Source organism: Globicephala melas, chromosome 20 (assembly GCF_963455315.2).
Source record: "Globicephala melas chromosome 20, mGloMel1.2, whole genome shotgun sequence".
NCBI lineage: Eukaryota > Metazoa > Chordata > Mammalia > Artiodactyla > Delphinidae > Globicephala > Globicephala melas.
Window position 1 is genome coordinate 45,952,688 of NC_083333.1, and position 130,598 is coordinate 46,083,285.

At 39.3% G+C, this 130,598-nt stretch overlaps 3 protein-coding genes across 12 annotated transcripts; 2 read left to right on the forward strand and 1 right to left on the reverse strand.

The window, feature by feature from the left end:
* Window positions 1-2,201: 2,201 nt before the first annotated feature.
* Window positions 2,202-5,772, forward strand: LOC115843553 (nucleoside diphosphate kinase B). The gene is made up of 5 exons (XM_030839666.3): window positions 2,202-2,359; window positions 2,641-2,770; window positions 3,723-3,824; window positions 4,618-4,730; window positions 5,516-5,772. The coding sequence occupies exons 2-5, from the start codon at window positions 2,645-2,647 to the stop codon at window positions 5,631-5,633; spliced, it is 459 nt and encodes a 152-aa protein (XP_030695526.1). The 5' UTR covers window positions 2,202-2,359; window positions 2,641-2,644; the 3' UTR covers window positions 5,634-5,772.
* Window positions 5,773-8,700: 2,928 nt separating this feature from the next.
* Window positions 8,701-76,373, reverse strand: MBTD1 (mbt domain containing 1). Of its 8 annotated transcripts, XM_060290618.1 has the most exons (18): window positions 75,968-76,189; window positions 75,294-75,357; window positions 71,449-71,546; window positions 49,613-49,814; window positions 45,114-45,253; window positions 43,730-43,844; window positions 43,075-43,160; window positions 32,598-32,715; window positions 30,031-30,165; window positions 29,670-29,758; window positions 29,226-29,460; window positions 28,563-28,618; window positions 28,121-28,225; window positions 23,875-24,022; window positions 22,798-22,880; window positions 22,158-22,392; window positions 21,586-21,663; window positions 8,701-11,958 (listed from the first exon to the last, which is right to left on the reverse strand). In XM_060290618.1, exons 4-18 carry the CDS (start codon window positions 49,764-49,766, stop codon window positions 11,840-11,842), a joined length of 1,896 nt encoding a protein of 631 aa, XP_060146601.1. In that variant the 5' UTR covers window positions 49,767-49,814; window positions 71,449-71,546; window positions 75,294-75,357; window positions 75,968-76,189; the 3' UTR covers window positions 8,701-11,839. The 8 variants fall into 8 exon arrangements, with proteins under 8 accessions (XP_060146601.1, XP_060146603.1, XP_060146602.1 ...); XM_060290620.1 differs by lacking the exon at window positions 75,294-75,357; XM_060290619.1 differs by lacking the exon at window positions 71,449-71,546.
* A 248-nt stretch (window positions 76,374-76,621) lies between these two features.
* UTP18 (UTP18 small subunit processome component) lies at window positions 76,622-116,134 on the forward strand. 3 transcript variants are annotated; one of them, XM_030840052.3, is made up of 14 exons: window positions 76,622-77,047; window positions 78,690-78,802; window positions 80,985-81,083; window positions 83,109-83,176; window positions 87,589-87,677; window positions 89,217-89,342; window positions 90,156-90,330; window positions 96,145-96,245; window positions 96,535-96,625; window positions 99,331-99,454; window positions 108,261-108,435; window positions 113,268-113,410; window positions 114,741-114,779; window positions 115,603-116,134. In XM_030840052.3, exons 1-13 carry the CDS (start codon window positions 76,718-76,720, stop codon window positions 114,763-114,765), a joined length of 1,659 nt encoding a protein of 552 aa, XP_030695912.1. In that variant the 5' UTR covers window positions 76,622-76,717; the 3' UTR covers window positions 114,766-114,779; window positions 115,603-116,134. The 3 variants fall into 3 exon arrangements, with proteins under 3 accessions (XP_030695912.1, XP_030695911.1, XP_060146900.1); XM_030840051.3 differs by having other exon boundaries at window positions 115,979-116,134; XM_060290917.2 differs by having other exon boundaries at window positions 114,741-116,134.
* Window positions 116,135-130,598: the final 14,464 nt, after the last annotated feature.

Sequence of the window (130,598 nt, forward strand, 5' to 3'; positions counted from 1 at the left end):
TTACTGAACTTGTGTTCGTGTGCCTGATGCACAGTGAGGCCGGACAATTCCTAAATGTTGGAGTTTGGAGCAGAGCAAGGCTTATTGCAGGGCCATGCAAGGAGACGGGTGGCCCATGCCCCTGAAACCCCCAACTCCCCAAAGGCTTTCAGCAAAGCATTTTTAAAGGCCAGGTTGGCGGGGGTGGGGGTGGTGGGGGTGGTGGGGTAGGGGTGTTGGAGGGTGGAGGGTGGGGTGGGGGAGAGGGTGTGTGTGTCACAGGGTATGTGATCAGCTTGTGCACAGTTCTCTAATTGGTTGATGGTGAAGTAACAGGGTGGTGCCCCAGGGGTTAACATAATCAGTCCTTAGGCTCCAGGAGGCCTGGGGGCTCTGTGTTCATGGTCATCAAATAGTTAATATCTTCCATTTGGTGGGGGGTTTTCACATCTGTAAAACAACTCAGGAAATGTGCCTCAGGTACTGTTATCTGGGTACTTCAGAGAGGAGCTAGAGCAGAGGATACGGGGGAAGGGTCTGCCCCAGAAGGCCCCACAGGGTCCTGCTCAGTTACAATTCCATAGACAGAATGCAGTCTGTGTCAGAAGGCAGAGCAGGCCCGAGGTGCGGGGGTGGTTGGTTTTCATGGGCTGGGTAATTCCATAGGCTAAGGAGTGGGAGGAATATTCTCACTACCTCGGAGAAGGCTCAGGGATTTCCAGGATTTGGGCCACTGCCCACCTTTTGGCCTTTATGGTTGGCCTTGGAACTGTCATGGTGCCGGTGGTTGTGTCATTTAGCAGGCTAATGTATTACAGTGAGCGTATAATGAGGCGCAGTTTCTACTGGAAGTTGAATCTTCTACCATCTTGGGCCTAGTCAGTTCTAACCAGTTCTTGTTGTATCCAGTTTTTCTCAAGGGCTGTGTCATTCTTTAAGGATTGTGCCCTGCCCCCTTGCCTCTTCATTTATACCTTCCGCAGTTAAGGACAGTCTTCCCAGGAAGGAAAGGAGAGGTGAAAGGCAGAGGGCTGCTGTTGGCAAGGTAGTGACCAGACCAAGGGGCAAACGCTCTGCGGAGAAATATCCAGTGAAATTCCCACTCTTTCCCACAATTGACATTTGCTAATCCTGAAAAGGAAGCCCAAATAAAAGTGTACTGCCGATTGAGGCCCAAGGGAACACTGGGTGTCCTTGCTCCAGAATGAAGACTGCTCGTGTACTGTGGTTTAATGCTCTGCAACTAGAAGTTTGGAAAGCCAGCAAGGTATAATAGAGGCCTGGACTGTCACAGCATCTAACACAGGTTATCAGTGCAGTGCCAGGACCACTAGGGTGATGACACATGATTCCTGTAGTCAGCTCACCGCCCTGAGGAGAGAGACTCAGGGGCTCTGCCCACCTCAGGCTGTAAGCACTGCTGGAGGGGTGGGGGTGGGGGTGAGTGTACACTTACTGAGAGGAGGGGCTTGCTGGCTCCTCCAGGGAAGCTGGGCACCACCACAGGGTGGCTAGTGGTTTGTCAGGCAGAGAAGAGATAGGGATTGTCTGCAAATGTATGACAGGCCTGATTTCTATGAGAGAATCTAGAATCTTGTCAAGGGTGTGTCTCAGGCTGAACTGGATAACCTGGCCACAAAATGATGCTGGGGGCAGAGATCATCATCTCAGGGTGGGAACAGGGCAGCTTAACTGGGCTGGGAAGGTGGGTGGGGATACAGGCAGGAGGGAGCAGGGTATGGGGTATTTTGCTAAATTAGCCTTGGATGCCATCCTCCAGGCAGAGGGAGTCATCAAAGCAGGGCCGAGGGTCAGATGGTGTTTGAGGAGGGTGCTGAGGGAGGCTCCTTGCGGGGAGAAGTGAGGTGGACGCGCATTGGGAGGCCGCCAGTTTGGATGAGGGAGGTGGAGGGCTTGAAGCAGGGCTCAAGCAGAGGGGAGGGAAGGGGAAACTGGATTTCACAGGTAGGATAAGGACTTGTGCTAGACGGGGAGGAGAGAAAGCAGCTCTGGGTGCTCGGTGAATGGGGAAAAGCAGATGGTACTGGCCGGGGTACTGACTCAAGACCAGTAGAGGTTTGCGTGCGCGCGTGTGAGGAGGTACTGAAGACAGGAGCTGGATTGGACGCGCGCAGTTCTACTTCGGGCACAACCAGGTGGGGTAGAAATCACTTCCTGCCACTGGAGCCCTCGCTGGCTTATTCTGCAAACCCGGGGCGTGGACAGAGTCGTCCGGAAGCGTCCGGCCTCGCGGGTTGGGTGGAGGGCCGTCCGGGGTGTGGCCGCCGCCGGCCCCTCCTCCGCGGGCTCCCTGCGGCGGTGCCGGTCGCTAAGCTCTCGGCTCAGGCCCGCGTCGCCGCCCGCGCCCGCCCTCTTACCGGTAAGACGGCGGCTCCTATCCCTTCCTGCCCTCGGGCCCCCTCGGTCCCGCAGGCCGGGCGCTCCCCCGGGACCCCTGCCGAGTGTCCTCCGCGGGCTCCCGGGGACGGCTGAGGGGCTGCGGCGCGGCGCTGGCAGGGCTGAGGCGTCCCGCAGGCCACGTGTCCCCGCGGTAGCGGCTGGCGGGCGCGGGAGCCACGTGGCCTCCGGTCCGGGGTCCGGGCCCCCTCGAGGCCTGTGTGAACGCGGCCGCGACGCCCTGACCGCACCTGCCGCCCGCAGGACCATGGCCCACGCGGAGCGCACCTTCATCGCCATCAAGCCCGACGGCGTGCAGCGCGGCCTGGTGGGCGAGATCATCAAGCGCTTCGAGCAGAAGGGATTCCGCCTTGTGGCCATGAAGTTCCTTCAGGTGACGCGCCCCGCTCCCCTCCTCCCGCGGCGGCGAGGTCGCGGGTGGTTTTCCTTACCCGCAGCGTCGATCCGAGTGTCTTTTCCTAGTCGGAGTCCCCCTTGGCTGATTTCGGACCCGCGAATACCCCTTTGCTTTGGGCCTCCAACGCCCCCCCCCCCAGGGCTCCACGGGCCCCCTAGACCCTTCCCCGAGGCCCGGGGGGACAGACGCCCTTGGAAGGTTAAGCGGAGGTGACGTGACTCAGGCTCCGGGGCTGCTTCCTTCCCGCGGCTGCGACGGGCAGTGGGTCACAGGGGGGCAGCAGGGAGTGGATGAGGTCTGCGCCCCGGGCCCCCGCAGGTCCACCCAGGCACGGGATGGAGGCTGGAATCCTTTTGTGCTTCAGCTTGCAGCTCTGAGATGATTGAGGTCTTAGGTGGGGTGTGCCTTACTCTGCCCTTTCTCTGCAGGCTCCCTTTGGCATAGGGCAGTAACTTTATCTTCCAATTTGGGGTACAGATCTGGACCTTAGGGGATAAGTACCTAAGAACTGAAATTTAAACCAAGCTTTCTCAGTTAACGTCTGAAATGTTTAAAAGGGCATTAGGAATGGGCCAGAGGGTTTGATATGACCTGTCTGGCATATTTCCTTTGATTGCAGCCAACACTTAACTCTCTAACCACCCCTTTCTAAGGATTATAACGTCCGTCAGGTCATTGACATGAGGGTGTCTTCATGATCAGAACAGTCTTTCCGCTAAGATAGCATCAGTTTCATGGTTTGGATGGTTTTTTTTTTTTTTTTTTTAAATACACACCTTATGAATGTGAGCTAAAATACACACCCAGACTTTTAGAGAACCTACCGTGTTACTGGTGGGGGGAGGTGGGCAGGTTCTGAGGATGGGAGAGAGCCATATTTGAGCCTTTCTAGTTTACTTCCTAATTGGTACCTCCTCTTCAATGCCAGGCCTCTGAGGAACTCCTGAAGCAGCACTACATTGACCTGAAAGACCGCCCATTCTTCCCAGGGCTGGTGAAGTACATGAACTCTGGGCCGGTTGTGGCCATGGTAAGTGCTTGTGCTGGAGGAGAGGGAACCAAGGAAGTAACGGCTGATAGGTAACCGGGTTTGCTCAGTGTCTTCATGTTCCTTTTTAGACATCTTCCGCAGATGCTCCAAATTCCTTGTTTTACAAAGGCAGCCTGCTGGAGTGAGTTAGTTTACAGACCAACTGGGAACTTGGGAGGAAAAAGGAAGTGAGAATCAGAACTTAAAAAGAGTTCTCTGTGATCCTGTGCTAGAAATGAACTGGTCTATTTCTTCCTGTGGCATTAATGTCCAATTGGAAATGAAGTGAATAGAGGTAGAGGGTATAATAGGGAGTTAATAAAATTGTTGGGAAAGAAGCCCTACTTCCTGTTCCCTGAGGGTGACCTTTTCTTCTTTCTGCTTTTCCCTGGAATACATTTTCCCCTTTCATGTCAGTCTTTGCCATGTCTTGCTCTAACAGTCTTCTGCGATGCCCTTCCCACTGATCCTGTTCCAGTCTGCTCACTTTTCTTTACCCTTTCCCCACTATTTTTTGAGTTTGTGGCTGCATAAAGATTCTTCAGTCTTTTTAATCTCTGTCTCAGCCAGAGTGGGAAGTCCCCAAGTTGGGCAGACTTTTTCTCTGTATCCTAGCAATACACTTGGGATGGAGTATGGAGTATTTTATATCGGCCCCTACTACTACTGGGGATGGCTGATAATCATGTCACTGATTGGTCTTACTGATATGTGCTGTTAGGTAGAGGCAAATGTTTGTTTTTAATGGTCCTGAATGGCAGAACTGATGAAATTCCTCTTCCCTAATGTCAAGGTCTGGGAGGGCCTGAATGTAGTGAAGACAGGGAGAGTGATGCTTGGGGAGACCAACCCAGCGGATTCTAAGCCGGGCACCATTCGTGGCGACTTCTGCATTCAAGTTGGCAGGTAAGTTCCAAGGGACACTAATGACTTTTCCTCAAAGCCACTTAACTTGGGTTTAAAACAAACATTTTTGGCACATTCCAATTTTAGAAAATTCTGAACGTTTAAATTAGGTGGTAATTATCATTGGATGAACGCTTTCTTGAATAGTTACTTCTCTAGGCTACCTAAAATTTTAGCCAAGGCATTGCACAAGGGAGCTGCCCGCGGTGGGTCCTTCGTGACGGCAGAAAGTGCGGATAGTGGGGCAAGGAAGGGGTCTAGCCTTGGCTCTGCCCTTTGTGGTGCTGTGTCCAAGGGTGTGTCACTTTTAGCCTTTTTGGTTCCCTAACTCATACAGAATCTCTACAAAAATTTGTATAGTTAGGAGACTCAAATGGAATAAAGGGATTGTCAATAAGCGTGAATGTTTTGATTGGACTTTGCACATTAGTGTTGTAAGAAAATACAGCAGCAATGGCTGTTGATAATGAATACGTCACATCTAGTTTGGGTTTTGGTCTGTGTATTCCTGTATTTTTCAAAATTTGAGAAGTAATGTTTTGTGGCAATCTTGGGTACAAGCACTGTTTTGAAATTTTAGAAGCATAATAAAGTTGAACCAAGTGATGCTTTTGGCTTAAGTACTTTTATAGTTTTATAGTTGCTTTTAAGAGGAGATACTTGGGGGTGGTCAGCTGCTTCAAGGAGCAACTGGCTGAAAAGGTCTTCAGTGACTGTCCTTTGCTTTATCCATTGAACAGACTTTTGTACTTTAAAATGTAACTAGAAATTGTTCTCCTTCTTAGGAACATCATTCATGGCAGTGATTCAGTAAAAAGTGCTGAGAAAGAAATCAGCCTGTGGTTTAAGCCTGAAGAACTGGTTGAGTACAAGTCTTGTGCTTTTGACTGGATTTATGAGTAAGAGGTGGACGGAGCATAGTCCCCTCTGGCACCACCTGATGTGTCCCTGGGCACAGCTCTTCATTCCACTAACTTGGAAGCAGTAGGATGGATGTTCCTTTCCTAAAGTATATCTACCAATAAAGCCTTTGAAAACGGGGTGCAGACTCTGGTGATTACTGGTTACTAAGCTGGAAGAAGACGTGACTTGGTTCCCTGGCTATCGTAGTGTTATCCAGAACAAATTAATCCTGCTTGTTATGGAAAAATGATTTAATCCTTCTCAGCACCTGGTATACTTCCAGACTCTAGGAGGGAAAGCAGTGAGGCTGAAGAGGACAAGTGTGGCACTGGCTGTGTATCTGAGGAAACTAGTAAAGAAATAATGAACATAATAAAGATCCCAACCACTTTAGCTGATGTAGAAATGCACATTTCTGTACAAAGAATTTGTTGAAACTTGGCAGAATGAAACGTAGACTAGTCAAGTTGTCCAGATTCACATTCTTGTTGATTGCAAATTGGGCAAGTTATGTATGAGGAAACGGAAGCCTAAGGACGCCTGTAAGGTGAGGATGATACCATGGCAATGCAGGATTAAATGAAACAATGCATGTAAAGCAGTTAACCTAGTGCCTGGCTACACAAATTTTCCCTGCCACCCTACCTCCCTTCTTACTCTACCCTGGGATGAGGTATTTATCATGCCTATTTCCTGGGCTAGTAGTAAGTGGTTACAAAATCCACATTGCCTGTTCATTTTGCTGGATTGGTACAGTTGTAAAATGGTGCCAAGGAGCACCTATCAATAGAAATGTTCACTGTCATCTGGAGTCTGCCTTAAAAATGAGATTACAGAAATATGTGGGTTTATGAATACCTGTTTTCTCAGGAAACCGGTGAAAGCTTTTCATCCCACTTCCATATAAAAGACTCAACATTACTTGTTTTTTTTTTTTTTTTTGGCCACATGGCTTTGCAGGATCTCAGTTCCCCGACCAGGGATTGAACCCTGGGCCACAGCAGTGAAAGCCCAGAATCCTAACCACTAGGCCACCAGGGAACGCCCTCAACGTTACATTTTTTTATGCACGTTGCTATACTATAAGACAACGACAGACACATCAACAGCTTGGTACAGAAGTGTCAGGATTCTAATTTCGAGTCAATGATCGACAAGAAATTTAACATTTTCTAAATTATTTTTTAGTTTCAAGTGAATCTCATGTTTGTGTGCTACGTGCTTTCACTGCATTAAATGGCAGTTTACTGAAATTAGATCCTGGGGCAGGCCTGGGGCCTGCATTCTAATGTGGAGGTGCCCACCCTGGACCCACATGCACAGTGGCTAAGGTACCTGTCAGCAGCAGCAGCAGCGGTTACTCTGTGTATAGTATAGTATAGTATAGTATAGTATAGGCTTACTCTGTGCCAGGGTTGTTCTAAGAACTTCACGTACATGAATTCATTTAATGTTCACAACTCTTAGGAAGTTGGTACTAGTATCCTATTTTATAATTGAGGAAACTGAGTCAAGTTAGAGCGCTTAACAAGTGAAGGAGTCAAGTTCCAATGCAAGTAGCTGGCTTCAGACTCTGCTCTTGGCCACTGTGCTTTACTACCTTTATATAGTTTTCCAAGTGACGTGATAAAAGTCATGAGTTTGGAGGGTGATGAAGTCAAATTTGGAGTGGTGAGAGCTGAGAGGAAGGATATGAATGTTAGGACTTAATTTGGTAGAACTGAATGAGGAAGGGTAGGCTATGGTGAGGACAAAAGCACTGCCTCTGGAGTAAGGTTGGACCTAATCCTATGTAACAGCTGGGTGTGTGAAAGTGGACAACTAATTCAGAAACTTTTATGCTTTCATAAAACTGTATTTTAAACATATAATAAATGCATTTTAAAAAATGCATTACTTTTTATATAATTATTTGTTAATAGGCAAGCCCTGCTTTGGCCTGCTCGTGAGGCTTGGAATTCTTAACAGGCCAAAGAGGGATGTCAACCTAGCCTCAGTAAGAGTCTGCAGAAAGGAAATAGTTGCTGTTCTCCCCGTCTCACAAGGCTGGATAAACAACACAGTGCTAAAGTTACTTGTTTTGGGGAAACATTTGTTCCTCTTAAAACATGGGCATAAAGCACTTTAGGAAACTAGTTTCCCAAGAGGCGCGTAAGGGTTTAAAGAAGAATGTATATGTCAGAGCTCGGGGTAGTAATTGAGGCCAACCTGGGAATTCCAGTTTACTAGGGCAACTGTTTTCAAGCCATTTTAGGTAGGAAGCAGGGCAGAAATTAGGTTCTGTCTTTCTTGGAGTGTGTTATATTTTTCTAAAGTGATGAAATTAACTACTAAAGATACCCAATCCATCTCATTACTATCTAACATCCATAAAATTCTCTACAAACTGCTTCTGCAGTAAAAGTTGGATAACTTCCCACAGAATCAGCTGTTGATAAAGGAGGGTGTCTGCGTTCCCTCTTAATGTAAACAGCAAGAGCAAGCTGGGATAATTCATTTACATCCTATGAACCTTGTTGCTGAGGTTAATGGAGCTGGAAAAAAAAAAAAAGTCTCCTAGCAATCATGCCAACCCTGAAACACCATGTTCTGACTAAAGTGATTTAATTTCCCCACAAGGGGTCCACACTCACCCCTCCCGTGTTTTTTGCCTATTCCCTCCAAGTGAGATCCTGGCTCAAATGCAACTATGGCCATATATCCACCCATATCCTCTTCCTCTCGTCAGCCAGCAGTAAATTCTTCCTCACTTGTGCTGGCTTACCTTATGAGAGTACAGGTTCTGTGAGGGAGGAACTGATCTGACTTTCCCAGGTGCCTTCGACTGCTTATAGAAGGCACTCAAGGGGCTTCCCTGGCCGTCCAATGGTTAAGACTCCGTGCTTCCACTGCAGGGGGTGCAGGTTCAATCCCTGGTTGGGGAACTAGGATCCTAAATGCTGTGTGGCGCGGCCAAAAATAAATAAACAAATAAATAAATAAAAGGCGGCACTCAATATTTCGAATAAAAAAGGAAATCCCTCAAATATCAAAGCATATTAAAGAATTGCTCATATACAACTTAACTTTAACGTTTTATTTTGTGTAAAAAAGGGCAAATTTAGTGAATTATTTTCATCTTGTACACAAAGTTATAATTTTAATGCTTTTCACATCCATGCTGAAAATTTGCAATTTGGTAAAAATGAAAGGAACATAAATTTCTCCAAAGGAATTTTTCACGCCATTATATACACTTTACGAGAAAGTTTCAAACACTTTCTCAATGATCACAAGTTACCAAGAAAATAAAAGATTAAATTTGTACAGATATTGATCTATTTATCAAATACATACAGAAATGATGTAAAAACCTTATGCAGTTTACTTTGACCTCTGTCCTCAAAAGATTTGCCTAGGGACAGATACTTTTCTTTTGTATAAATGACTGTGGCTTTATTTAAAATATGAAAATCAAAGGAAGAAACCCAGTTTAATCACAGTATTTTTAAAATCCCTTCCCAATAGTAAAGGATCATTACCAAATATATAGCACCATAATACAAATATTGACGGGAGAGGGTATTCACATCACACAAAATTAATAATAATAAAAACAAACAAACACTGAAAACCCGTGTTAGTATCCGTAGAATAAGAAGTTGATAACAGCTTTAGCTTTCCTCATACACAGCAAGGAAAAGGTTAAAGAGTTTAAACCACCAAAAATCCCCAAATAATCCTAACAGGAAAAAAACAAAACAAACCCAAGGTCAGCAGTACATTTGAACCGTAGAATAGAATGGGGCTACTGAGTTGTACACTTGGAGTTGTGGCTAAGACATAAATCTCCTCTGCATCAACTCATTTTCTGTTCATCGGCAGCAGGGAGTTAGAGTCTGAACAATGAAGAGGGCTTCAGATTGTGTTTACTCGGTAGGAAGTCCTTACCAACATTTAACGTTGGTCATGGGATTAAGACACGAAACACTTCATAACTAGGTGGGAAATCTGAAAACACTCAGAGCCTGGCTTTGCTGTAGAACTGGAAGCTTATAAAACCTGGCTACAAATGAGCATTTCACAGAACTAATTACCAGGCTCCAAATCAAATCCCTCCTGGTTTATTCAGGTCCCTATAGAGCCCCTAAGCCCAGGGTACTGTTAGAGCACACGATACAACTGGCTTCTGGTGCCCATATCATGGAATCGGAGTCCTGGGTTTAATTCACTAAGCCTGAGAATAAAGATTGTTGTAACCCTTGCTTTTTGGAAGTCTTCCAGGCTTTAAGTTTATAGGAAGATTCTTAAAAGTTAAAGATTTGGGAAGTGTGAGGATGTCACATTTACAGTAGGTCCCTCTCAGTAATGTTGTTTAAGATAAATATCCAGTAATTTAACAGCTGAATTCACATATATCTGACACATGAGAATCAACTTGGCATTGATATGGTCTGCATTTATGCCCCTAAAGAGTCAGTATTAAGAAATGTTGACATGCGATTCCATACATTCTTACACTATAAAGTAACAAATTTTACTTCCAGTAGCAACTATAAAACCTTATGATATTAACCCCTCTTGCATAGAATGAGGTAAACCTGTGCATATTACCAATGCTATTATTCCCAAAAGTAGAGCAATATTTTAGAAAATAAATTGCTGGTTTTTAATGTTTTATGCATTTTAAAATTCAAACAAAAAAAATCTTACCTAAAATGGTCTCCTGGGGCTTTCCATTAACATTTTTTAAAGCATTCCATAGGCTGAAGGACTGTAGAGGTTAATCATTTTGATTAATTTCTAATTAGCCCTACCTATATTCCAGAGGAGATGGTCAATATTACCACTCTGAAGAGGCCAGGCTAAGACCCAGAAGCACTTCTAGAACAGATGCAAGTAATTCCTGAGAGTTTAGTTTATGAACCTCACTGGTAAATGCTAAAGCTCTCTCATTCAGTCACAACTCAGAAAGTCAAAAAATGCAGAGAGCAAACCTTTCACCAATTTACCTTTATATCCTTTTTTCAAAGGAAGCCATGTGAATTTTAAAATAGGGAATGTTCAAAATGGTCCAAATCCATTATTATTGTTAAAATTAATTCTGAATAGAGTTAAAGACAATTCATACTAATTTTATACATATACATATATATATATATAATTAGTATGAATTGTCTTTAAATTTTAAGAAAATTAAATTCTCTTTCAAATTAGTTTTCTAACAAATCCAGGATAGTTAAAAGCAGAGCTGGAATGATTTTGAAATCTAAACTTATCTTGGCTTTAAACTGTTAATTTGATTCTCCTGGTAATACAGAACATGTGTTTTGGGGTGTGGTTATACCAAGTATTATCTCACAGATGGAGAGAAATGGCAGAGAACTGATGAGAATCCCTTTTGTGGGGTATTTTTTAGTAAGGAAAATAAAATAAACTTAGGACAATATTGCATTTTCCCCAACCCCTCAACATGTAGACTGAGATCTCGTATATCTTGTCAACCATTCCAGTTTAACACTTTAGTGTTAGGATAATTTTACTCATTTTTTAATTAAAAGAGAACATATAAAAGTATCCAGAGTTCTTCCAGTTTCATACAGAACTCTAAAGAAATTTTCACAGAATGAAAAACATTTCTGTACAAATATTTAAAATGGGCTGCAATAAAATGCCAACAAGCAGAATTAATTACCCTTCCGTGATCTATGTGGTGATGAGCTCTCCATGGGGCGGGGATGGGGGGGGGGACGTTCAGTTGCATATTCTGCAGCAGAGGAAGCTGGAGATGTGACTGGCCTAACTTCCAAAATCCCAAAATCTCCCAACAGGTACCAAAAAGGTTCATTTGTAATGACAGTTCATTTGCATTTACAACTATATCCTTCTTAAATCATTTCCTTCAATCCTGCTACCTAAACTTTAATCTTACCAAAAAAGTTAGAATTTCAGTTCTTGTTAACAATGCACATAAATCCAAACTTGGAAAATATTACAAAATTCTTTCAAAAGCTTCAAATACAACACAAAAATTGTCCATCTTTATAAATTGAAAAATTTCCCCCCACAGCTAAAATAGTTTCCCTACCCACTTGAAAAATCTGGAACTGAAATTTTCTATGTTTAGCAAAATGTTCCAGTAGAATAGCCCCGCTGTACAGCTGGATTGATTATAAATCAGTCCTGTGTAAAATTCTTTCCCTCCCACCCTCAGTTTCTGAGCAACCTCAGGGCTCTTGTTTGATGTAGAAGTTGGCAGAGCCATTGCTTTCCTGATCAGATGCTCCTTGGAGGAAATTATAATCCTCTCCATCTATCAACTCCTCCTTCAGCTGCAATGTAGTCACTGTAAGAAATAAATGTACAAGATGTTATTAAGTCTTTCTAGAATATTCAGATTGCTTCATGTTCCACCAGCTTCACAGTTAATAAGACTTCTTCATGTCTTCAGTAACTCTTAAAACTAACCCCCCCGAAGGAAGAGCATTTAATTAATTTTAAGTTTCAAAGTATATTCGTAGTTAAGAAGAGTTCCAAAAAGGAACAATACTGCAAAATGGACACTGCACAAATGGACACTGTCAATGAAACGTTGAAGGTAACAGTGATCACTAATTTGACTAGAATGATTAGAGGTTTTCTCATGATTAAGTATTCACTTTTATGTCAATGTCTACATAAACAGCATATTTCTTGGATAGTTCTGAATAATAAGTAACACAACAAATGACTTTAACATGTTATTATCTCCAAGGAGTACCTAAAGACTCTCTTCATAAAAAAGATATAAATCTGATAATATTAAACACCTGTATTAAAACTAAAATCAAGAAAAACTTAAGTAATCATTTTAGGTAAAATAAAAATTGATTGACACCAGCAACATGAAAATCCTTGGTATAAAAAACAGCTAACTTTGGGAATTCCCTGGTGGTCCAGTGGTTAGGACTCTGCACTTTCAATGCCAAGGGCACGGGTTCAATCCCAGATGGGGGAACTAAGACCCTGCAAGCTGTGCAGTGCGGCCAAAAAAGAAGACAAAAACAAAAACAGCTAACATTACCAATGGGATCACTTAACAGTAGTACTACCTGTTTGAGTTCTTATCTGAAGGCTTCTTTTTTTTTTTTTTTGCGGTACGTGGGCCTCTCACTGTTGTGGCCTCTCCCGTTGCGGAGCACAGGCTCCAGACGCGCAGGCTCAGTGGCCATGGCTCACAGGCCCAGCCGCTCCGCGGCATGTGGGATCTTCCCGGACCAGGGCACGAACCTGTGTCCCCTGCATTGGCAGGCGGACTCTCAACGACTACGCCACCAGGGAAGCCCCGAAGACTTCTTTTTTAATGAAAACAAACAACAGTATAGGCAATCTTCAATTTATGAACAGGTCATGTTCCAATAGGTCTTTATTTTTATGGACAACTGTTTTTCAGTTTCCAGTATTTTCAGTGGGGTTTAGGTTTCTTGGTAGTCACTGAAGTCATGCTAGTCATAATTTTTAGTGACAGGAGGGCTCTTCTTACTGCATGGACAAGCAAGAAGAAAAAGAGGAATGTTTTCTTTGCTGGTCCCAGCACTGGTCTTCGGCAAAAGTTTAGGTTGTTTAATTCTGAGATTTTCCTATCTCTTTTTATAAACATCTCTTAAGTTACCTCAACGCAGTTAGTCAGTAATTTCAGGCTGCCCTAAATCCTTTCCCCGAAGCCCACCCTCTACTTCCTATAGAACACCTCCCTTAAAAAAAATTACTTTCCTACTTTTTAAATGAAAATGATCTCAGCGAGGTGTTAAACAAACACTAGTCTTAGTAACTGCCAACCTCTCAGAGATGTATTTGAGTTTCTTAAAAAGTTACTGTTTAACCAAAATTGAGTTGGTAAAGTTTCAAATAATTTAAAGAACAGGTGATCTTTTATGCTTATATTCTCACTGGAATCTAATCCCATTGTGAGTAATGCTAACTTTCTTCTTCAATTTCTTCAGCACAGAGATCTGTTAAGTCAGAGTTCACAAACTGGGCTTTTCCCTCCCTCACCTCTGCCCTGTGGTTCTTTCAAATTGACTGAATATTCTGAAACAGGAGATTTCATATAAAACCATGAAAAGTAGGGAGACTTGGTAACATAAGACTAGCATTCTTGAAGGGCTATTAACAGCGGGAACCAATGTAGCCTAAGGCCTCCCTCTGCACAACTTGTGACTCTCAGACTGGCTGCTCAGCCACTGAGTAACCCACCTGTCTGCTTCCTGCAGGGACTGTCTCCAAAGGAAAGATGAAATTTTTCTGTTTCTTTTTTTATGGCTCTTTTCATAACAATTGGAGTGAGAGGATGAAGATATATATGGAATGTAAATTGGGAACTGCTTATACAGGGGGAAAAAGGTCAATTTATGAGAAGAATTAGGACTCAGAGTATTTAGATGAGTAGTAAGCCAACTAAGTTTCATGAAACAATAACACCACGTGGAACAATATTAAAATGGCTATTTTTAAAGTCAAATAGTGATAGAAAAATACTTCGTGTCTTGATTTTAGTTACAAAAGATTAGTTTCAAAAATAATGGTCTTTGACATCTTATTTAATAATTTAAAGAATAATCTTTTGGGGCTTCCCTGGTGGCGCAGTGGTTAAGAATCCGCCTGCCAATGCCTGGGACATGGGTTCGAGCCTGGGTCCGGGAAGATCCCACGTGCCGCGGAGCAACTAAGCCTGTACGCCACAACTACTGAGCCTGTGCTCTAGAGCCTGCGAGCCACAACTACTGAGCCCACGTGACTAGAGCCTGTGCTCTGCTACAAGAGAAGCCACCGCAATGAGAAGCCCACGTGCAGCAACGAAGACCCAACACAGTCAAAAATAAATAAAAATTTAAAAAAAGAATAATCTTTTGAAATAACGCTAATTCATTTTATTTTACTTTGGTACTTGTTTTGGTAACGGTGTTAAAAAATTTAATAGCCCAAAGACTGAAAAGTGAACACACTATGCCTATAATAATAGCAAAACACATACCAATCAGATTGCTGAAAGGTAAAGCAAACATGACTCTGCTTACTTTCTTTAAAAAATCCTTTAAAAAAATTAGTTAATATGATAAAAATGCTTTTATGGAGGATATCAAACATATAACAGTTATCCTTCAAGTCAAACCAACATGCGTTGTTAAGGACATTTGAACAATACCATGAAAATAAACACATGGAAAAGGAAAAAAACCCCAAATTTCATTAAAGGTGCAGTACCCACAATAAAAGGTTGATTAAAACAATATCTTGTTATATGATGATCAGATGGCTAAATGAATGAGAAAAGAATTACTGTGCTTCAAGACCAAACATGCTCCATTCAAACAGATGCTTTTTGTTTTTTTTTAAATGTAAGAAAAGTAAATTGAAATTCTAAAGCACATCCTGAAACTATTTGCACTTATTATTAACAACAAAGTTCTGGATTATGCTTCTACTCATGTTAAAATATGGAAACAATGTTCTTAAAAAAAATAACTCAAGATAAAGGTGAAACAGTCACTCAGATGTGTAATGTTCTAATGCAAAGTTTCAGTGTTTTCAAGGAACCTAAAATAAAGCCTGTCTGGTATCTTCACACTTATCATTTCTCCTTTACAGGCCTTATTCTCAATGAATGATGGATGAAATAAAATAGATCCTGTGGCTGATGTCACTTTCTACACAAATGCATTTTCTTGGCTCTGTTTTTAAAAAGAAGTTACTTTGCTGACTTTATTCACTAACATTTCAAAAGACAGTCTAACAGAAATCACATTTTCCTAGTTAGAAGTCCAAAAATAATAAATTCTCTCAATAGCTAAACAAACTGTAGCTTTCAGAGTTAAGACAGCAATGTAGTCCCTACACAGTTTCACCACAGTAAAATCACATTAAATCCCAGAAGATGTGCCCCTAGCTCAGAAGATACACACAATAGACACCAGTGGAAAGGGAAGTCACTTAGGAGGCCTTGTGGGTTCCATCCTGTATGCCTACTCCAAGTTCCTGGGTTTTGCCAATCCTAAAAGTCAAGTTCTCTCACAAAACGTGGCACACGCCTTCAAAATCAGTCTAATGCTTAAAGAAAATACACCTCAAATGCAATAAAAATTCAAACATATTCAGAGCTCACAATATCTATAGTTAATCACTTAGGTTACAGAAAACTTTCATAATAACAAGTACAAAAAGAAAAAAGTTACAAAGACAAGAAAAGAAGCTGAAAGGCTCTTTAGTCATTTGAAGGTATTTCCATAAAAGAGCAGATAAACTTGCATCTGCAGTCCTAATCCATTTCTTATACAACAGAGGTATAGTAATTTTCTCTAGATATAAAGATATGAGTGATCTTCAGAGAAACAGACTAGGAAGGATCAAGATCACCTAATACACTGTTTAAGAAGGCAAAAGCTAAAGAACACATTTTAAAATGGAAAAAAAAAGGCTGATGACAACTTCAGGTGCAAAAATATTAGCAAACAGAGGACTGAGAAGAAAACAGAGCTAGGTACTAAGTCCCATCATGCTTTTCAACATATAAAAGGCATTTTAAAGACTGCAAATTCGATAAAAAATTGTTTAAAGGCAATAGTTAGGATATGGCAGAATATATGCCAAGGCAGATACAACTTTGGATTTGGGGCTATTTGATCTGTACTCACGTCTAAGATTCATCATATGCAAGTGAAGCCTCTGACATTCTACGGTAACATGTTTGTTCTTAGCATTTACAAAGGGCAGTCTTCCTTATACTCTACCAGCTTAGCCTAACCAATTCAACTCAAATTAAATGTCATTTACTTACTTAATCACTGTACATATATAAACGTGAAATTATAGAAATAAATTTCACTCAAATTCAATACCAAAATTATAGAGGCATTATATTTCCAAATCCGTTATTCAACTAAGACTGTGGTAAATGTTACTACCAGAACTAAAATCACACAGGAATACAAAACACATCCTGTCTACTGAATGAGGCGCTATGGAATGCTATGAACAAAGCCTCATTTTTGGATCTGATTAATCAGATTGCTCCCTTATGGCATATTTCTCCCTCAGGTCAAGTCACGTAGAATTCTGCAATGCAAAACGTTCAATCATTTTAACGAAACCATGAAACAGTACAAGTTGTCTCACAATTCCATAAACTGAAATCACAGCTTTACCTGAATTTGAAGCTCAAAAGTGGCTTGTAACAAAATAAAAATCCTTCCCTGATTATTCATTTTAGTGAAGTGACTACCAAAGACTAATGAAAATGAATTTTTTAGTTGAAAGAAAAAGAAAAATTTAATGTCAGCATCTGTCATGCCAGACCATGCTTCTGTCTCCCACCACCCTAACCCAGACTTTGACCCTCTGCAGTACCTGAGGTGCTGATGTGACCAATTACCTGTTTTGAGGCTGGGACTGAACTCTCGGCTAGTGCGGGGAGGTGGGAAGGCCTCCAGGGCTGTCTGTGCTGGAAGGGCTCGATATAGAGGGGGAGTCAACTCTTCGCCACCAGAGAAGCTCCTCCGTACCCCACCTGTCATGGGCAGGCTCGACAAACTGACAGGCTTCTTCCCAATTGGCATCTTCCTCTCTAAATATCAAGTTAAACTAAAGTAAGCTTTTACTTACATGTGTGGTAAGAAAACTGCATCATAACTAGGAAAGGTTGTGCTGCACAGGATACTCTGAAAAGAGAACCAACTATGCAAGGTTTGTATTTCCGAAAACAAGGGGGGTGTGTGTGTGTGTGTTGGGGAGTGGATGATGGGGGAGATTATTTCTAGTCTCTCAGAGTCTGGTAATCCTGGTTCTTGACTCTCTAATCAATTTAAAACAAAACAAAGCAAAATGAACTACAGAGAGCATCGAGTGTGGAGAACAGCTGGCTAATTACCTTCAAAAAAATTTTAGTTTGAGGGGGACTGACAATCCAATGGCAGAGAGGGTTTTAAAACCCTACTTGTAGGCATTTCACTGCCCATATAAGCCCAAACAAACACTGTCCTTCAGGGAGAAATCAAACAGTTTAATTAATGAATTATATGAGTGGCAGGATTTTACTGATATGAAATGTGCTCCCCTAACTTTTGGTTTATAATTCACTCTTTTAGAAAACAATTATAGTTCTTATTCTGAAAAGCAGTTCTAAAATTTAAATGTTTGTTGCCTGCAAGTTCTTCAGCAACCTAATTTCTTTTGAAACACCCTTTGGTTACGGTTTCATAAGCACACATAAGCTTTCAAAGACTTACACAATGCTCTTACCAACAAAAAGAAAATAAGCTTTGCAAATACTGAACAACCAAGCATACTGCATTAATTTGATCGAAAGCTGAAGGATACTTACATATCTTTGTGACTATAAATTATATCTGTTTTCTTCCAGAGTTTACAAATGACTCAGGCAAGAGCAATCAGAAATTATCCTTTGCAAAATCAGAACTAAAAGACAAATCTAAGTTAGACAGTATTCTTATGTAAAATGATCTGGAAACCAAGCTCCTGTGAGTACACTCTCAACTGCCAAACCAAAACCACTTGCAGCATTCATTTAGACGAAAAAGTCTAATGTACTACACACTTGGAGGTAAAAATGCAAGGAGAATCTCCAACTCTCTACTACTTACAATAGCCCCTGAAGATGGTACAGAAATTAGTGCTGGTTTTCCTGGTCTAGAATTACTAGGCCTTGAGGAAAAAAAGGCTTTTCAGATTGGACAGATCATGCGCACACAACAGTCTACATGATTCCCTCGACAGAACATCACCCTTATTTTTCAGAAGCACTAATTAATAGTTATCCCTCTGCAGCATGAACACAGCTAATTAAAAAATAGGCTAGAACCCGCGCACTGCAATGAAGAGCAGTCCCCTGCTCGCCACAACTAGAGAAAGCCAATCAACTGTCTAGTTCCATAAAAAATAAGCCCTAACAAAGAACACACTGATGGATGATTTTAGGTACAAAAAGACCAAAGAGCCTAAGATGAAACAACAGAGCCAGAATATAATAATCTGTAGACAAACTTAAAAACAAATAAAAGGTTTTGTGGCCTATCTGACTGATATAAATCTGCATGCAATGGATGACTTAGGTTCCTGGACCCCAACTTCTTTCTTATTCTGGTGGGTAAAGTTTTGCGGAGAAAATTTCTAATAAATTATTTGCTGAGTAATGTGAAAAAATAAAAGGAACAGTGTCCTTACAATGAAGACTGCTTCTTCATTCACAAAGCACTACAATTCCTTATCCTCAATTCCAAAATTCAAAGGTTTTTTTGGGCAAAACTTCGGCAACAAAATCAGACCTCACTTGGTGATACTATTTATAATCTTTATTTGGCCCATTAAATGTAACTATTTATATATATTTTGCTTCAAAAAATGCTGCAGATGGGGCTTCCCTGGTGGCGCAGTGGTTGAGAGTCCGCCTGCTGATGCAGGGGACATGAGTTCGTGCCCCGGTCTGGGAGGATCCCCCATGCTGCGGAGTGGCTGGGCTCGTGAGCCATGGCATGGCTGCTGAGCCTGTGCGTCCGGAGCCTGTGCTCTGCAATGGGAGAGGCCACAGCAGTGAGAGGCCCGCATACTGCAAAAAAAAAAAAAAATATGCTGCAGAGTCTGCAAGGGGTGTTACATAATATATGCTACACACACTGTACTTCTTTTCTAAAATCCAAAAAATTCTAAATTCCAAAACACATTTGGTCTCTAGGATTTCTAATAAGGGGCTGTGAGTCCCTAGTTCTTTTCTTTTCTATGTCCAAAGGACAATTTAAAGGCATTAGAGGGACTTGCCTGGTGGCACAGTGGTTACGAATCCACCTGCTAATGCAGGGGCCATGGGTTCGATCCCTGGTCCGGGAAGATCCCACATGCCGTGTAGCAGGTAAGCCCGTGCGCCACAACTACTGAGCCTACGCTCTAGAGCCCGCGAGCCACAACTACTGAGCCTGCGCGCCACAACTACTGAAGGCTGCACGCCTAGAGCCTGTGATCCACAACAAGAGAAGCCACCGCAATGAAAAGCCCGCGCACCGCAATGAAGAGTAGTCCCCTGCTTGCCACAACTAGAGAAAGCCCGCGCACAGCACTGAAGACCCGACGTGGCCAAAAATAAATAAAATAAATAAATTAAAAAAAATAAAGGCATTAGAGATGATGTCATAATATTAGGAGCTATTAAAATGTTAAAGAACAAATTATACTTTTAGCTAAATTCATTTCTTCAGCTAATCCAGAAATCTGATAATGTTAAATGTCACTAAAAACTGGGATAGTGATATCATCACTTCATTAATTTCACATTTCTTCCCATGTCCCCAGCCCATTAATTCAAAATAATTAAGCCCCATAAACCATAAACAAATCATGTGAGTGTCACACTGAGGAGGTATGTGAACTGTGTATACAATGCTCAGAAATTCGTCCTAAAAAATATATGTCATAACGTCACTGAGTAATAAAAAGCATTCTTAAATTCGACACATTGCAAAGAAAATTCTGAAATCTCATAATAATAAATAAAAAGTGAAAAGACAAGCCAAAGCAGCCTGTCTTAGAGAAAGCTTAGTGATCACGTCTGCTATGGTTAGTCCACTGACATGAAGTTACTATGTAACTTCTTGCTAATCAGTTCCAGGTAAGTGGGATGTCACTTTCATGTATCTGGTCTGGCAATGTTCTCTAGAGTTCTTTTAGGTGAATATCAAACAGCCAGTCAGCAAAATAATTTTTGGTCTGTGGGAGGCTTATGTCCATAATATAAAAGAGAGGGTGAGAGACAGGCCTGATGATTATCACGATTGTGAGGCTGACTTGCGTTTCATGAGGGGAGGAAACTAAAGCACCACTGCAGTGGCTGCTAGAAGTCCCCACTGAAAAAACAATTCACATCAACTATAATCAAACGTGTGAAGGTATATTTGACTCTTCACACTGTTTCAGTCTCTTTGTTGTTAATGAGACAGATTAGCACTTAGTCGAACATATGGCAAGTCAGTTGGAAAAATCTGTTTTACTTTCAATCCTCTAATATACTTTGTACTTAAAAAAAAATCTTTAAGTAAAAATAATCTTATCTCAGAATGAAATATTCCATGACAGGTTTCATGAAGAGAAAAATCTGTAGTTCACTATGGGGTGGGGGAGGGAGATTTTAAAAGAATCAGAGCTATCAATATATTTTATATTATTTTGGCATCAATGTCAGTAATCATTCATTGTAAGGTAAAAATACAGACAGCATATTGAAAAAGAGTTTCTTAAGCCTGATTGTGCTACCTATCAACTTGACTTTCTTTTCTTTTTTTTAACTTCAATTTCTTACAAGTATCATTCTAGAAAGAGAGTTTTGGTTTATAAGAAGGATGGGTTTATTAGTTTCCAAGTCTATTGTAAGCATCAAGCATCTGCTTTTACAGTTATTTTAATAAAAATTTTTTTAAAAAAGGATTAATTTTCAGAAGGTTTACATATTACTTCAAGAATCATTCACAGGGCTTCCCTGGCGGCACAGTGGCTGAGAGTCCGCCTGCCGATGCAGGGGACACGGGTTCGTGCCCAGGTCCGGGAAGATCCCACATGCCGTGGAGCGGCTGGGCCTGTGAGCCATGGCCGCTGAGCCTGCGCGTCCAGAGCCTGTGCTCCGCAAAGGGAGAGGCCACAACAGTGAGAGGCCCGCGTACCGCAAAAAAACCAAAAAACAAAAAGCAAAAAACGAATCATTCACAGACTCTATTCTTTACCATATATCAAATATTATGGTAATTTTTCATGTCAATCAAAGATAAGTGCTTCTCATTATTGAAAAGGTTTGCCTTTTATGGCATACTGCACCTTTAAGCATAATACAGAATGCACAGTTATCAGCTCTCACAAGGGATACCATTTCTGTGCAAAAATACCAAGATCCCAGTTGGCTGACAAGTTAGGAAATGTATATAAACACCATGTGGTGACCCACTTTTCTTATGTCCTTTGTATTGCTGGGACTTAGCCTTTTTCTTCTGTTTTGATGAACCTGATTGGCTTTCTCTTGATGCTGAAAAATAAAAGAGAAAATTGATATCAAATAATTGCTTACAACTCTAGGTACAACTTAGATGAACTATCTTCACCAAAACCATGACGTTTATAAAAGTACACGATGCTTTGAAAATAAGGGTACTTGTTCCTGCAAAACCATGAAGCTCAATACCAGACAGATTCCATTATTTATTCAGTAAGCACTTATTATATATCAATAAATTTTAGCCTATAACTTTAAACTCATTAAAGGAAGTCTAGCTTAATTTGGTGAGTGCTCTTAATGTTGTGTTTCTATAGTCATTAAGCAACTGCCTATTGAGTTCACACTGCCATGGTACACATGGTCTGATTCTGTGATATTGTTGTTGAGTCTTAAGATCTTACCTGGCAACCAATCAGACATAGGTATATTCTTGTCCTGTGAGCTCACAAGATGATTTATGTGAGATAGTCCTCGGAGAATTGCTGATTTTTACAAAAGGACACCTTTTCTGTATACCAACTTACACTGTGATGCTGGAGGCTGTAGTTGATATCCAGTTAATTGACACCACCCTACAGGATAGAGGTCAGGGGATTCACAGTCTACCCACTGATCATATTCTTCTTCCCATCCGTCAAAATGTATCCTCAAGAGACGATGAATAATTCGAGTTACTGTGGCTACACATATTAATCGTGGCTCCATGAGATCTACTGCTTCTAATTTCATTCCTACACGAAATCCGTGATTTGGAACATCCTAACATGGAGAAGCAAAATATTAACACTGGTGAAAAGAAGAATGTGTAACTCTACTAACACTAAGAAAGACAAAAGAGAAGTAACATAACCAATTAACAATTTAGACCAAAAAAATCCCAAATAATTAATCATTGAAACATATGAAGGTGAAGCATATAAGAACTAGTTAGGAAATGTATTCATTCCTATTTTACTCAGATTAAAAATGATACAAAGTTTGGAAACAAGCTTCAATGCCTATGTAAAGGAAATATGTACATTGTTTTACTAATATATATTTGTTTATATTAATCTCCACTAAGAAACTCTAACGTAAGGCAAAGACATTTTGATCAACAATGATTTGCATTTGTGAAGCATCAAAAAAAATCCACGTAAGTATTATGCGATCTTTTAAATTTACCTTATTAAATAGTTTTACTGGTGCTGCAATGGAGCCAGTTTCCCTGAGGTAGTCAAACCATTTAAAAGGAAGTTTTGTGTAACCTGAAAAACATAACTGGTTTAACTAGGAGTTCACCTAAAATTAGTGTAATATTAAAATGCAGACATAAAGTAATTCAGTGCGCACTACGATCACAAGTGCTAATGCTGTACAGTACAATAGCTCCTCCCTGTTAGATGGATATTCTTCTTTTTCTAGGCAGAAACAGGTGCGCCCATTTATTCTAATGCCAAAGTAACTCTCCTCTCCTCAGTGTGTAAGAACTACAGACTTTTGCTTTTCAATCCTAGGCTTAGAACAGTCTAATATTTAATATTTTTTCAGTAGTATTTTTCTTTCTTTGTAAGAAAGAACACTGGCTGGGCAAATACTAATTTTATAGTCTTCTGTTTGGCTTTTCTCCTTCTTAAGAGGAAAATCCAAGGCTCAGATATTGAAATTAGGAAAGTCACTGGTTAAGCCATATGAGCTATTTAAGGGTATGTAATCTTTTAAAAAGTCACATGGTAATCATTTTTATTTTTTAACTTTTTTTGGCCACACTGCTTGGCTTGTGGGATCTTACTTCCCCAACCAGGGATCGAACCAGGGCCTCAGCAGTGAAAGTCCCGAGTCCTAACCACTGGACCGCCAGGGAATTATTCCCTCATATGGTAATCTAAAGATGAAAACTTGCTTTCTCTCAAAGGCTAAAGTACCTATTTTTTAAAAAAGCTCATGTATGCAGTAGCTCTTTGAGCCTACATCAACATCTCAACAGGGCTTGAGAATACCAATTCTTATTATAAAATGTACAGACACTAAGGGAAAATTCTACACCAATGTAATTTATTAAAGCTACTTAGGATACAGTTCTTTATGTTTTCAGAGCACCCCCCAGCTCTTGTTATGTACGCATATGTTTATATATACGTATACACACATACTATATTTTCATACAGCAAGAAATCTAGGGCTGTGGTAAATGTTGTAAACAGGTACCATGTAAAAGGAAAGCAAGGATGAAAACCCAGTGTATATATTAGGAAGAAGTACCTCTGGGTGGAGTAAGTTCAATCATGTTAATTTCACAGAAACCAACAGGGAAAATAGAAGGGGAGGTTGCATGATAACAGAACCAGTCAGATCCATCGGCTGCTTCTGAGCCATCGATCCCAATCATCAGGAATCCATCAGCCAGCACCTTTTAAATTAACAGAATTCCAAGTATTTTAAATTAGGTACCCACAATGTTCACTGCAGCACTATTTACAATAGCCAGGACATGGAAGCAACCTGAATGTCCACTGACAGATGAACGGATAAAGAAGTTGTGGCACATATATACAATGGAATATTACTCAGCCATAAAAAGGAACAAAACTGAGTTATCTGTAGTGAGGTGGATGGACCTAGAGTCTGTCATACACAATGAAGTAAGTCAGAGAGAGGAAAACAAATACCGGATGCTAATGCACATATATGGAAAAAAAACAGTACTGATGAACCTAGTGGCAGGTCAGGAATAAAGATGCAGACGTAGAGGATGGACTTTAGGACATGGAGGTGGGGGGAAGGGGAAGCTGGGACGAAGTGAGAGAGTAGCAGTGACATATATACACTACCAAATGTAAGACGGATGGCTAGTGGGAGGCTGCTGCATAGCACAGGGAGATCAGCTCGGTGCTTTGTGACCACCTAGAGGGGTGGGAGGCTCAAGAGGGCGGGGATATGGGGATATACGTATACATATAGCTGATTCACTTTGTTGTACAGCAGAAACACAACACTGTAAAGCAATTATACCCCAATAAAGATGTAAAAAAAAAAAAAATTAGGTACCACTATTATAAAAATGATTCTTTAAGTCACATTCTAAAAGAAAGGAAAATCTATTACATAAAGATCTCTTAAAAGTGAAAAATGTTTCTTTATTTAATTACCTTAAATAACTGAAATTATAATGAAAAAAATCTGTGTAAGTTCTAGTGTGCACCAGAAATCACAGCATGGTTCCACAGAAGTGATTTCAGAGGTCTAGGGAAAACAGTACCTCTGCCAGTGGCCAAGGCTGTCTGCTGCTGTGGCACGTGAAAGTGGGCTGAGTGCTCTTCTACAATTTAACTATCTAGTCTCAGCTAAGCTTTAAATCCTACTCAGTAATATCTGATTTATCACATAGAGAAGTTTTTCTAAACCTTTTCCACCTTCCTCAAGCTCCAACTTTACCTCTCTCATGCTCTGGATGATCGCGCTCCTCTATCACAGAAACTATGTGAGGGGCCTCACAGTCCATCCTTTGCACCTCAAATTGTTGTAAGCAGTAGTCCTTTCTTTGCCCCTCAAGACAAACTTCTCCATCTTGACCTATTGTCACTGGTACCTTGCTCCTAAAACACCATCTCTTATACTCTAATGTCTCCCAATTCCCATTACATTAAAATAAATATTTTATTTTGAAACAGTTCAAACTTACAGAAAAGATACAAGAATAATACAATGAATTCCTATATACTCTTCACCCAGAGACTCAATGCAAGTTATATACTATGTAACTCCTTGAAGTCTGACTTCTGTCCTGACCCTACTAAACTGCTAAATTCACCGATGACCTCCTAGTTTGTCAAATCCAGTGCCTTTTTTCCAACACTTCAGCCTCCCTTACAGTATTCCATACCAGTTGACTACTCAATTTTTTGAAACATTTATTCCCATACTCTCATTACATTACAGTCTACTGGTCCATCTTCTCACCTCTGTGTTCATTCCTTCACATTATTTTGGTGGCCACCCTTTCACCTCCAACTCTTGTTTCTGATTTTAGCCCTTTTCTTTTGTTTTCATGATGGCATCCACTCTTCAATGGTTGACTTTTATGCCAACAATTTCTCAAGTTTTATCATGAGTTTGTCACCCTCAAACAAACTGTCTCAGTCCTGCATTTTACCTGCATGCTGAACATAGTCTCTGAGAGTTAGTACAGGGCATCAAACCAACAACTTCCTTCTCCTGCTCCTTTCAAAGGCAATCAATCACTGGGTCCCCACAGCTCTCCCTAAACATTCAGTCCCTTTATCCTTGCCATTAACTAACTCTCTCCCCATTATGTTGTTTGATATCATTGCTTTCAGCCTTCCTCTATGGACATCTCCCCTCTTACACAGTTAAACTTTCCTTTGGTATGACCTCTGTTCGTTCCAGAAACCTTTACCAACTTCTCCTGTTCATAAAGAAAACTCAGACAGCCTGACCAAGCATTAAAGACTGCATAATCTAATTCCACATCATCTTTTTGTCTTTGCCTGCAGATTCCTTTCTCCTAGTTATTTCTACTATATTGGATATGTACACTAACTTTCTCTTCAACCTTAACAGCTCTAAGACCTCTGGAAAGGACTACCTCCACTCACATGGGATTCTTTTCTCCCTTTCTAAATACAGCTGAGTGGATCCGGGGTTAGTATTCAACCTTCAGAGGACCAGGCCAAAGGCTGGGCTCAGTTGTTTAGATTCTCTCTCAGTAATTAGAATTAACAGACACAGAGATAGTAGTCAAGCCATCGGTTGGAGCTGGCACTGAAAGGTTGTGATACAGACAGGGACAGGGGCTACCATGTGCAGACTGAGTGAGCAGGACACCAACAGAGAAAGAGTGAAAGAAGAGTGGTGCAGACACAGAGCATAGGTGGAATAAAGAGGCCCCTGAGAGGTGGAGGATGACACTAAGTTTATGCCTTCCCAGGTCTCATCCCTGTGTCCTTGCCTGTCTGTGAGCGTGCCCATTGCAACCTTAGAGTAACTTTCCTAGAGCTCACTTGAGTGGGTTTCTGTTCCTTACAAACAAAAAGCCCGGTCCAGAATATTCAAAGCAACTTGTCTGATGTGTAATGTGTGCGAACCACTCTCCACTTCCTAAACGTGGCCTGTACTTTCCACTCTTGATGCTTTTGTGCATATTCACTTTCCATGGCACAGTTTCCTCCTGCATCTCTGCTTGGCAGAGTTTTTCCCATCCTTCAAGACAAAGTTTTCAAATGTCCTCTCTTCCATAAAGCTTTCCCTGATTCCTCTGAGAAGATGTGACCTCTTCTTTATTTGAATTCCAACAGTACTTGTACCTTTCTTAAATCATAGTTGATCTTGTATGTTAAACTTATTTTCATACATCTTATCTCGTTCTACAAGACTGTAAGCTTCTTAAAGTCCAAACCAAACCCAGCATGGCAAGAATTCATAAAGTATGTTCTGAGTGAAGCTGGGTATTCTACTCGCTGGACACTTATTTTCCTTTCACACAGAGCATGGCACTGGTTCCCAAACCTGGCTGATTTTCAGAAGTACCGAGAGAACTTTTTATTTTCTTTATTTTTTAAACAAATACAGGTATCTGGGCAACAATTCTTGTGATTCTGATTGAGTAGGTCTGGAGTAGGTCATGGAAATCTATGTTTTAAATAGTACCAGGTGGTCTGGATCACTAGTCAGGTGAAGAAGAAGAACAAGGGTTTGGAGCCTGTCTGGTCTAGCTGTGTGACCTGAACACAAGTGTCTGGGACATGGCAGCCATCACAACTGTTTTTAATTCTTCTGGCTTAAGGCTTAAAACTGTGTTGAAATGCAAATCACAATTTAGTTACACCTTTATGTAAGCAGATTCTGGATCAATGGTTCTTAACCTTGGTTGTACCTGAGAATCACCTGGGGACTTAAAAAAAAAACAAAAAACCAATGCTAGGGCCCCAAACCAGACTGATTAAATCAGAATGGGGGTGCAGGGTCAGGGAAGAGGCCTAGTCAATGGTATTTTTTTTGTTCGCCGGGAGATTCTGATGCCTACTGAGAATTGAGAACCACTCTTCTACATCTTTTTATAAAAACAGTTTCAGAAGAGAGAAAAAAAGAGAAAAGAAGAAGTAAAGTACTACTAAAAGGGAAAAAAAAAAAGCACACAAAGGAAACGTAGGAAACTGAAGATAAACTTGGCCTTGTTACAAATTCTGTGTGGGACAAGCTTTGACCAGGAAGTAAGTTAAATAACTATTCCTCCTCTAACTTAAGGATATACTTCCATAAAATAAAGGTAGCAGACTCAAGATAACAATCTTGACAACAAGCTATATAAAAAGAAAAGCCCCTAAGAGAATTCAAATTTATTTTGAAATTACTAGTAACGTTCTCCCCAGTGAAGATGCAGATGCACACATTTTATGTCAAAATGAATATGTTAGGGGCCTCCTTCTCCTATTACCTTAAACCTAGCTCCTATAACTGCATTTCTATATTTTAAAACCTATTCTCTTACCTTTCTAATGGTCGCAACACATATTGTGGAAAGATTTAATGGGTCTATAGCTTCCAATTTCATTCCTTCCTTGAACCATTCCCCACTCTGGTCTACTTCTTTTACCTAAAGAATTACATGAAAGTACATCTACTGTCACAAGTGTTATCAGTTTAATAATTAAAATAATACCAAGTTGAAGAAGTTTACCAGATGAAAATACCAAGTGTCTTCTCCTACCTACCTAATATTATAACTCAAACTTCCATTAGGGAATAGAGAGAATTCAGGCAAATAGAATTGAAGAATAATTATAATCAACAGTTGTGACACATATGGATTACAAGGTCTTAATCCTTTTAGGTGAACATATGTAATTACGATTTCCATAATATCAGGAAAAAACCCACAACCCTATTTCAAACCTAATTTACAAATGAGGGTTCTTATAAAAACTTCTTACCTTAGCAAATAAATGTGGTGGTGTATCAAAATGTCCATCCTGTTTCTTTGTAATATCTACAAGGAAAAGTTACATACTAATCTGTCAGCATTTGTGGGAAGACCAAAAACCACGTTTCTTTGAAGGTTTCAAACTCACAAGGTATGTATACTCTAAAACATGGCAAAAATACATGCCTTCTACATTTATGGTGAATAATATTCTTTAAAAGTCTTTCTCTCTTTAGAGTACATGTGCTGTTAAATACATTCAGCCAATCAGAATGCTGGAAATTCCCTAGTTAGGGAATTACAACTTTAGAAAGTACGTTTTAATGTGTTTAGTATTAAGCCTAACCACATTTAATTTCACTATTTCAACTAAAATTGAATGGAAAGGGAAAGGCTATCTTCAGTTCTTTCAAACAGGCTGGATAAAAAAGTGTAAGAAAACAAATGTAGTTGTGACCAAAAGTGCATTATTTTTTACTTGAGCACAAATGGAAGGAATATAAAGGAACTGTTAGGACATTAACATCCTGGTGTGAAACTTTCCTAATTAAGGTAGAATAAGCAGCCCCGGCAACTAGTTTTGATCTATGCTATTCTGCAGAGAAAAATAACCAAGTAGTACAATTTAGCCTCAATGATATTTTCCACAGGAGTTCTTGTGACAGGTGCTTACCAGATCTTTTGAATCGATGGCCTATGCTTCGAGACCAACCGATATGATGGATTAATGGGCTGTGCATATGGCACCAGAAGTCATCTGTTCTATCTTCACTCTCTTCATACACTAGTCTTAATCTTCCTCCAATTACACTTTCCACCACTGCCACTCGTGTTCGACACAAATGCCTCTTGTCAACCACTTCTACTCTCATGCAAGGTTTGAAAGGATACTGCATGCTCTCTGAAACCTTGAAACAAAAGCAGAACTGTTGGGAATTCATGACAAAGGTCTACAAATAATTTTAGTATTGTACTATAAAAATACCGAGCGCACTCGATAGTTAACATAGGTCATCTGACTCACTAATTCAAACAATTCCTTAAAAAACTTCGAAGGTATTCCATTTTTTAGAGTTCTCATTTGCCACTTCAGTCCTTTCTAAGATCCTGTCTTTACCTTTTGTGAGAAATCGGGAGGAAGTGTTTTGGCACCAGTAAGTCGTTTCACTAGAAAAGCTTTCCAGTTTGTATACTTATGCTGAATAGCTAAAACAAAAGAAATAACCAGTTACACTTTAGCAAAGAATAGAATTGCTTCATAAACTGTTTGTTAAAAAAAAAAAAAATAACAAATTTCCCTGCAATTAAAGTACTCAAGAAGAGTAACAAAAATAGGGAAAATAAGCATGTCTTACTAGCAAGTAAGTTACTTGAAACCAAAAAACATTATTTTAATTTCTATGTCACTTTAACGTTACTAAGTGTAAAACTGCATTAAAGTGCAAATACTCTATAGTAAGGGTAAAGAAGCTACTCACTTCTGGGAGGGACAAGAGGTTTTCCACTGGCTGCACACCAACCAACTGGATGGATATCAGAACCACATATATTGCACCAGAAGTCCAGACCAGAGTCATTTTCAAATCCTTCATATCTTAAAAGGGCATTGTAGCCTGAAACCAACAAAGCAATTGCCGCATAATAAGAAAACCAAATGAAATAAAACAGGATATAGTTGCTGGTAGCGGTTGTCAAATGTCAGTGAGCATCTGAAACAGATCCACATGCAGGGCTTGTGAACAGACAGATAGCTGGGCCTCACACCCCAGAGATCCAGATTCAGTAGATCTTGGGTGAGCCTGAGAATCTGCATTATAACACCTTCCCAGAGGCTGCTGTCACTAATGGTATAGATGAAACTTTGAGAACTATCTGAACAATGTAATTAGTTTAACTGTTTTCAGAGCATGGCCTACTCCTCTGAATATATTTCAACTTGACCCATAGTTTCTTAAATTCTAGAAAAGAAATTCTCAGTGAAAAGAGGGGTGGGAAAGTTCTATTAGAATGTGTAGTTTTGGAAATAAAGAAGACTGTGGTAAGTTAGTATAACCTTGTTAAGTCACAAAAATCCAGTTAAAGTACATTTCAAAGAAACTGCTTTATCCAAGTGATCAGGTGACCAAATTATTATTGGATAATTTGGATGTGGCTCCTTTAGGAGCCTAAACTTTTCTGTCTTGTTTATTTGGAAATAAGATTTGAAAATGCGAGGTAAAGAAGTTCAGTAAACACAAATAAAAGTATGTGAAATCACTTAAAATCTATATGTACTAAACAAATCGGAAGAATTATTTCCTGAAAAGAACAAATAGTATAGGATATATATTGTTTATAATTTAATAAACCTTGTATTGATAATAGATTAAGGTTTAATTTAAGGCCTTTAGTGGAATAAAAAAGGCCCAATAAACTTGTATTTCAGGCTGGGAGCTAAGTTCAGTCAGCATTTTCATGTGTTAATATTTATGATGAAAATGTATAGCATTAAACTTTTAGTTTTAAAATTCAATAATTCACAAAACAACTCATGACTTTGCTAACTGTTGCTGATTCTGGGTTCATGATCAATATCAGGCTCACTTCTAAAATGTCATTAAAGGGGCTTAAAATGAGATATAAGGTGCAATCAGATAAAACAGAAATGTAAAACCAGATGGAAAAAATAAAAAAAAAAAAAAAAAAAAAAAAAAAAAAAACCAGATGGAAGATAGAAATAATTCTTGGATATTAAATACATTGATCTTTAGAGCCATTTAAATGCAACTGATTTAACCATCAAGCAAAAAAATATATACTGCTGTTTTCAATTAAGGTGTAGAGCATAATACAAGCATTTAAAGAATGCTTATATAGCTGGGGAAATGTTTCAAGGAAAAGGTGGGAACTGAACTGGGTTAAATACGGTAAGTGAGAGAGTGAGTGAGTAAAGGCATGGAAGTGACACAGAACATGCTGTATGAGAGAGGAGGAAAACTAATCTCACAAGAACAGATCATTTATGTTGGGGAACAATAAAAAATCTGGTCAGTGGTGTATGGTGAAACTCATCAATAGCTGTAAATGCTGACCATCCTGATCCTTTAAGGACGAAGAAGCCATTAAAGACAGAAAGACGGAATTGAGATCATTTTTAGGTAAATTAAGTCTATCAGCAGTACATAGGGAGCAATACGCAGGGTGTATGGGGGAGAATGGCTGGAGATAAGCCTAGAAAGAGTAGGAGGAGTAAGACACCTCTTCCAGTAATCTCAGGACAACTTTTATCATCTGAGCGGCTGCTCCCCCTCTGAAGCACTAGTGTCCTACTGCACCACTCACTAAGCACCTTGTGTTAAAATGTATTCAATATTTAGCAGATGTGAGCTCGCTGAAAAAAACAAATCTTATACGTCTGCATGTCACCTGCCCATGGTGTCTAACACAGCAGACACCTAATGCATTTACTTCATGAGCAACAATGTAATAAGGGCTGGGGTACTTGGAAGAGGTGGGAATGAAGAAAAAGGTAGTACCCAAAATAGATGAAATTTTCATCACTAGTTTACTTCTCATATTATGGACCATATCACTTTTTTTTAGTACTTCGACTTTTTTGTTACTTTGCAAAGCATCTCCCTCTACCAGGGGCTGGTAAACTATATATGGCCCACAGATCTGGCCTACTGCCTGATGTTTCTTAGTTTGCCATCTAAGAATGGTTTTTACATTTTTAAATAGCTGAAAAAAAAATCAGAGGTAAAATAATATTTTATGACACATAACAATAAATAAAGTTTTACTGGAACACAGTCATGCCTATTCATTTACGTACTGCTTCGGCTGCCTCTATGCTATGATGGTAGAGTTAAATGGTTATGACAGAGACTGCATTGCTCACAAAGCTGAAAATATTTACTGTCTGGTCTTTTACAGAAAAAAATTTGCTAACCTCTGCCCTACATCGTACTTATCTGGCAATACTTGAAAATTTACAAATATGCTTTCTCATAAGTTACAAATATAATTGACATTTTTAAAGTAAATTATTACACATGCTTTTCACCTGCTAATTTTACAATCCCAGCAATCCAGAAGACTTTGGTAGGTAGGCTGCAGTCTGTATTGGGAACTTCTACTCTCACATTTTCTGAGATATCACCCCAGCAGGTCCCCATAGGTGCCTGTCATATAAAAATTATTAAATTATCATCTTATTAAATAAAGCCTAAAACACATCATTCAAAATTAAGCACTACTATCAATCATGGAAACATTAAACTAAAAATACCATTTAATTCATTCATTTTTCTCTAAAAATATAATTGTTATTCCCTGTGTCACAGAATTCTATTTGGAAAAAGCCGACGTCAGGGACAAGCTCAAGATGAAGAGAATTCACATATATTAGAATAGATCCATGTCGAGTTCAAAATTCAAAACTGCCCTAAAACAAGATTTGAGCAGCAATTTTTGTAAAATCCAAATTACAAACTTGATAGTAGGTTTCAAAGGAAAAAGCTGATTTAAGAAATTCATTATTTTTAATATGAACTGAATGAATGTACTTTACCTTAACCTCTAATTTTAAAAGATCTGGTCAAAGAGCAGAAAGAAAGATAATTCCAATCAGCAATGTGGTTTCAGAAACGTAGAGAAACAAAACTTAGTTATCTATATTTTCAACTTCAGTTAAATTCATAGAATAGAAATATAGTCTGTTACAACTGACCTGTGGCAAAAGCACCAGATAAAGTTATTAAAAAGGTGGAGTGGAAGAGTTTTTGGAGAATCGTACCATGGTAAATTGTTAAATAATTTATTATTTCAAAATTTCTCATGCAGGAATTAACATAAACAAAGAGAAAACTTTCAGTGTTAGATCTGGTAATCAATAGCCTCCACGCAAATGGTTAAGATGGGGACTCAGAAAACCTATTAAATGAATACCATGAAGGGATTTTCCAAAACTTAATATGTTTCCAAATTACAATTTCCATTATATTTTAATCCTTAAATTTGAGGCAGTTTACAACTATTTGGAATTTAGCAATGGTTAACTAAACCAAATAAATGAATATAGGAATTTAAATACTGATACTACCAAACAGTTTCTGCGGTCCTTGATAATCAGCTCCTCGTTAAATACAATTTAGAACCTTGATCACAGAAAAAAGGATTAGGTAAGGTTATAAAAGACCTGATAATATGAACAAATCAGGAAAAGACAAAATAGCTTCAAAGCTAAAAGATGACTAAACAAAGATATCCAAGAGTCACACAAACTAGTCCATCTGAACACTGGGCAAATGTCTTCCATGCAAGGCTGCTCATACTTGGGTGGATGCTAACCCAACAGGATTAGCTTAAAACAGCACTCAACCCTTATGCTCTCAATAGTTTAAGGAACTTCTGAAGGAGAGGAAGAAAATGTCAAACAACACTGAACTAGGATAAGTCTAGAAACCAAACACAGAATCAACTTACGGCTATTCTTTAAAGTAGCAAGCAATGAATATACTTCAATCACTTGGAGACAGTGGCCTATCTCAACTATTTGTAATTCTGGAAGGATACACATAACTATCTTCCCAAGCTGTGCAAAAAAATAATACATCTATTATGACTACCTCTTTCTGCTTTTTTTAAATTGAAAGAATGGACTCTTCAGGTTCTGCTATCTCCCCCTATATCATTCTAGACTGTAGGGCCATCCCTATTGCCAGCAGATATGATTAGAAAAGGAGAGGCTGGAAAGAAGATAGGTAACAGATTAAGCTACCATATATTAACACAAAGACCATGTGTTAATTTCTGTGAGGATGAACCAATTAGAGCAGACAGATGCAGTGAAATGTATGCATTAAATTAAGGTAGGATATCCATTCCTCTTTGTTTGGCTGCCAAATCTTGTGGAATGGGCTTTATTTTTCACTGAGAAGGAAGAAGCATGGGTATGCTGACAAGTTGTGTGTTAGGTGGGCACACTGTTAAATGAATTTGGCATACAGGACTGACTCCCTTTTGAGCTAGATGTGACAATGTCATACTGACTTTTTTTTTAAGTCTTAACAATTGTTTGGAGAAAATAACTTCTGGTCACATTTTACTAAAGAGAATGTGTCAATATGCTCACTTAGAAAATAAAGTTAATGCTCACTTTAGTGGGGTATGTTATGTTTTGCTCCCTACAGTCTGGATTGGTATAGGAGAAAGTAGCAGAAAGTGACATTTGTTCTTGCCTGTAAGGTTGTGGTTCTGCTAGGCCCTCTTAAACCAATCCATATGGTTCACTCTAAGAAAAAAAATGAAGAAACAAAAACGAGCACCATAGTCATTGCATAGTATGTGCTCAATGTGTTGAAATAATAAAGTCATTTCATAGATATATCTGCCCTTTTGTTTAAAATGAATACTCTTAAGTGTGGAAGACTAAATGACCCAGGGCTTGAGAGCCATCTTCATCCAAGTCATCTGTCTTCTCTTGCTGGCAGGAGGGATACCTCTGAAAGTCTGGATTGGCATAGCATGAACTAGCAGAACCATAATTTACAGGTAACAACAAATTTACCTTCCAGACTCAGGACGAGAGGTCCACCTCAGGTTCCTCCCAAACCAAGAAGATCTGCTGCACCACTTCCTGCTCCAGGGCCACTCGTGAGGGCTATCTGGGAGCGACTCTCCTTCCCTGCAAGGTACGCTGTCATCAGGTCCTGCAGGACATGGCCAAATCCAAATGTTGAGGGCTCCCCAACACAAATATATGATAACCTCCACCTGACTGTCTATCTGTAAGAAACTAATTGGGTGGGATTCTTACTTTTCTGTGCTTAAGAATATTCCCAGATAGTCCAACAGCTCAGATGGCCAGTATTTCGACTCTCGGAGGGCTGACACACTGTACGTGTGATGCTTTATGGGAGAAATACAGATTTCCCTCCACAGAGCTGACAACCTACAACTTTTGATAATCACAATCTTCAGCAGTGACAAAGAATTTAAGTGGGCAGAAGTTAGCCTTCAAGTTGCACATAGGTAACTATTATTGATCCTAATAATGATATGGCAAATATACAAAAAGCCACCATTAAAATACTTTGACTAATAGGCATTATGATGACTAAAATGAACCTAGTAGAGAAAGATAGACTATTATTTGGCCAAAAAGGGGAGAAAACATTATAGGAAATTAACTAGAAAGAAATTAGAACTCCTAAGTATTATTTGCTAGAACTGATAGGAAGTAGAAACAGAAAAAATAATTGATCCCTCTTTCCCCAGAAAGTCCACTCACCTTTTGATTTGATAACACAATCTATTGGGTTGGCCAAAAAGTTCGTTCAGTTTTTCCATAAGCTGGCTCTAGTAGCCCTTAGTTGTCTTTAACTTCATTTGAAACAATTTTGTTAGACTGTATTGTGACAGCTGTCGTATCAGTGTGCACTTAAAAAAAAAAAACTTATCAAAACTGGTGAATTTTTGTGTAGCCATTTTAATATTGAAGATGGAAGAAAAAAGCAAAATTTTCAGCGTTATCATGCTTTATTATTTCAAGAAAGGTAAAAACGCAACTAAAACGCAAAAAAAGATTTGTGCAGTGTATGGAGAAGGTGCTGTGACTGATGGAACGTGTCAGTGGTTTGTGAAGTTTTGTGCTGGAGACTTCTTGCTGGATGATGCTCCACGGTCAGGTAGACCAGTTGAAGTTGACAGCGATCAAACTGAGACATTAATTGAGAACAATTAACACTATACCGCACGGGAGATAGCCGACATACTCAAAATATCCAAATCAAGCACTGAAAATCATTTGCACCAGCTTGGTTATGTTAATCGCTTTGGTGTTTGGGTTCCACGTAAGTTAAGTGAAAAAAACCTTCTTAACCGTATTCCTGCATGGGATTCTCTACTGAAATGTAATGAAAACGTTCCATTTTTAAAACAAATTGTGACGGGTGATGAAAAGTGGATACTGTACAATAATGTGGAATGGAAGAGATCACGGGACAAGCGAAATGAACCACCACCAACCACACCAAAGGCCAGTCTTCAACCAAAGAAGGTGATGCTGTGTACATGGTGGGAACGGAAGGGAGTCCTCTATTATGAGCTCCTTCCGGAAAGCCAAAAGATTAATTCCAACAAGGACTGCTCCCAATTAGACCAACTGGAAGTAGCACTTTGCATCGGCAAAGCATCCGGAATTAGTCAACAGAAAATGCATAATCTTCCATCAGGATAATACAAGACCACGTGTTTCTTTGATGACCAGGCAGAAACTGTTCCAGCTTGGCTGGGACGTTCTGATTCATCCGCCGTATTCACCAGACACTGCACCTTTGGATTTCTACTTACTTCGGTCTTTACAAAATTCTCTTAATGGAAATAATTTCAATTCCCTGGAAGACTAAAAGGTACCTGGAACAGTTCTTTGCTCAAAAAGATAAAGCTCTGGGAAGATGGAATTATGAAGCTGCCTGAAAAAATGGCAGAAGGTAGTGGAACAAAAGAGTGAATATGTTGTTCAATAACGTTTTTGGTGAAAATGAAAAATGTGTATTCTTATTTTTACTTAAAAACTGAAGGAACTTTTTGGCCATCCCAATACGTTTGGGGGTGGTGGTAGCAGGGGGATAGGGAGTACAAGGAAAGTTCAAAAGTAAAATGGGATGTTTGGGGTGAAAGTAAGATTAAGAATGAGGGAATACTAGTGTATGTAAAAAGAGACAGGAAGCAGTGGTTACTAATTTGAAAGGCATAAACAGCCCATAATTTAAAAAAAACATATCAAATGAAAATAATCTAGATTATTTAGGCCTTCCTTAAAACAGGTGATTTTTATTATATCAGAGTCCACTGCTTTCCTGCAGAGAATCTGTTTTGTGGCAACACTCATAATAGCTAAACTGGATGGAGTACTAACAAGTACCAGAAACTAATTTAAGTCTTATTTCCATTAGAAAGAAGTTTTGCAATCTAGGATGACATACTGAAGATTCTAACTTTAGTTAAAATGGATGTGAAATGACATTTATTTTCCATTTTCAATGGAGTTACGTATGCATGGTTAAGGCTAGGGAAAAAAACAAAGAATAATTTTATTTGAAAGAGATTATTTTAGTAATACAGACCTAAGAAATAAATCATGAGTTTTACTATAAGCTACTGTTACCGCACATACACAAACAAAAAGGTTTCTGTTTTTGTCCTTAAAATCCAAAAATATACTTGTAATATGTGTTGCAAAGAAATATGGATAACCTTATCCCCTTCAAAATAGCTGGCATACAGGTCTGGTACCAAAGAGAGGATTAGAAAACATCATGTAGGGCTTCCCTGGTGGCGCAGTGGTTGAGAGTCCACCTGCTGATACAGGGGACACAGGTTTGTGCCCTGGTCCAGGAGGATCCCACATGCCGCGGAGCGGCTGGGCCCGTGAGCCGTGGCTGCTGAGCCTGCGCGTCTGGAGCCTGTGCTCCGCAACGGGAGAGGCCACAACAGTGAGAGGCCCGCGTACCGCAAAAAACCCCACAAAAAACAGAAAACATCATGTAAGCAATACAAGGTGATATCTGTGGAGAAAGGATGAAATAGTATAGTAAACGCAGCTTTAAAGTTATGGCACGCACGTGTGCAAAGGACCTTTTTAAAAAATACCTAACTACAACTATTTTCAAGGGAGAAGAAAGTAGGATGATTACATTTCTGGTTTGGCAATGACAGTATCAACAAGACACCAGAGTATATAGTCCAGGTACCAAACAAAAGAAATCTGAAGTCTGTAAATACATAACTAAAGGAATATGATTTTAGCTTTTTATGATTCACATACATTTGATATTAGCACATTTTGGCCTGTGCTGTAATGCTTAGAAAAGACATATTCTACTTGATTTTTTTTTTTGGCCACGCCATGTGGCTTGTGGGATCTCAGCTCTCTGACCAGGGATTGAACCCGGGCCAAGGCAGTGAAAGCCCGGAATTCTAATCACTAGGCCACCATGGAACTCTCTGTACTTGATTTTATAAGGCAAATAATGGGGAACAGGAGTGCTTCTATTTAAAAGACTATAATATTAAAAAAATTAAGAATGCTTTAAAGCTAAATGTTCTGCATACACAGAACAACTCTCTTGGGTTCAAACATAAATTGTCAATAGGAGAAAATAGTCTGTGAATTTCATTAACGTGGAGTACCTAACTGGCATGTGATACTGCAGTAGTATTTTGGAGATTGTTCCACAGTTAGTAAAGATAAGGCTAAAAGGTGCTTTTAGAAGCTGTGAAATAAAAAAATATATGTATTAGTCTCTGGCCCTGCTCCTGGCACAGAGGTCTTAACAGCCTTCGTAATTATCTAAGTGATAAGAGTACTAGAGGTATCTTTTCTTTTAATATTTGATCTTTGACCCTAATTCCAAGACATAGACCTCCTAAATCCTTTGGAATTTCTTGGGTGATAAGAGTGTCTTTTGTTCTAATGAGGCAACTCTTTGTGGGCCCCTAGATAGCTTCAGGATGGGAGCTGGTCACCACATAGATCAAACTATGATTAGAAGCTTGGAACTTTCAGCCCCATCACCCATCCTCCAGGAAAGGGAGAGGGGTTAGAGACTGAGTTAATGACCTATTATGCCTATGTGATGAAGCCTCCATAAAAATCCCAATACACAGGATTTGGAGAGCTTCTGGGTTGGTGGATAAGTAAAGGTGCCAGGAGAGTGGTGCACCTCAGAGGGTATGGAAATTATGCCCCTTCTCATATACCTTGCCCTACACATCTCTTCATCTGACTGTTCATCTCTTTTATTATATCCTTAATAATGAAACAGTAAACCTAAGTGTTTCCCTGAATTCTGTGAGCCATTCTAGCAAATTATCAAACCCAAGGAAGGAGCATGGGAACTCTGATTTACAGCTATCTGTCAGAAGTAGAGGTGACAATGTGGGATTTGCAACTGGTGTCTGAAGTAGGGGCAGTCTTGTGGGACTGAGGCCGTAGGTGTGGGATCTGATGCTAACTCCCGACAGACAGTGTCAGAATTGAACTAAACTGTAGGACACCCAAGCTGGTGTCAGAGAAATGCTTGATATGAGGAAACCCACACAGCTGGTATCAGCAGCACTGTGTGGTCGAGTTGTGTAAGTAAAGGGGGAGCACAGGAGGGTTTTCCTATAGGGGCTTAATTCAAAACTATGTTAAAACCCGAACAAATAAGAAAAACTGCGTGAGAAAAAGCAGGTTAAAGCCCAAAGTTGAAAATTTCAATCCAGCTACTGAAAAACGTAGCAAGAGTTTCTTCATTTATAATAAGAGATGGAGTAGATGAGCTAGATGATTTTTAAGATAACTTACAGCTTTGTGACCATATGATTTAGGATTAATTAAAAATGATATTACTTAACACCTGAAACCAACACAAAATTGTAAATAAACTATACTCCAATAAAAATTTTTTTAAAAATGGTATTAACCTAATTCAGTGGTTTCCAACCTCAGAGACTGCCAAAGAAGGGAAAGCCAAGGGTCAGGGGCCAAGGCTCCAGCCATACCACCCTACTCTTGCCAGACCAATCAGTATAACTTCCCCTTATGCTAGCTATGTTTATTAGGGAAAGCGGGAATCGTAATGCTTTAAAAAAAAAAGTCTGAAAACTACCACCTAGATGAAATGAAAGTTGCATCAGATATACAGCAATCATAATATACAGGTTTCTAAGTAGATATATTTAATGACAACTGGGCTCCATTTACACTGATAATTATAAAAAATGTCAAACACTGTTGTAATTGAGTGATTAAGTATAAACCATTATGCACAATTACAGCAATATTCAAAGAGAATATTGTCCTATGATATACTTTGCAGAAACTTCCCAGAAATTTAAAGACAGACCATGGAAAAGAGGAATTCTACTGAAATTCTATGGTTTAAGAACTAATCACTATCATTTTTAAGTGCTGGAAAATATATTTACCTGGGGTCCCTACTGCAAGAGGTTGAGTTACCTTAAAGAAGCAAGGCAGTCAAAGCTGTGACACCACCCCCACCCCCAAATCCTGGTTCAACCAGAACAGCTCTGTTTCCATGTACACACTGAATTTTTGTTTGTTTTTGGCGGTGCCACTGCCTTGCAAGCCGCGTGATCTAAGTTCCCCCAACCAGGGATGGAACCGAAAGCACCGGACTGCTAGGGAATTCCCAGATTGAATGTGTTAAAAACTTATGCTTGAAAAATGAATCCCCTAGGCTTCCCTGGTGGTGCAGTGGTTGAGGGTCCGCCTGCCGATGCAGGGGACAGGGGTTCGCGCCCCGGTCCGGGAAGATCGCACATGCCGCGGAGCGGCTGGGCCCGTGAGCCATGGCCGCTGAGCCTGCGCGTCCGGAGCCTGTGCTCCGCAACGGGAGAGGCCACAACAGTGAGAGGCCCGCGTACCGAAAAAAAAAAAAAAAAAAAAAAAAGAATCCCCTAGGAGCAGGGAAAGGCTCCCAACCTGCGCTCAAGTTGGAGACAACGCAGGTGTAGAGTGTGGAGGAAGAGGCCCCACAGATGAACCAGTGTTAGAGCAGGCATCAAGTGTTAGAAGATTAGAAGACTGATGATTCAAGGCAGGACCTTGTGCTTGCAGCTGCTCCTGGCAATAGGTTTTCTAAAGCTAAAGCCAGTAATTCTCCTTGGAGACCCCAAAAACTATCTAAGGGGGAGAACCATGAAGAGTCAACTCTAAAGGACAAAAATCAAGTACAGCACAAAGTCTGACCTCCTAAACCAAATGACTTCAAATAAAAATGCTCGTTAAGGCAACAAAGCAAACTCATTTTGTACTAAAATATATTAAGACATTAGCAGTATAAAATGTTTCCTATTTGGTAAGGAGAAGGCAGTAAAGGAAGATGAGTGGAGCAGGAAGGCACTGGGTGACAGATACCTTGCTTCTGAACGAGAAACAGGAGGTCCCACAGTATCATTATTAATCATACAGCTAAGGCTACCTGCTCTATTCTATATGATAGAATACTTTAATCTTAAAAAAGCAAAGTCAAAAAAAATCTGTTTCATTATAATAGAGATTTTCTTGCAAAGAACTTTAACATAGTATTACTATTCAAAGATACGGACATGAAATAAAATATTATACGTTTGGGACTTTGAAATGCTATTTTAAAAAATATCCTGACTACTTATATAAAATAGCTGAACATGGCTTATGATATTAAAACCTAAAAAAACAAAATATTAAAATAAAGATAGGGAAAGAGATAAAGGATACTCAGAAGGAGACAACAGACAAATGTCCCAGGAATCTGGGATGAAAGAGTTATTATAACTGAGAACTTAATCTAATTCTTATCTTCTTAGTGCCAAAAAGAACTATCTCAAGACAGGAGAGTTAAAGACTTGCTTTGTAATTCTCATGAAAGCTGCTGTTGCCATGTATTTAACGTATCTCATAAACGTGACACTACTATCAACACTACAGTAAAATATATCAGCTACTGGATACTAAGGTAAAGTATCTAAGATTCCACTTAGGCTGATTCAGATGGTCAGCATGCCACCGACCAAGGGCTTAACACCTGGACTTTTAAGAAAGAAAACTTAGCAAATGAATGAATTTGGCTTTAATTCATATTTCTACCACTGAATTAATATGTTTGGCCTTGATCAACATCCTTTATTGGACACGAATGAATTAAAATTCATTGGATTTCCACAGCAAGAACTCAAGCTCAGTTTTGTTCACATGCTATTATTTAACAGTAAACCCCTAAGTTAACAATATGTTAAGTGTACACAAAATTTCATTCATTAACTTTCTAAATTCTCTTTCCTTCTTATACATGGTCAGTAGCAGATAGAACCTTTAAATATAAATTAAGCTTACAGTAAGGTTAAAAAAAGTATTGAAGAGAATCAGATAACTGAATCAAAAGGAATGAAATCAAAAGGAAAGAATTTATCATTAGATACATTTTAAACATAACTCTCAATTACTCCAGATGTTCTGTGACACTACTTGTTAAAAAGAACATCTCCCAACAGATCATTTCAGCCCACGATACTGTATTACTAATAGTTCCTTCTTTGTTCTTGTGATTTTACATTTGAGACAAAACAAAACTGGAAGATCTTTCCTTTTCTGAATTATTAGGTCAAATCACAAAAATTTAGGTAACATATACAATGCATGGTTTCTATGAGGTTGAACCATATGACTTTGCCAATATACAACTATTTCTGATACACAAAACCAGCAATTTTATATGGTTCAACTTAATACGAAAATTGGATGAGACTAGTGGCTTTCCCCGTTTGAAACAATTTCAACTTGCAATGTCTTTATAGGAAACTTTTACTTATAAAACTTAGAGAAGTTATGTAACTATTCATAGTACAATAATTAATAAAAAAAAGAAACATTTCCATTACAACGTATAAAATAAAGACCTTCTAAGGATAAGATGATTAAATGCCATTGTGCCTTCAGATTTAAACAATGACTAAGCATTTCAACATAAGCTGAGAAATTCCATACTCACATGTTTAAAGCAGGTAACTGGAGCTGCTATAAAGCTATTGCTACTGATGTAGTTACCCCAGCTGAAACCTTCCATGGAGACTGCTACTGAAATAAAATAAATTTAGATATATTACAGTTCTCAAATTTGTAAGAAGGCTATTATTTTAAAATGTGAAATGACATAAATTTATCACCTCTGAAGAAAGTTTCTTCTATAAAGACAGAACTTCTCTAAATAAACATGAACTTTAGCATATATCATATTTGCAAACAAATAGCAGTTTAACTCTTCTATATACAACATATGCTCCTTGGGAAGTGAGGCAAGAGCTCTCCAGTTATAAGAAACAAAGAACAGCGGAGAGCAGATACCTTCAGGCTTACAAATGCCGTTCTGGCTGCTCTTGTGTTTTATTCCCACGCAGCTGTTACCGTGCACTTCAATGAAATTTCTATCCAGTATCCACCACCTAATAGCACCATAACTTGTGAACACTAGTCTATTCTAGAATAATTTACTGAAACCAAAACCACTACCAGGAAGCCCAGTGTCATAATGTGCAAATACATACACAAATAGCTTAGTTAACAGAATCCAAAATTAAAATGTTATTAATTAAAACTAGATGAATCAGTACCAAATATTTCACCTCCACTACATTCACCCATATTACCTGATTTAGTCTTTGCTTGATTTTGCAAGGTAGCTTGATACTGAGCATATGCAGCTAGTTTAGCAACTAAAGGTTGTTTCTGAAGAACTTTTGCTTTCTTTGTTGGAGGCTTACCCTAAAACAAGAAGAGTTAAGTAAATAGGATTCTTTCTCATCCTCCCACCCCCAAATCTGAAAACTAACTCGATTGCATACTACTCATTCTGCTTAAGTAAACATCGAGGGTTTAGAAAATTATTAAAGCAGAGGAAACATACAAGGAATTTTAACATGAGAAATGTTTTCTGGAGTTCTGCTACAATGTAGATACGTAATATGGGTAGCAGAGCTGGCACAGACTAAAATAGCAATATGCAAATTAATATGTTAATAAAAAATTATATCCCATAAGATGTTAAAATATAGGCTGTGGTGGATAATTCATTCCTTCTTGTACTAGATAAAACCAGTGGTTATTCACTCATGCAGGTTGCCAAGCATTGCTATTCATATAAGAAAAGATAACTTAATGTTTAAAGAGCAAGTGACTGAGGTTTATACCTTTAGCGCTAACGCAAAAGATCAATGACAAAATGATCATGGGCCAAATTCAGTGTGACAAACTGCCATCCATTTGGGTACAGACCATTGCTCAGGATCTTTAGGTACTGTCTATCTGAAATATAGAAATACATCTAAGTGATGTATTTCCTTGATCTGGGGAATTTAAATAATCCTCTCAGTGCTATGTAATGATCACAATAAGGTAAAGAAGAATATGAAAAATGTGATCATTCAAATAAAATATATTACAAATATCAGTTACGTGATGCCTTTAAAAAGTAGTTTATATGCTACAATAGTAATAACTTAGTCAAATGGTCAAATCTCCAGTCATTTTGTAGGCACTGACGTGCATTTACAGAAAGATGATTTGCCTTTTGTATTATGAATTTTTCCAAAAAGTTAGTTGGATTAACCAAATACACTTGGTCAAGGTATCAAATGGGTTACAATCAAAAATACAAACCAAAGATGATAGAAAAATAAAACCAAAGGGTAAATCATTCCCCCTCCCAACACTGAAAGTTTCTACTTTGATGTTAACTCCAAAGAAAATCGGGGGAAAAATGGCTTCAATTCATATATATCTAAAGATGTTTATTACATCTATACTTATTTAGAAAAAAGACACAAACAAGTCATAGTTTATTTTGGATAGTATACCTTCTCTATCTATAACAGCTACTCAATTTTATAGAATGAACATATTTCTTTAAAATGTGGGGTATAAAATGATAACTGGCCAATTGGGCAAAGGTGAAGTGCAACGACTCACAATCAAATGACAGATAAACAGTGAAAGCCATAGAAATAACAGATATAAAGAATAAGGTTTCTGTACCGTTACCTGAAGTCTGGCCAAAATGCTTGCCTTCTTGGAGTTTGACGAGTAACTTCTTGAACATGAAACACTGCAGAAACGCTTTGTTTTAGAGTAAAAAGCATCTCGCACACCAACCATCCCACACATTTCGCAGGTAGCTAATTAACAAAAACACTGGTGTTATGATCATATAATAAAACCAATTTTCATCTAACAGTTTAATAATTTCTCCAATTATCTAAAGGTTTTAATTTAAAAAATTTCTTTAAAGCAGATAGAAAATTTCTTCTATCTGATACATAAATGATATAAAAACCTAATAAAAGGTAGGGGAAAGACTGGAATGATACCACAGCTACAGGCTCCAGAAGGTCTGACAATAGCTTAAGGTCTGAAAGGGCTTTAAAAAGGGTCAAAAGACTCACAAACAAATGTAAGTTAGATTCAACTAACATTTCCTTAGTGCTCACCTTGTGCCAGACATTATAAGCTCTGATGTTTGAAAGGATTATAAACAAAAGATTAAAAAAAGTGCAACACAACTGAAGATTAATACAAAGTGCAGCACAGGTCTTTAAAATACTGTAAAGACTGAAACATAAAAATGGCCAACTCAGAAAAATGCTAACGGCAATATGAGGATTCTCTCAAGTTATATTCAGGAGACGAGAGAAACAACGTGCCCTATTATTAACTGATAATAGAGGGCAACAAAACTCTAACCACTAGTGGGTCTCTTTTGTAAACTAGCATAATGGACAATAATTTGAAAGGCAGAATTAGAAGAACAGGGTAGTAAGAAGTGAAGCTCAAAAAAGATACATAGGTTGTGGGATTGCTGAATTACATAACAGTTCTATTTTTAAATTGTTGAGGAATCACCATACTGTTTTCAATATGGCTATACCAATTTACATTACCACCAAGAGTTTATAAGACTTCCCTTTTTCCACATCCTCCTCAACATTTGTTATCTCTTGTCTTTTTGATACTAGCCATCCTAACAGGTATGAGGTGATATCTCATTGTGGTTTTGATCTTCATTTCCCTGATGATTAGTGATGTTGAGCACATTTTCCTGTACTATTGGTCATTTGCATGTCTTTTTTGGAAAAATGTCTATTCAGGTCCTTTGTCCATTTTTAAATTGGATTATTTGCTTTTTTGGCCATTGAGTTGTATAAGTCCTTTATATATTTTGGATATTAACCCCTTATCAAATATATGGTTTACAAATATTTTCTCCCACTCTGTAGGTTGCCTTTTCAATTTACTGTTTCCTTTGCTGAGCAGAACCTCTTTAGTTTAATGTAACCTCACTGCTTATTTTAGCTTTTGTTGCCTTGAGCTTTTGGTGTCTTATCCAAGAAATCACTGCTAAGACCAACGTCAAGGAGCTTCTTTCTTATGTTTTCTTCCAGGAGTTTTATAGTTTCAGGTCTTACATTTAAGTCTTTAATCCATTTTCAAGTTAATTTTTGTGAGTGGTATAAGATAGGGGTCCAGTTTTTCTTTTGCATGTGGATATCAAATTTCCCAACACCATTTACTGAAAAGACTATCCTTTCCCCATTGTGTGTTCTTGTTGCCCTTATCAAAAATTAGTTGACGGCAACTCAGTATCTCAAAGAGATAGCTGCCCTCCCATGTTCACTGTAGCATTATTCACAATAGCCAAGTTATGGAAACACACTAAACGTCTTTTGATGGATGAGTGGATAAAAAAAAATGTGGTATATATCTATATAGACAGATAGATATGGTATCCATATATATGGAATATTATTCATTAAAATTGAGTATTATTCAGCCATAAAAAGAAGGAAATATTGTCATTTCTGACAACATGGACAAAACTGGAGGGGATTATGTTAAGTGAAATAAGCCAGAAAGAGAAAGACAAATAGTGTATGGTATCACTTATATGTGGAAACTTAAAAAAAGAAAGCCCATTTCATAGAATGGTGGTTGCCAGGGGTACAAATTTTCAGTTATAAAAAGAATAAGTTGTGAGGATCTAATGTGCAGCATGGTGACTATAGTTAATAACACTACTGTATCGTATACTTGGAAGTTGCTGAGAGTGGATCTTGTGCTCACACCGCACGCACGCACGCACGCATGCACGCACACACACACACTCAGTTAACTTTGTGAGGTGACAGATGTGTTAATTATCTTGATCTTGGTAATCATTCCACCGTATCCGTGTATATCAAATCACCACATTTATAGACATTTATACATTTAAACATATACAATTATATTTGTCAATTATTCCTCAGTAAAGCTGGGGGGAAAAAAGATAACAGAGCAAACAACTATGTTGTTGAGTGGGTTGAGTGGGTTCAAATCTCCATCTAAACAGTTATTACTGGAGGAACTTACAGTTTAACCAGTAAGTTCTCATAACAAATTATGAGAAATCATGGAAAAAATGTAAGAAGCCAAGGATAAGAGATAAACAAAGGGTGTCTAAGGGAAAAAAAGCCTGAATGATTTTCTGTTGTAAAAATTCTAGAACAGATTATTTAAAAGGTTTGTGGATCATCTACGTAAAAAAAAAAAGCGATCCCAAGGGGACAGTATATCTTTTCCAAGAACTAAACATGTCAAACTAGAATTCTCATGACCAGGATGTAAGCCCCACCAGGGAGTTTATTCTATATTGTTTCTATTTGTATCTGTAAAACAGAGTCTGGCACATATAAAGCTCCCTTTTGTTATAAGATTACCAGACTGGTATATCATAACTAAACCACGACAAGATGTATATTAACAGGAGTTAACACATTTGATAAAATCTCTCATGTAGCTTTGTCAGTAAGGATTGAGAAATTCAAGCTGAAGTAGAAAACACCTAGGTAGGTTTTAACTGGTTGGATGACTACACCTAGTGAGTCCTGATAAGTGAAGTTAAGTTCTTTGATATGATCTGCAGGACTCTGTACCAGGGCCTTCGATGCTCAACGTTTTAATCAAAAGACTAGAATATAGGGCTTCCCTGGTGGTGCAGAGGTTAAGAGTCCACCTGCCAATGCAGGGGACACGGGTTCGAGCCCTGGTCCGGGAAGATCCCACTTGCCGCAGAGCAACTAAGCCCGTGTGCCACAACTACTGAGCCTGTGCTCTAGAGCCCGTGAACCACAACTACTGAGCCCGAGTGCCACAACTACTGAAGCCCCCGCGCCTAGAGCCCGTGCTCCACAACAAGAGAAGCCACCCAATGAGAAGCCCGCGCACCACAACGAAGAGGAGCCCCCGCTCGCCGCAACTAGAGAAAAGCCCACGCGCAGCAGCAAAGACCCAACACAGCCAAAAAAAAAAGTACCAATGTCATTAAAGGCCAAAGGAAACTAATTAAAAAAAAAAAAAAAGACTAGAATATGACTTACAGGGCATTATTATCAAATCTGCAAATGACGATCAGATGACACTGCATTCAACATTAGATGAAAGAATTAGGAATAAAATATTTCTAAGACCAAAATTTAGTAAGAAAAAGGTTACATGCAGAGTTTTAAAGTCTTAACACCTTGGGTTTAAAAAATCAACTGCAAAAGCGCAAGACTGATTTAAATTGGCCTAGTTCATGTGGTTTCAGTTATTTGCAAATTCAGTATTAGTTTTAAAAAAGTTAAAGCAATTTTGGTGGCCTGAATGGAAACACAGTGTCATAAAAAAAGGAGATAAAAGCTGAACTACCTTCTGTCCTAATCACACAGGGTGACCAACTATTTGCCTGAGGTCCTTTTCCAGGATGTGGGACATTTAATCCTAAAACCAGGACAGTCTCAGGCAAGACAAGTTGTCACCCTACTACCACATAATCTGAAGTATTCCCAGAAGAAAGTGAGCAGGATACTGATGAATTAAATCATTGATGCTGAGAAATGACTGAAGCAATTAGGTTTACTTAGTGTGTCCTAGAGACACCCTAGAAATAAGTGTTGTAATGTGATGGGAAGAGATGTCTTTGTTACAGGGATTAGAATCATTCTGTGTACCTTTAAAAATCAAAATTAAGACCAAAAGACAAAGTTAGAGCAAGGATAATTTTGGTTCAATATAAAGGATATTCTGGTAATTAGAGATACCCTATAGCCAAAGTGTTAAAACAGAAAACTTATAAGGAATCGTTAAAGAGAAGGGAGACTTAACCTTGAAAGTCTCTTTCAACTCTGTAAGTCTATTATCTTACACACTTCCAATTACATAGGGATTTATTATTTAATTATGGAACTTAAGTCCCATTAAGTTTCTCAGCTGCTTTTGTTTTCATTTTTTTCTACTTGTTTTCTACCAGCAGGTGGTAGGTATGCAAAATAAAGAGATCTAACACAAACCCAGTGATCTTATCTAGAACTGTAAGTTTCAGACTGTGTTTCTTCAAACTGTTCTTTAAAAATTCTAAGGGAAATGACAGGAGAAATGGAATCAAAACATACCCTCAAGTATAAAGTGTGTAACAGGTAAAGGCTGTTCACCTGAGCTGAAGTATATATCTCTATACTCACCCATGCCAGATTTACCATCTGGGTATGTGTACACTTGGCCATTGTTTTTGATAATTGGCAGATTAGAAGGTAAAGGAGCAACTTCCTCTTCACTCTCCTCAGAGCTGGAGCTGCTACTCGTGTCCTCACTGCAGCTATCATAACCGTCAAACATCCCGAAAGAGTCTCTTCTTTTCCTTTCGGATCGTGAAGAATGTTCAGTCTTAAAAGTAGAAGAAATCAGTAACACATGACACAGCACTCATGTACACTACCTAAAAGACCTTAGTTCAAATTGTGATAAATGAGATTTGAAAAATGAAAATCTAGCCCTGAGAATTGATAATTTTATTTTATAATGAAAAGCTAAATGTTTGAGGAGGATGCAGTGGCCAGATCACCAGGGCCCTTGAAGGCTAGGTTAAAGTTTGATATATTTTCTTCCTGAGGGCAACATAAAGACACTATGAAATATTTATCACAATGCCTGGAATATACATTTAGTAAACACTGGCTGGAATTCTAAATCCTAATAAATTCATACACCCTAACTCCATACAGAGATGATCTTTTACATCCAGAGTTTTCATATAAGTTTGTCGTCCACTTTATAGTCAGCTTGGTTAGCAGCTATTTACTGATCCTGAAATGTCAACACAGAATATCTTATTCTGACTCAACTTGTTAGAGAATATAAACTTAAAATTTCAGGGACCCAATGATTACAAACATTTTGGTTTCAATAAGTATAGGCTGTTAACATTTAAAAAAACGTATTATGGTCAAATACATTTGGGAAATTTTCCTTACTTCAAAGCCCTCTTCGAACCCTTAAGATGCTTGTGAACATTACAATAATTTAAGAGGTATACATAGTATGCAGTGTTTTCCAAAGCATCTTTTTTTTTTTTTTCTTTTGGTACGCGGGCCTCTCACTGCTGTGGCCTCTCCCGTGTGGAGCACAGGCTCCGGAGGCGCAGGCTCAGCGGCCATGGCTCATGGGCCCAGCCGCTCTGCGGCATGTGGGATCTTCCCAGACTGGGGCACGAACCCATGTCCCCTGCATCGGCAGGTGGACTCTCAACCACTGCGCCACCAGGGAAGCCCCCAAAGCATCTTTAAGGACTAATGTTCTAGAGAAATGTTCTCTATATCAGACCAAAGCCACTGAGGGGGCTGCAACTTCAATATAAGTTGTAAAATGGGTGGGAAAAAAACTGACTACATGTAGGGAGTTCCCTGGTGGCCTAAGTGTTAGGATTCCAGGCTTTCACTGCGGTGGCCCGGGTTCAATTCCTGGTCAGGCAATTGAGATCCCACAAGCTGCACAGCTCGGGGACCTACAAAGGAGCCTTTTTGTCCGTGCTCTGGGTGGAGAGGCTTCTCTGGGATTTTGCAACCAAAGACCTGAGGTTATAACTTATCCTACCCTAGATGGTCAGAAAATTCCCATGTCAAGAAATTAAAGTGGTTCTAGGATACCAGTGCCCCTTGACACCCAGAAAAAGCAATCCTAAATCATTTCAGAAATAATCACCTACAATTCCGGCCTTTCAGCATTTCCACAGATTTTTATCAAATATCAGTACACAATCAAATATCAAACACACAATAAGCGGTCCACCGCAAGCGTCAGCAGAAATAGATTAGATATCCCAAATAGTTAGGCACTGGAATTGCCAGAGACAGAATATAAAATAACCATACAAGAACTAAGAAGAAATAAAAAATGTTATTGAAAAATGAACAGAGAATACAATCAGAAAGAACCAAATGTTATTTCTGTAAATGAAAAATACAATTGCTGTAATTTAAAAAAAAAACACAAAAAACCCTAAATGGATTAGACATGCCTAAAAAATAATTGGGGAAATGGAAGATAAACATTAAGAAAGAACCCAAAACAGCAAAGAACAGAAACATAGAAACTAAGAGGTTAAAAGAGCACTGAATGTAAAGATCTAATAATAAATGTCAATAAGAGTTCTCAAAGGAGATGGACTTCCCTAGTGGCGCAGTGGTTAGGAATCCACCTGCCAATGCAGGGGACATGGGTTCGAGCCCTGATCTGGGAAGATCCCACATGCTGCAGAGCAACTAAGCCTGTGTGCCACAACTACTGAGCCTGCGCTCTAGAGCCCGTGAACCACAACTACTGAGCCCGAGTGCCACAACTACTGAAGCCCTCGTGCCTAGAGCCTGTGCTCCACAACAAGAGAAGACACTGCAACGAGCAGCTCGCACAGGGTAACGAAGAGTAGCCCTTGCTCGCTGCAACTGGAGAAAGCCCGCATGCAGCAACGAAGCCCCAACACAGCCAAAAATAAATAATAAATAAATAAATTTATATATATAAAAAAAAATTCTCAAAGGAGAGACTATGGAGAATGGAAAAAGGTAAAGCTGAATGAGATACTGGCTGAAAATTTTGAAGAAATAACAAAAACATGAATTCACAGATAGAACTACAATATATGTTAAGCACTACAATATATGTTAAGCACAACAAAAAGATATCCACATCTAAACAGATCACAGTAAAAGTGCAGGAGACCAGAGAGATTTTAAAAGTAACCAATCACAACAGTGAATCTCACTAGTCAACAAGCCCAATTTAGGCACATTTAGTCCCATCAGCTGCTTAGTAACTAATCATTAAATATGAATAAACAGGCAAGGATTACCAGTCATTTGTGAAAGGCCTCTTAAAAATGTGGAAGACCAGGAACTTCCCTGGTGGTCCAGTGGTTAAGACTCCTCGCTCCCAAGGCAGGGTGCCTGGGTTCGAGCCCTGGTCGATCCCTGGTCGGGGAACTAAGATCCCACATACTGCAACTAAGCACTTGCGCTGCAACTATTGAGCCTGTGCACCTCAATGAAGAGCCCATGTGCCGCAATGAAGACCCAGTACAGTCAAATTAATTAATTAATTTTTAAATTAAAAAAATTAATTTAAAAAATGTGAAAGACCAAAACAAATCTTCAGAAAAAAGAATCTACAGGAAATAGAAGTAATACAGGGAGCAAAAGAAAACTTCAAAAAAAAAATTCTTCAGAGAAATATAATAATAGGATGCTATCAGTGAACAAGACAGATCTTGGAATTTAAAAAACAGAAGAGGCAAAATAATAAATCAATACATGGATAGTAAAATCAAGGAAATCTTTCAAAAAGCATGTGTGTATGTATATACATGAGACAAATAGGTAGATAATAAAAGAGAAAAGATAAAAGTTAAATACAGAAGATACAAAATCCAAAGAATAGAGATACTGAAGAAAGAAAACAGATAGGAACAAAGAAAAAAATACAACAACAACAAGAATTCCAGGATCAAAAGACAGAGTTCCTATACTGAAGGGACCACGCAAGCCCAGCTTAATGACTTAAAAAAAAACCAAACTATACCAAGGTACATCCTTATAAAAATTACAGAACTTTGCCATACTAAAAGCTTCAAGAAAAACACTATATCACAGAAAAAGAGAAGGGAATTAGGATATCAGTGGGTTTCTCAATGACAAGATTAACAAAAGTAATGCCTTCAAACTTCTAAAGGAAAAAAATTCTTATCAGAAAAGCTATACTCGAAGCTCCACGTGAAAATCAACTAACTAAAAAACAAACAAACAAAAAGAAGAAAAAAAAGAAAGTAATAGCTGGTTAAGGAAAAAAATTCTTATCATAAAATCTATACTCAAAGCTCCAAGTGAAAATCAACTAACTGAAAAACAAACAAACCAAAAAAAAAAAAAAAACAATGAAAGCAATAGCCAGTTCTTTGAGAAGATCAATAAGACTGATTAGAGATAAGCAAAAAAGAGAAAAGACAAAATTTCCAGTATCATGGGTGAGAGGCAGCATCACTACAGATTCTGGAGATATTAAGAGGAGAGTAAGAATATGACCAACAACTTTACGCTAATAAATTTGACAACTTAGAGGAAATGGACAAATTCTTTGAAAGACATAAAACCAAATCTCACATATAAACGTATTACCTGAATAGGTAAATAACTATAATAACCTGAATAGGTAAAGAAATTAAATGTGTAGTTACAAACCTTCTCACAAAGAAAACTCCAGCCCAAATGGCTTCACTGGAGAATTCTACTTAAGAAACACTACTGATTCTACAACAACTCTTCCAGGAAACTGAAGAGGATGAAATAGTTTCCAACTCATTCTATTAGGCCAGCATTACTCTGATCCCCAAACCAGAAAAGCTATTGTAAGAAAACTACAGAGCGATATTACTCATGAATATAGGATGCAAACATTTTAAACTAAATTTTAGCAGACTGAATCAAACACTACATAAAAAGAATAATATAGGATGGCCAAGTGGGTTTATCCCAGGAAGGCAAAGCTAATTCAACATTTGAAATCAATAAATTCATCATATTAATAGACTAAAAAACAGAAGTCATATGATTATCTCAAGAGATACAGAAAAAGCATTTTACAGACTCCGAGACCTATTCCTGATTAAAAAAAAAAAAACCGTCAGCAAACTAGGAATAGAAGAGAACTTCCTCACCCGATAAAGAACATTCAGGAAAATCCTAAACTTAGCATAAAATTTAATGGGGACTTCCCTGGCGGTCCAGTGGTTAAGACTCCATGCTTCTACTGCAGGGGGCACGGGTTTGATCCCTGGTAGGGGAACTAGGATCCTGTATGCTGTGTGGCCCAGCCAAAAAAAAGAAATTTAATTATGAAAATCTGGATGTTTTCCCATCAAGACTGGGAGTTTATATATTTGCTTTTGCCATTTTAATTCAATATTGTACTAGAAATTCTAGCCAGCGCAATAAGAAAAAAAAAGTACAGAAATAAATAAAAGAATCCAGATTGTAAAGAAGTAAATTTAACTAAATCTTTATTCCCAGACATCATGATTGTAGAAAATCTGATGGAATATACAGTAAGTGTTGGGCTAATAAGTGTTTAGCAAGGATGCAGGACAAAATATCAGTACAGGAAAATCAGCTGCATTTCTATATACTAGCAACAAAACTCCAGAAATTGAAATTTCTGGAGTTCAATTTCTGGAAATAAAAAAATACCACTTACAATAGCATCAAAAAGTATGAAATAATTGGGGATAAATCTGGCAAAAGATATGCAAGACCAATACCATGAAAACTACTAAATGTTCCTGAAAGGGTTAAAGAAAGATCTAAATAAATGGAAAGATTTACTGTGTTCACAGATTAGAAGAATAAATATTGTTAAAATGCCAATTCTTCCCAACTTGATTTATAGATCCAACACAATTGTAATCAAGGGACTTCCCTGGTGGTCCAGTGGTTAAGAATCTGTGCTTCCACTTCAGGGGGCAGGGGTTCAATCCCTGCTGGGGAACTAAGATTCTACATGTTACATGGAGTGGCCAAACAAACCAACCCCGAAAAACACAACGTAATCAAAACACAGAAGATTTGGGGGTAGAAATTGACAAGCTGAATCTAAAATTCATATGGAACTGCAAGGGCCTAGAATAGCCAAAACAAATTTGAGAAGAACAAAGTTGAAAGACTTAAGCTTCCTGACTCCAAGATGTATGCTGAAGCTACTCTAATCAAGGCAGTGGAATTTTGACATAAAGACCGACAAATAGATCAAAAGAAATAGACCCATACATATATGGTCAATTGATTTTTTTTCACAAGTGTGAAAAGGCAATTCAGTGGAGAAAATATAGTCTTCTCAACAAAAGGTGCTGGAACAAGCAGATAACCATATGCAAAAAAAAAAAAAAAAAAGAGACTGGGATCTATACGTTATATCATAAACAAAACGTAACTCAAAATGGATCACAGGGAATTCCCTGGTGGTCCAGTGGTTAGGACTTGGCAATTTCACTGCTGTGGCCTGGGTTCAATCCCTGGTTGGGGAACTAAGATCCCACAAGCCACATGGCGTGGCCAAAAACAAAAACAAAACGGATCACAGACCTAAAAGTAAGAGCTAAAACTAAAAACTTCCAGAAAAAAAACTGGAAAAAAACATTCACGATGTTAGGTTAGGTATTAAAAAGTTTTTGGATATGACATCAAAAGTATGACCCAGTAAAGGAAAAATTGATCACTAAACTTAATCAAAATTTAAAACTTCTGGTCTTTGAAAGACACTATTAGGAGAATAAAACAAGCCACAGACTGGAAAACAATATTTGCAAATCATATACCTGATAAAGGATTTGTATCCAGGACATATAAAGAACCGTCAAAACTCAGTAACTTAAACAACATAATTAAAAAAAAACAGAAAACAGGCAAAGATCTAAAGAGAATTCACAAAGAAGCTACATGGACGGCAAATAAGGACATGAATACATGTTCAACATCATTGGTCATTAGGAAATTACAAATTAAAATCACAAGATGTTCTTATGCATCTATTAGAATGGCCAAACCCACAGCCCTCTATGGTCTGTGCAGCAAATGGAACTCTCATATACTGAAGATGGGAATGTAAAATGGTACAAGCACTTTGGAGAACACGCAGTTTTAAATACAATGTTAAATAAAACGTGCTAAATATACACCGCCTACGATACATTCCACTCCTGGGTATTTATCTAAGAAAAATGAAAGCTTAAGTCCATACAAAGACATATATATGAATGATCATAATAGCTCAAAACTGGAAATACCCAAATGTCCATCAAAAAGTAAATGAATAAACAAATTGTGGTACATCCATACAATGATTCCATTTTGCTACTTGGCAATAAAAAGGAATTAATTTTTGACACACACAACAGCGATAATCTCACAATAATTATGCTGAGCAAAAACCATACCAAAAAAAAAAAAGAACACAAGCTGCATGATTTCATTTTTATAAAACTTTAGAAAATGCAAACTAATGTATAGTGGCAGAAAACAGATCAGTAAGTTACCTGGGGAAGGGATGGGCCAGGGGTGGGGAAGAGGTTATAAAGGATCATGAAGAAACTTTTGGGGATTATGGACAGCTTCTGTATCTTGACTGTGGTGATGGTTTCACGAGTGTTATATTTGTCAAAACTTATTAAATTGTACACTTTAAAGTTTTAAATCTCGTGTCAATTTTACTTCAAGAAAGTTGTTAAAAAAATCTATATCCTGTCAATCTATCAGCCACGTATAATGGTTGGATAAAGATATTTTCAGATATGCCAAGTCTCAAAAAACTTAGATCCCATGTTCACTTTTACTCAGATGTGCTTCATTATAACATCAAAGTAACAAAGAAAGAGAAAGATCCAACAGAGGACAGGGAATTCCCAAGACAATGATAAAAGGGACGTCCTCGGATGACAGCTGTACAGGAGGCCTACAAAGCAACCAGACTATACTGGAGGAGGATGGACGATGGCAGCTCCAGGATAAAAATAAAACTTTGTGTTTGACAGAGTTTGTTGGAGGATTTAGGAAAAAGGCAATAGACACTTTTAATAGTGTTAAATGATTAAACGAAAAAATATGAGACAGTTGTTAACTCCAGGAAAAGAAGTTATATCAAAAAGGAACAAAGGGAAGGCTTCCCTGGTGGTGCAGTGGTTGAGAGTCCGCCTGCCGATGCAGGGGACACGAGTTCGTGCCCCGGTCCGGGAAGATCCCACATGCCGCGGAGCGGCTGGGCCCGTGAGCCATGGCCGCTGAGCCTGTGCGTCCAGAGCCCGTGCTCCACAACGGAAGAGGCCACAACAGTGAGAGGCCCGCGTACCGCAAAAAAAAAAAAACAAAACAAACAAACAAAAAGGAACAAAGGAAGTTCCCTGGTGGCCTAGTGGTTAGGATTCTGGGCTTTCACTGCCGTAGTCTGGGTTCAATCCAGTGACCCGGCTGAGCAGCCGTAAACATTATCATATAAACACTAATGATTTAACTTATGAAGTGGATAGGTATAAAGATATAGTGATTCCTCATTTCCCCATGAGATTAAAAATAACAAGAAGTGAGTTTTTTGATCAACTTGAATAAAAAGTTTGGAGGATAGAGATAAAAAGGGCGAATGTCAACTTATATTTATTGCCTGGGTTATAAATTTTTTCCATAAAGCTTAACTTATTAAACTTAAATGACTACTCTTTATTATAAGATTATGTCCCCCCTTAAGAATGGTAACAATAGACGGCTATTTTTGCAAAATATTTCATCTTTACTTACAAATGATTTACAATGTATATAGTTCCAATAGATTTACAGAAAAGTTGAAAATACAGCGCAGATTTCCCATATTATACCTGTTTCCCTATTAATATCTTATGTTAATATTGTACATTTGTTAATTAATGAACTAAAATTGGTATGTCGTTTAACTAAGTCTATATATACTTTATTCAAATTTCCTTCATTTTTACCCTATGTTCTTCTTCTGTTCCAAGATCCCACACTACATTTAGTTGTTAGATTTACTTAAGCTCCTCTGGGCTGTGAAAATTTCTCAGATTTTCCTGGTTTCTGGTGACCTTGACAATTGAGGAGTACTGGTCAGGTATTTTGTTGAACGTTGCTTCTACTGAATTTGTCTCATATCCTCATGATTAGACTGGGGATACATCCTGTCAACATAACTTATCCCTGTTGATGTTGACCTTGATTACTTGCCAGAATTATTCTTTTAAAATAAATAAATTTATTTATTTATTTATGGCTGTGTTGGGTCTTCATCGCTGCATGTGGGCCTTCTCTAGTTGCGGTGAGTGGGGTCTACTCTCCGTTGCAGTGCGCGGGCTTCTCATTGCGGTGGCTTCTCTTGTCGTGGAGCGTGGGCTCTAGGTGCGCAGGCTTTAGTAGTTGCAGCACTCGGGCTCAGTAGTTGTGGCTCATGGGCTTAGTTGCTCCGCGGCATGTCGGATCTTCCCGGACAAGGGATTGAACCTGCGCCCCCTGCATCGGCAGATGGATTCTTAACCACTGCACCATCAGGGAAGTCCCACTTGCCTGAAGAATTATTTGGCAGTTTTTTCTACTATAAAATTACTCTTCACCTCTCTCCATACTGTACTCTTTGGAAGGAAGTAACTATTCGAAGCCCATGCTCAAGGAGTGGGGAATTAAGCACCCACTCTTTTTCAAAAAATTTATTAAAACAAATAAAGTAGCACTCTTAAACAAATTAATTAAATGAAGTAGCACTCTTCACCCCATTATTTCTCATTTCAGTATCCTGTTTGTTTCTTTCAGAGAATTTATTATGAATTTGATTTTAAGATTTTTGTGTGCACTTAATTTTTTACCTATCTTCTCTGAACTGTATTTCTGTCTTGTTCACAATATTCTCAGAGATCAGCATTGCAGGACTCAAATATTTGTTGTCTCTCAACTGGGGGCAGTGGATATTAGCCCCCTGGTAGATATTTGGCAATATCCCTTAAGAGGACTGGAGGAAAAGAGTCACATTCCTTTGCATTAACATGACAGGAGAGTCCAAAACGCTGTTTAGTGCCACTGGTGAGAAACCCTGATTTAAACTGAGGCTTTATGTTTTTGGTTATAAGTGACAGAAACCTAATTAAACTGTGGTTCCTAATTTGATGAACAAACTGAATTTGGTAGGGGCTAAGCAGAAACCAATTTTATTCTCTCATTATTGTCCCTGAATATTTGAGGATCCCTCTTTATTCCTCAGACAAAATCTTAGTCAAAGCCTTTAGCTTTTTTCCCTGGTATTATGATCTCTTTATCATTCATTTCTTAAATTTGCCATCTTACAGTTCTAAGAGCAGAGTTCCTAAGTTTAAAAAATCCCAAATAATGGGTATGTTGTCTTCACCTGGGTTAAGTGCATGCCTAGGGGTATTCAACCAGAGGGTCAGGGGCATAAAAGAACAGAGCAGCTCCAAAGACAATTATGTGGATGAATGGAATGAAAATTTCCAAGAGAGAAAAACAGGGGGTCAGGTCAACTCAGTATCACACACATACACACACACACAAATGATACTTGTTTAAAGGCTGAGAAAGAAGATTTCTGATGGGCGAGAGGAGGATCTTTTTAGGCAGAGAACAGCACAGGTGAAGGCACATCAGCAAGAGGCCATCAAGCACCCCCTCTTTGAGCATGGACTATCTACACAAATTATTTGGAATTCTTTCACATAGATTTCCTCTCCTTTAAAAACTTCCCCTTTTTGGGTTTGCAGTTTTCTCATCATTAGATTCAGACTGTATATTCCCAGTTGAAATACTACATAACTCATGCTACTCAGGGTAGTAAACCCAGATTATATGATGTTCATCTGCCCCTTATTGGTGACGATAAGACTTGGTCTAGCTGTGGGATCTGGTTCTCCACTGGTGTTTTACTGTTTTCCCTCTTTTAATAAGCAACCTATGGAAGACACTTCAAGACCATGCAAATATACTGCTCATCAAAATTTCACTCCAGATTTAGCATCCAATGATTCTTGCCCAATCTTTTACTACGATTTTCCAATCCCAGAATTCCTTCCATATTCATCAGTTGGCATTCTTCTGTCAGGAAGATCCTTCTTTTTTCTCTTATGGGTATTAACTCCTGGATTCCAACTTTTCAATGGTTTGTAATTCTTTATTGTCCTTTGTTATTTGGGGGCTCAAATCATGACAGATTCAGCCAGTGGGAACCCATTCAAGCTGACTCCTGTGTCATTCTGACATGCCCCTATCATTTTTGAACAATTTTTTGCTTTCTGGCATAACAAGACATTCTAGGCTTATCTCACTTTCCTGTCTCAGCTCTGGAATCAACCATTTCTCCAAAGAGCCTTGGTTTCTTTTACTAGGAATGTTAGAAATAAAGATCTAGGTGGTCCATGTGTTCATTGCTACTGGGGTATCTCTTTGCTTCTGGAGCCTTTCAGTGCATGTGAGTTGGAATATATATGCAGACATGTATGTGACATATGACTTACGTATATATACAATGTATTTTCAAAATCATAAGTTTACACTTACACCTCCAATTAGAATCCATCCCCACAGGGCTTTTCCTTACCTTCTCACATCCGTATTTGTCTCTCTCTTCTTCTATTGAAAACCCTGGCTTCCAACAAAATTAACATTTATTCATTTGCTCCATCCTTTTATATATTTAAATAGTTTCAGAGCATAACATCCATACTGCTACAAAAATGAACTTTTGAGTTCAGAATTTCTTTGTAGTCCCTTCTCCTCAAACTGAGGAACAGAGTACTGAGTTTTAGAGTTACTTGGATTAGCTATTTCTCCCTCCTTCAATTGTCAGTTTGAAATAAGTTGGTTTTGGTTTGCTTTTGGTTTTAGTCTCCCTTGACATCCTTATTGAGTTAATTTCATTTACTGGGACTATCAAAAAAATCACCCTGCTTTCAAATATAAACAGCTATACAAAAAGGTATAACTTGGAGAAATATTTCCTTCCCTTACCTCGCCACTGTCTCCTGTAGGTGGGTAACCAACTTTATTGCTTTCTGGTTCATCTTTCTTATGTGTGTATGTTTTAAAAAGGTAAACAGGTATATTTATGCTTCCTTATATACACAAAAGGCCACATACTAAATTCCTCTGTCCTTTAATTTAGAAATACATCCTGGAAACCACTTCATTTCAGGGCACAGACATCTTCCTCATTCCTTTTTAAGCTGCGCAGTTCTCCACTGTGCGCATGTTTATTCAGTCAATTTCATTTGGACACAATAGTTTTCAATGTTTTGGCAATAACAAATATTGCTGCAATGAACATATATACATGTATATATACATATACACATATATGTATATAAATTGTTTGAGGTATAACTTCAGGGTATATTCTCAGAAGTGTGACTGCTGGGTAGAATGGTGAATGTTTTGTTAGATATTGCCAAATTCCCCTCCACGGAAACTTTACCATTTTGTATTTGCTCCAGCAATACTGGGAGTTTTTTTTTTTTTTTTTTTGCCATATAATATGCTGGATGAAAATGGTATGTCAGTAGTCTTTTTTCCCCTTTTTTTAAAAAAAACTTTTTACTTGGAAATAACTCCAAATTTACAGAAAAGCTGGAAATATAGTACAAAGAAATCCTGTGTATTCTACTCAGATTCACCAATTACTAAAAAATCGCTCCATTTGTTTTATTCTTCTCTCGAAATATATAGATGTTTTTCTGAACCATTTGAGAGTGAGTTGCATACAATTTTTTTTTTTTTTTTTTTGGCAGCAGCATGCAGGATCCAAGTTCCCTGACCAGGGATCAAACCCATGCCCCCTGCAGTGGAAGTGTGGAGTCTTAACTACTGGACCACCAGGGAAGTCCCATACATGTCTTTTTATTCCAAACTACTTCAGTGTGCATTTCCTGAGAATATAAACATTCTCTCATCACTATAGCACAGTTATTAGTTTCAGGGAATTTAATGTTAATACTTTGCCCTAATTTACCATCCATATTTCAATGGACCCAATGTCCTTTATAGAATTTCTTCCCTCTAGTCCAGCATCACATGCTGTATTTGTTTCCTTTAATCTAGAAGATTGTTTTTGGAGAATGTAGGCCTCCTCTCCTCTTTTTTTTTTTTAATAAGCAAGAAATAAGGAAATTTATTATATTAGTATTAAGTTACAATATAAGGACAAGCTATATATATATATAGAGAGAGAGAGAGAGAGAGAGAGAGAGAGAGGGAGAGAGAGAGACAGAGACAGAGATAAATGTACATACATCACCAGTTTGGGAGAACTTACATCACCAAGTTGGGAGAACAAGCAATATATATATAGATAGAAATAAAAGTGCATACAGCACCAATTGGGGAAACACCTATATCCAGACCCAAGCAATGCTGGGAAGACCTCTCCTCTTTTTAATGGGATGCTTTTCATTTGGGGTTCGTCTGAAGTTTCCTCATTTTCAGGTTATATATCCCCATAATACTACGTAAGTGATATATCCTTCTCAAGAGTATTACATCCAGAGGCACAAGATACATATCTGCCCCTCAGTGGTGATGTTCATTTTCATCACCCTGCCAAGGTGTTATCCAGTTTTTCCAGTATACTTACCATATTTCTCCTTGCAACTAATAAGCAATCTTGGGGACACATTTAAAACAAACTAATACAGTTGCTCACTGAAATTCTACCCCCCTCATCCCTAAATTAGGCATCCAATAACTCCTGCAGAACCAAACATTATGATGTCTGCAAAATGATTTTCTAGTGCTAGTACTCTTACCAGTCAGCAGGAAACTCTCATCATCCCCTTTATATATCTATCTACCTATTCATTATCAGTATGAGTTCACTAACTCCTATTTCCCCGCCCCACCCCCCTAGTTCATAATTCATTTCTGTCTTTAATTATTTGGGGGTTCAAATTATCCCAGTTTGGCTACTAGGATCCCCTTGAACTGACTCCCATGTCATTTTGACATGCCCACATCAATTTTTGAGCAGTACCTTACTTTCTGGAATATCAAGATATTCTAGGATCATTTTAAACCCTACACTGCTCCAGCTCCTAAATCAACCTTTTCTCCAAGGAGATCTCATCCTTTTTAGTGGGGATTGGTATTAAAAACCAGTATAGTTCTACACTAAGCCATTTTTGTACCTTTCTGTATATGTGTGTGGACTTGTCTGTTCTTATCTCTTGCCCTTTAAGTGTTTTTAATCTTTTAAATGTTTTTTCAAAACTCTTTGTATTTAGGAATTTACCCTAAATTTACCTGTTATATATGGCAAATTTTGATTTCATGGAATTTTTTGCCATACAATTAAATAAAATTTTTTTAATGTAGTAAAACTTATCAGTATTTTCTTTCATTGTACCTTGAGTCACAGAAAAATTTCCCTTATACCATGGTATAGAAAAATTCACCCATATTTTGTTATTTACATCTCTGATCCATTTAGAGTTTATTCTTTTTTTTTTTGCGGTACACGGGCCTCTCACTGTTGTGGCCTCTCCCATTGCAGAGCACAGGCTCCGGATGCGCAGCCTCAGCGGCCATGGCTCACGGGCCCAGCCGCTCCGCGGCATGTGGGATCCTCCCGGACCAGGGCACCAACCCGTGTCCCCTGCATCGGCAGGCGGACTCTCAACCACTGCGCCACTAGGGAAGCCCCTAGAGTTTATTCTTATGTATGGTATAAACAGTGGCCCTAATATTATCTTTTCCCAACTATCTAGTTGTACCATCGCTTTTTACTAAAATGTCCCTTTTGTCACAGTGCTTTGAAATACCACTTTATGTTTTAGATTTCCATATGTAGTTGTGTCCATATCTAAACGTTATACTATCTTATTGGTCTGTCTATTCATGTGCCAATAGCTTCCTTTTTAAATTAGAGAGCCTTCCTAGTCTAGTCTGAAATCTGGTAGGCCTAGACACCCGCCCCCAATATTCTTCCTTTAATGCTTTGATATTCTTGCATGTTTTATTTTTCCAAATGAACTTCAGTATTAACTAGCTTAGTTCTATACCAAAAAATTGTTGGGTGTTTTTATTAGGGCCTCATTAGATTTACTAACTTCGGAATCTTCATAATGTTGAAATGTCTTAACTGAGAACAAGAAACGTTGTATAGTTTGCATCATATAGGCTTTTGAACAATTTTTGTTAAAAGGAAATCCTTATGAATTTAAGTATTTTATTTTTCGTGGCTAATGTAAATGCAATTTTCCCTTTTGTTATATTGTTGAATTGACTGAGTACACTTAGATTTATTATTTTATATCCTGTAATCTTGCTAAATTATTTGGAAAGTTTTATCATTGATTTTCTAGGGCTTTCCAGATACACTATAATGTCACTTGCAAAGAAACTTTTCTCTTTTCCACTAAGCTTATAATTTTCTTTTTCCTAACTGTATTTTTTGCATTGGCTTTATTTATTTATTTATTTTTGGCTGCGTTGGTCTTCGTTGCTGCACGGGCTTTCTCTAGTTGCGGCTAGTGGGAAGAACTCTTCGTTGCTGTGCGCAGGCTTCTCACTGAGGTGGCTTCTCTTGTTGCAGAGTACGGGCTCTAGAGCACAGGCTCAGTGGTTGTGGTGCACGTGCTTAGTTGCTCCGCGGCATGTGGGATCTTCCCAGACCAGGGCTCAAACCCGTGTCCCCTGCACTGGCAGGCGGATTCTTAACCACTGCGCCACCAGGGAAGCCCCAGGATTAAGATATTTTGATGTATGTATGTATGTGAGTGTGCATGTGCATTTACGAAAATCATGTTAAGGAAGGATCTATCCATTCCTGTTTTCTTAAAAGTTTTTATTAGGAATAGGTGTTGAATTTGTCACAGACTTTCCCAACATCTAAAAAGAGAATGACTGTTCTCCTTAGAGCTATTAATATGGTAAATTATATCAACAAACTTCCAAATACTGAATCATTCTTGTACTGCTACTATCAAGCTCACTTCGTCATAATGTATTTGACTATTGTGTTCAGAGATTGCACAATATTTAGGATTTTGCACTGATATTCATAAATGTCTAATTTTCATTTTTTTGCACCATCTTTATCAGGTTCAGAAATCAGTATTAGTCTTGCTTCATAAAAATAATTAGAAAGTTTTCCTTCATTTTCTATGGTCTGAAATGATTTGTGTAGCATTGGGACTACATGCTATCTAAAGGTTTTGCAGATTCCCTTGTGAAATCACTCAGGCCTGGTGTTTTGTGGGATAGCTCCTTGATAATTTCCATAAAAGAAATAGAGAAATTTACCTAAGTTTTTAGGAAACTCTCTAGTGAGGTCAATTTTCTCAAACTGTATTTTCCTAATAATCCATTTCATCTAGGTTTTCAAATTTATTTGCACAGTGTGTGCAAAATAGTTGTGTAAGATTTTCTCAATTTCTTCTGTATCAAGTTATTTCCTTCTTATTTCTTATTTTGTATGTTTGTGCATTCTCCTTTCCCCCTTGATTAAACTAGCTAGTGGTTTACATACTTTGTGAATTTTCCCACAAAGGTCCAGGATTGACTCATCAATTTTATGTATAGTTTCTCTGTCCTTTAATTCATTAACTTCTACTTTTATCTATTATTCCCTTTTTTGTGTGTGTTTTGCTTTGCTCTTTTTGTTTCTGAGTTGGGAATTATTTATTTTCAATCTTCTATATTTACTATGCTAAAGTAACCGGATTAGGCCCAAGGTGGAGTTGCTCATGCTAAGCCCCAAGTCAGAAAGCCAAAATTTAGTGGTTAGTTTTCTACACTCCGCTCTTCCAGAAAAAGATAAGCCTAAGTCAACCTATCAGCACAAGTTACTTGACCCAGCTCCAAGACTTCCTTTTGCTCCATTAAGGCCAGCAACCCCATTTTAACCAATCAGCAAATGCCCAGTATAACTTCCTTGTTCCTCCTGCTCACTTTGGTCTATCAAAATCTCTTGGCCTTCTGCAGCTCTTCAGAGCTCCTTTCTACCTGCTAGACTGGATGTTGCCCAATGTATCAACTGCTGACAAAGCCAATAAAAAATTTAGAATTTACTTTTGAATTTTCCTTTAACAGCTGATAATTTAGGAGTACGAATTTTCGTCTGCTCACTGCTTTAAACGTATTCCACAGATTCTGGTATGTATGTAGCATTTTCATTATTATTATTTATAAATTTATTTATTTATTTACTTTTGGCTGCTTTGGTTCTTTGTTGCCGTGTGCAGCTTTCTCTAGTTGCAGCGAGCAGGGGCTACTCTTGGCTGCAGTGCGCGGGCTTCTCATTGCAGTGGCTTCTCTTGTTGTGGAGCACGGGCTCTAGGCATGTGGGCTTCAGTAGTTTTGGCACATGGGCTCAGCAGTTGTGGCTCACGGGCTCTAGAGCATAGGCTAAGTAGTTGTGGCACACGGGCTTAGTTGCCCTGCGGCATGTGGGATCTTCCTGGACCAGGGCTCGAACCCATGTCCCCTGCATTGACAGGTGGATTCTTAACCACTGCGCCACCAGGGAAGCCCCATTATTATTACTTTCTAGAAACTCTGTAATTTGTTTGCATTCCCTGTTTATCCAAAAGTTGATTTTTTTAAATTGAGGCATAATTTTGAATGCATATCAAAGATGCTGAACTTTTCAAGTTCAATCAAGATGCTGAAATTTTCTATCCCTCTAGAAAGCTCCCTCATGTCCTTTCACAGTCAGTTTTTCTCCTCCTCCCAGTTTTAGCACAATTGCTTAATTTTGCACATATTTAAGATTTTACATAAATGGAATAAAACTATACGGACTATATTGAGATTTATCCATGTTATTGCATGTGTAATGGTTCAACGCTTCTTACTGCTGAGTGAAACTGAACTTTATCAATGTATTAGTCTATCCATTCTCCACCCAGACTTGAATACTATGAACAAAACTGCTATGAACTTTTTTGCACAAGGCTTTCTAACATATAATAGAAGGTTTCTAAATTTCAAGATGGAAGTGCCCTTTTGCTTTTTGGTTTTGCTTTTGCTTTCTTGAATGGAACCTACTGATGTTTTCCTAATTTAGCAACAATTTTTATGAATACTCTGTGTTTGAAATATAGTGTCTACTAGGATGTAGCAATGGATATACCTGATGATCTGCCTTATTATGTGGTTTAGATCTTTTATAACCTTATTTTTTGTCTACAACACCTATCTTGTGCTAAGAGTATTAAAGTCTCCAATTTTTAGTGCTTTTCACTACTTGCATTTTTTATAGCTTCTGATTTACACAGATTGTTGCTGTTATTTGGTTCATATATACAACTATTGTACTTTTGTTGTGAATTGTGGTTGTAGCATTATAAACTGTCCTCTTTTGTCTTGTTCAATGCTTTTTGGTTTGACTTCTACTTTATCAGCATTGCCAATCCTGTTTTCTTATTATTTGTTTGCCAGGTATATCTTTGTTCATTCTTTTACTTCTACTGTTTTAAGGGCCTATTGTACATTATAAAGTGGGTTTTGCTTTTCTAAGCCAATTTGAAAATATTTTTAATTGGCGATGCGCCACTATTTCTTGCTGTGTATGTTGCTTTTGAGAAACCCAATACCAGTCTAATTCTCTGGCCCTTGTAAGTCACTTCATCTTTTTACCCTGGAGGCCCTGAGAATTTTTATGAATCTTTAAAGTTGTATAGCTTTACTAGAATATTATCTTGGAGTTTATATTCTGGTATGAACTTTTCATATATTCAAAATTCAAGATTCAGATCTTTTATTTCCAGAAAGTTTTCTTGATTATGCGTTTAAATGTTATGCTTTTATTCCTCTGCCTTCTTGAGAGACACCAATTACATGTGAGACTTTTTGTACCCACCTTTCACTAAAACTGTCATTTTCATTCTCTTAGTTTTGTTTTTCTTCTATGTCTTTTATTACATTTGCATTTGACTCTATTGTTTGTTGGGAAACTTGTAACTTAGTCTTCATTTCTGATATGATTTTTTTCCTTCTACTTTCTCAGTTTAATCTAATCTGACCTTATTTCATCCTGTTTTTTGTCCCTTTCTGTTCTGTGTTATATTTCTGAGTGAAGGTATTTTTTTACCCTTATCTCCAAATATGGTCTGAAGATGTTTTATTTCATTTTGAGTATTATTGTGTCAATTTTCTTCTGCCTCACGTTTTTCTTTTTTGGGGGAGGAGAGATATTCATCAGCTGATATGCTTTGACTCACACTGTTTCTTCTCAGAGAAGTTCTGTATGGATGTGATCCATTCTTTTCTATTTCTATTCATTTCATGGTCAGAGTTCCTAGTTAAAGAACATCCTCTTTCTTTTTCTGAAAGATTTTTTCCTCTTCCTTCTCTCTCTTTATCCATGACTCCAAGTCTCCATGTCTTCACTCCTTCCCTATGAAGCACTGGTAATTTCAGCTTACCAATTCTGGTATTGCTTGCATTCAAGCTCTTCTCTGTGGCTGGAACTGTGAACTATCAGATTTCAAACCTGTGTTCAGTATTTTGGAACTTAAGTGATGAATTTCTCTCTTTTGGAAGTGGTACTTTTGTGCTTCATCTAAGCCTTCCATGTCCCTAAACTCTTTCAACAAACCTGTTAAGACTTCCCTTTCCCACTCTTCATATGGGCAGGAGGAGGTCTTGGAATCTGATTTCTCTGCTTATAGGTAATTTGAAGGTTGTGGTAATCTGTTTCTTAATGCTGAAGGCAGGGGTGGTGCGTGATTTATACATGCTTTTTTATTGGTTTATAGGTAGGTGGGTGGGAAAATTGCATCAGGCTTCTGCCACTGTTCTCCAGAAGAAGTCTATACATACATGTTTAAGTAGTATATTAGAATATATTATCTTAGAAATATTGCTTTTGCCATTTTCTGAAACACTTCCCCTGTCACACATTAGATTCACTTTTTGTATCACTTGACAGTTTTCCAGAGTAAGTCTTGTTCATTTTCATCTAATTTGGTTTAGAAACACATTTTCTCTACAGGAGTTTATTTGTAAATTCCGCAGTAACCTTATGAAATACTTTTGCTCCTTATTTGTAAAAAGTCTGTTAAGATTAGTAATACAACTAATATAAGTCATACAACTTAAAGGATGCTTAATATGTGCTAGGGACATTCTAAGCACTTAATATGTAGCAATGCATTTAATCCTTACAAATATTATTACGCCCTTTTTACAAATGAGGAAGCAGAGGTTCAAACGGATTAAGTAATTTGCCCAAGGTCACAGAGCTAAAATGAACACTAGCAATATGAATCAAGGGAATAATCTTAAATCTATGTTCAATTTTAACCTCCTTTCTCTTTCTTTCTTAATTATGGTTCTATCAGCTAACTTCTGTAAGCACAGAAAACAAATATCAAATAAAACTGTTTCAGGTAATGTGCCATTCTGAACACACTGCTCTTCAAAATAAAACTGAAAAACCATGTTAGGTGACTACTCAAGGCTTTGAATATAAGGTGATGGGATGACTGCAGGTGGTGAGACCTTGCCTAATATTAGGGCATATATGGTAACTCCTCAACTAGCACAGAGGAAGTCAAAATATAATACCTAAAATTCATACATCAGGTAATGGAAGTCTAATATTTAGAATTATGGAGATGGATATTAGATCAAAAAGATAAAAGAATTAAAAGTAGTTGTCTCAGGACTTCCCTAGCAGTCCAGTGGTTAAGACTCCGTGCTTCCACTGCAGGGGGCATGGATTTGATCCCTGGTCAGGAAACTAAGATCCCACATGCCATGAGGCACGGCCAAAAAAAAAAAAAGTACTTGTCTCATGAAAGCTGAACTGGGAAGAGAAAAAAAGATTGCTGCAAGGGATCCTTTTTGGGGGTACACTTCTACTATTGTTTACATGGTACTATCAAGTGCATGCATTTGTTTTATAAAAATAAAAGTTAATTTTTATAAAGTATAAACTACCTCTAAAGAATTCAATAACTGGTAAAAAAATTGAGAGACTGATGATATCTGGCATTGGTAAATTTATGTATGGGAGAAAAAGCACTCATATACACTTGGTAGGAAGGCAAACATATGCCATCTTTTTGGAAGGCAATTTGCATTACTTAGGAAAACTTAAAAAAAATGAGCATGCCTTTGACCAGGGAATTCCACTTTCAGGAATCTGTCCTTCAGAAATACTCATAGGACACAAGAATCCATGTGGAAGGATATTTCTTGCAGCAATAATGTAATAGTGAAAAACTGAAGGCAATCTAACCATCAGTAGGGGGGTGATTTACTATAGGTAAAATACTGAGTAAAAAGTATTTGAAATACTGAAAAAAAGTAAATTGCCAAATACGAATAATATGACTCATTTTTTATTAAAAGAAACAATATATGCTGGTATATGCACAGATTGATATATCTGTGTTTGTTTATGTATGCATTTAGAAAGATCCTGAAGGAATAGCTAAACTGTTAACAGTGTGAGAATGGGATGGGAGGATAATTTTAACTTTTCCATATTTTTCATTTTTTTTTAAAAACAGTAAATATGTAACACTTCTATAATGAAAAATAAAACAAAAAAGAGGTTTTTAGAGTGACAAAATGTAGGAAGTCATAAATTGCAGTAGAATTTCATTTTCCTACCGTGACTGTAACCCTGATGAACCTTCCTCCTTATAAAATCTACAAAGGAATTAAAAAGTATAACCATTAAATTATTTGTATAATCACCCCACAGGTTGCAATAAAAGTGTAAACCTCTCCAGGAGAAATTTTACAGAAAATATTTGAGATTCTAAATGCAAGTACATATAAATATGCAACCAAGTCCTAATAGCATAATTTCAACATGAATAAACTAATCAAAAGTTAACCAATTCTCCATTATCCACACTAACAGGGTACAGTGACCCATATAATTATCAAAGTTTTATATTTAGTCATGGAATATAAGTTTTCTAGAACCTTAAGTCTGAACGTTGTATGTGTGAACTGACAAAGTTCAAAATAAGAATTAACAGATACTCTATGATGACTGGACTCAGTAAGAGCTACTTAGCTCTTGCTGCTTTCTTCCTCATACCACTATCAAGATACAATTCACTGGGCTAAACAGAAAGGCCTTCTGGCTTTCTAAGTTTACTATTAGGAGAAAAATAAATGGTAAGGATTTGGGATTGTTGGGTTTTTGTTTCCCACAAGTTCAATGTGAAAGAGTAAGTCCATGTCAAAAATACAGTCATCGAAACTGAAAGCAATAATATCCTGAATATCCCACCTAGAGAAAGTGAAAAGTACCCAGAGAAGGACAGGAGAGGACAATGTTCTACATAACAATACTCTAAGATTTAAAGCAACAGTGAGCAAAGGGAAGCTATCTTTGATATATAAAAAATACAAATTTCTATCTCTTTGGGTTCAAGTCCTGGTTCTATTACGCAGGACTTTGGATGTAACAATTATTTGGGTCTCAGTTTCCCTTTCTTCTAAATAAGGAAAACACCACTTACCACACAGGAAGGATGTTTGAAAAATAAAATAATTCACATGAATGCGCTTTCAGTTCTTCAGAAGAAAGTTATGAATCCTTAAGTATGAACCTGAAAAGCTAATTAAAAATAAGATGACCTCGTCAAAATTAAGTCTGAAATACAGTAACCGAGAGGGTCTTTGAGATCATTCATTATCAGCTATCAATTCTACTCCAAATAACTGAATTTATATTAAGGCTGGGCTGAAGTGTAAATGTAATTTAAGTAATCAAACAAGAGCATTTATAATGTTAATGTAGCAAAAATAAGTTAAATAGGTTATTCAGCATCATCTTGATTTGATATACCTAAAAATACTGATGCAAAATGATGACATTCTCTTGGTGTTTATCTTTTAAAAATATATTTGGAGCTGGTTGCTCAAAAGATACACAATCACTAACAATAAACACTATAGGGTATTAATAATGGAACAATTGAAATAGAGTTAAACACACATATGCACACAAGGGGGTTATTTCTCTGGTGTATAAAATAATCTGAAACTAGCTAATTAAAATTTTGAAGTCTAATAGTAAAGTAATAGATGGTATTATCCAACATTTACTGAGCAATATATACAAATCATTATGCTAAGCACCAGAAGTACAAAAAAGTGTTAAACTTAATATGCACATCCTAAAACTAGACTATAAACTACGGCCAAATAGTTGAGACAACAAGAAATTACTAAATTAATTAATGCGTATTGTATACAACTAGTTCTACAATGTAAGTAGGAATTAGATAATAACAGTGAAAAGGGAAATAAGAAAAAGGGATTCTGGATAGATATCTTAACATTTTATCATTTATAGCAGCTCCCATTTTCTTATACAGTGGTCATCACATCTGACTGGAGGTTTACGGAAACCTTGGGAGGAAGGCACGGCTGATTCCTGGCTGGCCCTTATTTTAGATGAGGAAAATGAAGCCTGAAGAGATTAGGCAACCTGCATTAAGATCACAGGTCAGGAGGTGGCAGAGGCAGAGCCTGGCCAGTTTGCCAACTTTGTCCGTAGCTCATTTCTACTACATTACATTTTAAGTTATCAATACTAAAGTGAGAACTAGAAGGGAGCTCAGAAATCTTCTCATGCAGTATTGCTCTAACCAATCTGATAAACCTTTCTGAAGAAGGCTCCACCGCAGACCTACTGATTGATCACCCACAAGAGGGAGGTTTTGTATTTTTATAAGATCCCCAAGAGGTGATTGTGGTGATGAGCTAAGCTTGGAAAACACTGTTCTATTATCTGTCCAGTGTGGCAGACATGTGGCTATTTAAATTTACACTTGATTAAATGAGATTGAAAATTGGGCTCCTCAGCCACACTAGTTACCCTTTAAGTGCTCAACAGCCACATGTGGCTAGTGGCCACCATACAGATGGCACAGATACAGGACAGTTCCATCACTGCAGAAAGTTCTATTGGATAATGTTAATTCTAGACCAACCTTTCCACTCTAAGGATGAGAAAACTGAGGCATAGAATCTTGTCCAACAAGGCATATGAAGTTATTTAGTGGCAGAATTGAAATGCTAACCTAATCTGCCAGTGTCCCTCATACTGCATCACTTCATCCCCATAAATTTAGGGTTTATTCAAATGGGAATTGTTTTCTTTCCACCCTTCCTTGTGGGTTGCAGTAAGAAATTTTAAATTTATGGGAAAAAAATCCTAAAAAAACAAAGGCTTATTTAAAATTCATGACTAAAATCAAACAATTTGCAATTTTTGTATAAAATTAAAAGTAGCCTTGGACAGTTAAGAATACCCTAGTGTTAGGAGGCATATCTTAGTTTAACTATTAACTCCTTCCTCTTTTACCATCCTGATGTTTTTATCTTTCTTTTGGATCTGAAACTCTGAAACTAATGATAATTGGCTTACCTTAACATTATAAATATGAAAAAGTTAAATCTTACTTAGCAAACATTTTAAAGATGAACAATTGAGAAACAAAGAGCAACCAAAAGAATAGTGACTTGTCTAATTTTAGGATGTGGTCACTCAAATCACTGAGAACTCATGGCTTTCAGTAATCTAGTGGTTTTGTATTTATAACATTAATAGGTTGTTTTCACTCCTAAGCTATAGTTTAACCTTCCTTTGACAACTATGTTACATTTAAAACAATTTAAATAGTTTTAATTTCTGATGAAACTGAGGGTTTGAAGCCTCTGAACATCTAAGAAAAGGTTTAGACACTAATTAAATCAACATATAACCAGCCATAAAAATATACAGTAGTGTCTTCTTTAAAAATAAAACCAGTCATTCCTGTCTAGTATGTTTAGAATGCAAACGTCTCCAAAGTCAGTCAGCTTAAGTCATGACAGTTCATGTTTAAAGTGAACAGGAACTTGGGAATTTCACGTTAATGAAAACTTTCAAGACAGAATTATGCAGCTCCATTAACTTTTATCAGTATCTAGTATTCATTCCCATGTTAACTTTCAGTGACTAGATTTAGAGAAAATATCACATGTCAAAGTGTGTACAAAATTAAAAACTGGACAGTTAAAAAACATGGTTCAACATAAGATACTTATGAACAGATACTTATTCAGACAGTTTTTGCCATAATTTGCAAGTCACCCAGAAGCGTGGAGTATGGGGTTCTACATAAGTAGAAGCTACTTGTTATTCAGGGAAGGAGGTGGTGCAAAAAAAGACAGCTATTTTCTTTCTAAACACTCATCGGTGTAGAGGTAAACAAATGAAAAAAAATACAGTGTAAGCACATTAGAGCAGAGCAACAGTCTCCAAGTCATAAAAGGGGGAGAGAAAACAATTTCTGTGCTCTAACATTTTAACCGGGGGACTGGGAGTTTAAAGTAAAATTCATTCTCTGGCTTTTATACTAGATTCATTACCTCTACATTTTATCTGTTACGCCTTGACTCCCACTTCACCATATTAGGAAGAGGAAAACATGTGCCCCCAAGATTCCTATGCCAATAAAACTTCTCTTGGAAGCAGCATAGCTCACCAAATGAAGGAGAGTATTAGAAAAATGCTAAGTGACAATAGTAGAACTGAACTATCTAAACCACCGAGTGATAACTACTGATGTATACTAATACAAGAAGCATGAAAAATATTGCAAACTCTAGGCAAATATTAAAGTGTTGCAAAAATTTCATATCTCATTAAAAATTGGAAACGAAAAAGAGAATGTATTGTGAAGGAGGGGCCCCAAGCAGGAAGCCCAGCTTGAAAGGAAAACACAGGTCAAAAGGAGGTGGTGGTGGGGAGTGCAGTTCTTCTGATCATCCCTCTACCAGGAGATGCTTCTAACAGCTTTGGTACTATCTCCAAGAGGCAATTTAGGCATCCCTTAGGGAAAGTGATTTAGGCAACGAGAAATGTGATTTGAGATAGAATGCTGAAATTTCTAACTTTAAAAAGATGCACTAGTGAGAGAAAACAGCCATGAAATTCCCAGATCCTATTTCCCAAACTTCCTGTAGAAAAATATCAACCATTCTCAGACATAGAAGCCAGCACATTTGAACTGACAAATGTAACAAAACAAAGTTTTCAGACGGCTCTCACTATCTCTCAAGCCCTCCTTCCCCCACTTCCCTGCTGTTCTTTCCTGGCACACAAAATATAGGCCAATGAGCAGTGGGTGAGGAGAATGTGAGAGAAAATTTGAGAAGTAAAAAGGGAATCCACTTAATAAGGACATGAATGAGTCTAAAGAGTCTAATAAGGGTAGGCAGACAACAATCAGAACTGAACGGCAAGGGCTTTCCATGGCAGCAGCGAGCGCTCAGTGTTTGCAGGGGTTTAGGCAGAGGCCAGGCTACCTACCACTTGTCAGAGAGGCTGCACAGGGGACGGCTGCTTTGGGTGACCTCTAATGTCTCTTCCGACTCTGAAATGTTAGGATTCTTATTTCACAAAAGAGAACGCAACGGTCGTAAAAGCCCACCGACCTAGAACCCTTTTAAATAGGCGGCGGCTTCCCAATCACCACTCCCACCTCTCCCATCCCACACGTGCCCACCCCGCCCCCTTTCAATTTTTCCACCTCCACGTGCGAAACGCCTCGTGGCACCTGCCCCACAGCCGAGAGGCGCCTTCCCCTGCAAAGCACCAAAACTCTGCCCCCTTGGGAGAAGTGAAGACTCCACTCCCCGATTCTTGGGCGGCCAAAAAAGGAAGTCTCAAATCCAGCCTTTCTCCCCAAGCCAGAGCTGAAGGGGGACGGGAGACCGGAACGAAGAGAACTTTCTTCTAAAATTTTTCTTCCAAAAAGTAAAGAGGATAGAGAGAACCCTGATGAGTCCGGGGATGGGGGGAGGGGAACCCCCGAATCGTTTAACGGCCGGTAGGGGGAGGGGGGCTCCGGAGGTGGAGGGGGCGTGGGATGGAGAAGCAGGCCTGGGAGCGGGGTCAGGGGGCTGCAGGGGTTCCTGGGGTCGGGGGGCTGCCGGCGTCCCCCCAACCTGGCACACAAAGCAGATGCCGCGCTCGGCTCTCACCAGATCCTTTGTGTTTTCCATCAGGGCCTCATGGGTAGGGGCTGTCCGTGCTCCCCGGGCCCGCGGCGCCCCCTCCCGATCTGGGGGCAGGCGCCTCTCCCCGGGACTACGGCGACTACAGGGGGGCCCCGACTGGGCCCAGACCGGTGGCGGCGGCGGCAGCCCCCGGATTTCCCCCCTTTAACTCGGGTGGCCCCAGGATATCAACAACATTAGCATAGCCCTCCCTCCCCAGCGCGCCTGCGCCGTGACCCGCGCCCCGATTGGCCCACTTCCCTACATACCCTCCGTCTGTCTTCCAGCGTGGGACCCTCTGCAGGCTCCGTACTCCAAGGGCCGTACCAAGACGAAGGGGTGGAAAAGGCGATTGGGCTCCTGTAAGTCGAGTGGTTAAAAAGTTAGGAAGAAGAGTAGCAGTTTTAGCCTGTCATCTCAGTTTATACCCTGGCTTTCTTGCGCTCCTTTCAATCAATTGCAGCTGCGAAGTTCTGTTGGAAAAAAATTTCCACTCCAGTCACGCCGCTTCCCCCTCCACCCGGAAGATTGGTTCTCTCGGAGGAACTCCCACACGGGGAGGGGCTCGTGAGGGGATGGGCGTTACACAAGGGGGACAGTGCTGGTCACGTGCTCACAGGGCGGTGCAGCCTCTTTCCGGCCCCCTGTGGCCTCAGCCGCTACGAAAAGCAAGGGCCTCGGCGCACGCGCAGTGAGGATCCACGTGAGCACCTGCGTTCCTTCTCAAACCGAACCATGCCGCCGGAACGGAGGAGCCAAACGAGACCGGACCGGAGAGCCGGAGCGAGACCAGACCGGAAGACCCGAATGAGGCCGGACGATAGAGCCGCGGGGCCGGGCGGGCCGCTCCAAAAGGCTGCTCCTTCATTTCAGCGGAAATCGCCGGCCCGGCCGCGCGCGGCGGCCGCCGTAGTCGCGGCCGAGGAAGAGAGACGGCTCCGGCAGCGGAACCGCCAGACGCTGGAGGAGGACAAGCCGGCCGTGGAGCGGTGCTTGGAGGAGCTGGTCTTCGGCGACGTCGAGGACGACGAGGACGCGCTGCTGCGGCGTCTGCGGGGCCCGCGGGTGAGGGAGGCCGCGGCGTGCGGGCTGGGCGCTCGGTGGGCGGTGTGCCTCCGAGGGCGGAGCCTGGGCGACCTGTGGCGCAGGGGAGCGTTCAGGTGGGAGGGAACCGGGAATGCGGGCGCCGCGGGGTGCCAGACTGAAAGTCCCGGGAGGGCGGAGACCGCGCCTTTCTCCGCCCCCGAGGGAGCCGCTGAGCCTGGTATGCAGCAGGTGCTCAACACATATTCGTTTAGCCAACTAATCGTGAGCATCTTTCGATTAGTGGCAGTGGCTCAGTTCCACTGTTTTCTCCCCAGGCTCAGTGTTTCTTCTCTCTTGGTCATTCAATCGCCTGCCTCAATACTTTGCTGTGATTCAGAGGTTGCACTTCGTTTGTGAAATCAGAATTCGTGGGCACAGGCCTGGGAGTCTGTTTTAACAACCACATCGAGTGGTTGATAAGCCAGCTTTTGAGAGTGACCGTGTATTCGTCTATTAAAGTAATATTTGTGAGCCAGTTTGGCGCCAGATACTTCTCCTGGCAGTGCAAACCCTGCATGATTAATTGATTATAATTTTTTTGCATGCTTTTTGCTTTTTTTTTTTTTTTTTTCATCCTATACTTGTCTTTTCTTCCAATATAGGGAGTCTCAGGCAGTTTCTAGGCACTGGAGGAGAAACAGCAGTGGACGAAAACTAACAAAAATCCCTGCCTTCTTGGAGCTTGGATACTTAGTGGCAGAGGCAGAAGATAAAATTCAAGTTATGTCAGTGAAGTGCTGAAGGAAAAAAAAAATAAAGGCGTTCAAGAAAGGGAGATAAGCGTGTGTCGAGGGGGCCTGTGAAATTTTACATAGGGTAGTCAAGCAAAGCCTCACTGAGAATTACTCAGTTTGATAAACGAATGCAGACCTACCAAGTATCAGTTGATTGCCAGAACCTCATTTGGGTGCTTATGGGAGAGGTTGCAGAATCTAGTTGGGAGATAGAGAAATGCTACTGGAAAAATGCTGAACTGTGTGACAGTTTCCCATTCGGGAAAAGAAACAGTTTAAGTGAGGTGGGGTTTGTTGGGCTTTGAAGGATCATAGGCCAATAATAGAGCAAGTAGAAATCATTTGGACATTTCTATCATGTGGTTTTGGGAAAGCTCTCAAGCTCACTTCAGGTGAAATTCTGTGGTCTAGATTTAGATTTGTTTGGGTAGTATAAAGTTTCTTGAGGAGGTAAGGGGTCAAGAACAGTTAAGAAAAGTGGAGAAGTATGTTTATGAATATGAAATATGACTTAATTATGACATTCAGTCATGTTATTTTATCTTTGGTGTCTGCCTTTGGTCCTGTGATTTCTGTAGTTCTGTAATTTTCCCTGCTCCTTTATTCATCTGTCAACTTACCTTTTTTACTTGTCTTACTTGGTTTTTTCCTTTCAGCAAGTTGACTCTTTGACTATTCCAATCTTACCTCATGTGTCCAACGGGGGGTGCCATTCTCTAATCTCCTCATTTTCTGTTCGATCTCCAGCATTTGCTGTGGTAGCATTCTGTCCCATAATTTGATAAGAGGGCCATGAAAACAAAGCATTCTACAAGCCACTATTCTGCAAAGTCTGCCACCATGGGGTATGAAAGACTCAGTGCTTGTGGGTATTTTGTCTTTTCTAGGTTCAAGTACAAGAAGACTCAGGTGACTCTGAAGTGGAGAATGAAGCAAAAGATAATTTTCCACCTCAGAAGAAGCCAGTTTGGTTGGATGAAGAAGATGAAGATGAGGAGATGTAGGTTGCCTAATTTTTCTTCTGGAGTCCCTGATTCTTCAAAAGTTACTTTGCAGGTTTTAAGAAAGTTCTCTTTCTGAATATGTGAGTACGTGAAGACTTGAAAAATACTGGAAAGTATAGCAAAGATCATTCATAATCCCATCACCGAGGGAGAACCACTGTTAACATGTTGGCATACATCTCTCCCTCTTTCTTCTGTGCTGTATAGAAAAGCTAAAAGAGCACAGTGTTTGGGGTCAGACCTGAGTTTGCCTCCTAGTTAGGCCAGTTCCTAACTGACCATTGGCAAGTTTGGAACCTACCTTTTCTCATGTGTAAAATAGGGATAATAGTAACTATATCAGAAGGCTCTTGAGATTAAATAGTGTATGTAGAGCTCTTAACACAATGCCTGAAATTGAGAAAAGACCAAAAAAAGTTAGCCATAATGTACAATATGTACCTTAAGATGAGAATGTATTGTATTGCAAGTATTTTCCCCAATTAAAAAAAAAAAACCTTTATAAACATTTTAAAATGGATGTATTATAGTCCATTATATGATTTAACCATAATTTACGTAGCTATCGTTGGATAAATATTTTTCCTCTTAATAGATTGATGTTGAGATGAGCATCTTTATGCATAAATCTTTTTCTACTTAAAATTATTTAAGAAAGATTCTTTGAGATAGATGAACTTAGTCAAAGAGCAGACATTTTTAAGGTTCTTGATAAATACTGCCAGGCTGACCCTGAGGTTCTGCTAATTTACCTTTCCATTGAAGAGTGTCCGTTTCACTCCATTTTAAAAGCAATGATTTCTCTGGACTTCCCTGGCGGTCCAAGTGGTTAAGACTTTGCCTTCCAGTGCAGGGGGTGCGGGTTCGATCCCTGGTGGGGGAGCTAAGATCCCACATGCCTTGCGGCCAAAAACCTACAACATAAAACAGAAGCAATATTGTAACAAATTCAATAAAAACTTTGAAAATGGTCCACATCAAAAAAATCTTAAAAAAAAATAAAAGCAATGATTTCTCTTTTTTCAGACATTGTCAGTTTAGGGTGACAGTTTAGGGTAGGAAACATGTAACTTGTGTTGAGAAAACTATTAGTGTTGGTTTTTCTTAAAAGTAGTCTCCATTATGTCTTTGCGTATTTGTCTACTGGAGACTTTCATTTTGTTTTTTTATTTTTAAAATAAAAATTGTACATAAGGTGTACAACATGATAATTTGCTATATGTATACACGGTGAAGTTATTACTATAGTTACGTGAACTAATTAGCATTTCCATTTCTTCAGATGGTTACCATTTTTATTTGTGGTGAGAGCCCCTGAAATCTACTCCCTTAGCTAATTTCCAGCGTACAATATTGTCATTAACTGCAGTCATGCTACGTAACTGCAGCTTTGTACCCTTTAACCAACATCTCCCTATTTCCTCTACCTTCTCACCCCTGGTAACCATCATTCTGCTCTTCGCTTCTACGTATTCTATTCTTTTCAGATTCCACATATAAGTGAGATTATGCAGTACTTCTCTTTGATGTCTGTTTTATTTCACTTAGCTTGACGTCCTCCAGGGTCATCCATGTTGTCGCAAATGGCAGATGAGACTGTTTATTAATGATTTTAGTATATCAGCTCCTTGCATATTGAGAATTTCAAACCTTTATATGTCAAATTTATTGCACATTATCTAGCTTTTTGTTTGCCTTTAAGTTTGTTTTAATGTTGTCTGATGCACAGAATATTTTAATGTTGATGTAGTGAAGTCTATGACACTTTTCCTTTTTTTTTTTTTTTTTTTGGCTGTTGTTTTCAGTAAAAAGTTCTTCAGAGAGAGAGAAATATTTGCCTGTATTTTTCCTTCACAGTATTTTAAGGTTTGGGTTTTTGTTTTTTTTTGTTTTTTTGTATTTAACTCTGATTTACCTGGAATTTATTTTGGTGAATGGCATAAGCTGTGTCTAGATAAGTAATTGTGAATTTGAAATAACTCTTCAAAGGGTAAACTAGATGATCCGAAATATTGGAGATTCCTTTTTGTTTCGGGAAGAATGGAGAATGTGCATTGGAGATGTTCCACATCTTATAAATCTTGACCTATGTTGTTTGCTCAAAATACTAAAGGCAGCAACTATTTATGTTGATTCTTTAAGTTATTGAAAGCATGCTGTTTTCTGTTTTTTTTATAGGGTTGACATGATGAACAATCGTTTTCGGAAAGATATGATGAAAAATGCCAGTGAAAATAAACTTTCAAAAGATGAGCTTCAAAAGAGACTTAAGGAAGAGTAAGTGTCCTTTTTTATAGGTTTGCCAAGATGTATTTATAACCAGTATTTTATTTTGATTTGCTCAGTCTTTGGCTTCTTGGGTAGTCAGATTTCCATTTTGAATTGGAAGAGCATTGTTCTTGGAAGACATGATTAAGTTTTAGTATGGGGGCCTGAGAAGGAATCAAGTACAAAAAACTTTGGAAAAAACCTGTAATCCCACCATTTAAATATAATCAATGATATTATTTTTTTAACATCTTTATTGTAGTATAAACGCTTTACAGTGGTGTGTTAGTTTCTGCTGTATAACAAATCAGCTATACATATATCCCCACATCTCCTCCCTCTTGCATCTCCTTCCCACCTTCCCTATCCCACCCCTCTAGGTGGACACAAAGCACCGAGCTGATCTCCCTGTGCTATATGGCTGCTTCCCACTAACTGTCTGTTTTACATTTGGTAGTGTATATATGTCCATGCCACTCTCTCACTTTGTCTAAGCTTACCCTTCCCCCTGCCCGTGTCCTCAAGTCCATTCTCTGTCTGCGTCTTTATTCCTGTCTTGCCTCTATGTTCTTCAGAACCTTTTTTCTTTTTTTAGATTCCATATATATGTGTTAGCATAGGGTATTTGTTTTTCTCTTTCTGACCTACTTCACTCTGTATGACAGTCTCTAGGTCCATCCACATCTCTGCAAATGGCACAATTTTGTTCCTTTTTATGTGTGTTAGCTATTTTAAAGTCCTTGTGTGCTAATTCTGTCAGGTCGGTCATTTCTGTTTCTGTTGACTGCTTTTTCTTCTGGTTATGGTTCATGTTTTTCTGCTTCTCTGTATATCTAGTAATTTTGATTGGATTCTGGGCAGTGTGAATGTTATTCAGTGTCTGGATTTTGTTTTTTGCTTTTAATGTGTGTTGAACTTTGCCTTGGCAGGCAGTTAATTGACTTGGAAATCACTTTGATCCTTTCAGGATTTGTTTTTAGCTTTCTTCTACAGTAGCATTTATTCTAGGCTGGTTTAGCCCCATTATTAAGTTATGACCTTCCTGGGATCTCTCCTGAATGCCCTGAGTGTTCAGTAAGGACCCTTCCTCTGACTGGTTGAACTCAAATGTCTGAGTTTTGGTTCTGTGCAACTTACAGACCCCTAGTAGTTCTTTGCTTGACCTCATGGAGTTTCATCCTATGAGTGTGCAGTTTAGTATTCAGAAGAAGTGTCTGTGGACCCCTGTGCAGATTTCTGGAGCTCTTTCTCTTTTTCTTCTACAGTTGACTGCCCCTCAAATTCGTGTTGTTTCAGCCTCTTTCAAATCTGATCTTTTTTCTCCTTGTTTCTGTGTCAGGGTCTTATAAAAATGCCTTGAGGGGAAAATCCCAGTAATGGCATTGCTCACCTTGTTATTTTTCTTCTCTTAGAGATCATAGTCCTATGTTGCCTGTTGTCCAATTCCTGAAAATAGTTTCACATATTTTGTCCAGTTTTCTAGTTACTTATGGCTAGTGGGCTTAGTTTGGTGGACTTGTCTGTGATTCTGCATTAAACAGAAAGATTCTTTTCAGGCTTCCAAATACCAGCCCTTCAGAATATAACTGTCATGCTTCTCCTGAAGCTTACTTTTTCCAGGATGAAATGCTCCCATTTTATGCAAAGGATATATGATGAAGTTTTGTTTATTTTACCAATCTGGTTGTTTTCTTTCAGACATGTTCTAGTATTCTTTTGTGTACTCTGTGTACTATAGCATTGATTTATAACCACAAAGAGATTTCTATTTCTTTACTTAGTCACCAAATTTGGTGTGTTGATATGTGCAAATAAGACAACTGTGTAACTAGATGTAAATAAATAACAACAAATGTATCCAGGTGGTTATTACCAATTTAGGACTATCCTGTGTGAGTAGCCCTTCTGTTCTGAAAGATGATAACTTCTTTGGAAGAGATTCTATTCATGCTCTGACCTATATTCTTGAAATGTATTAAACTCTATATAAATACAGTGGTTACTACAAAATTTTATTTTTACATTTTTGCTTAGATTCCAGCATGCCATGGGGGGAGTACCTGCCTGGGCAGAAACCAATAAGCGGAAAACATCTTCAGATGGTGAGTGTTGACACCTCTGTTTAAGTTGGTAAATAGATTCCTATTCCTGTTCTGTTATTGTTTGAGGTTTCCCACGAGGCTTGTTAAAACCTGGTGTTTGAAATATGTCTTTTTTTTTTTTTTAATGTCTGGTTTTGAAGTCTATCATTTTTCTGAAGGAAGCTCTTCTACAGTAGTGTAAGAGGTACTTAGTAGCATATTCTTTACTTGTAGAGACAATAATGGATGGATTTTATGATGTTTTTCCTCAACAGAACTGTGTTACATTATGGCATAGATTAAGTAAAAAATAAGTAGTACTGTTATTTCTTGATTCAGAGCCCCTTCCAAAGACATGAGCAGCTGATCTAGCTATCCACTAGGAAATGGAATGTCTTTCTAAGGAGCACATGTCAGGTTAGGCCCAGATGATTATTCACTTTCTAAAAACCTATTTTTCAACTGCAGATTTTAAGTTTGACTTGTACCAAAACTGTTTTCTGCTGTTTAGATCTTTGAGTTTAGATATTATTTATATGGATGGTTTGGCCAAGATCTGATTTGAGTTCTTGGAGTTATAAATTTTAGCCTTGGAATTGACTTCTGAAATCCTTGAGGAACTCCAGAGTATATCCTCCCATTGTAATACAGGAGCTCCTTTCTTAGCATCTTTGGTATCTGATGAACCTCTGTTTGATTATCATCATCACCTCTCCCTCCCATCTCCCCACCCATGTCAGTCTTCATGGTATTCACGTATAGGGAGCCCTTACAAGGAGCCAGTTTTATATAATTCTGTTAGAAAACTTAAATCTATTATTAAGTAGAAACTTACCTTCTGGTTTCCAACCAGATTGTTTTAGAGGTTGAAGGACTCTTAGTGATGTAGCCCGACTTTATCTGCTGCAAGAAACTTCTCTATAACATCTGTTAGATGATAATTTAGCCTCTGCTTAAATATTTCAAATAATGTTGTGCTCCTTATTAATTTCTTCCTCTTTTCTTCTTCTCTTTAAAAACTAATTGTAATTTTTTTACTCTTGAAATTTGGTCTCCCTACACTGTAGTCCTCCCTTTTGAAGAGATATAATCTTATCTCTCTTTCATATAAAAGTCTTCTGTTATTTGAGAAATGTCTTTCCAGGTTTTTTTAAATATGTTAATCATCTTGTCCTGTCACTGTTTTTTTTGGCCGCCCCACGCAGCATGTGGGATCCTAGTTCCCAGGCCAGGGATCGAACCCATGCCCACTGCATTGGGAGCGTGGAGTCTTAACTACTGGACCACCAGGGAAGTCCCATCCTGTCACTTTTTTTTACATGGCATAATTATAAATCTCGGTCATCAGTTTACCTTCCTGGATGAAATATAATTTTATTATCCATTTTAGAATATTGGATTCATAGAACTACAGCAGTTTAGATATAGATTAGGTTTATGCTGACATTGAAGCAGGAAATCTCCCAGATCCCAGTGGCTTAATCCAGTAGAATTGTTTTATTTCCTATGAGTACAATTGAGGTGGTGAGAAGGTGATGCTCTACTTAAGGGACCCAAGTTTATAGACGTTCTGCCATCTTCAGGCTAGCTCTTCCAATGTTGCCTAGGATATTGACCACCAGTTGACTTATAGGAGAAGAGAGAGAACTCACCAAGGGAAGTTTTTATTGTCCTGTCCTGGAAGTGCTACGTGATACTTTCACCTACATTTTATTGGCCAGAACTCAGTCATGAGGCCACACTAACTGCATGCAATACGAGGAAATATAGATTGTCCTTGTGCCCAGGAGAAAAAGGAAATGAATTAGGTCAACAGTTAGCCAGTCTGTTACTATCTGGGATATCCAAGTCTAATACCTTAATTGTACATATGACAGTAGTAAAGTTCAAAAAGATAGAAGTGACTTGTCCAAGGTATACTTATTGGCGGAGTGGTGACTACAACCCAGCTTCACAGTTATCTCCAACATATTATTTGTTTTTATCTGTAAATACTAGATTATCTTTTTTTTTTTTCCTGAATTACCTTTCCCCCCCAACCCCCCACTGGCCCACTGGCATGCAGGTTCCCTGACCAGGGATTGAACCTGTGCCCCCTACAGTGGAAGCACGGGGTCTTAACCACTGGACCACCAGGGAAGTCCCTAGATTGAGCATCTTTGAAAGAGAAGTACTCCTCCCTTTAAACACAGCTATAATGCTATTATCATACACCTTCAGAAATCAGTAGTAATTCCTTAATATTATGGAGTTTTATTGTTGCTGTTTGGTCAATTTATTCACCCCCACCCCCCACCCCCCAGCCCCCTGCCGCAGTATTCCATTGTTTTTAGCTTGCTTTGTATTCTGCTTGGTCTTCGTAGGTGCTGTTGAATCTGGCTACATGTCTTTTCTAAGTTTTGGAAATTCTTGCCTGTTATCTCTTCACACGTTGTTTTTGTTCCATTCTTTCTTTCCTTCTGGGATACCAATTACATGTATGTTAAAAATTTTTTTTAAAACATTCTTTGTTCTTTTCTGATGAGATTAGGTGCATTCAGGGTGTTATGGCTGTAGACTGTGTTCTTTTCTGTATCTTCTGTCTTTCTGCTTTCTGTACTTTAGTCTGGATATTTTTTTCTGATCCTTTTTCCAGACCACTAATTCTCTCTTCAGGTAATTTTGATATCCTGTTAACACCATCCACTAGGGTGTTAGTTTTAATTACTGTTTTTCAGTTCTAGAATTTCCATTTGGTTCTTTTTTTTTTAATAGTCTAGTTCTCTGGCTTAATTCTGAGTCTTGCCTTTCATTATCTCTAATATGTTAAACATAAATTTTTTATTTTATTTATTTTTTATTATTATTTTTCCTTCCAGTTTTTTTTTTTTTTTTTTTTTTGCGGTACGCGGGCCTCTCACTGTTGTGGCCTCTCCTGTTGCGGAGCACAGGCTTCGAATGCACAGGCTCAGTGGCCATGGCTCACGGGCCCAGCCGCTCCGTGGCATGTGGGATCCTCCCAGACCGGGGCACGAACCCATGACCCCTGCATCGGCAGGTGGACTCTCAACCACTGTGCCACCAGGGAAGCCCTCCTTCCAGTTTTACTGAGATATAATGGACATAGAGCACTGTATAAGTTTAAGGTGCACAGTATAATGATTTGACTTACATACATCATGAAATGATTACCTCAGTAAGTTCAGTGAACATCCATCATCTCATGATAAAAATAGATAAAAATTAAAGAAGTATTTTTTCTTGTGGTGAGAAGTCTTAGGATTTACTGTCAACACCTTTCATATATAACATACAGCAGAGTTATATTTATCACGTTGTACATTATATCCCTAGTACTTATTTCTTATAACTGGAAGTTGGTACCTTTTGACTGTCTTCATCCAATTCCCCTCACGTTACCCTCCATCTCTGGTAACCACAGACCTGATCTCTTTCTCTATGAGTTTTAAATGTAATATTTAAAAATTTTATGTCTGATAACTTCATTATCTAGATCTCCTGTGAGGATTGTTTGTTTTTCTTTAGGTTTTCAGTTAAGTTATCTTACCTTGTCATTATTTACCTGGTTATATGTCATTGAGTGGTGGGCATTGTATATGAGAAATAGTATTGATTAACTAGAGGTCTAGGACAATGGTATCTTTCTCCAGAGAATTTGTATGTTTGTTTTTGGGTAGGTGGTTGGGCAGTGGGCACTAGCAATCCTAGAACATCTTATTCTAGTGAGAGAGTGTGAGGATTCAATGCCGGGTTTCCGTTCTTGGGAGATTTTCTCGTAATTCTTTGATTTCACCTTTAATTTTATGTATAGCCTTTTGTGGCAACAATCCAGAGCCTGGTGGTTTACCAGACTCCTTAGGAACCTTAGAGGGCTTTTGGTACTAGTTTTTGCTCTCTTAACCCTACAAGTGTTTTAAACACTCTGCTTAGCTTCTCAGCTTTCTTTACTAGAATCGTCAGTCATCTCCAGGGGAAAAGCAGCCCTATTACCTCTCTTGGAAGTTTTGATACACAGTTTGCTGGCATTGTTGTTTCAGTCAGCTAAAAGTTCTAGTTCTTTTTCCTGTGAGTTGTTAAGCTGGATCTGCTGTTCATCCTGTTGCCCATCTTGCCACTGTTACGAGTTTCTCTTTTTAAGTTGAATGCTGACTCCGTTTCATCTTCATTTCACGTTGTTTTAGTCACTGTAGTGAATGCGTGTCTTTTGTTCCAGAGTCAGGCGTTGATTTTAACCATATACATGGAGGTCTTGTCATCGTTTTCCTCTCCTTCAAATTTATTTTGCTGTTTTACTTTTACCAGTTGCAGCTTAAATAAAACGATTGAGGTTGGGAGACTGGGAGGGGAGTTGAAGTTTGAAATATAGATGTTTGGGATAGGTAATGGCCATCTCATTGATTCTGAAGATCAGCCTATGGGTTTGTTTGATTTAGATGAAAGTGAAGAGGATGAAGATGATTTGTTGCAAAGGACTGGGAATTTCATATCCACATCAACCTCTCTTCCTAAAGGAATCTTAAAGGTGAGAATCAGTAAAATTGGGTCAATCCAACTAATTACCTCTGAAATCCAATATACTTCCCAGTTACAAATGTATGGATTCCTGTTATCTGTGGGATTAAATGTGCTTGCTATCATTTTGCCTTGGTAAATATTTGTGTTAGGTTTTTTACCTTTTGCAAAAGCAAGATTAAATTATGTTCCCAGGAATTTTTTAGGAATGTTATTTGCTTCCTCCTTTTGCATTTCTTGTTCCTTCTGTTGGCACCAGCCTTGTTCATGCTGCTCTCATCTCTCGCCCAGTGCATAGCAACAGCTTTGTGGCTAGATTCTCCACTTCAACTTTCCTTCTTCCTAAACTGTTCTTCCTATAGTAGCCTGAGGGATCTGTTAAAAATAAAATATCATGTCCTGTCACTTTTCATTGCTCTTTGAAAACTTCTGAATTCCTTACCATAGTCTACACTGCCCTTCACAGGATCTGGCCTTTGCCGATGTCTTCAGCTTCATCTGATGCCTTTTCCTCTTATTCCTTACTCATGCCACACAGGCCTTCTTTCTGTTTCTGGCACATGCCAAGTTCTTTCTTGCCCCTGAACCCTTGCTCTTGCTCATCCCTCCGTGTGTTCTTTAAGCACTGCCAGTGGCCAACTCATTCTTACTTTTTTTTTTTTTTTTTTCCCCGGTACGCGGGTCTCTCACTGTTGTGGCCTCTCCCGTTGTGGAGCACCGGCTCCGGATGCGCAGGCTCAGCGGCCATGGCTCACAGGCCCAGCCGCTCCGCGGCATGTGGAATCTTCCCAGACCGGGGCACGAACCCACGTCCCCTGCATCGGCAGGCGGACTCTCAACCACTGCGCCACCAGCGAAGCCCTCATTCTTACTTTTCTGCTCACATGACGCCCTAGAAATGTCTTTCCTCACCATCTTACCTAAAGTGGCACCTTTCTGCTCACATGATGCCCTAGAAATGTCTTTCCTTGCCATCCTATCTGAAGTGGCTTACTCTAGTTACTGTCTAACTCATCACTGTGTCTCACTTGTTCATTGTGGTAACCAAGTGCCTACCCAGCACTTGCTTCAGTTAAATATATGCCAAATGAACAGTTCTCTCTTTGACATAATTTTCCCCATTATAAAAGGGTAGCATGCGAATTTAGATGGTGAGAGGGGACCTTATTATGGTAAATTATTAGAGTGATTCTGTCACTCCCCACCCTGTGCAGATAATTCATTTAGCTCCTCATAGGGTGAATTCACCTCCATTGAAAATGTAGTCACCACAAAAATTTATCTTCAGGGGTTACAAAGAAAACATCATACGATACTGTGTTTTTTATGTAATTGCATTTTCAATGTAGTGGAAGCCCCCGAAAAATGGATTCTTGTATGGTAAAGCGCTGTACTAGAATACTAGTTGGTAGCAGAGCTGTGGTCTTCTGGTTACTCTTCCAGTGCACTTTCTTCTGCATTGTAAACTACTTTATAGTGTCTTCATGCTTTAAAGAAAATAATGTTAACCCATTCGAATTGATAAAATTCCAGCTTTATTTTTCTGTAGATGAAGCACTGCCAGCAGGCTAATGCTGAACGTCCTACTACTGCTCGGATCTCGTCTGTGCAGTTCCATCCTCGTGCACAGGTTGTGATGGTCGCTGGATTAGATAATGCTGTATCGCTATTTCAGGTATGCATTTTTTTTTTTTTCCTGCGGTACCCGGGCCTCTCACTGTTGTGGCCTCTCCCGTTGCGGAGCACAGGCTCCGGACGCGCAGGCTCAGCGGCCATGGCTCACGGTCCTAGCCGCTCCATGGCATGTGGGATCTTCCCGGACCGGGGCACAAACCCACGTCCCCTGCATCGGCAGGTGGACTCTCAACCACTGCGCCACCAGGGAAACCCTCATTCTTACTTTTCTGCTCACATGACGCCCTAGAAATGTCTTTCCTCGCCATCTTACCTAAAGTGGCACCTTTCTACTCACTTGATGCCCTAGAAATGACTTTCCAGGGAAAGACACTGTGCCACCAGGGAAGCCCCAGGTATGCATTTTTAAATGAAGACTTGTAGGGACTTCCCTGGTGGCACAGCGGTTAAGAATCCGCCTGCCAATGCAGGAGACACGGGTTTGATCCCTGGTCCCGGAAGATCCTACATGCCGCAGAGCAGCTAAGCCTGTGCACCACAACTACTGAGCCTGTGCTCTAGTGCCCATGAGCCACAACTACTGAGTCCACGTGCCACAACTACTGAAACCCATGTGCCTAGAGCCCTTGCTCCACAACAAGAGAAGCCACCACAATGAGAAGCCCGTGCACCGCAATGAGGAGTAGCCCCCACTCGCTGCAACTAGAGAAAGTCCGTGCACAGCGATGAAGGCCCACTGCAGCCAAAAATAAATAAATAAATTTTAAAAAAAAGACTTGTAGTGAAAAATGTTTACAATCAGCTTACATGGTCTGTGGAAATAATCAAAAGGAATATTTGTACTTCCTTATAGGTTGATGGAAAAACAAATCCTAAGATTCAGAGCATCTATTTGGAAAAGTTTCCAATCTTTAAAGCTTGTTTTAGTGCTAATGGAGAAGAGGTTTTAGCCACGAGTACTCACAGCAAGGTTCTTTATGTCTATGATATGCTGGCTGGAAAGCTAATTCCTGTGCATCAAGTAAGAGGTAAGGTTTCTAATGAACATATAGCTGACACGCACCTCCCTCCCCCCCAGCCCATAGTTGAGTTTGTTTAACAGTATTACAACCACTTTTTTTCCTCCCCATAGAATTATTAAAAATAAGGATTTCTTTGGTTTTAGTATTTGGAAAATGTCGTGTTGTTGAGATAACCTGTTTGAAAAAAGTGAACTGACTTTTTACTGAGTACCTATGGGAAGAAAATCATAATTTGCAAATATATATTCCCCTAGACCAGAAAAGCAGTTGCAAATACTTGGCTGTAAAATTAGCAGTTGCTGTAGCAGAAGGAACATGAGCCTGGGAGCTAGAAGACCTGGGTTCTGCTGCCTTGGACAAATTATTTCACTCCTCTGATCTGTATAATTTGGGTGCCCTCCAGTTCTTCTGCTGTTTGTTATAATACAATTTTGGTTTACGTTTAAAGGAAATAAAGCACTGCTTTTGGAATTTGTAATGTATTTTGAAGAATGAACTACTTAAATAATACATCTTTTTTTATCAGATAAAAATTTATCTTTCCTCTGCCTTATCTCGTCTTCTGCATTCTCCTACTCTCATTACCTCAAAAATATAATGACACCTTCATGAATCCTTTGGGAACTAAAGTCCTTGTAATGAAGTTGGTTGGGTTAACATTATAAATCTTGGGAGGTGTTGTCATACGCTACAGCTTGCTGGCAGTCTCCCTGTTAAATTGCACATATGTGGGGCTGTAAAGGTTACAGGTTGCTCTGTACAGCCTTTTTTCTGCTAGTGGTTAAAAGTGAGTAAGGCCAACTTTAGAAACATTTATGAAGTTTATTTTCAGTGTTTCTGGTCTGGTCTTTCCTGTGTTCCTGACACTTTCAGTGATCCTTTCCAAGGGGTTTTTTCTTTTTTTTTTTTCTTTCTCTCCCATTGCGGAGCACAGGCTCCGGACGCGCAGGCTCAGTGGCCATGGCTCACGGGCCCAGCCGCTCCACGGCATGTGGGATCTTCCCGGACCGGGGCACGAACCTGTGTCCCCTGCATCGGCAGGCGGACTCTCAGTCACTGCGCCACCAGGGAAGCCCTCCAAGGGCGGTTTTAATTTATCTATTTATGCTTTAAATCAGTGCTTCTTAAACATTAATGTGCATACGAATCACCTGGGGATCCCGTTAAAATGCAGACTCTGATTCTGTTGTTCTGAGGCGGGCCTGATTCTGCATTTCTAACAAGTTCTCAGATGCTGCTGATGCTACTGGTCCATGGACTTCCCTTTGAGTTGGAAAACCTTAAACTGTCTTCCCATATTGAAATAGAAAACAACATGTAGTAGTTATTATTCTTAAATGTCATTCCGCTAATCAAAAGGAATGTGCTCTGGTCCTTCCTTGCCTTGCATCCTCTTGGGAAAAGCAAACCAGGGGTGGCTGAGATCCAGTAGTTAGTGATGTGCACTGTGGATCTGCTGGTGTGCAGGGGTGTGCATCTGATCACCGGATTCTTCTAAGACATGGCATTTATCTTTGCCTTTTAATATTTTTCCTTCTCTTTCCTCAATAAGCATAACTTGGTAATAATGATAATTATAATAGTAAATCAAATGTATTTCTTCTTGTGGTGGTGTTATTGAATATAATTCTCAGTCTCGTGATTATAAAACAGTATTCATAACTCGAAATTAAGGACAGTAGAACAAGGGGGAAAATTGCTGACAAGTTAGGATGTGCAAGCCTTACATGTATGTGAGCTCTTGGTTCTTGCAAATGCAAGTCTGAAAAATGAAGAATTCAGAATTGATGCATTCTGAAGAATTCCACTTTGATGGTTCCTTCCACTAACCTGTCAGGGCTTTTAAAGTGGGGTCCGTGGACTCTCAAAATTCAGGGGTCTGTGAAGCTGGATAGGAAAAACATTCCATCTTTATTTTCACTAATCTCTAAATGAAATTTAGCATTTCCTTCAGTTACGAAAGTTTTAAACAACCATTATTTTGAGAAGGGTATCATACACTTCACCAGACTGGCACACAGAAAGGTTAAGAACCACAGATTACTATTTCAAAGTTCAGAAGCAGTTTCTGTTGCATCATTTAGAAGGACAGTTCTTTTATCTATATCTATCCATCTGTGCCGGGTCTTAGTTGTGGCATGTGGGATCTTTGTTGCCGCATGCAAGATCTTCATTGCAGCATGCGGGAATCTTTTAGTCGTGGCATGTGGACTCTTATTTGTGGCACGTGGAATCTAGTTCCCTGACCAGGGATCGAACCCGGGCTGCCTGCATTGGGAGCACCGAGTCTTAACCACTGGACCACCAGGGAAGTCCCTAGAAGAATAGTTCTTTTTTTTTTTTTTAAAGATTTATTTATTATTTATTTATTTTATTTTATTTTTGGCTGCATCGGGTCTTAGTTGCGGCACACGGGATCTTCGTTGAGGCATGTGGGATCTTCTCTTGCAGCGTGCAGGCTTCTCTCTAGTCGTGGCATGTGGGGTTTCTCTCTCTAGTTGTGGTGCATGGGACATAGGCTCCAGAGCGCATGGGCTCTGTAGTTTGCAGCATACAGGCTCTCTAGTTGAGGTGCCTGAGCTCAGTAGTTGGGGTGCGTGGGCTTAGTTGCCCCGAGGCATGTGGAATCTTAGTTCCCTGATCAGGGATCTAACCCCTGTCCCCTGCAGTGCAAGGTGGATTCTCTACCACTGGACCACCAGGGAAGTCCCAGAAGGGCAGTTCTTAAGGGAGCTGTCTTGTTCTAGGAAAACACAAAGAATTTGACCATTTGGGAATTCAGTTAGTCAGGCAGCCATTTTGATTTATAGGCATATGGTCATTGCTGAGCCTTAGTTTTCTCTTTCTGTAAGCTCAAGGGTTCTAAAATATTAAAAGAATTTTTTAGAAGATTGTAACTAAGCACCAGTTCACTTCTCATCCTATGGAATTTGGTTCTATTCTAATTAAATTGGCCATTCTTTTCTTATCTATCAGTTGCTCAGCAGTTGACCTAAAAATCTCATTCCTGGGACTTCCTGGCGGTCCAGTGGTTAAGACTCCGTGCTTCCAATGCAGGGGGCGTGGTTTCGATCCCTGGTCTGGGAACTCAGATCCCACATGCTGTGTGGGGTGGCCAAAAAAAAAAAAAAAAACTCATTCCCTAATCCATAGAAACATTTACACCTGACGTCTTTAAAGCTCTGTATCTTCTTTCTCAAGGCCATGTTATAAATTTTGTCAGGCTTCAATTTTTTTTTTTTGTTAGTTTCTGCTTTATAACAAAGTGGATCAGTTATACATATACATATGTTCCCATATCTCTTACCTCTTGCGTCTCCCTCCCTCCCACCCTCCCTATCCCACCCCTCCAGGTGGTCACAAAGCACCGAGCCAATATCCCTGTGCCATGCGGCTGCTTCCCACTAGCTATCTACCTTACGTTTGTTAGTGTGTATATGTCCATGACTCACTCGCCCTGTCACAGCTCACCCTTTCCCCTCCCCATATCTTCAAGTCCGTTCTCCAGTAGGTCTGTGTCTTTATTTCTGTCTTACCCCTAGGTTCTTCATGACATTTTTTTTTCTTAAATTCCATATATATGTGTTAGCATACAGTATTTGTCTTTTTCTTTCTGACTTACTTCACTCTGTATGACAGACTCTAGGTCTATCCACCTCATTACAAATAGCTCAATTTCGTTTCTTTTTATGGCTGAGTAATATTCCATTGTATATATGTGCCACATCTTCTTTATCCATTCATCCGGTGATGGGCACTTAGGTTGTTTCCATCTCCGGGCTATTGTAAATAGAACTGCAATGAACATTTTGGTACATGACTCTTTTTGAATTTTGGTTTTCTCAGGGTATATGCCCAGTAGTGGGATTGCTGGGTCATATGGTAGTTCTATTTGTAGTTTTTTAAGGACCCTCCATACTGTTCTCCGTAGTGGCTGTACCAATTCACATTCCTACCAGGAGTGCAAGAGTGTTCCCTTTTCTCCACACCCTCTCCAGCATTTATTGTTTCTAGATTTTTTGGTGATGGCCATTCTGACTGGTGTGAGATGATATCTCATTGTAGTTTTGATTTTCATTTGTCTAATGATTAATGATGTTGAGCATTCTTTCATGTGTTTGTTGGCAGTCTGTATATCTTCTTTGGAGAAATGTCTATTTAGGTCTTCTGCCCATTTTTGGGTTGTTTGTTTTTTTGTTATTGAGCTGCATGAGCTGCTTGTAAATTCTGGAGATTAATCCTTTGTCAGTTGCTTCATTTGCAAATATTTTCTCCCATTCCGAGGGTTGTCTTTTGGTCTTGTTTATGGTTTCCTTTGCTGTGCAAAAGCTTTGAAGTTTCATTAGGTCCCATTTGTTTATTTTTGTTTTTATTTCCATTACTCTAGGAGGTGGGTCAGAAAGGATCTTGCTGTGATTTATGTCATAGAGTGTTCTGCCTGTGTTTTCCTCTAAGAGTTTGATAGTTTCTGGCCTTACATTTAGGTCTTTAATCCATTTTGAGCTTATTTTTGTGTATGATGTTAGGGAGTGATCTAATCTCATACTTTTACATGTACCTGTCCAGTTTTCCCAGCACGACTTATTGAAGAGGCTCTCCTTTCTCCACTGTACATTCCTGCCTCCTTTATCAAAGATAAGGTGACCATATGTGCGTGGGTTTATCTCTGGGCTTTCTATCTTGTTCCATTCATCTGTCTTTCTGTTTTTGTGCCAGTACCATACTGTCTTGATTACTGTAGCTTTGTAGTATAGTCTGAAGTCAGGGAGCCTGATTCCTCCAGCTCCGTTTTTCAAGATTGCTTTGGCTATTCGGGGTCTTTTGTGTTTCCATACAAATTGTGAAATTTTTTGTTCTAGTTCTGTGAAAAATGCCAGTGGTAGTTTGCTAGGGATTGCATTGAATCTGTAGTTTGCTTTGGGTAGTAGAGTCATTTTCACAATGTTGATTCTCCCAATCCAAGAACATGGTATATCTCTCCATCTATTTGTATCATCTTTAGTTTCTTTCATCAGTGTCTTATAATTTTCTGCATACAGGTCTTTTGTCTCCTTAGGTATATTCCTAGATATTTTATTCTTTTTGTGGCAGTGGTAAATGTGAGTGTTTTCTTAATTTCACTTCCAGATTTTTCATCATTAGTGTATAGGAATGCCAGAGATTTTTGTGCATTAATTTTGTATCCTGCTGCTTTACCAAATTCATTGATTAGCTCTAGTAGTTTTCTGGTAGCATCTTTAGGATTCTCTATGTATAGTATCGTGTCATCTGCAAAAAAGTAAAGTGACAACTTTACTTCTTCTTTATCAATTCTTGAATACACTACTGACACATGGTTTTGTTTTGTTTTTTCTTTTTGATCCACAAAGTTAAGAATTAGACTCCCATTCATCATGGGATGTTTAGTAGCTGGCTAGCAACTAGTTTCTGCATGTTACTGTGTTTTAGCTGTTTCTGTGGCAGTGTGTTTTCGTTCTGGTGATGAACGTTTTGACAAAGAAGTATAATTTATCCTTTTAGTTACTTACAGGTATTACTGTTTACATTTGGAAAATTAGTCGATAAGTTTACTGGTTGGAGAGCTGGCTCTCAGGCCTGTAATTAGAATGGTGAATGTTAACCAAGACAAAGAACAGAAGTTTGCTAAGCATTTTGTAGTGACCTTGTATTTCGGTCATACTCAGTGATGCATGGGGTCAGACTTATTCAGAGTCTGAGCCCATGTTTTATTTAAGGCACTTAAAAAGTAAGGAACTCTCAATTGTCAGTGAAAGCTTTACTGTAAACCATTAATCCTTATTGATTCATCTCTTTTCTTAGGTTTGAAGGAGAAGATAGTGAGGAGCTTCGAAGTCTCCCCAGATGGGTCCTTTTTGCTTATAAATGGTGTTGCTGGATATTTTCACTTGCTGTCAATGAAGGTGAACCATTATTACCTGTTGCTTGTTCTTCTAGGATAAGACATTAGTGTAGGGATGGTCTTGAACCATAACTCATGGTGTCCTTAAATCTGCATCTCAAGTAGAGGAACATATTGAGACTTCGGGAGAAGTTGTGGGCAGTTCGGGAAGAATTTTTTTTTTGAGGGTAGGGAAAAACAAAGTTGAGTAGGTGCTCAAAATAGAGAACTAGATTGCTTTTATTCTGCACGTTGTGATTCTTCTCTGCAGCGCCTAACAATTTGATAAATAATATTTATTGTTCTTCCAGACTAAAGAGCTACTTGGTAGTATGAAAATTAATGGAAGGATTGCAGCATCCACATTCTCTTCAGACAGTAAGAAAGTATATGCATCTTCAGGTAAGTTAAGTTAATGATAAGATGATCCGAAGCTTCTTTGAAGCTTTGGGTGTGTTTAAATACCAACTTTAACCAAAACTGTGTTTGATTTTAGACTTTTTTGTGTTAGTAAGAAAATCATTTTTATTTTTACAATTCATTTTTCATTGCTGTTTGCCTTCTCATTTACTAACTAGTAATGGTGAAGGGTTAACCACTTAACATGCACTGTTTGGGGAAAAGATGGGAAGAAAATGCATTTTATTTAATTAATTAGTTAATTTTTGACTATGTTGGGTCTTCGTTGCCGCGCGGGCTTTCTCTAGTTGTGGCGAGCGGGGGCTGCTCTTCGTTGTGGTGCGTGGGCTTCTCACTGCAGTGGCTTCTCTTGTTGCAGAGCACGGGCTCTAGGTGTGTGGGCTTCAGTAGTTGTGGCATGCGAACTCAGTAGTTGTGGCTCGCGGGCTCTAGAGCACAGGCTCAGTAGTTTTTGGTGCACGGGCTTAGTTGCTCCGTGGCATGTGGGATCCTCCCGGACCAGGGATCAAACCCGTGTCTCCTGCGTTGGCAGGCAGATTCTTAACCACTGCACCATCAGGGAAGTCCCCAGAAAATGCATTTTAAAAGATGATTTATTCTGAGACTTTCTTACTTTCTTTTTGAAAGTTACTTAGAATCATCACTTCTATTAGCCTCTTTTGACTTGGATAATGTTTGGAATTTTATTCATTATTGACTGAAAACAATTCTGATCTCATTCTGACATTTCTTTAGTACTACCAACCAACCCTTTATCATTCCTGACAGTCTCTAATCTTGTGCTTTTCTGCTGGCCTTTCTGACTGTCCTGTGACTCTTACGCCTTTTCCTAAAGGATCTTGGGGACCATCACAAGCTCAGCGTGGTTCATGCTGTTTGGTAGTGGGAGGAATTAGAGTGGTTCTGCCAGTGAGTATTATTCTTCAATCTATTCATAACTTTTTTTAAAAAAAGGATTAAGTTTAGCATTAACTTTAATTTTTGTTTTGGTTTTGGCCCAGAATCAAACTTTCACAAGGTTGAGTTACTTACATTTGTATGTTTTTAATCCAATAATATAAGAATGTCAGCAGCATATATAGTCTCTATTAATTAATATGCTAGGTTTTATGAGGGGTAAGGAATAAACATTGGTTCAGAGAAATAATGCTCCTAATGAAATGGCCCTTGGATCCTGGGAGAGTCAGAGTTGGGGAGAAGAGTTGAAGGGTCAGCACAGATACTGAGATTTGGTTATATGAATTGGATATAGATGTTAAATATTTACAAATTAGGTTAGTACCATGGAGGTCTAATTTACCATAAGAAAGGTCCTAAAATCAGAGAAGGAGTAATGAAAAGTTGAGCCTTGGTAAGTTAGGGGTTACCTATATTTTGATTGGTGTCCTCCCCCCTCCCCTTCCTCCTTTCCTTCTTCTGTAAGGAGTGATTTATGTTATTGGTGGCATATTGTTCATATTTATTGTTTTATATATATAAAGAATATTTTGATAGAAGGAGTGTTGAAGAAAGAATTTACCTTTTATCTTTTTAGCTGAACCAGTTTTTTCTTTTTGTTTTCTCTTGGATTAATTATTGCTTCTTAAGTCAACATCAACTTATGACCATCTAATACACTTGCTTTCTAGATGGTCTTCCTGCCCTTGATCCCTTCTGTTCCCATTTTAGTCTGTTGCTAGCTAGGCTGATCTTTAAACCCCTTCCTTTATCGTACCATTACCCTACAGACAGACATAAAGTTTTTAAAATTTGAGCCTATTAAATTTTTTCTAAATACATATTTTACTTCTACCTAACCTAAACCCTTATGCCAGCCTGGGAAATTTTGTTTCTTAATGAAACAGTTGAAACAGTGAGATTCATTGAATTCTCATTGGAAGGATAATAGTATAGAAGGGTGAACGTTAGAGCAATATCCACATAAAAGAAAGATGAAATACATGAGTGAGGAGCCATCTTTGAGATGGGTATAGGGTCATTATACACATCTATAATGGGTGTGAGGAAGGGGGTGATCATCAATATTGAGTGTATAGGAGAGAGAAAAAAGGAGGACTGATTTTGGCAATTAGATGGCCATTTCTATCATGAAAATATTTGTGTTCTCATCAGATTTAATATCCTTTATCTTTCACACATTCTCTCTTCTCTGAACTATTTGTGCTTGCTACAGTAAATTATCCATACTTCCTTAATTAAACTATAAATTGCTTTTGGTCTGGAGCAGTTCGTTCTTCATTTCCTCCTCTGTCGTCAACTTCATCCTCAGTTTGGTATCTAGATCACCTAGCCTTACATGTTTGGTACTCTGATACCTCTTGATAGATGTTGGAAAACCTTTGCTGGTGGGTTTTTTGTTTTTTCAAATTTTGCGCCAATAATTTATCTGAGTGATATGTAGAAACTTTTTCTGAAAGTTCAACTCAAGCCAAGAGTTTGTGATTTTCACTCTAAACCTAAAGATATTGTTTATTAATGACTAATGAGGATATAGTTTTCTATATATGAAAATGTATACAAGAAACATTTTTAGGCCAGTTTTCTAGACCTAGGACAATTATAGTATATAGTAGGTCTTTATTTGTAGTATCTTGTACTATTAAAGAGGGACTAAGAATAGTCAGTTCACTTGCCTTTCAAGTTTAAAACAAAATTAACCAAACCCAATTTTTGGCTGTTTCATTCAGGGGATGGAGACGTTTATGTTTGGGATGTGAACTCTAGGAAGTGCCTTAACAGATTTGTTGATGAAGGCAGTTTATATGGATTAAGCATTGCCACGTCTAGGAATGGACAGTATGTGGCTTGTGGGTAAGTAAACTGAGGTTCTGGTAACCTTTAATCACCTTTTGCTAATGAGAAAATATTAAAGAATTGAGGGGCTTCCCTGGCGGCGCAGTGGTTAAGAATCCGCCTGCCAATGCAGGGGATGTGGGTTCAAGCCCTGGTCCGGGAAGATGCACGTGCCGTGGAGCAACTAAGCCCGTGCACCACAACTACTGAGCCTGCACTCTAGAGTCCACGAGCCACGACTACTAAAGCGCCTAGAACCCCCTGCTCCTCAACAAGAGAAGTCACCGCGAGGAGAAGCCCGCGCACCACAACGAAGAGTAGCCCCTGCTTGCTGCAACCAGAGAAAGACCGTGTGCAGCAACGAAGACCCAACGCAGCCAAAAATAAAATAAATAAACTTATAAAAAGAAAGAAAAAAAAAAGAATTGAGTATACTGAATGGTGCCTAGTAGTTCTGTTTATAAACTAGTAATATGAAATTAATAAACCCAGGTCTTACATTTTATTGTCTTAATAATATTTGTTAATATTTGTGTTTAATAATACTAATGGCAGTTTTTCAGTTCTTTAGCAATGAATATACTGGACTACCTTATGTTATGGTATGTTTTCTTATGTTTGAAATATTTGTTTAAGTCTTAAAGATACTTAAAGCATTTTTGCCTTTAGCTAGCTAGGTGGTATAAACCAAAAACATGTTTTTTGGGAACACTGTTGTTAGTATTTTAGAGACTTTGAAAATATTATCTAGAACATGTTATTGTGTCATTGCTGAAAAAAATGGTTATTACACTGGGGAAAAGATGGCTTTATTGTCCTACTTGATTTTAAAGATGCAGGGTGGGAGGAGGGGGTATTGGATACTTACCTGTAATTCTAAACGATTTTACCTACCAAATCACTAATCAGCACCTGTAATTTTAGAACTTCCAGAAGTCAATCTTCATGACTTTCTTAGACTAAACACAATTGATCCATAAAGAGATTTCAAATTCTCCCTTGGTGGGAGGTCCAGTGGGTCTTGCCGTTATAGCATACTCACCACTTTTTCTTCATTTCACTCCTTCAAAGGTTAAAATTGGGGAAACTGCTTATAAATATCCCTACCACCATTTGGAAATTGGTCAGCAGCTACCTTGGGGCCTGGGAAGAAAGGAAAGTGGAACCAGGCTGTGGAGCTTGGAGGCCAGGCTAACATCACGTGGGTCTGCCATAGGCAGTAGGGCAGCCTGAGCCCAGCGTTGCTAGAGCACTGTGCACTATGGCAGCAGTTCATGATTAGCAGGTCTTCTGAGACTAAAGCTCCTTTAGAATGAAGACTGGTATTTAAATTAATTATAAATAATTTTAAGCAGACCTGCTTTTGCCTTTATGTGGGAAAGAATAACTGCACAAACATAACCTTCACTCAAATCTGTGAAGTTAATCTTTTTCTAGTCCTTGCCTCTCTTTTTTGTATCACTTTTTATTAATCGCCTTTGAAGGGCCCAAAGAGGAAAGAATCTAGTATTAGTGGTTTAAACTCATTGGATTTTAATTGCCTTTCAGTGTAATTGAATTCTGATGTGCTTGGTCAAAGACCATTATTAGGTTTTTATTGTTAAACCTGGAAAGAAAGGCCTTAACCCTTGTTAGAGGAATTTCCCATGTTATCAGACAGACGGGGAAGAGTTGTGGTGGAATCAGGGCAGAGGTAGGAGAAACTGAACTCACTTGACTGGTTGGCTGGCTGCTCCTTCCCTTCCTCGCACCTCCCTCTCTTACCCCTCTCCATGTACTGGTGTGAAATTTCTCTATCCTGGACTTTGCTGCTGGGAATTAACTCCTCCCTTGATCTCAAAATTCGTCTGATAGTGTCTATTAACTCTTCTCAGTGTCCTGGCATAAAGTGGTTGCTTTTGATTTACAGCTTTGCTCTGATAGGGAAATAGGGAAACTAAGAATGTTGTAAATAGAGAGGTCTGTTAGTTTGCAGTATCTTTTTTTATGGCTTTGGTTAATATAAGGATTGCTGCATATTTTTAGAAGTTTTCACATTAATTTGTACATCAGTGTTAGGACATACTTGGGAAATCATTAGGGGCTAACCCTTCCTTACAGGTCGGGGGCGCTGATGCCCTGAAGCGTTCTGTAAGACACAACTGAAATCATTGATAAGGAGGGGTCTTGAAGCCTGCAGTCTTACTTTTCCAGGTGCAGTGCCCTTCTCGCTCTACTGGGTAGAATCTTAGTTAAGTTGTACCTTTGCTGCATCTTCTGTATATGCAGTAGTGTGTTTTGTGACTTCCTATCTAGTCTAGAAGTCAGTCAGTAAAAAAAAAAAAAAAAAAAAAAAAAGAAAAAGAAAAATTTGAATGCTGGCTATGTATTACAAAGCACTGTATATTGAAGAATGGGAAGTTGAGACCTGGCATATTCTCTCCTTTGCATGTGACAGCTCTTTGAATACATAGACTTCAGAAGATAGCTCACTAAATTCAGGTGGCCCCGTAAGGTGACTTGGAGAATCCCCTGTATCTTGTTGCTGTTGCTTTATTTTCTCTGCTTTACAGTGAAGAAGTTAGGAGCATCTTGTGCTGCAGTCATGGAACGTCACTGGCTTGGGCTCCTGCCTTGACTGGGGGTGTGCAACCGATAAACCACTTCGGGCTCTTTGTATTTTGAGAACTGTTGGTCAAAGCCATAAAAATACCTGTTTTTATATTTTCTCATCAAAGTTCTATCAGGTGGTTAGATACTTGTTGACTTTAGTCTTCATTACCTTCTTAAAAATACACAAATTAAGATTGTCTTTTTACTAGTTTCCATCTAAATAGTCTTAAACTGTGCTCTGAATAATAATTATAATAAAAAGATTTATAATATTAATAGCAAAATTTTTCAGCACTTAGTATCTGCCAAGCACTGTTTTTCATATATAGCTGTATATGTGTATTGTGTGTGTGTGTGTATATATGTAAGCTACATATGTATGTGTGTATATAAATATATATATAGATATCTTCTCATATATAATCTAACTTAATTCTCATTTCCTACTCCATGATATTGGTACTATGATCCCTGCTTTACAGGTGGGGAAGCTGAGGCACTGTGAGTTAAGTAACTTGGTTAGGGTCAGACAGTAAGTGGAAGACCCAAGATTACAAATAGTCTGGCTCCAGAGCTGGAGCTTTTAACCTTTAAAATTTTTGTTTGTTTTCTTTTTAAAAATTTTATTGAAGTACAGTTGATCTACAATGGTGTGTTAATTTCTGCTGTAAAGTGACTCAGTTATACATATGTATTCTTTTTCATATTCTTTTCCATTATCGTTTATCCCAGGATATTTACTATAGCTCCCTTTGCTATGCAGTAGGACCTTGTTGTTTATCCATCCTATATCTAATAGTTTGCCTCTGCTAATCCCACACTCCCGCCCCTCCCCACCACCCCCAACCACAGGTCTGTTCTCTATGTCTGTGAGTCTGTTTCTGTTTTGTAGATATGTTCATTTGTGTCGTATTTTAGATTCCACATATATAAGTGATATAATACGGTATTTGTCTTTCTGTTTCTGACTTACTTTACTTAATATGATAATCTCTGGGTCCATCCATGTTGCTGCAAATGGCATTATTTTATTCTTTTTTATGGCTGAGTATATTCATTGAATATAAATATATACCACATCCGTATCTATTCATCTGTCGACAGACATTTAGGTTGCTTCTGTGTCTTGGTTATTGTACATAGAGCTGCTCATAGCATAGGGGTGCATGTATCTTTTTGAATTATAGTTTTGTGTGGGCTGTTTTATTTTATTGAAGTATAGTTGATGTGCAATATTATGTAAGTTACAGATGTACAGTACAGTGATTCACAGTTTTAAAGTTTATACTCCATTTATAGTTATTAGAATATTGGCTATATTTCCTGTGTTGTACAATATATTCTTGTAGCTTATTTTATATATAATAGTTTGTACCTTTTAGACCCCTACCCCTATATTGCCCCTACTCGCTTCCCTCACCCCACTGGTAACCACTAGTTTGTTCTCTATATCTGTGTCTGTTTCTTTTTTGTTACATTTATGAGTTTGTTATATTTCTTAGATTCCACATATAAGTGTCATACAGTATTTGTCTTTCTCTGACTTATTTCACTTAGCTTAATGTCCTCCAAGTCCATCCATGTTGTTGCAAATGGCAACATTTCATTGTTTTTTATGGTTGAGTTCTACTGCCTTTTTAAAGGTACATCTCTGTGTGTTGATGTGTTTAAATATAAAATGGTACAATCACTAGGAGTTTTGCAAATTAAGGAGTCTTACAAGAAGTAAAGAACATTTAGTCCAGTGTGTCTTTAGAATGAATCCTTTTGTGCCATGTATGTAATCCCTTTGGAACATCAGCTTCAAACATTCTGTGCTTCAGCTTTTATTAGCTTTATCTTTTATCTTTTAAAATGTCTAAATATACCTTAGATTGCTATTTTTCTTACTTAAATCTGTGTTTTAAACCCTTAGCTTAAAACTTTGCTTCAGGATTTTTGTGATTTCAGTAATCTACCTGGATTGGGAGAATGTGGAAACTAGTCTTTTATAACTTAAAGCTAACAAAAAGTTTCTTTTTCTAAGATATTTTCAGTATTAGTTTATTCTGATGATGATTGTCCCTTTTCTGTTATCTTTCCATTTGTTTGTATATCTGTTTTTAATTTCTTGCTGGTGTCTTAGTCTAATTCTGCACGTCCATCACAGTAACTTCTAGCCACATGTGCTATTTAATTTTAAATTAATTAAAATTAAAAAAAAATCTAGTTCTTTGATGACACTGGCCACATTTTATGTATTCAGTAGCCACGTGTGTCTAGTGGCTATCATATTGAGCAGCACAGCTATAGAGTACTTCCATAATCACAGAAAGGTATACTGAGTAGTGCCAGTCTAATCCAGTCATTTTATGGATAAGGAAACTGAGGTCTATTAGTTAGGTAATTCAAGTGTTGTTACTTATCAACTAGTTATTGGCAGAGCTGGATCTGGAACTCATGTTGTCTAGTTTCCAGTTCTGTGTTCTTTCCACACTGCCACCCCCAAGTATTTTTGATTTTATTTTAAAAGAATACTGAATAATTCAGGGCTATAGAAAAGTATGAAATTTGTTATGATTTAGGGCCTGGAATTAGTAGTTCTTTAATTTTAGTTTTCTCATTGAACATATAAAATGGGTTTCATTTTGCTTCATCTAGAGATTGTTCAGGACATGTATGCTTTCTAACGCAAGGAAAACCTGTTTTATTCAGGGATATGTTTTTGCTTCAGTTTCCTCATTCATAAAAACATTTATTGAGCATTGAGCTGGAGATTGTGAGATAGAACTATGCATCATCACCTTCTCATAGTTTTTGATCTTTTGTGAGGACATGCATACATGTATCTCTATTTACAAGGTGAGACGTCTTAAGGGCTGCAGTTGAGATACAGTGTTTTAATTTTAAGAATGTTAGGAACGGTGAAGGCTGTTATTGTTGAATGTCTGGAAAAGGGTTTGGGGGATATTGGCACTTGAGCTGGCCATTTTGAGGGCCAGGTGGGGTTCAGAGAAAGGCATTGCAGATAGTGGAAAGGATGAGAAAATTCAGGTTTGTGTTCTGAGAGAAGTCTGGATGGGATGACTCTTAAGGGGGGTTAGGCTACAAAGGTAAGCAGTCAGGGGATAACTTGTAGAAAGGTCTTTTATGCTGTGTCGAAGAATATGGACATTAAGTGGAAAGAGAAACCGTTAAGAGTTTTTAAGCAGAGGAGAAACATGATGATATTTGAATTTTAGAGTTTGAAGTAGATAATTTGCATGACAGCCTTCAGAAGGGGAATAGAGGTGCAGGTAGATGAGCCTTGAGGTCATTGCAATAATCCAGGCATTAAGTAGTAAAGGTGGGAATGGGAATAGGGAGATAGGTAAACAATGCTTGTAACATATGTCATAACTGCTTAGAAAATTGGGATGGGAGAGAAGCAGTGACGTTATCAGGCTCCTGGCCAAGACAGCCAGAAGAGTGGAGTTGTCCATAGAATGAGGGTGGAGGAGGGAGGCGTGCCAGAGATAGGCGTGTCACGGGGCTGTTCCACAAGCAGTTAGAAGTGAGTGGAATTAAAGACACTGATGGTCCATGGGGGTAAATGAGATGAGAGAGACACTAGAGGTAGGTTGATGTGGTTAATTGCCATCATTCCTGTTGGGGAAGATTTTTGTGTACCAGGATACGTCATGGTTGCTGATCTGCTAATGGATTGGCTTCTTGATTCAAGAACCTGCTTCTAGTCCAATCAGCTGTGGTTGAGGGTGGAAAGATAACAGTCATGTCTGTTTCTTTAGTTTGGATTTCAGGGATGAGCTCCTTTCTCCCTTTGGTCCTGTTCTTCCACTTACGATACCTGGTTTTAGTTGTTGTTGTTCTTTGTTTGTTTTTTTAACCTAATATTTCCCTTCTCCATCTCACGTCTTACCTACCTCTTCCACAGAGCTTCACTGGAGCAACTTCACCTCATATTGATTTTTCCCTTCTTTGAGGTTCTAGATCACGTAAAGAGCTTAGCTTATGTTCTCCTGTATTTCTGGGTATTTCTTGCAGGTGTATTTTTTCTGGGGTTAAATTCCTTCTGATATTCTATGTTCCTGTGACAGTTTGCATATTGCTGGTTATATAGATATCATTCAATAAATAACCACTCTCAGTAGCATATTAGAATCAGTTATCAATATATTTTAGCACAAATACCACTGTAAGTTTCCATATGTCAAAATGATTAACTTGTACCATTTTTGTTCCACACATCTAAGCAACATAGGCTATATTTAAGGGTACTCTGATGTTCACGAGGATAAGATTTGATCTAAAATTGATATTTAGAAGAGAGTATATGGATTATAACTTTTCATCTTTAATTAAGATGGATTTAGGCATAAATTAGTTTTCAGCAAGAAAAGAGATTTAGTATAAAATAAGTACAGTGAATAGATATTTTGATCCAAGTCAAATATATAAATAAGGAAAATATAAATTTTGTCTTAGGTTGTTGTAACAAAGTACCATAGATTGGTAGCTTATAATCAACAGAAGCTTATTTCTCACATTTCTGGAGACTGGAAGTCTGAAATCAGGTTGCCAGCATGCTTGGGTCCTTGGTGAGGGCCTTCTTCCCAGGTTGCAATAGGCTGGCTTCTTGCTGTGACCCCACAGGGTGAAAAGAGAGTGAGAGAGCCTCTGGGGTCACTTTTATAAAGTCCCTGGGCTTCCCTGGTGGCGCAGTGGTTGAGAGTCCGCCTGCTGATGCAGGGGACACGGGTTCGTGCCCTGGTACGGGAAGATCCCACATGCCGCGGAGCGGCTGGGCCCGTGAGCCATGGCCGCTGAGCCTGCATGTCCGGCCAGGCCCGTGAGCCATGGCCGCTGAGCGCCTGCGCGTATGGAACCTGTGCTCCACAATGGGAGAGGCCACAACAGTGAGAGGCCCGCGTACCGCAAAAAAAAAAAAAAAAAAGATCATATAAAGTCCCTAATCCCATTCATGACCTAATTACCGCCCAAAGGCTCACCTCCTAATACCATTACATTTCGGATTAAGATTTCGACATAAGAATTTCAGTGGGACACAGACGTTCAGTCCATAACAAAATTATATAAACCCAGGATATATATTGTTTCTCCTGAGTGGTTAATATGGACTATATAGTTAGCTGTCCTTAAATTAAGGCGTTCTTAATGTATATGAAATATATATCAAAAACTGTATATGTAAGCAGTTTGAAGACTTTAAAGCACTAAATCTAACATACTATTTGTGTGTTGGCTATAATTTCAAGCTATGGAATCTTGTATGTGAACTGAATTTATCTTGTGTATGCACTGTGCCTGGTTCACTGTAGGCAGTAAGCTTAAGTGAGAATGAGTATAGGAATGAGAGAACACTTAGTGGAATACATGTGTGTCGCCCTTGTTAGTTTGAGGCTTAATTTCTTGCATCTTTCAGGTTGATGTTGCATTTGCTAATTAAGTTTGAATTAAGTATCTATGAATTACAAGTACCTTATTCTTATTCCTTACAAATGATGCCCATAACGTTAGTTTGTCTGAACACTGAGGGCAAAAAGTTTACTGAAAGTTCTTGTCTGTGGATGATTCTGTTAAAGCCATTAAGATCTACTTTTTATGAATATTGGGTATAATTCATTGCTGGTAAATGTTTCAGTAAACTTGGAGTGGATGATCATTTCCATAACTCTTGACTGTAGATATTCCTGGTAGAGCAAAAAATTAATATGCTTGCTGTTACAGCTGTTGTTCAGCACTGTTTTGGAAGTTCTCATAAATAGAATAGAATAAAAAAGGAAAGGAGGAGACCTATTTAGATAGGGGAAGGACAGCTCTCATTCGCATATTAGGATGTTAGGTTGGCCATAAATACCATGAGAGTGGCAGTCTTACTCTCTTTTGTTCACCTTTGCATCCCAGGCGATTAAATAGTGCCTGGCATAGAGTTGAAATTCAGTAAATAGTTATTGAAGGAGTGAATAATGACGATTTTACGCTTTGTAGGATTTTCTAGCTAGGCTAGTAACTAAAAAGCTGCCAGAGTTAACAAGAGTTCAGTAAGACTACAGTAGAACTGATAGACTGTGTCTAGCTTTTGCCTTGGGATGAACTCTCCAGCCCATGGTCCCTGTGTAACACAATACGATTCCTGTAAATATCAGTTTGGGGGGTTAAATCTTTATTCACTTAGGTGGTGAAAACTCTTTTGCTTGTTTTTAATCTGTTGTATTCCTTTTTCTCTTTGCAGTTCTAATTGTGGAGTGGTAAACATATACAATCAAGATTCTTGTCTCCAAGAAGCAAACCCAAAGCCAATAAAAGCTATAATGAACTTGGTTACAGGTGTTACTTCTCTGACCTTCAATCCTACTACAGAAATCTTGGCAATTGCTTCAGAAAAAATGAAAGAAGCAGTCAGATTGGTAATATTTCTTTACCCTTTCCTTTTAGCATTGATAATTTTAAAATTTAAAGTTGAAAACATGGAAAGATAATAGGAAAGTGTTGGATTATTTTAAAAAGAGTAGCCTCTTTTGATGTAGAAATTCCTTATACTGTAGCTTTTGGGTATTATTATAGAAATGACTAACAGTAGCCACCAAATTTGTATTATGTCAGTTCTTTTGGGAAAGCTGTGCTGTCCATTCCTAACATTTCTTAAGTGGTAGTCTTCATTTTCAGAGGTTTCTTTCGGCATACACATGAAGGAATATGTTTAAAGCAAACACTTCATTCCTCTATAGTTTTTTTTTTAAATTAATTCATTCATTTAGTTTTGGCTGCATTGGGTCTTCGTTGCTGTGCACGGTCTTTCTCTAGTTGTGGTGCGCAGGCTTCTCATTGAGGTGGCGTCTCGTTGTGGAGCACGGACTCTAGGTGCGCAGGCTTCAGTAGTTATGGTACACAGGCTCAGTAGTTGTGGCTTGTGAGCTCTAGAGCTCAGCCTCAGACGTTGTGGCACACGGGCTTAATTGCCCCACGGCATGTGGGACCTTCCTGGGCCAGGGATCGAATCTGTGTCCCCTGCATTGGCAGGCGGATTCTTAACCACTGTGCCACCGGGGAAATCCCTAGTTTTCTTTCTTCATCTACTTTTTTAAGGCCTGGTGTCATAATGGAGTAGAGGCAGTTCTTAATTTTTGAAAATAAATTGTGTACAAAGAGTGCAATTTAAATAGCTGGATAGTTACTTGTGAAGATAGCTCTGTGCCAGGGATCCCCAGGACTTCCCCCAGGTTTGGTGAATAGAATAGTAAATAAAAGGACTCACAGGACTCAGAATATGGTCATACTCATGGCTAAGAATAATTACAGAGAAAGGATACAAAGCAAAATCAGCAAAAGGAAAAGGTGCATGGGGTGAAACCTGGAAGAAACAGGCACAGACTTCCAAGAGTCCTCTCCTAGTGCAAGTCACATAGGACACATTTAATACAAGTCCTCTCTCAGTGCAGGTCACATAGGACACGTTTAATACAAGTCCTCTCCCAGTGCAAGTCACATAGGACGCATTTAATACAAGTCCTCTCCCAGTGCAAGTTACATGGGACACATTTAATTCCTCCAACAGCAAATTGTGACAACATGTGTTAAGTGTTTTCTGCCAGAGAAGCTCATTAGAGACTCAGTGCCCAAGGTTTTTATTGGGGGTTGATCATGTAGGTACCCTCTGCCTAGGAGGTACCCAAAGTAAAGGCTCCCAGAAGTAAAGGCAAGTGTTCAGCATAAACCACATGAGACAAATCATTTAGGCATAGTGAGCTGTCCTTATCATTTAGGGAAAGTTTCCCATGTGTGTAGGGACCTGTATGCCAGTCAAGTTCCCAGACGCCATCTAAGAGCCACTTGCAAGCGGGCCTTTCTAAGGATAGCAGCCTCAGGCCAGTGTTGACTCTTTTCTGCCCAACCTCAGAGTTCAGCTTAAATGTCACTCCATCTGTGTGAAGTTTCCTACCCTTCAGGCAGAACCAATTTCTTCATTCATTCAACAGTTACTTGCTGTGGGCCAGGTATGCAGATGGCATAGAACTTTGAATGGCAGCATTACACTGTGCTATTGTTATGTGTATACCATAAGCACTTTACAGAGATTCTTATTTTTATCTTGCTTACTCAGCAAATAAACCGTACACACTTCATCAGCTTTAATAGTGTATAGTTTACAAAGATTTATAAAGAATTGTACAAAAATATTTTGAGCCAAATAACAGTCCTCAGAGGATTGGCTCACCCCAAGTCAGCAGCTAGTAAAGGGCAGTGAACTGTGATGCTAGATTCCATATTCTTTCTAACATTTTAATGGTTTTCTGACTAAACTCCTCAGAGCCCTAGAATGTGTATAGGACTTCAGATGGTAAGTAGGGCAAGTAGGAGGCTAAGCTCCTCCCTGTATTATATAGAGCAGCTTCAGTATTACTTGTGGTATGTATTGGCATTCTGCATAAGATTTTCTTTGAGGGAAGAAAGAGTTCTGCTGGAAAAAGTGTTTGGAAAATATAGCATTGTGTTTTATTGCCTCTTGAATGAATCATTTGATAAATGAGGGGATCCTAATTCAAGTCAGCTTTAAAATCTCCGCTCCTGTAATGGTAGTGGTGGACTAGTACATATTAACCTTTTATCATTTTAATGGTAGTAAGTTGTTTTGGAAAACCATGGGATCAATCTCTGTTGACATAATGTATTCTGCAAGATGCCTCGTAGTTAGTTCTGCCTAGTTTGCTTCAGTGATCATGGCAGCATTTGTGGTTTTTTATTGTGGCAAAATCACACAAGGAATTCATTAGTAACAGCCAACTCCCTTTTTTTTTTTTTAACTCCCATTTTTTAAATGGTAGTCAACCATAATATCTAATGGAAAGAAGCCAGGCATAGCTTCAGAATGCCTCAGTGAAACAGTGGTAGTGTCATTAAATGCAATCTCTTATAATGATCCAAAGAGTTCTGTTACTCCAGCACAAAGCAGTGAATATGAATCTAAGCCATTGCACCAGTCAGAGACTCAGAAGTTAAATTGTTATTACATCTACAATCTTGGATGTTGTAGAAGTTGTGGAACTCCTTATCCATTAAATTAAGGATGAGAGACCTTTTATTTGTTGAATTTGGGTATCTGGACCCTTAAATGTAATACAGAAATTACGTTGGAGATAAAGAGAACTTTCTGAATTAAAGAAGTTGGTTTTTTTTGGTGGTACGCGTGCCTCTCACTGTTGTGGCTCTCCTGTTGCGGAGCATAGGCTCCGGACGCGCAGGCTCAGCGGCTATGGCTCACGGGCCCAGCCGCCCCGCGGGATGTGGGATCTTCCCGGACCGGGGCACGAACCCGTGTCCCTTGCATCAGCAGGCGGACTCTCAACCACTGCGCCACCAGGGAAGCCCAGAAGTTGGGTTTTTATAGGACTTTTTCTTATTAGTTCAATTACAGCTTTTAATACGGGGGTCATAAAGAGAGGTTAGAGCACAGCTGAGTTCTAACCAGGTGGGGGTCATTGGTCTGAGGGAAGATGTACTAAAAACACTGGGGAATAGTTACAGTTGAGTCTTTTAGGAGGGCATAAACATGTTTTTTGCCCCTGATATCCAAGTCAGTAGGGGAGATAAAATTTAAAATTAAATTGTCCAGGGCTTCCCTGGTGGCGCCGTGGTTGAGAGTCCACCTGCCGATGCAGGGGACGCAGGTTCGTGCCCCGGTCCGGGAAGATCCCACATGCCGCGGAGCGGCTGGGCCCGTGAGCCATAGCCGCTGAGCCTGCGCGTCCGGAGCCTGTGCTCCACAACAGGAGAGGCCACAACAGTGAGAGGCCCGCGTACTGCAAAAAAAAAAAAATTAAATTGCCCATAAGTTGGTATTTATCCTCCATCAGGAAGAACATATCAGCTTGTCGTGTGAAACCATGGCCGCTGTGTACAGTTGTGTAGGTTATTTGTTGCACAAGGCACCACATCTAAAGAGACTCCATTTACATCATAAACTTTGTGTTTGTATTTACTGTAGTATTTCTGATAATTTTGGTAACAGAATTGTTCTGTTTATTTAGCTAGAAAAATACACAGCTACCTTCTGGTAAAAATGAACTTTAAAAAATTGCTTTGTGTCTTGTGCCCCAACTTTTGTGAACTTCTTAGCTTTAATGGGTCAAGACCACTTCTAGTGCCTTTGCATTGATGCCAGGCTGTGCAGGCAGAGCCTGCTTCCCAGAGAAGTTGAAAATAATCGAAAATGGCTTGGAGATTCACTGTAAATTTTACTTTCTTGACAAAAAATGGTCAATAGGCATTTATTGGGGGAGTAGGGCCTAGTGACTGACTGAAACCAGTGTAATAGACAGGTGTATCTAACAGTGGGTTTTACCTGGTACTTGTCTATGAAAATCACCTTGATTGGGTGGTTTAAAGTCTCATCTAAAAGTGAAGGATGATAGACTACCATGATTAATAGCTGAATGATAATTCTGTATGTGAGTATTAAGGTGGTGTATTTCTTGGAAGAGCTAGAGAATGTGTGAAAATGAGAGTTTGTTAAAATCCTAGTCTGCTTAAGGTAACGGCTTCCGTGCTTGGGTTTTATTTATCCACAAATTGGACGGGGACTTGTCTTGCCTAGCTTGGATTTGGGCCTGTTTTCCCCCAAGTAGACTTTCCTGGAGAAAGAGACCTGGCCTTGGGGTGAGCTTTTGGCTCTTTCTCAATCAGAACACAGTTTCACTTGATGAACTAGGTTTTCATGGTTTAGCCCTCCTCAAGGAGAGATTGCAAAAGGCAAAGAATATACCACAAAATTGAGAGATAAAAGTGAAAAAAGGGGAGTTAGATGATATTGGAAGATTTGATATGACTTTGTCTTGGATTCCAACTCTTCATAATGTTTGAAGTATCTGTTCCTTGTGATTAAATTTTAGTATCCTTTACTGTGGTTATTAAGTTAGAGCATTAATGGGCTCTACTGTTGACTTTTCACTTTATTCATTCACTTATTCGTTTGACCCTCCCAGGCCCCATGCTAGATGCTGCATTTTAATGCAGCATCAAGAAAGCACTTTCTTCTCTTCCTTCCCTTCCTTCTTAGTTAATAGCACATTGAGAATCAAATTTTAATTTTGGAACACTTTGCCTTATTAAGAGAACTGTACTTGATGTGTGCTACAATCAAAATGAACTTTTTGTTCCAGCAAAATGACAGAATGAAGACTAAAATTTAAGAAAGATGAGCTCCCAGTTGTTGTAGTTTAAAGCTTTTTATTATTTCCTGCAGGTCCACCTTCCTTCCTGTACAGTATTTTCAAACTTCCCAGTTGTTAAAAAGAAGAATATTTCTCTTGTTTATACTATGGATTTTTCTCCCAGAAGTGGTTATTTTGCTTTGGGGAATGAAAAGGGCAAGGCCCTGATGTATAGGTAGGTATTATTTATGTTTAGAAGTCAGAAAGAAGTCTCAGCTTCTTTTGAAAATGTGAAGATAAAGTTGTTACATTCTCAAGTCTATAATTATATATAATTTATTAGATCTGTAGTTTATTAATTATAATTAAGAATTATTAACTGATAAATTATAGAGTGTTTATAGTCGACTCCCATCGTCATATCTAAAAAAAAATGTGCATTTTTCTACCATAAGATTTTTCTAGCAGAAAATTTACTTGGGGAATTTTTGGAGGAAAGGGGGAAGCTATATTTTGAAAATGTCAGATTGAGGAAAAGTTGCCACTTTAATAATACTGCCACTTTCATGGTGCCTTATGTTTAGATTAGCCTTTGTTGACCTGACAATGCTCTATTTATTCCACTAGATGTAAGTGATTTTTTTTAAGAGGTATTTCTTTTCCTGCAGCTGTAAGCTGTAAATAAGGATGTTAACTACAAGGATACCAAAAGGCTGTGCTCTGTCCAGGTTCTTTTCTGTGCTCAACCTACTTGGCTATAAAGCAAGAACAAATAAAATGTAATTACATTGTTGCTAGAAGATACAGGTGACAAGGTAGCTCTGGGGGAGAACCTGTGACTTAAAAATAATAGCCACCTTTCGTTGCTCCCATGTGTTGGCAGTGAATGTTGCATAGAACCCTGTGTTTATGTTTGTATGCTTCAGGGAAGGCCTGCTTTCAAAGAAACTGAAATCTGGGGTGAAGAAGAGGAGGAATACAAATTGGTTTTGAAAAGAGAACAGAGCAAACAATAATATGGCTTATAGTTTTACTTACTTTGAAAGGAAAATGGTTGGGTGGTACCGGGAAAATTGATAATTCCATCATTCTCATTTCACGTCATTTTTGGAGTGGTTCTTTCAGTTTGGATTTTATAAAAGGATGCAGATTCTTACTGAACTTAGGAATTCTCTTCCAAAGCTTTGGTTTATTATAACTGATTTGTTTCTTTTCTTAAGCCCCAAAGCTCATTAGAGTTTTCACCAGAGCATTGGTCTCTAGTGAGACTGTTTCTAGCGTGTGGGTTGGACTGACAGCATTTCTGTTGGATGTGGCTGATCAGGTATTTCATAGACCGTGATGTAATGCTTTGGAGCAAGCAGATAGCTTTTATCTAAAATCTGAGGTATTAGCATTAGGATACTTCAGAATGGCAGCTTGAGGAGTCACCTAGCTGCCTAGTGAGAGTGATTGTGATTACATTTCCGCACCAAAGTCTTCCTAAGTGTCATTCTGCGATCTAATTGACAGTATCCTGGGTAATCACAAAATTGTTTTGATGATTTTGTCTTTTACTTTTTCAGGTTGCATCATTACTCAGACTTTTAAAGAGATTATTTGAAGTAAGAAAATCTTTCACTTTTTTTTTCATCCTACAAAGTTTTAAGGTTACACCCATTGCTGTCAATTGGCAGAGGGACCATATTAACTGATTTTTGTTTCTTTGCCTCTGGGTTGCGCTGTCTTCAGTTAAGGGAGTGGGATGGATGTAGATCAGGAAGAGCCTAGTTGGACTTGAACCTTCCTTGGGAATTTTTTATCCCAAATCACAACAGTCTGGCTCTGTTCTTCTGAGGGCAGATCTTTAATATTGTGTCCATAATGGTCATCAAAATTATAATTACTGAATATTTAATCCACAAAGGAGAAGAGACTTAACTGAGAGAGACAAGTATCTCCAGATATAATTATAGCTTCCGTAAGCTCAAACCCTTTTATTTCGTATGTTTCTTGAGGGATTATAAGTGGCTTGCCTTGTGGCTAGTTAATGGTTGGTCATTAGTTTTGCTGCCGTATATAGTAGATATATTTGGCATATGCATATATGTACACATATACGCCATATATGTATTTCTTTTTCTTCCAGTTTCATTGAGATATAATTGGCATACAGCACTGTATAAGTTTCAGGTGTACAGCATAATGATTTGACTCACATACGTCATGAAATGATTACCACAATAAGTTTAGTGAACATCCGTATAGATAAAAATTAAAGAAATAGAGAAAAACTTTTTTCTGTGTGGTGAAAAGTCCTAGGGTTTACTCTCTCAACCACTTTCCTGTGTAACACACTGCAGTGTTCGTTATATTTATCATGTTGTACATCCCATCCTTAGTACTTATTTATCTTATAACTGGACGTTTGTACCTTTTGACTTCCAGGTACAAGATTTGTGCCTTCCTCCAATTGCTGCTTGGTATTTAAAACAGTAGGACATGCTTCTCTTCCTATGGCTTGATTTTTCACCTGAGATATGGTGGTGGTTCTGAGGTGGAGCTGCGACCAGCTGTTCATCACAGTTGACTAATTTGGTCTTCTCTGAGATTCATAAATGTTGAGGAGAGACTCTGGGAGTGCATGTAGACTTAATTAGGGGAAAGAATTTTTGAAGGTGGTGGAATTTTGAGCAAACCGTTAGCCAGGAGGGGAAAGCAGTCCAGCTGCCTTGCCTCCCAAAACAGCACTGCCAGTGCATGTTGTTTGTTGGTGACCAGTGACTATAAATCAAGTATATAATTTCTTCTGTTCTTTCCTCAGATCCAGTTGAGCCACAAGAGAAACCCATCCTGATAAATCTTCTCAGAAACTTTCCAGAATGAGTGATAATTTAAGGATAATGATATATTGAGCCAGCTGTGCTTATTTAAGTTACCAGAAATGTTTTAATAAACCCATAGTAACTTTTGTTTGAAACTAAGTGTATGTGGTTCTTCCCTCTCCACCTACACACACGCTAATTTGGGTGCATTTCTTTTAAGACCCAGCATGAGAGATTGGAAACACCTGTCTGTAGCCAAAAATAATACAGGTAGTTAGTCTCCTGTTTCACAGTTAACCTGATGAGTATTTCCCCCTTTCCCAGCATAGATCTCTCTGTGTTTCTGGGTATCAGCTAACAGAGGTTCTGATGAGCTGGAGGTCAGTCCACATTTATGAGAACCATGGGATCTAATGGTATAAATTTTGAACCTTCAGGTTTTCCTAGAAAGGTAGTTGTGGAAGCGAAAAGACTTTTCTGGGCTTAGTACTTCAAATGATTGTCACTGTTACTTTGTGGGGAAGAGGGCATATGAACACCTGGTATGCTTGTCCTACTAATTACTAGCCACTCCCCTTCCTGGAAATGTACATGACGCCAACTTAAAAGTTTAGTTGAGGTTCCAAGTTTGTCAGTTGATTGCATAATTCTTTAATCATAGTATAACCTTGCTTAAGTCCCTATGTTTCTTAGGAAAAACTGACATTATATTATGTATTTCACTCCACCTCCTTTCTAAAATGTGGAAAAGAAATGGCAGGTTAGAAAAGGAAGTTACTCCAATGACAAAAAATGGTTCTGGCTCTGCCCAGAGAAGTAATAGATCCCACTTAAATGTACAGACAAACAGGCCAGTGCTGAGTATCTTCAGTGTCTTCAGGGTCCTTCCAGGTCTACGGGTGATGACCTCGAGCAGCCCACTGGATTGTGTTAACGTATCCCAGCATCTTTCTAAAAGAACATTTTCTATTAAGATGAGCTATTGCTGTACAATTGTGGAGACCCTATGTGGCCTCCTTTTTCAGCGTCTTCTGTCGTAAATAATACTAAGGCTAAAAATTTCAGAGTCCTAGATCCAGTAGGCTTATTAATATTTCTCTTTTGAGTTGCTAGAGGGCAGCATTAGATTATGTGAGTAATTGAAGCTTTTGTAGCTTTTTGTCATCACCTTATCTTAAGCTTCAGCTCAATCATTGTTTCAGAAATGGACGCTAAGCGTTATATGTGCTTATTTTGCATGTGGTTTTCAGAGTGAAAGACTTATAGGAATTTATCGTTCTAGAAAAAAATAATGGAAGCAGAGTTTAAATTTATTTTATTTTATTTATTTTTGGCTGCATTGGGTCTTCGTTGCTGTGCGCAGTCTTTCTCTAGTTGTGGCAAGTGGGGGCTACTCTTCCTTGCGGTGGCTTGTCTTGTTGCAGAGCACGGGCTTCAGTAGTTGTGGCACGTGGGCTCAGTAGTTGTGGTTTGCGGGCTCTAGAGCGCAGACTCAGTAGTTGTGGCGCACAGGCTTAGTTGCCCCGCAGCATGTGGGATCTTCCCGGACCAGGGCTTGAACCCGTGTCTCCTGCTTTGGCAGGCGGATTCTCAACCACTGCGTCACCAGGGAAGCCCCCAGAGTTTAAATTTTAATTCTACTTTGTTAACATCTCTAGGTCATATTTATACTCTACTAGGGGGAGAATAAAGAATTCCCAGTTCTAATTTTTTTTACTCCCTTGATGGGGATTAGAGGATTTGAGTCAAGCTCAAATCCTTCTTCTTGTAACCAGTGCCAAGCGAACTCTTCAGGGAGGTAAGAGCCACAGTCATGAACTTGTTTACCCACTTCTCTATTGGCAGTTGCTAAGGTAGCATGAATGTGGCTTATATGTGTTTTGGGGGGGACTGTCAAGCTGTGAGGTGATATTTTGTCATCTAGAGCCACATGGGGTTTATTTGGAGTAATGCACTGACCTTTAGTGTATTCAACTCATCTCTCGCCCAATCCCTGCTAATATTCAATGAACTGAAGAATTATTAGCCTCTTGAAAAATTTCTCCATTTGTGAGAAGTCTCTTGCTGTACTAGCTGTTAAGTGTGGTGTGTTCCTGGTGAGGGTATGTAACCCTTTCTAAGCCTGTGCAGAATGAAGTGACCAGCTGCAGGGTTTGTGACCAGCATTTTTGCACTTCACCTTGGGGATGGGATGTAAGCAAGCAAATGCCTATGAAATGAAGTGCTTGCTCACACCTGTAATCAGCTCTCAAGCCACTCGGGAGTCCACTTAAATGCATCTCCAGATTCCTCACACAAGAAGCAAAAAGCATGGGCTATTCTGTTACTCTAATCTGGAGGAACTGGAGACTGGGGCAAGAGGTGTGGGGAGAAGGAAGAATGGAGTATAAACAGCATTTTGCAGCCCCTGGCACCATACTTGTGCTCACATCAGCATATATGTAGATCTCATGACATTTTCATTGTTCTTCTGTAAGGAAAGTAGTATTTTCTATAAACATGGAAGTAAATTGAGGTTCAGAGAGGTTGAACATTCCAGTCTAAAACCATCACCCTTACGGAGATCAGTGGTCCTCAAAGGGTAGTGTGTCCATACTCTTAATAGTATGAAATACAGCCCATTAAGTTGTGGGTAGGAAATGCTAGAACTTCTATGCCATGCAAAAAGTATCTTTGTTACATAACATATTACTATAGATCATTTAGGTAATTTGTAAACAAATAGGTTTGATTGAATTGACGGTATATACTCAAGGATTTTCTATGAAAGGGCCACTGATTTAGATGCCCCACACACTGCCATACCAAACTTGACATATCCAAAACTGAACACACTTCCACACCCTTCCTTTCACTGTTTCCCAGACCTGTTTTTTTATTCCCTATAATGTTAACAGCTGCTGCATTAACTGCGTCACTTAAGCTAGGTACCTAAGACTGACTTTAAACCTGAGGTTTTTCCGCTACTCCATCCCCCCACCACAAAGACTAGTTTCTCTCAAAATGTCTTATTTTTTTTATCCTACTGCCACTTCACCGACTCTCATCAGCTCTCACCTGTTAATACCCTAACTTCACACTTTCAGTTGGATCTCTATATTGCAGCCAGAGATTTTTAAAAAACGTTTATTATGGAAAACTTCAAATGTATACAAAAGAAGAGAGATTAGTATAATACACCCTCTTCTATGCATCACCCAGCTTCAACAATGATCAGCTCCTGGGAATTTTTATCTATATCCCCACCCACAAACTGGTTATTTTGAAGCAAAGCCAAGATGTATCATTTCATCTCTAAATATTTAAGTATGTATAGAGATGTGTTTTAAAAATACAAATCTCAACATGCTACTCTTGCTTAAAATCCTTCAACAGCTCATCTCTCCCAAACTGTTTAGTTTCCCCATCTATGGAAAGGGCATAAAAGTTGACTTGCTTTGTAGGACTAGTTATTAGATTCAGAACAGCACCTGGTCCAGAACATGTTCTCAGTGAATGTTAGCTGCCATCATTAGAATCATGACCACAGTCAGGTTCAAGCTGACATTCCAGCTCCTATGCTCGTAGAAGGACCCTTTATTTCAGCCTCTTTCCATCTCTCTAGCTCTCACCACTCCAGAAATCTTGAGCTACTTGAGATTTCCCTGAATAAACTTAGCTGTTTTTCTCCCACATGCCTTTGTTCTTGCTGATGCTTCCTCCTTGCCTTTACTATTTCTGCCTTTCAAACTCTGCACATCTAACAAGACTGAGATGGACTTCGATTATAGTACCTATACACTTTGTTGCATTTTTTTTTAATACAGTCTTTCAACAGAAGATTGGAAGTGGCCTTCCAAAACACAGTAAAGAGGGAAAATAGAAGTGAATCAGAGCCTGGGAAAATGAATAAGACAAGGGAAATTAGAAGCCAGATATGTAGGCCATGTGTGGTTACTAAAGTTGAACTGTATTTTTTTTTTCAATTTTTGACCTAAGCAATACTCATATATTTTTGGGGAAAAATATATTTCAAGAAAAAGTGAAAGTCCTCTCTCCCTTCCTATCCAACGGAACCTCTATTAACAGTTTGATGTATATTTTGCTAGTAGTTTTTTTTTGGGGGGGGTATTGAGTCAATTATATGTTCAGATGCAAGAAAACCTGACAAATAGTGGCTTAAAGCATAAGGACATTTAACGTTGATGAAGTCTAGAGGTGTCAGGCTGGCTTCAGAATCCATTCGGTGGCTCAGCAATGCCGTATCTTTGGTCAGTGTGTCTGGGGTTCTCTTTGCCTGTTACTCATGGCTGCAAAATGGCTGCTGTACCTGAAGTCTCACATCCTCACACAACCCAAGAGCATTCCAAGCTGGAAGGAAGGGAACAGGGAGAAAATAGTCTCTTCCCTGGCAGGGCTTTTCTTTTTCTTTTTTCCAGTTTTATTGAGAAGTAATTGACATACGTCACTCTATATGTTTAAAGCATACAGCCATGATGGTTTAACTTACATATATTGTGAAATGATCACCACGATAGGTTCAGCTAACATTCATCTCATGTAGTACAATAAAAAGAAAAGAAAGAAGAAAAGAATAAAGGAAAAAAAATTTTGTGATGAGAACTCTTGGGATTTACTCTTTTTTATAAAACACAACATGATTATATTTTAATATACAACCAAAATACAAATCACCATAGTAAGTTGATGGCAATAAAGTATGGTATTTCATTTGCATTGCATGACAAATGGTTACCATCCTCAGTCATAAATGAGTTCTTAGAAACCAGTAACAAAGACATTGAGGTACCAAGGGAAATGAAAAAACAAAAAACGAAATAACACAAGTGACTAGTAAGGATTAAGCATATATGAAGATGACTGAGCTGAACAATAAGAAGAAAAGCAATTTCTTTGTAATATCATATTACCAAAGATTAAAAATCTTAACATTTGTACAGCCTTAGGAAACAGACCCACATAAACAAGGGACAAGATTGATGAGGTCCCATCTATATATAGTAGGGGGGAATCTAGTTTGGACTCAAACTATAGATTTTGGATATCCTTAGTCCTAGCATTTCCAATTCATTGGAATTATTTCAACAGATTAGTTGGATAAATTTACAGTTTATATAAAAACCATGTTTGCTGCATAGAAAATTTGTAGCTAGTATATAGATCCCCCCGAATGACTTGCATATTAATTTGTTTATCAATACACCCAAAGGGATTTGCACAAAATTCCATTAATAGTAGATAACATAGATGGAGGTGGCAGAGGGACTTACTCTCAACATCTTTCCTATATGCCACACACAGCAGTGTTCGCTATAGTCATCATGTTGTACGTTATGTACAGTACACCCTAGTACTTAAGTGTCTTACAACTGGAAGTTTGTAGCTTTTGCCCACCTTCCTCCAATTCCCTCTCTCCCCCCACCCCCACTTCTGGTAACCACAGTCTGATCTCTTTTACTGTGAGTTTGGTTATTATTATTTTTAGATTCCCTATATAAGTGAGGTCATATAATATTTGTCTTCGTCTGACTTATTTGACTTGGCATAATGCCTTCAAGGTCCATTTTATTGCAAGTGGTAGGATTTCCTCATTTTTTTATGGTGGAATAACATTCTCTTGTATGTGTATATGTGTGTGTGTGTGTGTGTGTATATGTGTGTGTATAGCACAACTTCTTTATCCATTCACCCAATAGTGGACACGTAGGTTGTTTCCATGTCTTGGCTATTGTAAATAATGCTGCCATAAACACACAAATATCTTTTTGAGTCAGTGTTTTTGTTACCTTTGGATATGTTCCCAGAAGTGATATTGCTGGATCATACATGATAGTTCCATTTTTCATTTTCTGAGGCTCCTCCATACTGTTCTCCATAGAGGCAACACCAATTTACATTCCCAGCAACAGTGTACAAGGGTGGCCTTTTCTCCACATCCTCGCCAAGGGCTTTTCTTTTTGATCAAAGGAGAAAGTCTTTGATAGAAGTCTCCCTGCAGACTTTCCCTAATGTTTCCTTGGCTGAATAGGGTCACAAGCCCACCTCTAGACCAATCACTGTCTAAGAGGACCGATTTTTCCATAAAACCAATCATGCTTCATCCCAGGGGCTGGCAGTGGGACCTGTTGCCCCAGATAGCACATTGCTATCTGCCTGTTGCTTGAAAACTTCTGGGCATTCTGTTTGCAAGGAGGGAGGGGGAGGAGGGAATGACTGTTGGGAGAAAACCAACAGTGCTTGCCGCAGATACATGCATGCATGTTTTAAAATTTTTTGTTTTATTTTTTAAACAGCAATGGGCCCAAGTTGCAGTATTCTCCAACTCACTATTTGCACTTATTTTCACTTACCCAGCCGATATGGCAGTGCGTATGGATTGACCTCCTTTGTAACTACTGCATAGTATCTCTGACCGAGGAACATTTGGGTAGTTTTCTGTCTTTTACTATTGTAAACTAAACAATGCTGCAATTAACTGTCTTATACAGGCTCTTTGTACACATATGTATTTCTCCAGGGGAGATACCTGGAAATAGAATTGCTAGATAAAGACATTAAAATTTTTGATTTAAAAGTTTGATAAAAACCGCTCTCCAAAAAGGCTTTTATGCCAATGACATTTCCACTGATGGGGATGAACATTCCCCTTCCCTTCTTTCTCTTTGACAGCTAAACAGTGATAAAATTTCACCACTCGATATTATTGTTCATAACCTAATGAGGGAAAATGATACCTATTATTATCTTACTTTGCCTATGCTATCATTCTGATTCCATTAAGAAAAAAAAAACAACAAAGTTCTGTGATCCACATTGTCCATAAGAGAAGTTAATACCAGTCCCTCAGGGAAAGCAGTCTTCCTCCTCCCCTCAACCCATCCTTGACGTGCATTTGTTAATATATTTCTGTCCTGCTAATATTTTATTACTCTCTGTATCTCCAGCATCTAGTTCAGTGCTTGCTTCATATATTAGATATGTAATTTTATGAGTTCAAGAAAATCTGACTTGATTACAGAGAGAACAAGGGGTAAATATGGACTGATAATGATAAAAGCACATTTTCTGCATCTCAAATCAAGATGCAAGGGTTTAACTAAGGAATTTTTGTTTGTTTGTTTGTTTGCGGTATGCGGGCCTCTCACTGCTGCGGGCCTCTCACTGCTGCGGCCTCTCCTGCTGCGGAGTACAGGTTCCGGACGCGCAGGCTCAGCGGCCATGGCTCACGGGCCCAGCCGCTCCACGGTATGTGGGATCTTCCCGGACCGGGGCACGAACCCGCGTCCCCTGCATCGGCAGGCAGACTTCCAACCACCGCGCCACCAGGGAAGCCCAACTAAGGATTTTTGTGCCACTTTCTGATGTGGGAAGCCACCATCTTGGAGGTATAACATGAATAGAAATGAAACTTCTGAGGTATTTTGATGGTTTATACAGACAGCAGGTCAGTATACTTGAAATTGGGACTATTTTGGAGGTTACGTTGTAAAAAAGAGCTTAAGAGAGAATGCTGAGGCATAAGGAGAGATGAACTGCCGAGAGCCAGAGGCAAAACTCAAGTCAGTAGTTTTAAAAATAGGTAATGAGTTGAAAATAGACTCTGGAACTTTGAGTCAGCCAGCAGCGGGCAAACGCATTATCTCACAGACAGCTGAGCGCTGACAGAATTCCCTCTTTGTAGGTCCTGCCTCCCTTCAGAAGGCATGTATGGACTTGTGAAAGGAAATCAAATTCTCAGAAGAGGGAATACTCTGTTCTACCTCAGAGTCTTGCTCCCTCTTCCTGTTGCCTTCACCTGAATTTTCAGAGCATCCATTCATCTATCCACGCACTGAATATCAGGTGAGCTCCTGTGTACGTCAGGTACTATGTCATTCGTGCTGGATTCCCAGCAGTCATGGACAGATACAGGCCTTCCTCTCACGAAGGGAAAATCACACATTAGACAGGTAATTGCAAGTTCAACAAGTGTAACTGGAAGGGAAGGGCAGAATGCTTTGGATCATGGAGCAGGGAAGCTCGACCTGGTCCGAAGGGTCCTGGAAGGCTCCCTGAGGAAGCCAGGTTTAAATGGAGTTTGGAGGAGTGAGTAGGAGTTAGCTCAGTCCCTCCATGTCACCGCACCCCATTTCTCTCTAAGGCCTTGGCCTCTACTATGCTGTATGGAATTTCTTATCCTATTGGGAAGACTCCCTGTGCATTCTCTGACTGCTTCTCTTTATTTCGAACCCTGGGTTCTCCCTGAAGATCCTGGGTCTCCAGTGGACCTCTGTCTCCTCTTTGATGGATCTGTCCATCCACCTCGTTCCCCCTCTCAGTTTGGGGAGAGAGAATGCTACAGCTTCTCTTTTTTCTTAGACAATGCTCTAATAAAGGGATGGAGAAATCATTTTGTCTTATTTCCAAGTTTTGGATAACTTTTCTTATCATAACATAAAGCAGTTTAGCAGTGGGTCAGGCACAGAGTAAATTCTTGATATATGTCATATTAATGCTATTACTATTTTAAAAAGACTCTGACAGTACATTGCCCATAATAAGGACTTCATAAGTAATGAGTCCCTTCCTCCATCCAAGGGCGCCATGGCCCAGGCAGAGCAGAGAAGATAGGGCTGTAGGAGTCAAGTTTGGTAGGGACCTTAGAGGTCATCTGGTCTTGACAGTGGAGTGATTTATCCAAGGGCACACAACCTGTCAATGTTGGAGCTAGACTTAGGATCCAAGTTTTGATACTCCAACCCAAGTGTCCTGACTTGTACTTTAATGCTGTTTCTACTACAGTACCCCATGCTCTTCATTCTCCATGGGGATGCTCAGTGGGGCTCCCTGTCTCTTTTCACCGGAAGACCTTGAGTCTGTGCTCTCAGAAGCCTCCTCTTGTCTCCTCTGCAAAAAGAGGACTGTCCTGTGCAACCTTGGAAACTCCCAGGACCTCTCTCCAGTGCAGGGAGCACCTCTGGCTGTCTCACAGGGATGGGGGTGGGGTAGGAGAGGATACAACACCCCCTCCTGCTATTTCCAAGTCTCTCTTGTCTTGAGGGTTTGAAGGACATATTCCTGAATCTCCCTACATTCCTCAGTCTTCACTTGGAGGTGTCCTTGAAGCATCCCTTCTGCTCTGCTTGGGGAGATGTTGCATTATAGATGGCATTTGGTACCTACTGTGTGTCTTCCTGTTGTACAGTTTTAAGGACACAGGGTCCTTTTAGTTATGCTGTATGTACTCCAGGGGGCAGTACAGCATCACAGTTAAGAGCATAGAACCCAGAGTCAATCTACTTGCTTTAGAATGTCAGCCCCAACTGGGGCAAATTATTTACTCTCCAAGTCTCAGTTTCTTCACCTGTAAAAGAGGGGCAGTAATAGAGGCCACTCCAGAGGCTTGATGGAGAATTAAGAAGTACTGCAGCATATAAAACGTGTGGCCTGTTGCCTGGCATATAGCAAGCAGTCAGTAAATGCCAGCTGTTATTATTGTCTCATCAGCCTGGGGAGGTAGGCAGGGCAGTTTTTATTAACCCTTTTATGCCCCCGGGAAGGCTGAGTTTCAGAAATGTTAAATGACTTGGTCTGAGGTCACAAATCCAGTAAATGACAGTCAGGACCCCAGGTGTCCTGACTCTGAGTCCAGTGCTCCTTCTGTTCTCAGAGTGACCTCTGGAATGAGTGGTATTTCCCGTGGGGACCTGCCTTTCATGTCTGTGAATTCTCTCTCCTTCCTGCTGCTCCTCCTCTTACCAAAATTCTGCCTGGTGCTTTCTCCAGAAACCCCGGGGCCAAACTTCTGCCTGTCGCTCAGAGGCTCTGGGATGCAGGTCTCTCTCAGGAGGGACCAGGAAGGGCACTCAGCGGCTGTGAGGCTGGTGGGTTCATCCATGCAATGTGAGCACTGAGCCTTCAGCTGAGTGTTCACCTAGATGTCTACTGAGTAGAATTACTTCGAGTCCCTCCAACTTGAAATAAGACCTATCATATGTTTATGCATTTGAAAACTGCAGAATCATTTAATTCTTTGTTTTTAAAAACACTTGTTTTTAAAAATTATTTTATTTTATTTTATTTATTTTTATTTTTGGCTGCGTTGGGGCTTCGTTGCTGCGCACGGGCCTTCTCTAGTTGCAGCAAGCAGGGTCTACTCTTCATTGCAGTGTGCAGGCTTCTCATTGTGGTGGCTTCTCTGTTGGGAGCACAGGCTCTAGGCACGCGGGCTTCAGTAGTTGTAGCACACGGGCTCAGTAGTTGTGGCTCGCGGCCTCTAGAGCGCAGGCTCAGTAGTTGTGGCGCACGGGCTTTGTTGCTCCGCGGCATGTGGGATCTTCCCGGACCAGGGCTCGAACCCGTGTCCCCTGCATTGGCAGACGTACTCCCAACCACTGCGCCACCAGGGAAGCCCAGAATCATTTAATTCTTATAACAGGTATTGTAATATGATATTGCTGAAAAGATACTAATGTGTTTTTACACTGTTACTCTTTCTACAAAAGATTATTTCTCATCCAAGGCCTCTGGGCTTCTTGCTTTTATATATCAGCAAGAATATTCCATTTTCTTCAATGAAAGCACTGGGTTTCATTCTTCTTTGATGTCCAACGAATTGTCAGGGTAGATGCTAGTGCTTCCCTATTCTCTTTCCTCTGGATTAGTATTTCTGAAGTGAAAGCTCTTTCACTTGTTGGCTAGGTAACTCTGGGTAGGTTACTAAACCTCTCTGAGCCTTCGTTGCCACATCTGAAATGATAATTATCTGACAGAGATTATAAAGGGTTCAATGAGATGATATGTATAAAGGACTTAGTATAGCACTCTCCCTGACATTTACGAGGTGCTTGATCAGCCTGAGTTTGTCTTTACCTTGTGTTTCTATAGTCCTTCACACTTATCCATCTGTAGTCACATTTATTATTTCATTTTCTTCTGACCCTGTGAAGCACATGGGACCAGTATTAATTTGAAATATGGATAGATATGGCTAAATTGCTTTACAAAACCCTTATCAGTTTATACTCCCATCACCCCTGTGTGAAAAACCCAATTTACTATCTTTACTTAAGCATATCACACATTTATTTATTTTTCTTTTTGCTGTACGCGGGCCTCTCACTGTCGTGGCCTCTCCCGTTGTGGAACACAGGCTCCGGACGCGCAGGTTCAGCGGTCATGGCTCACAGGCCCAGCCGCTCCGCGGCACATGGGATCTTCCCAGTCCAGGGCACGAACCCGTGTCCCCTGCATCGGCAGGCAGACTCTCAACCACTGCGCCACCAGGGAAGCCCGAACTGGCATATTAATGAATGATGCCCTCGTAACCATTGGGGACTTTGGTCCTGGACCCCAAGCCTTTTCCTCTACCACAATAATGGCTATGCCAACAACCCACAGATTTTCCTGGGCACAAAATTCCTCAACCTCCTACTGTGCAAATATACAGTAGGGTTTTATTGTTCGGGGGCAGGGGGAACTTATAAGCAGAGCAATAACAGAGTACACTCAATCCCCCAAGCTTTCAGAGAAGGGGATTAGATCAGACTTAGCCGGATTGTGTGTCCCATGACCTGTAGAGTTCCCGTAGAGGAGGAGACAGCCAGGAGTGCGTCACAGTCACAGGGATGGTGAGGCAGGGAACGTCTATACTACTAACAGTGGCAACTGCTTGGTGACAGAAATGGTTGCAGTAGGAGGGGGAGCCTATTTTTTCCATCGAGCTCGCTGGTAGCTGCTGAGCTAGCTTTTTGCTGAGCTACTGAAAGGGGAAAGCGATGAGTGTCCAGGACTATCTGAATTATTTCTCATCACCTCCTGGATTCGTAACACCTCACTGATCTCCATTCCCAGGTTACATTTGGACTTTATCATCATCTGGAATTTGTCATAAAAAATCTTAAAAGTACAATCTTTCATTCTCTGAACGTAAGCTCTTGTCCTTTCAGTTCTCTCTCACGTGTATCCACCGTACATGCTCTTCAGTTGCATCAAAACCTCTGGTCTGGTGCCCCATTTTCTCCCAGTTCCTACTTGGTCTAAACACCCAAGTTGACCTCTCGGCCTCTCTACTTTTAGGCCACCATCAAAGTACTCTTTATAAAACTCGAGCTTGGTCATGTCTCTTCGCTGTTGAAAACGTTGTAGTTTGTGCTCTGTTCGCTCGAGGCCATGTGCCTTGACCAGGCCCTTTGGGATCGGTTCTCTGCTCGCCCGCTCAGCCTCACCTGCTGCCCTTTCCTCCTTGTGCTTCATGCTTGGGAACACCAGACTGCACACGCTTCAAGCCCACCCAAGGTTTCATGCCTCTTGCCTCTGTACTGTCCTCCGTCTAGAATCCTGTCCTTCATCTCGTCCTCCCAAGAAACTTCTGTTTGGCTTTCTTCTTCTTCCCCTCCTCTAAGCCATCCCTCACATTGACTCCTTTCCAGCGAACCAAGAGCTGAACCACTTCTTGGTACACCGCCATTGTCATGTCAACACACTGTCTTCTGTGTATAATATGTCTTCAGGTGTCTGTGCCTCCTCTCAGTCTCAGGGCTCCGCAAGAGCAGGGACTTTGTCCTAATCATCTCTTTCTCCAGCACCAGGCACATTGTCTGGCGTATAATCCTGGCCCAGAACAAGTTCTACATTTTTCATGGACCCTCCCCAGTTTCCTAACCTTCCCTCCTCTGAATCCTACATTTTTGTATCATTTTTGCCCTAATCATATATTGTCTCATTTCATTATCTTTCAAAAAGTGGCTCATTTCTCTGATAGATTTCATCAGAATCAGAATTTTCATTCATTTAGTAGCTGTTGGCCTTGTATCTCCCTCTCTCCTTCTATCTCTCAGGTCTCAGTAAGGATTTGGGCTCTGAGCTAGTTTGTCCATCATAAGATGGTGACAGAGGCAGCCCCAGGCAGCCATGTTTTGTACCACCTGACCCTGGGCACCCCTCCTGCTTCTGGGCCACAGCCAGGGATGAGTCCCTGATCCAAGGAGAGACAGCTCACTCACAGGCTGGCCAGGTGAAGTCTCTGGCAAAAACACTGCCCAATCTAGGTCAAGCTGGGCAATGCAGAATCTTACTCTTGGGAATTTTAATTTACAAATACGGTAGGGTAGCATTTGAGACTAATAAAAAATTGTACAAATCTGAGGTAGTAAGATACCAAAAATATTATCTAAGCCTCATTTATGTACCAACTTTGAAATAATGGAAATCTCCCAAAATAGGAACCTGGAGCTACCTGGAATGCTGGCCCACACTTTGGGAAGCCCAGCAGTACAAGGATCTCTACCCCTGGCTTCTCGTCAGCTCCCTGTCGTTGTGACCACCTCTCTTATTGAAATCAGACCCCCACTCATTACAGAGTTTGAGCGGGCAGGGGGACCTTCCGCTCTTGTGACCTAATAGTGTAACCAAAGTGCCTAGTACTGTACCTGGTCCATAGCAGGTGCTCAATACACAGCAGCTGCCTCCTTCTCCTCACTATTACCGTTGTTATCAACTCTTTGGTGGCAAACACAGCTTATACTTCTCTGCATCCCTGTTGGAGTCTAACAGTTCTGGGCTCCAACCTTAACTCACACTTTTGGACGCGGGGCCTTGGGCCCTTGAGCAGGTTACCTACATTCTTTAAACCCTGTTTCCTATCTGTCAAACGAGGATAACAAGATATGCTTCCACGGACTGTTGGCCTAAATTAGACCATAAGATGCCTAACCCAGGGCTTGGCACCAAGCAAGCAAGTGGTAAATGTTAGCTGCTGCTGCTTCCTATTGTTACTAGTATGAGTCATGCGCCTTAAACACAGTAAATACTTGTTGCCTCACTGAAGTCACCGCCCAGAGAAAAACACTTGTTTTTCATTCTCAGTAAGAAACTTTGGGAGGTGACTTGGGCAGGCGCTGAGAGAACAGATATCTCTCATGCAGCATCAGCGAACTAATAAATCAGAAGAACCGATGGGCCGTTCACTTTGCTTGGAACCCCACCCAACCGGCAGAACCTTCTGGGCTGTCTCCCAGGCCCACTGATCCTCTGGGGACCGTGTGCTCTCACCCCATGGCTTGCACCGTTCTTCACCTCACATTACTAAACCACCAGCACTCTCTGTGGTCATTTAGGTACATTATCACATCTTGTTCATCCAGAATTTCTTTTACTCATTACTGTATTTAACTCTCACTGACTTAATAAATGTGATTAATGACTTAATAAATGTGATTAATGACTTTCTTGGCAGGAGTGGAAGAGCCTTTGCACCTTCTGCAGGTGGCACTGTCATTATCGAATCACTTGGAATCGTGCAGCCCGGGGCCTGTGCTGGCTGAGGCAGGAGGCGGTAGGTTTGGTGCTGGGCTGAGCTGGAGGGAGCCGAGCGGCACACAGCTGACCCGCAGCGGGGTCAGGAGAGGCCAGGGCCTGAGGAGGGCCGTCTTGGGCAATGGCTGCTCTCGCACGTTCTTCTTTACCCTGTCTTTCTGGCACCTCCCTGCTAGTTATCCAAGGGTTGGGATCATTTTTAAAGAAAAAAAACAACCCAATGGGAATTTCCACCAGCTTGAAATGGTGGAGAAGCCCCTACCAAGACAGGGTACACATTTGTACCTGAGTTTGAGAACTTGGGAGAAAAGTCAGGCCTTGGCT

Coding starts and splice junctions, on each gene's coding strand:
- UTP18 (XM_060290917.2), top strand. CDS start 76,718: ATGCCGCCGGAACGGAGGAGCCAAACGAGACCGGACCGGAGAGCCGGA. Junction 78,803..80,984: donor GAAGATGAAGATGAGGAGAT/GTAGGTTGCCTA, acceptor TTTTTTTTATAG/GGTTGACATGATGAACAATC. Junction 108,436..113,267: donor TGAAAGAAGCAGTCAGATTG/GTAATATTTCTT, acceptor TATTTCCTGCAG/GTCCACCTTCCTTCCTGTAC.
- MBTD1 (XM_030840045.2), bottom strand. CDS start 75,988: ATGGAAAACACAAAGGATCTG. Junction 49,815..75,967: donor TGGAAAACACAAAGGATCTG/GTGAGAGCCGAG, acceptor TCTACTTTTAAG/ACTGAACATTCTTCACGATC. Junction 22,881..23,874: donor TGAACTTACTCCACCCAGAG/GTACTTCTTCCT, acceptor TATGTTTTTCAG/GTTACACAAAACTTCCTTTT.
- LOC115843553 (XM_030839666.3), top strand. CDS start 2,645: ATGGCCCACGCGGAGCGCACCTTCATCGCCATCAAGCCCGACGGCGTG. Junction 2,771..3,722: donor TGGCCATGAAGTTCCTTCAG/GTGACGCGCCCC, acceptor CTTCAATGCCAG/GCCTCTGAGGAACTCCTGAA. Junction 3,825..4,617: donor CTGGGCCGGTTGTGGCCATG/GTAAGTGCTTGT, acceptor CCTAATGTCAAG/GTCTGGGAGGGCCTGAATGT.